The 123018-nt window shown below is 45.2% G+C and overlaps 1 long non-coding RNA gene across 1 annotated transcript; it reads left to right on the top strand.

Moving 5' to 3' along the window:
- Positions 1-24610: 24610 nt before the first annotated feature.
- Positions 24611-90681, top strand: LOC140595849 (uncharacterized). Its single transcript, XR_011997756.1, has 3 exons — positions 24611-24760; positions 87667-87878; positions 90519-90681. It is a non-coding gene; the product is annotated as an uncharacterized lncRNA (long non-coding RNA).
- Positions 90682-123018: the final 32337 nt, after the last annotated feature.

The following is a 123018-nucleotide window of genomic DNA, read 5'->3' as shown; positions in this document are numbered from 1 at the left end:
TCAGAATGTTCAACTAATCCTAGTCCCTATCCTACTGATAATCCACAATGTCCTTTTGATCTGGTGTCTTTACTTCTCTGGGCCTCCTTTTCCCCAGTTTAAAGTGGGGATGATGGTAATAAAGCGCTCATTCTCTCAGAATTTATTGGTGGCCTCCTGAGTGCCAGGCATTGTGCTGCACACTGACCATAAAACTATGATGGAAAAAGAGACATTATCCCTACCCTTATGGAACTTAGAGTCTATTGAGAAAAAAGAATCATTAACTGAGAAATCACATATGAATATAAAATTAAAAGCAAGATAAATAATATGATGACAGCATGTAATCGGTTTACCTAGTCAGAAATGTCAGAAAATATTTCAGTGGGGTTTGACTGAAATGTGAAAGATGCCCGGAAGTTAACTAGGACAGCTATTTTGTTAACTTTAACAAGAGTTGTTTCTGATAAAAGGTGGGGGTGAGAGCCTGATTGGAGTGGGTTTAAAAGAAAATGGAAGGATTTAGATTGGGGATAGCCATTATAGATCATTTGTTCAGGAAGTTTGTAAGAGAAATAGTACAGTGGTTAGAAGGGAAAAATTGAGCCTAGAGAGTGTTTTTGTATTTTTTTAAGAAGGCATAATAATATGTACAAGTGGAAATGAGCTAGTAAAACCGAAAATTTTGAGACAGGAGACAGAGGAGAATCACTGGAATCATAACCTTGAGTGAATGAGCCTGGGTGGAATCTAATACACAGTGACTGGTCTGAGATAGGAATACAAACAATTTGTCCCTATTAACAAAATAAGATTGTATGGTCCCAGACATAGGTAGGAGGACATGGTGATTGGAGCTCATTGAGGGTTTCCTTGGGTTGCTTTTATTTTTTTCATTGAAATAAAAAGGAAGGTGATCATAGGAGCCTGAAAATTGGGTGTAAAGGGAGTCCGAGGTGTGAGAAGAAAGGAAAAGGAAAGAAAGAAAAAGATGAGAGTGAAAAGCCTAGGGAAATAGAATATGACTTTCATGCAGTGTTAATGTTCCACTGCAGGGTAAGGGTCAGTCAAGTGGAGGATCAATCTTCTTGCTTATATATTTTTCTTCCACCACAGCAACTGGGTGGGAACAGGTAGAGAGGTGGATCTAATCAGGTTTGGGAGTTTGCCAAATGAGTGGACAGAAAGGTAAGGAAGTTGAGGGCATGTAGACAAATTGTTGACTATGGAATTTAAACTTTGTAAGAAGAAAAGCAAAAGTATAAGGGGAGTATGAGCGTCAGTGAAAAAGTACAGGACTAATGATTGTGGGTCCTGAAGGAGTTGGAGGAATGTTAGAGTGGGGATAACAGAGGACATGATGGGTGAAAAGTGGTCATCAGCAGTGGGATGCTTAACTCTGAAATTACAGCTGTCAGGATGGTGGTGCTGGGTAATTACAAAGGGTAGGGTAGGATCATGGGAATAAGTAGCAGAGGTAGGCAACAAGGATAAGATCATTAGAAAAGAGGAAGACTGAGTCTTCAGGGAGGATTATGTGGATGATGATTTTAGGAGGCCATCACAGCAATGCAGGCATAAAATAGTGGTGGCTTGGACAAGAATGTTAGTGGTAAAATGGCGAGGAGCAGTGGGATTCTGGATGTATCTGGAAGATGAAGGCAGAGCCAAACAGGATTTCCTGGTGTATTAGATATAAGATATGAGACAGACAGGAGTCTAGGATGGTTTTTGGCCTAAGGAACCAGAAGGATATTGTTACCTACTGAGGTGCAGAAGGCTGTCTTGAAGAGTTTTAGTGAAGGACTTCATTTTGGACCAGTTAAATTTGAGATCCTCATTAGAAATCCAAGCAGAGGGCAGCCCCGGTGGCCCAGTGGTTTAGCGCCACCTTCAGCCTGGGGTGTGATCCTGGAGACCCAGGATCAAGTCCCACGTCAGGCTCCCTGCATGGAGCCTGCTTCTCCCTCTGCCTGTGTCTCTGCCTCTCTCTCTCTCTCTCTCTCTCTCTCTCTGTGTCTCTCATGAATAAATAAATTAAATTAAATTAAAAAAAAAAAATCCAAGCAGAGATGCCAAACAGGCAGTTGGCTGTTTCTGCCTAACGTTCAGGGGGGAGGGCTGGGTGAGAGTGTCAGTCGGTCCCTGGTAGCATAAAACTGTGCCCACAGCCACAAGGCTGAATAAGATCACCAGTGTGTATAAATTCTTTGAACATCCCCATAAGGGCAGGAATCTGTGTTGTTGTGGCTGATCTTGCCTCATTGCCGATTCAGCATTCTTCCCTCCTTCTTACTAAAAGAATTCTGTTTTGAAGTGATCATAACATGACTGACAGGCACAGATGTGGCCCTGTGGTCTAGTTCTGGCCCGTGAGTGTAGGCAAAAGTCATAGGATGGGATTCTAGAAAGGCTAGGTGCCAGTATCATCTTTTTCTTATCCTTTGTCCTTGCCCTCCTTCCTGCTCGGAGTGTGGACAGAATGCTGAAAGTGCTGGAGGTCAGACAGTGACAAATACTCAATAGTGACTGCTGTACAGAAAGATAGAAAGTCCCTGAACCCATCTTGGCATTGTAGAGTCACACAACAGCCCTGAACTGCCTACTCTGGACTTCACATTAGGTGAGAAAAACAAAAGCTTTATTCATTTAAGCTGTTGAGGGGTCAGGGGGAAGTTATTACAACAACACACTACAAAGTAGAAATAATCTAGAAATAATCTAACAAGGTGAAAGATCAGTTTGATGAAAATGTATAAAACTTTACTATTGAATATAAAATAAAAGCAGAAAACATTAAGGCATACCATGTTCCTGGATTGCAAGACACAGTATTATAGAAAGATCAGTCCTCCAAAAATGATTATATATGCCTACTTTGGACAAAACTCTATAATTATTCTGATCAGCTTTGCTTTTGTTAGTCTGTTTATTCAGTCTGTTTATTCAAGCTGAAGTCAGAAGTTAAACTTATTTGGAAGAATTATGTGGAAAAAAGTCAAAACAATACTTTAAAAGAATAATATGAGGGAATTTGTTCTTTCCAGATATTATAGTCCAGAGCTACCATAATTTAAACTGTATAGTACTAGCACAGAAAGAGGCAACAGAAGAATGGAATGAACAGAATTCAAAATCAGTGGGGATTTAATGTACATTAAAAGTGGCTTTTCATATTAGGGCAAAATCATATTGCCATGCTACCACAAAAACAAATTACAGATGGGTTATCCACAAAATTTAAAAGAACTACAAGCAAACATGGAAGAGCTTTATGGAATGATTGAACAGCCAAGGTTGCAGAGTACAAGAAAAAATAGAGCACAGGCCTGAAGGCCTCAGAGTTCCATTCAGAAGACATTTACTAGATACCCAGCATGAGACCCCATGCCAGGTGCTGGGGACAAAAGATGAATATGATAATCTTTCGAGGATGTCTGCAACCATGGGGAATTGGAACTTAAACTATAGCGCAGAATATTTTAAGTTAAATATCATGGGCATTTTGAAGTTAAACCTGGCTGCTGTCTATTCCAGAATATGGTGTCATCCCATCTCATTTGAAGCCACAAGACCCTTTGGAATACTTGGTTTTCCATTAGTGGAGTGCTCATGTTGAGGTATCTATACATCTAACCCTGACCTCGGAGTTAGCACTTGTGTTAATACTGGAGATGGAAAGAAGGGACAGAATGGAAAAAACAAAAATACGTATTTAGTTAGTCTTTTCATTTTGGCTTCCTGCCTGAAATCAGTCATAATGAGTTGGATTTAAATAACAGATCGTGGAGAACTTCAGAATGACTGGGCTCATTGCCAAAGCAGCCTGTTCGACAGGAAGAGAGATATAGATTTCTTCCCACTCACTCATTTTATACGGTGAGGATGATTCTGTGCGTGGAGTCTAGGTTTATTATTTAGAGGGAGAGTAGGATAAGCAGACTCTGGTCCTGTCAGCACTAGAAATTACCTTTTTAGAAATTAAGTCTTTTCCCCAGAAAAGATTTGCTATTCTCTTAGCTCATATCAAGAATTTAAATAAGGATTATAATACCCCTGCCACCAGTATTTTTAAGGAGAAAAGTCCATCCCAGAAGAATAGAAATAAATTATTAATCTAAACACTACAGGGAACCCTCTCAGATACCAGAGAATTTGTTACAGCGGTATAGTCAGCCCCATGTGACAGGTCAATCCTAGCAGAAAAATCTAAAATTGAAGATGCAGTGTTGAAGGGAAAGATGGGGTGATAAAGAGAGAGCAATGGAATAGCCCAGCATTGTTTTTGTCTCAAGTTTTGAGTCTTGTTTTATCTAAGTAATGATTGCAAATGTAAGTCTCCAAGTTTGTTGAAGAATTTTACAAAAGCAATCAAGTAACAGGGATGAATGCCTTCTACTAAAAACTTCTCACGTCTGAGGAACTTTCCACCTCCTTATCACCAGGCCCACAGTAACTGGGGAGGTTTTCTGCAAGGGAGCAACTCGCCTCTGGATGTCTTTCTCTGGTCACAGTGGTGGTTCTTTGATCACTTGACATTTGCCCACCAGCTTCCCAGGTTTGAATCTCTTGGCAATGAAGAAGAAAGTGGAACCAGACCTAAGGTTTGTTCAAGTTCTTTGCTTCATAAGGTTAAAATGATTCCATGAAACTAAAACTCAGTATGCCAGTTGAGCCAAATTCGGTGTAATTTGCTGCATGGGTAACCCAAACCACTAAATTTCTAGTAAATCAATAACCTCACTTTACCTGTAATGGTACCCTCAAGGAACGTCTAAAGGTATTTTGGTCATTTTCTTTTAACTTGATTTTCATTATTTTTCCCAATTGGAAAGGTAATACAAATAGTGTAAAAAATACAAATAATGAAATATAAAAGTTGGAAAACAAAATCCCCTGTAATTTGAGAAGTACCCCCTTTTTAATTTTTTTCCTCAACCCTTTTTCTACACATAGACTTTTTCATGTATAAATGTTTTTAACAAATCAGGATACGAGTATATATATTGTACCTGGGCAGCCCAGGTGGCTCAGTGGTTTAGTGCCGCCTTCGGCCCAGGTCGTGATCCTGAAGACCTGGGATCAAGTCCCATTTCAGGCACCCTGCATGGAGCCTGCTTCTCCCTCTGCCTGTGTCTCTACCTCTGTGTGTGTGTGTGTGTGTGTGTCTCATGAATAAATAAATTAAACTTTTAAAAAATTAAAGAATATATATATATATAGTACCTATTCTCTTTATAATATAGCATGTACATCTTCTAATGTTAGTACCTACGTATCTACCTTGATATGTTTCATCATATGTTATGTAAATCATCTCCAGCAGTTCTGTTTGCAAACACCATAGCGCATTGTTCCAGTGTTAGTGCTCTTTCCAAGCATACGCACATTTCATTGTTAACAGCTATTATGAAAAACCCCATAAAGGTAAATATTATGTCATGAAACTTTTGTTTTGGTGTATGTGTCTTGTGTTGCTGCTAGGTTAAGATGTAAAATTCATTCTTTATTGTGGGTTGAGATATTTTTTTAAAGTATGAAAACTGAGGCTCAAAGGCACCTTTCTCTATGGAGAAGTCCCTTCTGCCTCCCCCAAACTGAGCATGTCTCCTCCCACCACAGAGCCTTTCATTGTGCCCAGAACAGCCTTCCTTTGCCCTCATCCCACCCCTTTGGATGTCACCCCAGATAGTATTTTCTCAGAAAGGACTTACTCAACTCCCAGACTAAATCAAATTCCCTTTTATAGGCTCTCCTTGCACCATGTAACTTTCCTTCACTTCTACACACAGTTTATGACTATCCATTTATGTATATGATAACAGCATCTAACTAATATCTTCTCTACAGATTGGAAACTCCACAAGGACAGCAACCTTGAATTCCCACCGCCATCCATGGTATTGGAACCTCACCCCCCCTTTTATTCATTCCTTACATCCTCAGATTATTATACCCAGACCTTATTACCATTGATTGTCCATTATTTACCTTGATTCCTCCAGATACAGTATTTGGCCTCAGTCTCTGCATTAGCTCAGGTTCTCTAGAAAACAGCCTGAGAAAAAACTTATGTACTCATGCTTTTTTGGGGTTTACATTCCCAAGTCAGGAAGAGCAAGGGAAAGTAAGTCCAGGTAGTGGGAAAGCAAAATAAGGTGTTGCATAGAGCCTCATAATAAAACACTACCAGTGACCAGGTTGTCTTTAAAGAAGTTTTATGGAATTGCAGTGGCTCAGATGGTGGAAGAGTGGAAGGAAGGTAGCAAAGAGAGGGAGTTTATGTGCTCTCTCCTTCCTATCTCCTGTTTCTCACGGGTCACAGGTGATCCTACCAAGCATGGATTCCCCCATGCTTCCAGGTTGCCTACTGTGGGCAGTTGGTAAGGAAGTAGGTCCGGTTGGGTCAGACCTTTGTGTTGGAGCTACTTTGGATCCCATTGCAACAGGTGTGATAGAGGCCACATTGAATTCTGGTCCTTATCTCTGCTTCTCCAGCAAGCAACAGTAACTGCAGTAACAGGCAGCCTTCTTATGGAGTCTCTGGCTGAGGATGAGGGTAGGAGTCACTGAGTGAGGCTGGATGAATCTGGGAGCCTCATAAAGAAGCCCACTATAGGCTCTGAAGCATTAGAATTGAGGTTCTTCCAAACTGTGTTTACTAGCTACCTCATGAATGCCCACCATTCCTCCTTTTCCCCTCAGTTATTCCTTGCTCCTATTCTGTACTTGTGTAACTAAATGCTAACTCTTGTAAAAGATGAAGAAATAGAGGTTTTTCAATACCTAGGTTACCCAGTGCTGCTATAAATTATGAGGCCGGGGCTGGTTTGCTTCAGAGCTGGTTAGACAGCTGGGTTAGAGTTGAGTAGAGTCTCTGCTTAGTATTCTTAGAGATGTAGCGGGGAGGGAACTAATCTAAGCAGAGAGTGCACTACCATTAAAAAAGGAAATTAGAAATTCAGAGCAGTGAGATCTCTGTGCCTCATGGAGAGTTTGGCTCCTGTGTGATTGATACTGGAAGCTGTTGGAGTTGAAAATGGACATGAGTCAGGGGCCAAGAAAACTAAAACTGACAATTAATTGGCCCTTAACCCATCACATCTTTCAAAGAGGAAAACATACCCTCCATGTCCCACCTCATCCCCAAGATAAAAACATCAAAAACCCTAGGAGAGGATATGCAAAACCAGACTATGTATGTCTAATTTGACAAAGGGTTATTTAAAAATAAATTGCTCAAGGCAAAGCACAGATGAAGAGAGTTCCTTTGGGCTTTGGCCAACTCTTCACTAACACAGTCTGCTGGCCCCAGTGAATAGAGCCGGAACCAAAGAAAATAGTCTGAAATCACAAATTCGCCTCCAGAAACTTTATCTTGGTCTTGTTTGGGTTTGGGTTTTGCTAACAGCTTTATTGAGATATTATTCACCATTTAAGGGGACAAGTCAATGGTTTCCACAGAGTTCTAAACCATTATGATAAGTTTTAGAACAAGAAACCTTGTTTTTCTACATCCTCATCCCCGCTTGTTCTTCATCTGTATTTTTTTTTATTATAGCCATCTTAATGGTTGTAAAGTGGTTTCACAGGGTGGTTTTAGTTTGCATTTCCTTCATGGATAATAACACTGAGCATCTTTTCACGTGCTTATTGCATTTGTAGATCTTCTTTGAAGAAATGTCTATTCAAGCTCCCTGGCCACTTTTTATTTAGATTATTTTTCTACATCTTAGGGGTTCTTTATATATTATATGTCACACATATATAATATATTTAAAAGCATATAATATATAAGAAAATATATAAATATTATATATAATATGATATTGCTGTAAGCCCCTTATCAGATACATGATTTATAAAAAATTTCTTCCATTCTGTAGGGTTTTATTTTCACTTTTTTCATAGTATCCTTTGAAAAACAAAATTGTTGATATGATATCAAATTTATCTATTTTTTCTTTTTTTTCTTGTGCTTTTGGTGTCATATTTAAGAAACCATTGCCTAATTCAAAGTCATGAAGGTTTACACATATGTTTTCTTCTAAAAGTAATAATTTTAGCTCTTACATGTAGATCTTTGATCCATTTTGAGTTAATTTGTATATGAAATGAGGTAGAGATCCAATTGATTTTGTTTTAATGTAGTTATCCAATCATCTTAGGATTATTTGTTGAAAAGACAGTTCTTTCCTCATTTAATTATCTTGCTACTCTTGTCAGTAATAAATTGACCATAGACTTACAGGTTCTATGCTATAAACATATAGGTTAATTCTATTCCATTGATCTTTATAGCTATACTTATGCCAGTACCATACAGTCTTAAGTATTGTAGCTTTGTAATAATTTTGAAATTATGTCATGTGAGTCTTCCAACTATTCTTTTTCAAGATTGTTTTGGCTATTCTGGATCTCTTGCATTTGTGCATGTATTTTAGAATCAGCTTGTCAATTTCTGAAAAAATATCAGCTGAGATTGTGATAGGGATTGTGTTGAATCTGTAGATCAATTTGGGGAATATTGCCATCTTAACAATATTAAGTCTAACAATCCATGAACATGGGATGTATTTCCACTTATTTATGTCTTTAATCTCTTTCAACAATGTTTTGCTGTTTTCAAAGTTTAACTTTTACACTTCTTTTATTTAGTTTATTCCTAAGTATTTTATTCTTTTTGATACAGTTGTAAATGGAATTGTTTTCTTGTATTCATTTTTTGAATGTTTGCTGCAATGAATGTATAAAAATAAAATTGATTATTTTGTCTGATTTGTATTCTGCAAACTTACTGAACTCATTTATTACTCTTAATAGTTTTTTAGTGGACTCCTTAGGATTTTCTGTGTGTAAGATCATGCCATCTGTGAATGGAGATAATTTTACCTCTTTCTTTCCTCTCTGAATTTCTTTTCTCAAATTTTCTTGCCTAATTTTTCAGACCAGAATCTCCAGTATATTGTTGAATGGAAGTTGTGAGAGTGGACATTTTTGTCTTGTTCCTGCTTTTAAGGAGTAAGTGTACAATCTTTATTAAGTATGATTTAGGGGGTGCCTGGGTGGCTCAGTCAGTTAAGTGTCTGACTCTGGATTTTGCCTCAGGTCATGATCTAATGTTTGTGGGATCAAGCTGAGCACAGAGTCCTCTTCTCCCTCTCCCTCTGCTCCTCCCCCTGCTCAATCATGCTCTGTCTCTCTCAAATAAATAAATAAAATCTTTTTTTAAAAAATATGATTTAAAAAAAGTATGATTTAGCTTTGCATTTTCTGTATGTGCCCTTTATCATGTTGAGGAAGTTCCCTTCTATTATTAATTTTTTACTGTTTTCATCAAGTAGGGGTATTGAATTTTTTTCAGATTTTCTCTTAATCTATTAAAATGATCATGTGGGTTTTGTCTTTTACTCTATTAATGCGGTATGTTACATTAATTAATTTTTGAATATTAAACCGATCTTGCATTCCTGGGATAAATTCCTTTTGATCGTGGCTTATGTTGTAGGTTGAATGTGTCCTTCAGAAATTCATGTTGAAATCCTAACCCCCTCTACCTCCGAATGTGACCTTATGTGCAAATAGGTCTGTTGAGGATGTAAGTAGTTAAGATTAGATCACTCTCAATTGAGATGCACCTGTAATCTAATTGAGTCATGCCCTTTGTAAAAAGAAATTTGGACATAGACATGCACACAGGGAGAATGTCATGTGAGGATTGGAGTTATACTACCATAAGCCCAAGAACTACCAGAAGGTCGGAGAGACCTCTCAGAAGGAACCAAGCCTGCCAACACATTGATCTCAGACTTCTAGCCTCCAGAACTGTGAGATAATAAATTTTTGTTGTTTAAGCCACCCATATTATACTTTATTATGGCAGCTGTAGCAAACTTACACAATGAATTAACCTTTTTATATATTACTGGATTAGGTTTGCTAGTTTATTGTTGAGGAGTTTTGCATCTGTATTCATAACAGATGTTGATCTGTTTTCTTTACTTGTGATTTTTTTTGTCTGGAATTATTTTCTTGGTGTTCCTCTGGCTTACCAGATAAGATGGTAGGTATCAACCTACCTGCCATTTATAGTAACTTATTCCCAGTGAGACACAGAAACATTAACCCTAATGTTTCTGTGTTATATTTATAATATAATAAAATATTAGAACTCTGTTCCCTCCCCCACTTTTTTGTTCTTATTATTGTCATATTATTGTTATAACTATGTCACAAGCCCAACAAATACATTGGTATAATTATCACTATATAATTTTCTGTCTATTAACCTGATAAAAGAGAGGAAAGCAAGAGACTTCATCTTATAGAGTTCGTTATATTAACCTTTTTATCCACCATTCCTGGTTCTCTTCATTTGCACCTTATTTTCTTTTTAATTTTTTTTTTATTTATTTATGATAGTCACAGAGAGAGAGAGAGAGAGAGAGAGAGAGAGGCAGAGACATAGGCAGAGGGAGAAGCAGGCTCCATGCACCGGGAGCCCGACGTGGGATTCGATCCCGGGTCTCCAGCCCTGGGCCAAAGGCAGGCGCCAAACCGCTGCGCCACCCAGGGATCCCTGCACCTTATTTTCTAAGCAAAGAGGATCCACTGAAGATTTTTAGTGGGGAAAGGGAAGTGAACATTTAAACACGTGCAGCAATTTTAGGACAATTGCTCTGGCAGACATATGCATTATGGGAGGTACAAGGGATAGAAATCCAGGAGGTAAGTTAAGAAGCAACTGCAGCAATTAAGGTACAAGTTAATAGGAGCCTAGGTTTGGCTTAATTTTGGCCCTGTTGCCTGTATTTTGCCTTCTGGAACTGGGAATGTCTAAGTCAGTGTGAAGACACTGACTCAGTCCACATGAGTTAAGTACACTCATTAGGACTTGTTGATGAACTGATATCAATTCAGGGATGAACCCAAGATGGGAAAAATGCCTGGTCTGGTGATTTGAGGGGGCTCAAAAGGAGAGACTTTTCTCATGGCAAGCCTCTGTGGAGAACATGATGCCTAGCAAGTAAAGCCCATTGAAGGACATGGTGATAAAAGTAATTGCCACACAGTTATGTGTGAATGCCAGGGAGGAGGGGGAAGGGAGGAGAAGGAGAGATTCTTCTCCAAGCACGTGTCCCTGCAGCTGTCAGGGATGAGGTTACAAACCATGGAAGGGAATGCAGAATCCCCCTTCCCGTTCCCAGGGCAGATGACCTTTCAGAAATTAAACAAATCAATTATGTGTCCTCAGAGGAAGCGTGTTTGACTGCCCTAATTCAATGGGCTCTATTGTTTCAGGTGAAGCCAGGTGATTCAGTTCATCAGTGATATCCTTGCTAAGTTTCGTCTGTGAATTTTCCTCTGGAATAATTTTGTAAGATCAGTATTAGACACACCCCCGCATGCAGTTTTTTAAAAATACACAAAGAATAAAGAGCATTCTCCCCTTAAGTATAGAGATAGTATTGGTGCTATAAATCAGGCATAGTGGTTGTTCTAGTACAAGCAAGAGGTAACCAAGGTCTGAATGAGGTAGTGGTGATAAAGATTCACTTGCAGAATGCTCATAGAGGTAGTTGAGGTAGCAAAAAATAATAACAAATGTCTGGAAGTTTAAGAATACTAAATGATTACATCAATCAAAGAATTGATCAGAATGAAAATTAGAAAATACTTAGAACTAAAAAAGAAGAAGAAATATACAAACTATCAAAAATATAAAACTACTTAGCAATGCTGATTTCATACTACTGGAGTTGAGAATATTATTTGAAATTACTGTGCCCCTTGGCATCTGCAGGGTTGAATGCATGTCTGCAGAATTCTCTCAGGAAAATTCAAGAAATATGTTATCACAAAAAATTTAAAACAAAACAAAACAAGAAACAAGCCACTGTCAGAAGCAGCAGGGAAAAACAGCTGAATGAGTCAAATCCTTTGCACATTGGAATTATTAGGCAGATTACAAAATAAGTATATTTAATATGTTTCAATAAAAGAAAAGAAACACAATTCACTTGAAGGAAAAAATATGTTTAAGTGATCAGGTAGATCTAATAATAAAAGAAACTAAATGAATTTTGGAAATGAAAAATATAATTGGAAATTTTTGCCATAAAGAAAATCAAAATTTCTGTAAAATCAAATGTATCATTTCTGTTACCTTTATATTTATCTATCTAGAATTTAATTTGATATGAGAGAATCCAATTTCATATTTTCCAGATGGCTACCTTCTTATCCTATTTATTAAATATATCATTTTACCCCACTATTTTGAAATGTCAATTTTACCAGGAACTAATCTCAATATTTATTTGCATCTATTTCTGGGTTATGTATTTTTTACCATAGAGCTTTCTGTTCATGGGCTGATACCCAACTTATTTTTTTTTAAGATTTTATTTATTTTAGAGAGAGAGCATGCATATGCATGAGCTGGAGGAGGAGCAGAGAGAGAGAGACCAGCCGACTTCAGGCTGGGCGTAGAGATAGCAAATTGCTTTAATTACTATAGTATTTATAATACCTTTTAGTATCTGGTAGGGCTATTCCTCCTTTATTACGCTGTTCCTGCTTTATTCCCAAAGTAATGATACTGGTATTTTTCTTGAGAAAGTTCAATTTATATATTTACTTATAAAGGATTGCCATCATATTCTATCATCTCTCTACCTAAGAATATGTCTATTTATTAATATCTTTTTAAATGACTCTTCATAGTGTTTCCACATTTTCTTTGTGTGAATCTTACACATTTCTTCCTAAGTACTTTATCATGTTTCTTGTTTTTGTAAATTGTATATTTTTTTTAATATTTTCTAGGTAATCATCCATATATTGGAGAACTATTAATGTGTTTTATTTTTTTTCTCAGCCACCTTACTAAATTATCTTACTCTTGGTAACAATGATTTTTTAAGTTGATTTTCCTGGCTTTTCTCCTGTAACATCATTTCATTTGCAAATAGTAATGTTTTCTTCCTTTTCCTTCATGATTTCATTTTTTTTCCTTTTCTTCTCTAATGGCATTAACTAGTATTGGCCAAAGTTAAATAATACTAGTTGTCTTTCTGATTTTAATGAGACTCAGTATTTCACTGTAAAGTTTCTAGCCTTTGAAATGCTATATGTATATTTTTCATGCTAAGAAATTATTCATCTATTACCTATAAGGGTAGAGTTTTTTTAGATACCTTTTCAGCATCTACAGGAATGTTCATGTGGTATTTCTTTTTTGACTTATGTTTAAATCGTATTACAATCATCTTAATATTGAGCCATCTTTGCATTTGGGGTATGAGTTTTACTTAATCATAATATATTTGATTAATGTGCTAGATTCAACTGGCTGATATTTTATTTACAATGTTTAGGGATTGGAATATCTTAATGTTATACTGAATTTACGTCTTTTTTTTTAAGATTATTTATTGATTTATTCATGAGAGACACAGAGAGAGAGGCAGAGACATAGGCAGAGGGAGAAGCAGGCTCCCTGCAGGGAACCTGATGTGGGACTCGATCCCAGGATCCCGGAATCAGAACCTGAGCTGAAGGCAGACATTCAACCACTGAGCCACCCAGGCATCCTAAGTATTTGTATGTTTTGGATCATCTGCATGTTGCCTTTATGCTTGAACTATTCTTTGGATGGAAATAAAATTCTGGGATCATAGTATCCCTTAGAATTTTGAAGACAGTGAATTTCTATAATGTTGAATGCTGCTCTAAAGAAGAATGAAGCAGCCTGATTTCTATCTCTTCCCCTTGAGGTGATTTGATTTTCTTTCTGAAAGATCATATCTTTGAAGTCTAGTAACTTTATTAGGTCATGTTCTAGTACTGATTAATCTTTGTTGGTTCTTCCTGGAAGATGGTGTGCCTGTTCAAATCTATGGATTCAAATTTTTTACTTCAGAATTTTCTTGAATTATACTGTGAATATTTTTTGCTGATTGTTCTGTTGTCTTCTGAATGCATATTGAACATTAACCCTTCCTTATCTTTCTTCCATGTAGATGATTTTTTCCTCTAATTCTTTAAAAAAAATTTTTTATTTTTAAAAAATGTGACTTATATTCTTAAAATGTTATTTAATTTTCTTAAGCCTGTCTTCCAGTTTCTTTAGCTTGTTTTCAACAATATCTCTTCTTTCTGCATTTTCCATTTTTGTGTGTCATTACTTTTCTACATCTTCCCTGGGCTCATTCAGGTCAATTTTATTTTATCTGGTGTTATCTTATCACTTCTTTCTTCAGTCCTTTTATCTGTGCTTTGAACCTTAATTCATGGAAGCCACTTTTTCACTAAGTTCTTTGAATCCACAAGAAGTGTATTTAGTCACATTTTCCACCCATTCCACAATCAATTTTCTAATGTGTTGAATTTTTCTTATTTCTTTTGTCTTTTTTCCTGCAATGGTTTTATGTCCTAGTTTATTAAAAAAGTTTTATTGAAATATAATTCGCTTATAATCTACCCACTTAGAGTGTACAAATTGATATTTTTTAGCATATTCATAAGGTTGTGAAACCATTCCTTATTCCTTTCTGTTATTTTCATTTTTTAACACAATCCTTTCTGAACTACCTATATGGAGAAAGAAAATGGGAGGCATCAGAGGCTTTGAACAACTTCTAGGCTAACAAGTCCTAACTCATAATAAAGCCCTACATCCTTGAGGTCTAGTGGAGTGTATTGTGAGTGTCAATTCAGACTTTACATAACATTAATTGAATAGAATTGGTAGCTTCAGTGCCATCCATTAACCTAGTTTCCCTATTTTCAGAAATTTTTCTTGCAAGAATGTCATGTCTGTGTGGTTTCACAAGGGAGTCATAGAGAATTCTAAAACCAGTTTGCAAATGTCAGCCTTCTTTTAAACAAGTTACTATTGCTTTTGCCCCTCAGGGTATACAGCTAACTTGGAAAACTGTGCCTTGTTCCCTCTGCTTGAGATCTGCAGCCATGGGTATTGTCTCTTGGCACCCTTTCTCTGACCTAATTTTCACTGTACTTGGCAGCCCTTCTTTATAAATAACAAGGTTCAGATCATAAGTGTTGCCTGATTCCTCCTAGATAGAGTTTTTATTTCATTTTTACCCTTGTTGTTTCTGATTGGTTTTAGAAAGCAGACAGGGTCTGTCTTAGCTCCAGCTGCTATAACAATATACCATAAACTAGGTGTCTTATAAACATCAGAAGTTTATTCTCACAGTTCTGGAGGCTGGAAGTCTGAGATCATGGTTGGGTTCTGATGAGAGCCCTCTGCAAGGCTGCAGACTGCCTTCTCACTGAGTTCTCACATGATACAGAGCAGAGAGAAAAAGCAAACTCCAACTCTTATAAGGGCACTTGTTGCATTCATGGGGCCTCCACTAATCCTGTTTCCAAAAGATCTTGCCCTCTAATTGCATCACACTGAAGGAACGGGTGTCAACATATGAATTGTGGGGGGCATAAACATTCAGTCCATAAGAGTCAGAGATTTCTTTATTCTTCCATTTTAAAATTTGAGACTGATAATTTTATTATTAATTTAGTTCTTCTCTTGGTTATTTTTTAAGCTTTAATATATGTAAGTCCTCTATTTCTTGTCCAGCTTAGACTGGACAGCTTTAGACTATATATTTTGATTCACTGCTTTGTGTAAAGTAAGAAAATAAAGATATCTATAATTCCTTCACCCTTTTTTCTCTATTTTTTGTTTCTTTTCTCCATTTTCTTTTGCCCTGCCACATATGCTATCATTCCATTATTTTTTTACAGCCTTGAGATTTAAGGCATTTATATCTTGGTAACTGTAGTAGAAGTGTCCGGGTGTTTTGTTTTTGCCTTGTTTTGTTCTAGGTTTGTTGGTCTGTTTGTAAGCTAATTCTAAAACCTAGAAAAAATAGCAATTGATTAAATTTTTATGAACTCTAAATATTGTGAACTGTGGAGTAAAACAGTATCTTTAGGACCTCAGAAAAGGAAACATAATTCTATGCCACTAACTCTTAACATGTATCACTAACATGATACACGTTCCAAGTACCATGTGAAACAATTATCTTTCTTATACTCCAAGAAAAGTATACTATATTTTAGTTGCTTCACATTTTCTGTAGATTGCCCCCTCCAGGCTTTGAATTACCTGTTTTTCCTTTTAAATATATATATTATTTCTGATATATACAATATGACATTCACTGTAATATTAAAAAGTCCATCTTTTTTACTATACTAACTTTTTTTTAATTTTTTTTTAATTTTATTTATTTATGATAGTCATACAGAGAGAAAGAGAGAGGCAGAGACACAGGCAGAGGGAGAAGCAGGCTCCATGCGCCGGGAGCCTGATGTGGGATTCGATCCCGGGTCTCCAGGATCGCGCCCTGGGCCAAAGGCAGGCGCCAAACCGCTGCGCCACCCAGGGATCCCTATACTAACTTTTTTGATAAGAATCTACTTTCTTCTTGAAGGTCCCTTGCTGGTATCCAAATGGGACTAATCGCTTTCAAAGTCTACCGCTTATTTGTCATCTGGGATTTTTTTAAAAAATCACACTCCTAGGTAGGTGTCATTTTCTTAAGCTTAACTCTTTCCCATACCTCTTTTTTTGTTTAACTAAAATACATTCTTAATCTTTTCAATTTAGAAAGTATGCATGTGATACAAATACCTTGGGACTTACATATCTGAAAATAGCCATTAATCTATATTCTTACTTGACTGCTAGTCTAGCTGAGCATAGACTTCTAGGACAAAGTTAATTTTTTCTCTGAGCACTTTTAAAGTATTGCTATATTCTAAAAAATGATTCGACCGAAAAGAAATCTGATGCCACTTTGATTTTTGCTCCATTATAGGCAATATACCTTTATTGAGGACTAATTGGCATTCAATAAATTGCACATATTTATGTGCAGTTTGGTAAGTTTTAACATTTGCGTATATCCATGAAACATCTTTTTCTCCTCTCCTCCATTCTGGATCTCTTCTAATGACCTATCTTTTAGTTAACTAATGCTGTTCTGTCTAGTTTTTAATTCCTTTTGAACTCTTAACTTCAGCAATTACTATGTGTTTCCATTTGAGAATTTACTTTTGATTCTTTCTTTTCAGTATTATTATTCTAGTTCTCTAGTGAAAGTATCCATTTTGCCCTATATCTTCTGGAACGTATTAATCATAGTTAAAGTTATGCCTGATAGCTCCAATATATCTATACCAGCCATGAGTCTGTTCTAAAGTCTGTCATATTCCTTGGTTGGGTCAGTTGGTTCTATCGCTTGATATGTCTGGTAATCTTTTAATTGAATGCCAAGCTTTATATATGAAAATTGGACATATAATTTGAGGCTCTGGCTGTTTTCTCCCAGAGATTTACCTACCACTTGGAAGGCAGAGTAGGGACAGATGACTATAAATGAATCTGGGACGAGCTGATTCGAAGTTGGATTTCAGTCTCTTGAGCATACTGTTCTACTTCCATCTTAACCGTATACATATGGTGTTTCCCTTCCAGAGTCTTAACTAGAAGTCTGAGATGTATACCAAGACCCCTTCCCATTAGTACACACCGATCTCTAATTCTGTCACCCATCCTGAGAGAGTGCCTTCTGACTTGATCGGCTTCCCATGTTCGGGGCTGCTCATTGCTGTCGTGCTTCAGCTCTTGCCCTGAGATATTTTCTATCAGCAAATTCACTGAAAGGAAAAGTTGTATGGAATGTAGCCCCCACTTCTTGGAATCCTTGTCCCCAAGTCCAGTCAGTGATCTCAGCTTCCAGATTAAGAAACTGAAAAAAGGAGCAAATGAAACCCAAAGTAAGCAGAAGAAAGAAAAGAATACACAGGAGCCCAAAGTAATGAAGTGGAAAACAGAAAAAGCAATAAAGTCAATGAAACCAAAAACTGATTTCTTTCAGGGTGGGGGAAATAAAGAAAGAAGGTAAACCAGCCTGATGTAAAAAAGAGGAAGAAAAAGAAAACCCAAGTTCCCGTTATCAGGAATGAGGGGTAATGTAACTTCAGAGCCTATTGATAAGAAAAATAATAAAAGAACAAGTTTATGCCAATCCAACAACTTAGATCAAGTAGATAAATTCCTTGAAAAGTAAAAACCACCAAAGCTCACTCAAGAAGAAATAGGTAACCTAAATTATGCTATTTCTATGAAAGAGATTGAACTTCTAGTTTAAAACCTTCCTACAAAGAAAACCTCAGACCTAGATGTCATCACTGGTGTATTTAACCAAACATTTAATGAGGGAATAACACTAATTCTACACAAATACTTCAGAATACTGAAGAGGGGACTACTTCCAAACTCATTCTATGAGGACAGTATTACCCTTGTCCCGACAACATAAAATGGGGGGAATCAGTATAATGAATATTAGCAATATAAAATACTTATTATCTTGAGGTGTTTATGTTGGGGGGTTGCCTAGTTGGCTCAGTCAGTGGAGCATGCAATTCTCGACTCAGGGTTATGAGTTTGAGCCTCACATGTGGCTTAGTTTACCTTAAAAAGTTTTAGGGTGCCTGGGTGGCTCAGTTGGTTAAGCGTCTAACTCTTGACTTCGGCTCAGGTAATGATCTCAAGGGTTGTGAGATCAAGCCCTGCATCGGGCTCTGGACATGGAGCCTCCTTGAGATTCTCTCTCTCTCTCTTCCCTTTCCCCCACCCCCTCTCAAATAAATAAATAAATAAATAAATAAATAAATAAATAAAGTTTAAAATTGTAATACGTAGAAATAAAAGTCATGACAATAATAGTGCAAAAGGCAAGAAGAGTAAAAAAAAATGTTCTATAGTCCTTGCATTGGTGAAAATACAAATTTATGTTAGAGTCTAGCAAATCAAGATGCATCTTGTATGGTACTTGCTAGGGTAACCATGAAAAGAATAGTAAAATAATGTGTAATTAACAATCTAATTAAAAGGGAAATAAAATTATTAAAAAACATTTGATTGATTTTCTCTTCAAGTGCAAGAAACCAGCCTTGAACAAATGGGACAAACAAAACACAGGGTAAGATGTAGATGTAAACCCTAATACATCGATACTTACTTTAAATATAAGTACTTGGATTAAAAGGCAAAATTTTTCAGTCTGGATGAAACGACAGAAACAAAACCATGGAGCTCAAGCAGGAGAGCATGTAGGGAGAAGCAGAGAGGATGCATTTCAAGCAGCTTTCAGAACAACCTACCAGGAGTGTTCATCAGAGTTAGGGACACATCCTGAAGTGTAAGACCTCATCCTTTGTGCCCAGTAGCAAGAGGAAAATACATAGACTGGTGCCAGACCTTTCGCCGAGACCAGATTTGGTTTGAGAAACAAAAGGATATGGACTAAACAAGGAATCACCACTTGAGTTCAGCAGTATGTGCAGCTGATAAATGTGTAACACCTGCCTCTCTAAGTGTAATTCCATCATGAACGTTGATATTAACAAGTCAGATGAAAGTGAAACAAAAGATTTGTTCAAACTTCACTCATCCACCAATTGTGTGACTTCTTTATGAAATTGGATCATAGTTTTTGAATACTAGAAGAAAAGGGTTGTTTTTTTTTTTAATTTCTATTTACAATACAATGGTACAGATGTGACATATTTTTATGTTTCATCTGCATTATTAACATTTTCTCTATCACTTTCTTAGATCTAGACCAGGATTCGGCCAACTGCCACCCAAAAACCACATTAAACTTAGTTGACATAACTCATAAATTATCCATTCTGATTTAAATAACACAATGTTTTGATAGGCGCCAAAATATATGAATGAGCTCTTTTTAGAAGTCAGATATTGTACATCATTTCTTTTTCCCTTGAACTTCTATTTTCTTTTCACTTCTTTCACATAATTTGATCCCAGTGCAATATCATTATGCTTAAACATTTTTATTGATTATCCTATCATGTTTCTTGCAACAAAAATAATTTACAAATTAAAATTTGTTTTAATTTCTTGTGTCCATAAGTCTTATTGCTTTCTCTAATGAAGTTCTTGCAGTTATCAGCAGGACACAATTAAAAAAAAAACATTATAAATTTTGACAAATTATTAAAAAGTTTACTAGAAAATTATTATTGAATGATATTGGATTCTCAATTAGTTCATGTAATGACAGGTAAATATTTAAGTATGACTTATTTTCAGAAAGAGATGGGCTTAGCATCAGTTCTTTTCTTTCTTTTAGATGTTATAAATGTAAAAGCTGAGAACCTTCTTCACATAAATAACTGACATAGGGAAAAGGAGTTTTAGTTTTAAAATATCACTCAAGGCTTGGAAACCCTTTCAACTTTACTTGCCAAAATTATATAGTAATCCTCAAAAATTGTTATTAATGATATATCATTGGTAATTTGATTAGATCCTCCTTCAACTTTTTCAAAACCCAGGAATTAGAAACCCCCTAACTTGCAAATATTTTTGTTTCTAGTCTTTAAAGCCATTCAATTTTTGATAGTTTTGACAAAAGAGCCTTTTCTTAGAAAGAAAAGTTTCTTAAATAACATTACTGTTATTTATCTTGCTATTTTTAGAAAAATCTTATTTTTGTAGCTCAAATTAAAGTGAGATTTAAAAACCAACACAAATATGAAACTTGTACAGTCTTTGTGAACAAAGAATAATAATCATGCTGAATTTCTGTTTGTAGGACATCCTGAAATATCTTTAAAAAGCAAGACAGAGGGATCCCTGGGTGGCTCGGCTGTTTAGCGCCTGCCTTCAGCCCAGGGTGTGGTCCTGGAGTCCCGGGATCCAGTCCCACATCGGGCTCCCTGCATGGAGCCTGCTTCTCCCTCTGCCTGTGTCTCTGCCTCTCTCTGTGTGTCTCTCATGAATAAATAAGTAAAATATTTAAAAAAAAAAAAAAAAAGCAAGACAAATGGAAAGTTAGATACTGAACAGTTGTTGTAGAGATAAGTTAGCAATCTATTAGTGCTTGAAAAGGAGCATGTTTATAATTACATGTTTGATATTATTAGAAAAGCACATCAAATCTGAGGGAGGAATTATGCCTAATTAAATAAAGGTTTTTAAAGTTCAGGATATTATGTTCCAGTTTATGTTTTGGGAACATTTTATCCTACACCTGTACAGAGACAGATGTTCTATTTTTCTTAATAGACTTTATTTTTTAGAGCAGTTTTAGGTCACAGCACAGTTGAGCAGAAAGTACAGAGATTGCCCATGTACTTCCTGCCATGGCTGATGCACAGCCTCCCCATTATCAACATCCCCCACCAGAGAGGTGCATTTGTTACAATTGATGAACCTACTCTGACACATTATCACCTAAAGTTCATAGTTTACAGTAGTTTGCTGTTGTACCTTCTGTGGGCTTGGACAAATGTGCAATGACATTTCCACTGGTATAGTATACAGAGCAGTTTCACTACCCTAAAAGTCTCATGTGTTCATCCCAATTCATCTCTCCCTCTCCTCTAATCCCTGGAAACCACTGATCTTTTTATTGTCTCCATAGTTTTGCCTTTTCCAGAATGTGATGTAGTTGAAATCATAGAGTGCAATCTTTTCATATTCACTTCTTTTTCTTAGTAATAAGCATTTAAGTTTCCCCCATGTCTTTTCATGGCTTGATTGTTCATTTCACTCTAGAGCTGAATAATATTCCATTGTTTGGATGTTCCAGTTTATCTGTTTGTACTGAAACACACTTTGCTTGCTTCCACGTTTTGGCAATTACAAAAAAATCTTCCACAAACATGTATGTGCAGATTTTTGTGTCTTCAACTCCTTTAGGTAAATACGAAGCAGGCCTTTTCTGTATTGCATAGTAACAGCATCTATAGTTTAGTAAGAAACTGCTAAACTGCCTTCCAAAGTGCTATATACCATTTTACCTTTCTGTTAACAATAAATGAGAGTTCCTATTGCTCCACATCCTGACCAGTGTTTCTGTTGTTGGTGTTCTGGATTTTGTAGTGGTATCTCATTGTTCTATTTGCATTCCCCTGATGGCATATAATGTGGAGCATCATTCTGTGGGTTCATTTGCCATCTATATATATTCTTTGGTGAGGTCTGCTAAGGTCTTTGATCCATTTTTTTTAATCAGGTGGTTTTTCTTATTATTGTTTTAAGTGTTCTCTTTATTTTGGATAATAGTCCTTTATCAGATATATCTTTTGCAATGTTTTCTCTCCATCTGTGACTGGTCTTTTCATTCTCTTGATAAATGTTCTATTTTTAAGAATGAAATTTCAACTACTCTGTGGAAAGTCTTAGCAAAAGGAAAGTTTTAGACCATCCTAAGTGGGAGATGTACAAAAAGTTTATTAATAATTGTTGCTTTATATATTATTTACATTAAAATCTATAACATATCTAATTATAACAAGAATACAAATATTCTAAATGTAAATAAATATAAAAATATATAATAATACAAACTTAATAAAACATAGTAAAAAGAGTAATTGATCAATCAGCAAGGTGTTGGCTAGTAAAAGCAGGGGGGCATATGCCAAATAAAAATAGACATTAGGGAGTTTTTTTGTGTGTGAATAAGGGTATGCACTTTAGCTACCTAAGAGAATACTAGGAAAACTACAGTAAAATAATCTAGTGGTAAGCATTGAATTTATTTAACTGTAGAACTAAAATTAAAACAAATGTGGGTTTTTGGATTACAGAAAAGAATGTTAAATGTAAACCCAGATATTATGGGGCAGCCTGGGTGGCTCAGCAGTTTAATGCCGCCTTCAGCCCAGGGCATGATCCTGGAGTCCCAGGATCGAGTCCCATGTCGGGCTCCCTGCATGGAGCCTGCTTCTCCCTCTGCATGTATCTCTGCCTCTTCTCTCTCTGTGTCTCTCATGAAAAAAAACAAAAAAACAAAAAAAACCCAGATATTATGAAAAAGGAATGAAGTAACAAAGTTGAGAGGACAAGGAAAAAGACATGAATTATTAGTGTAAGTGTAGCAAAACTCTTAAAAGTTGGCCAATCAAAAATCATTTAGTAATAGAGGTATAAATATATTTTTATATTTAAATGATATTTTTAGAACAATTTTTTAAGGAATATAAAATATGGAAATACAAAAAATTTTAAGTGTGCAAACAGTGGAATTTCACAAAGTGAACATATGCATATACTCATACTGAAAGGAACCAGATCAAAAAATAGAACATTTCCAGTCCTCAGAGGCCTCTCCTTCCCTTCTCACAGTCACTCGAGGGCATCCATTGTACTAAATTCTAACAATATATTAGTTTTGTGTGTTGTCTTGTGTCATGTGTATCATGTAATTGGACTCATATACAATAATGTGTCTGATTTCTTTTGCTCAGCATTATGTTTCTGAGATTCAGTCATGTTGTTGTAAGTAATAGTAGCCCATTCCTCATCATACATGCAGAGTACTCAATTACATATCACAAGTACCCACTTTACTGTGAAGGGGCATTTATTTGGTAGTCTTTAGGAGGAACCTATTATCAATAACTTTGCTATGGATATTCTTACACTTGTCTATTTGGTGAACATATGCCTGCTTTTCTGTTGGGAATAATTATTTAGGGGAGAAAATAAAATGTATTAAATATGCAAAAATATTATCCTTGTAGAACATGTGAACTTTGATCTCACCAAAAATTATAACTATAAAAAGAAAATAGGAGAGAGGAAGTGGATAGGTTTAAGAGAGCTATAGCTTTATCTATTAATAAAAGGAATCAATAGATAATGCCTAATATAGATAGTATTATAAAATATTTTATTATAATTTTAATATAATTTTGGTATTTATATATAAACAAAACTTTTCTATTCAAAAAGAAATTATTTTAAAATAATTTATAGAAGGGAAGTTTACATGTCCGCAAGTTTTCCTAGTTAAGAAATTGACATATTTGGATATCATTTAAAAATATGGAGATAAATGTCAAAAGAGATTGCCCCAAATAATTGAAATTCATTATCTCAGATGAGTGAGGAGTACTTCTTTTTGTAATAAGTCTTAAAATCTTATCCAACTTTTCTCTAAGCCCCCCTGTATTATTTGATTTATTACCATGTGCATGTTTTATTTTAGTAAAATTTAGAGTTTGTTGGTTTAGTTTGATTTGGTTTGGTTTTGCACAAGGACAGCCAGCAATAACTTAACATAAAAGTGATTGTGAATCATATAAATGTATCTGACCAAAACCAAACTAAATGTACCCTCAATTCAACTTCCCTTTAGCCAGATCCTGGAAATGCCCCCACCACTTGAAGACCACCTGACACTTAAGTGAATAACTCAGAGACGAAAGTCCAAAGGAGAAGATAATTGGTTTTTTACTACAGTTCAGTATCTTACCTTTTTAAATTTTACACAAATATGTGACCTTATAAACATAATGTTAAGGCCTCTCCCAGGGTCCAGGAAGGAGAGGTGCAAAGAGAAGAAGGTAGACTAAGAGAAGCAGTTTTCTTTCGTTTTTGACAAACATATTGGGCCAGTCAGATTACTAGAAAACTATGTTTCAAAATCAGACCCATCTAGGAAATGATGTTCTAGATGTCTGCAAAAATCACAGTGAAAGGAGCAAGTTCTGACCAGGATCTTTTGATTTTTTTTTTCTTCCTCCTGTTTGTTATCTCTAGGAGTAAGAAGGCAAAGCTGACTTATCCATAGCTGGCCTCTTAGAACAAGATGTTAATTGGCAATGCTATATAAAATTCAGATGTAGGAAAAAGGGTAAAAATCAAAGATTGTACACCTACCATTTGGAATTCCTGCAGCAGTTTTACCAGGTCGGTACCATTTTACTTAACCACTCTATTATAAACCATTTTGTTGTTGTTGTCTGTTTCATGCTTAAGGCTCTATAATTTCATGGTATGAATTGTATCTTTTTCATTAATTCATTGCAACAAATATGTTTTAAGTTCTTAGTATATATACAATTTTGTGACTGTGAGAGGCAATGGAACAAGAAAAATGATTAATATATTTTCCTGGTCTGAAGGGGCTTAAAATTTAGGTACAGAGAATTTCCATGCTATGAATTTATCCTACAATACGTTTACAAAAGTTCACCAAGTTGGGGCACCTGGGTGGCTTAGTCAGCTAGCAGTCTGACTCTTGATTTCAGCTCAGGGTCATAAGATTGAGCCCTGTGTTGGGCTCCGAGCTGAGCATGGATCCTACTTAAGATTGTCCCTATCCCTCTGCCCTCCCTCCCCTCCTTGCTTGTGTGTGTGTGTGTGTGTGTGTGTGTGTGTATGTGCACTCTCTTTATCTTAAAAAAAAAAAAAAACTCAAGTTATGTTACAAGGATATTCACGGGGGGATCCCTGGGTAGCTCAGCGGTTTAGTGCCTGCCTTCAGCCCAGAGCTTAATCCTGGAGTCCCAGGATCGAGTCCCGCATCAGGCTCCCTGCATGGAGCTTGTGTCTCTGCCTCTCTCTCTCTCTCTCTCTCTCTCTGTGTTTGTGTGTGTGTGTGTGTGTCTCATGAATAAATAAAATATTTTAAAAAAACAAAAAAAAAAAAACAAGGATATTCATGGAAGCATCATAATAGGAAAAAAGGGGGAATGAAGGGATAAGCTAAATGTGCAGTAGTACAGGACTAGTTAACTTATAGTTCACCATACAGTGCAACACTCTATAAGTCTCTCTTGGGCAGCCCCGGTGGCTCAGCGGTTTAGTGCCTCCTTCAGTCTAGGGCCTGATCCTGGAGTCCCTGGATCGAGTCCCATCTTGAGCTCCCTGCATGGAGCCTGCTTCTCCCACTGCCTGTGTCTCTGCCTCTCTCTCTCTGTCTCTCATGAATAAATAAAATCTTTAAAAAAAAAAAAAAAAAAAAAAATATATATATATATATATATATATATATATATGTCTCTCTTAACCAGGGTCCTCATCCACACCCCAGAAAACAGAAAGTGATTTGAGTGACTCTATTTTCTCAATTCTCCCAAGGATCATACACGACCACTACCATTCTGGATGCATAGGAGAGAAGTTAATTCATGACATACATTGTGGCCTCAGAGTATTAAGACTTAATTCTTTAATGCGACCAAAGTTAATATGGAAATATCTGCAACATGTAGTATAAAGGGAGGAAAGCAAGATGGACAACAAACTGTCCCTTTTGTATAAATAAAAAAGATACCCTATCTGCTTATCAGTGCAGAGAGTTAGGTGAACAAAGGCCCTGGGCCCAGTGAACCCTGAGACTCGGAAACAGGATTTGGTGACTAGAATCCAGATACAGGCTGGAGAGGTGGGTCCTCTGTCCCTGACACAAGCCCACCCTGGCCTTTCTTCCCTTCCTCAGGCCCTTTTCCATCTCCTAAATGGAGCCTGACTAATTTGTCATTTGGAGGATGGATTTAGTGTATGTTCCACAGGATTGAAATCTGTAGGAAAATAAATCTGAGGGAATTTCCATTTGGTCCTGACTTCTACTCCACATGGCCCCTGCCCCATCAGCCTTGCTCTGGGATTGTGTTTCAGGCCATTCCTGTGCATTTACAAATAAAACCAGGCTGCTCTGGGCATGCTTCTGAGGTGATGCCTGGAGCCTCACACACTGGGCCAGAGATTGATATGGTGTGCGCACGCCAGGGCCAATACAGCTCTTTTGATCTATTTCCGAAGGCAGCTTCTTGCCTCCTGCTTCAAGTGATTGATTAAGTTAGGATCTCTTTTAGGAATTCTCTCCACTCATGCCTCCTCACAGGCCCACAGCAAGCCCTGCCAAATTTTACTCTCCTTTTATGCTACAGATTGTTCTGTTCCAAGTGAGTAAATGGAAACTGCGCTCTTAATATGCAATCAGTTACCTAGTCCTTTATATGCAATCAGTTACCTTGGAATTCCTGTTTTGCATTCAGTATGGTATGGGTACCTTCTTATCACATCATCAGTCATGTTTCTAGCAAGGCTTTGACCTTATGGTTAGAGAGTAGCTTTGCTTCAGAGCTTTCCTTCCCCTGTGTGCCCCCACCCCCATTTTGATGTGAGAATCACTGGGGAGTCATGGTGATACCATTTGTTTTAAAACAAGCTAGTACACATGTTTGTAGACTTTGAAAGATCTTGGAATGTAAGTGGACTCATGCAATGTTCTTTAGGCCCCAGCTGGAGAAGGAGACCTTGGATCAAGGGGTGTTGGTGGGTGGAAGGGAGATCCAATGGATTTCAAACAACACCAGCTTTTCTGGTCATGCAGACCTGGTTTCACTTCCTGCCTCCAAGCACCATGTTTGCTCATAATAATTGGGATCATGCTTCCCATGGTGCATGAGTGGTGAGGAAGAGTGGAGTGAATGGGGGAATTCCCATCACTGCAGCTAAGCCCTCTTCCTACCCCCCAAACCTTACATTGTCTTTTCCTAAGTGGCCCATCTGTAGCATAAGTGAGTCTGGTCCTCAGGGAAATGATTTTACCTGGACATCTTTCTTCTTTCTTTCTGCAGCCCTCACAATTCCTGGTGTCCCCATACCATATACCAAGCCTTTCCTTCAGTTTCACTGGACCTTTGGGGAAGTCTCATTTAAATGTGTATATGATGACAACAATAACATTGCATTAGCTTATATCTCACATATTTATCTTTCACTGATTTATTCACAAAACAAATATTTATTAAATACCTTTAATGTGCTAAGCACAATTCAGGCACTGAGGATATAACAGTAAGCAAGAGAGACAAAACTCCTGCCCTCATGGATCTTAGGGAGATATCAACAACAACAACAACAACAACAACAACAACAACAACAACAAAATATATATATATAGTCTCAGGTGGTTAATATGAAGACCAATGAAACAAGAAAAGATGAAAAGAGTGACAAGGATGAGGGAGCCTCAGACAGGATAGATGCTTTTTTGGGAGGTGACATTTGGGTGGAAGCTAGAGTGACATGGTGCAAGGCAGTCTGCAAAGGTCCAGGAGGAGAACACCATGGAGGTGGTGAGACAAGAACAGGGTGATAGGTTCAAGGAACAGCAAGAAGCCCATGTGGCTGGAGCTCAAAGAGGGCTTGGTGGGAAATGAGGCATCAGGTAGTACGTTGCAACTGTGAGAGGGATTTGGGGTCTTTTAGGCATAAGGGAAAGCCAGGAGAGGGTTTAGAGTGGTGGGAGGACTTGATTTATGATTTTAAAACACACTATGACCACTGTGTGAAGAACATGTAGTAGGGAACAAGATGGAAGCAAGAAGACCAGCTACATGTTTACAGCAACTCAGACGAATGTTGGCAGGTTTGCACACCGTTATGAGATAGTGAGAAGTCATCAAGTTCAGGATATCTTCTGAAGACAGAGCCAACTGATCTTGCTGAGGGATATAAGGGAAAATGAGAACTCAGACCTGACTCCTGGGTTTGGGGCCTGAGCAGTCAGGTGAACCTTCATGCTATTTACTAAGAGGAGGAGAAGTGGGGGCAGAGCTGGTGTGGGACAGGAATCAAGAGGCATGATTGGACATGGAAACTGCAGGATACTTATTAGGCTTCTGAGTATCTAGTTCAGGAAGAGGCAGAGTCTAGAGATGTAAATAGCAGTATCACCAGGATTTTGATAATATTAGGGCCAAGGGTCTGGGTGGAGTTACTCAGGGAATGGGTGTAGGTTGAGAAAAGAAGAGGTCCAAGGACAGGAACCACAAAGCACTTCCACATTTATAAATATGGAAGAAAAAGAAGAGCTACCACTGAGCAGACCCTTCCTGATCTAACAGGTTTGTAGGCGTCTCCACCTAGTTTCCTGAACCTCCCAAACCAGAACCAGTCATATATGGGTGACTAAGGCTCCTATCCCATGGTGCCCTAGGGGATGTCATGAGTCTAGTCCTGGTGCAGGCCCTGGTCGCCTCCTCCTTCTTTCACCAGGAGCTCTAGATCCCAAGCATCTGTTTTGGCCTCCTCCATAAGCAGGGGCCTACCTTGGACCTAGTATCAGCAAACTGATGGTTTCAGCCCCACTTGTCATATCATCTTTCTATTTTGTGTCTGAACCAGAGCTGATTATATTTTGTTAGCAAGAGGATATGAGTATGTTGTGACTTCTTCATTTTCTCTGTCATCTGTGTGTTTTGGGAATATGGGCAAGAGACATTGCTACTCTGACTGGGGTACACACATTTTGATTCCAGAGCTTGTTTTCTGTATGGATCAAGCTCACCCTTTGCATCTCTCGAGCAACCGGTTATCCTGGAGTCTCTAGTTCCCTTAGTTTTACTGACAGGTAACTACGAACATCTGCAAAATACAGAATAATATGTGGTTCTTGCCCTCCAGGAACTTAAACTGAAGACAGGCAGTTGAAACCCACAACCACAACATGAGGAATGGTATCAGAGTATATATTCTTGTATGGATCTGCTCTGGTACAGTGCTTAGCACACAAAAGATTCTCAACAACTGTGAGAGGCACAACCCCACTGGGGCTTATCATGGTCCCATGGCCTAAACTGGTAGCTCCTCCAAAGCAAAGCTAGCGGCCAAGGCAGCTGCCTTGATACCACTATTATGGACAGTCATTAAAGGTTCCATATTATTAATAACAAAATAGCCCCTTACTTGGCAAAATGCTCTAGACTATAGCTTAAAAAGTGCTTCTACTCACATTCCATCTCTTCATTCCCACAACTCTGCTGCAAATCTCTGCATTCCTACTTAATGGAAGGAGACATACATTTTTGGAGTGGCCTTTGGGCCTGCTAATGTGTGCCCCTGGGACACTGAGGTACCCACCTGGGTGATTTTGGAAGGCCAAGCCCCAACACCAGATGCTCCCTGCTCCTATTAGTCTTCCAGGATGGAAGACACAACCGTGAGGGAGAGAAGTATTACAAACACTGGGGCTAGGCCCCACAGTAGAAAGTAGAGGGAGGGAGAACCAATGGGTTTGTAAGGCATGCATGATCAGTATGGACGTGCACTGCTCAATGGACCAGAGCTGGTATTCTTGTCACACAGGGCATTATGGAGTCAAGCTCTGTCCTTAGACCTTAGCCCCTGTGCCCAAAGGGCTGGTGATCCTGCCAAGGGGCAGACAGAGATCCCAACAGTGCCAAGTAGAAGATGACACCAAGGCTATTCTTGGCCATAGGGCTGGGCCAGGACCTGGATGTTGAGAGGCAGTGGCACTTCAGTAGCTAATAAACCCAGCCTGGTGCTACAGGGAGCTTGGCTCCAGATCATTTTATTTCCTACCTCACAAGCACAAAATCCCAATTTAAAACAAATGCTCAGTTTACCAAACAGAAAAGGAAAACAGTAGATGATAAGAAAACAAAACAAAAAGGAGCATGCTCTGAGCCATCTTTGTTTTATTATCATCATATTTTGTCTTCCAAATGAAGCATCTTTACATGCAAATCCATTTTTGTATATTTTGACTGATTGCTGGCAAGATAGAGAGACATAAATATTTCTGGAAATGGACATGGCATAAACATATCATTAGCAGGGCTGCAACTTTGTGTGTATGTGTGGTTTGAAAAGATGTTTATGGCGAGTTCAGTCAACAGACCCTCCTCAACTCTCTCTGATCAAGAGTCTTTAAGGCTTGAGAGCATCAGGCCTGGAGAGGATAGACTGGAAAAGTTCTGGGAGCTTGACGAACATTCCAGATTTTAAGCATTAATTAAGTTAGAAACCCACCATCTGCACACTTGCTCGTAACCCTTCTGATTATCTTTCTTAATTTTTAAATGTATGAAGCATGTTTAGTTGTCTCCCATGACACTGATGCTGCTTTAGAAATTCCAGCTGTTGCATAGCTTTTCCTAACGACATTACTGGGCAACTCAGCAGCCACTGTGAGGCGGGGAGTGGGGGACGGGGGTGGGGGGTGACCTCAAACTCCAGCAGAGCCCAGGCCTGTAAAATACATGTAAAAAGGAGACTGCAACTTTTTCTTTTCCTTTTTAAAAATCAGACCTAGTCACAGCAAGGCCCTGCTCCAACATAGGAGGATTGAGCGTAAAGATGTGAGCAGCCGGGCTAAGATGGCAGCGTTTTCACGTCTGGGATATATTGCTTTGTCTAACAAGGCGCCCCAGCAGGCTTCCAATTGTGGTCTCTCTGCAGACCCTCCCAGCTGCACAGCCTGATTGACAGGCTGTGGGCAGATGCAGTGCCAGACTCTAATAAAGAGAGGGCCTTGGGAAAATATAAGGCAATTATTGATGGGCAGCAATCCACTAATCAGACAATTTCAAAATTAATCCCATATTCCCTTACTGTATTAGCTTTCTTTCTTGTTTGTATTTATATAGCAAATTCATGACTTCGGTGAAAATTCTTCCCTCCAGCCCAATTATATCTCTCCGAGGGCATTAAATTAAAAAACAAGAGATATTGAAAGTGGCTTGCAATTAGTTTCTTTAGTTAAGGTGCTGCATGCACTTAGTGACAGTGGGGTTCATAACAGGATGTTTTATAATAAAAGTAAATACTCCGATTTTCTTCCTTGTCTTGACAGGGTGAGGGCTGGTAAGAATAATGTGCCCGGCATTACTCTAGCCAGTGATAATGGGTTAAATAATTGTGATTTGATTTTGGAGTTGATTAGATTTGCATAAAATCCTACTCAGATGTCTTGACAGGCTCCAAACATCTCAGGCTATGCTGGCCCTCCTTTGCCGTGGTCCATCCTGGTGGCCTCCTCTGACTTTCCTGTGCCTCATTAAGCATGTGGATTTTCTACAATAAAGTCATTCAGAGAAAAGCCGACCAGTTTCTATTACAGGCCGACCAGTTTCTATTACAGGCTTCTCATGCAGGATTACCTTCCAAGTAGTGATATGAGACTTTTAAATATACATAAAGAAGTCAGTCTCTCTGTTACTATTTCCACCCTTATTTCATCTCCCTTCTCCACTTCACTCTCCCCCCGCCACCCTTTTTGACCTGAAACATATGGAATTCTCTTTTTGTTCTCTATAAAAATTGCTTCTGCAGAGTGCTTCCTGTTTGCATACCTTTACCACCTAAACTGAGGAGAATTGAATATTAGGACAATTCAGAGGACTTAACAGGGCCAAAGCCTCCTGCTGGGGGTCCGAAGGCCATAGCTGACCAGGCCTGCCTGTTCTCCACTTTCTCTCTCCCACACCCACACAGGCTCAGCTGTGTCACAGTCTGCTCTGTGCATCCCATCCTTCTGAGGGAGGAATTGAAGCAGCTCGGGTGCAACAGCCTCGAGTACCATTTGACTCAAGTACTCAAAGTACCATTCTGATCCAGGCCTCAGGTCCAGCAGCTGATCTTTGTTGCTAGTTGGGAAATCCTCAGCATTCATGCCATTACTCTTCCCGCTGATGCCTGGAGTAGCATTGGTAATCAAGTCACAACAGTCTTAGAATCTTAGAATCCAGATGAATCAGGGTTGGGGCAGCCAGTCAGCTAGGTCAAAAAGTAAAGGCTGAATGTGAAGCTGACAAGTGTGAGGAGATCTTTCTATTCCAGATCGTTGGGGTTGGGGGTGAGAGAAAGCCAGAAAGGGAAAAGCGTGCAGAGGGAATCCTGAGAAACCCAGCCTGCCTAGAGCAAGAAGGGCAGAGATGAGGCCACACATGCAGAAAGGAACCAGAATCTTGTTCAACACAGTGCTCTTGGAATGTGTTGTCAGTCACAGCTGGCGTGTAGTGTGGCCCAAACCAAGCCCCTCACCCAGTCCCAGATCTGGGACTTAGTTCTCTGTCCTTGTACTGTACTTGTCCTTGTACTGATGGCCTTCACAGAACAATAGTCTCCTTAAGACTAGGGATCTGAGCCTGAAGCTTGGCCATTCACTGTACAGCTTCTCTAGTACTGACTCCCTGCTTGGTTTTTAGGGTGTCACTGTTCTTGGATGTCTGTCTCTGGACCTAGGAGGACATCTCCCTTGAGCCCCTCTCCATTGGACTGACTCCTTGATGGCTGCTATGGTTTGGTTCCATGCCCACTAGATGTCACATTCTGCTATTATACTTGACTTCCTCCCAGACCCTGCAAGAGCCTACTTGATGGGTCTAGTCCCAGGTCTCCATATCTGTCATCCATGCATGCCCATGCTACAGGATGTAACAATTGGGGAATGAGACAGAGATCATGCCTATACGAAAGTTTTTGATGCAGTGCTAAGCCGTGGAAGGGAAGTTCAGAAGTATCTCAGAGGAAATGCAAAATATAAATGTTTCCTTCTCTAAAAAGTGAATTATGATGGAAAAAAAGAGTAAAATGACTAGGATGGTTTAGAGCTTCAAATCAGTGTCATGTAAGAATTATGAAAAAGAGAAGACTCATTGAGTGAGTTAAAGTATTGAAGGTCTATTATGAGTAAGGTGTTTCTGAGTGGCCTGAAGGAGTGGAATGAGGTCAATGGAGGTCGACAAGAAGTCAGATTTTGACTTTATCTAAGGAAATAGTTTATAAAAGCCAGATATTTCTAAAGATAGAGAGGGTTGCCCAATATTAAGTGACAGCCCTGTAATTCTGGCTCTGTTACCCTGTCCAGAGGCTGGACAACAGTTTGATAAGGATGCTACATCAGAACCTCAGTTTCACATGTATCAATGACTTCAGGGTCACTTTCAGCCAAAGAAGCAGTGCTTTGTTGTGACCACAGAAAAAGTGATAAGGCCACTACCTTTACATCTATTGAATCTGACCAGTCTGAAGAGGGTCAGCTTCTACCTTGGTGAGGTCCCAGGGGGGGCCAAATAAAGAAGAAAGCATTGGGATTTCATGACTTTTCCCAAACATCTCATGTTTTCGTTCAAAAGTTTTATATTTCATTAGTTCCTTTCCTCATGAAACAGTCTTCAACTTGGTTGTTAAAACCCTACTTGGCCACCCATAGAAACTATACCTGAGGCCCATGAGCAGGTGTTTTTCCTTTTAATAGCTTTTCCGTATGGACCATGTATACCTTAAAGACTACTATGAAGTCTCACATCAGGTCCCTACTCAAGAAGTTCCAGTGGCTCCTTTTTTTTTTTTTTAGTTTCCAAGATTTATTTATTTTTATTTTATTTTATTTTTTGTCTTTATTTTTTTTATTTTTTTTAATTAATTTTTATTGGTGTTCAATTTACCAACATACAGAAAAACACCCAGTGCTCATCCCATCAAGTGTCCACCTCAGTGCCCGTCACCCATTCCCCTCCAATACCCGCCCTCCTCCCCTTCCACCACCCCTAGTTCGTTTCCCGGAGTTAGGAGTCTTTATGTTCTGTCTCCCTTCCTGATATTTCCCAACATTTCTTTTCCCTTCCTTTATATTCCCTTTCACTATTATTTATATTCCCCAAATGAATGAGAACATACACTGTTTGTCCTTCTCCGATTGACTTATTTCACTCAGCATAATACCCTCCAGTTCCATCCACATTGAAGCAAATGGTGGGTATTTGTCGTTTCTAATTGCTGAGTAATATTCCATTGTATACATAAACCACATCTTCTTTATCCATTCATCTTTCGATGGACACCGAGGCTCCTTCCACAGTTTGGCTATTGTGGCCATTGCTGATAGAAACATCGGGGTGCAGGTGTCCCGACGTTTCATTGCATCTGAATCTTTGGGGTAAATCCCCAACAGTGCAATTGCTGGGTCGTAGGGCAGGTCTATTTTTAACTCTTTGAGGAACCTCCACACAGTTTTCCAGAGTGGCTGCACCAGTTCACATTCCCACCAACAGTGTAAGAGGGTTCCCTTTTCTCCACATCCTCTCCAACATTTGTGGTTTCCTGCCTTGTTAATTTTCCCCATTCTCACTGGTGTGAGGTGGTATCTCATTGTGGTTTTGATTTGTATTTCCCTGATGGCAAGTGATGTGGAGCATTTTCTCATGTGCATGTTGGCCATGTCCATGTCTTCCTCTGTGAGATTTCTCTTCATGTCTTTTGCCCATTTCATGATTGGATTGTTTGTTTCTTTGGTGTTGAGTTTAATAAGTTCTTTATAGATTTTGGAAACTAGCCCTTTATCTGATATGTCATTTGCAAATATCTTCTCCCATTCTGTAGGTTGTCTTTTAGTTTTGTTGACTGTATCCTTTGCTGTGCAAAAGCGTCTTATCTTGATGAAGTCCCAATAGTTCATTTTTGCTTTTGTTTCTTTTGCCTTTGTGGATGTATCTTGCAAGAAGTTACTGTGGCCGAGTTCAAAAAGGGTGTTGCCTGTGTTCTCTTCTATGATTTTGATGGACTCTTGTCTCACATTTAGATCTTTCATCCATTTTGAGTTTATCTTTGTGTATGGTGAAAGAGAGTGGTCCAGTTTCATTCTTCTGCATGTGGATGTCCAATTTTCCCAGCACCATTTATTGAAGAGACTGTCTTTCTTCCAATGGATAGTCTTTCCTCCTTTATCGAATATTAGTTGACAGTGGCTCCCTTCTGCCTGCTGGTGTGGCCTCCCTGCTTTGCCTGGTGCCCATAGCCTTTTAAATCTGGCTCCTGTCTGCTCTCCCAGCCTCATCCCTGCCCTTTTTGCTCTAGGCAGCCTGGGCTCTTCAGGATTCCCTCCACATCCTCTGGATGTTCTCTGTTCTATCCCTTCATTTCTCCTCCCTCCCTTTCTCCCACTCCCTATCCCAACAATCTAGAATAGAAAGCCCTCCTCACTCTTCTCAGCTTCTTCATACCTGTCCTTTCTTCTTGACCCACACTGCATGGATGCTCCCGACCCCTGATTCATCTCTGTATGTAAAAGCCTCAGAACTACGCAAGAAGCCTTCTTACAAACGGAGTAGAAATTATATAGGGTAGGAAGGAGACAGAAGCAACTGAAAACAGGGACCTCCTTACTGCCTTTTGCTGGTTTGAGGTGCTTAATCAATGTCAAAAGCAGTGCAACATCTTGGGGAGCACCCGGCAGCTGGATAAGTGACTCATGCTTTGGGCAAAACCCTTCCCCGGGTGGAATGGGAATCAGGCGAGGCTGTGTCTCTGACCTGCAGGATTGCCCCGTGGGGGGCCCATAACTGACAAGTGTCAGGAAGGCTACCCATGTAGGTGAGGCGGAAGGCTGAAGTCACAGGTAGTCAGGACTCTTGTTCAGAAGTAACTCACTGTTGTGAAGATCTGAAAGCACTGTTGGTCAAATTGTGGATTGTGGGGACGGAGCACAGGGGGTGTTGGAATTGGAAGTCCCGTGTTCCACTTACTAACTTGGCGATCTTTGCCAAGTTGTTTCACGTTTCTGAATGTCAGTTTCCACATCTGTATAATGGTGATGATGATACCCGTCTTCATGGCTGGTGTAAGGGATAAAATTGGAAGGTAATTTGCAAATTAAAGTGTTAGAAAAAGTTTCATAATATAGAGGCTTCACCCTGGAAAGTCATTGGTTGGTTCTGGTCCCAGAAGAAAAGATGATGAAGGAGACTGTCTGCGGGGCATGTGCATATGGCATGTGGAGCAATGAGAATGAGTACTGGGCATGGGGGGCCTAATACAATATTTTGTTTGTTCTTTCATTTGTTTATTGAGATACAGTTGACATAATCTAAAATTCACTACTTTAAAGTGTACAATTCAGTGTTCTTTAGTATGTTCATTATGATGTATAACCATCACCACCAATAAGAAATCCAAACCATTAGCAGTCTCTCTATACCTCATAGGTGTATGTAGGGAAGTGAGTAATCAGAGCTACCCTAATCTGCTTTTATCTCGTAGCATTCCCTATTCTGAATATTTCATATAAATGGAATTATATACTATATGGCTTTTTGTGTTTGGCTTATTTCACTTACCACAATGTTTTTAACCTTCCTCTGTGTTGTAGCATGTATTAAATCTCATTCCTTCTTATGGCTGAATAATATTCCATTTGATGGGTTTGCCTCGTTCAGTTTTTCCATTCATTAGGTGGCTGGTTTCCACTTTTTGGCTATTAGGAATAAGGCTGCTATGAGCACTGATAGACAAGTGTCTATGTGAGTCCCTGCTTTCAGTTTTTTGGGGCAGATACCTAGGAGTGGAATTGCTGGATCATATGCTAGCTCTATGTTCAACTTTTTGAAGAACTGCCAAACTGTTTTCCACAGAGGCTATACCATTGAACATATACTCCAGTGGTCTACAAGCGTTCTGATTTCTCTACATCTTTGCCAACACTTATTTTTCTATTAAAAATTAAAAAGTTATGACTGTCCTAATGGGTATGAAGTGGCATTTCACTGTGGTTTTGATTTTCATTTCCCTATTGAGGGAGCCTAATACATTCTTAACAGAATCTTGTCAATGAAATGAGATAGTTTAGGAGTAGTCCAGGTGACTTTCCTATAGAAGTAGCAGCTCTGAGATTTAGTTGTCACCTCCCCCTTTACTGCCACCATCTCTGTTCCTAGAAACCAATGCTAAAGGGCTTCTATGCGCCAAAGACCATGCTTTAAGCTTTAAGGGTAATAGCCCTATAAATCAGGTATTCCTATTGTCCCATTTTATAGCCATGGAAACTGAGGCTTAGTGATGTTGAACAACTTGGTCAGGGTCATACAGCTAAGTGATATTTAATTCCAGGTCTGTGAGACTCCAAAGCCAAGATCTTAACCATCATGCCATAGAGATTCCTGCTAGAGAAGAAAGCCATCACACACCATCGGACATTTCAAAATTCAGCAAATGCTCCCTGAGTGCCCACTGTGTGCCAAAATCTGTGCTGGGCTCTATGGCCATGAGGGAAACTGCTCTGTGGAACAGCCCATATAGTCTGGAGAGTTCTGAGTTTGCCAGTGATTTCTGTAGAGTGGAGAAATGAGTTTTATAATTTTTATTTGATTTAGCCCTCAAGTTGTTAACACCTCCAGTGCAGGGACTGGGGAAAGGGTTGTCTATAAATATTAGCTCCCAAAGTAAAAATGACTCTTTCATCTCAGCAGACCTAATTAAGCTGTTGATTAGAGAAGGATCAACACCTCCGTCTGTAACAAAAGACACTGTCTGCCAGTGGGAGGCTCTGTCAGGGCAATTTCTCGTGCAATTTAGAACATTTGGGAGGACAGAACCCAGACAGCCTAGGGTGTCAAAACGGACAGGTCTTACTTCACATAGCACGCACACACACACACACACACACACACACACACACACACTGCCCCAGAGACACTGGAACCCTGCAGCCCCACCACCTGGGAGGCATTTAACATCAATCTAAGAGAAATAGAGGCTTCAAGCAATAGACACATTTACTGACGGAATCAAGTACATTTTATAGGGGCACAAATGGAGCCTGGCAGTTCTGGAATAGCTGCATATGTTTGGAGGACTCCAGCTAGCATGGGAGATGAGCTGCAGACCAGGCTCTGATTTTCCTGATGGGATGTCCAGAGAACAGCCAGGGACTGTTCTCCCTCCCCATCCCCCAGGCACACTGGCTGCCTCCATGGGACATGCAGATGTGGCAACCCTTCCATGGGGATAGTTGTTTGGTTTGCCCCAGGGATCTCCAAGGGAGATACTGACTTCCCTTCAGTCTCTATTGCAAAGAATAGGCTTTTTCTCTGGGGACCCTGAGAGTCTACCTATATGTAATAGACAAGAATGAGGGGATCCCTGGATGGCTCGGCGGTTTAGCACCTGCCTTCAGCCCAGGGTGTGATCCTGGAGTCCCAGGATTGAGTCCCACATCGGGATCCCTGCATGGAGCCTGCTTCTCCTTCTGTCTGTGTCTCTGCCTCTCTCCCCCCCCCCCCCCCCCCGTCTCTCATGAATAAATAAATAAAATCTTAAAAAAAAAAAAAAAAAAGAAGAAGAAGAAGAATGAGAAGCATCTTCTTGCAGGAAAGTCTGTTTCCCCAAGAGTAATTTGCCTGGTCAGCTAGCAGCAAGGCTTTACCAGTCTCCAACCTGTCCCCACCCCAAGACCATTCATAGCAACTGCATCAGAGTAAGGAAGTCAGAGCTTCACTGAATGGGCTTCCCTGGGTTCAACAGTGAATCACAGTTGGTCACCCACGACAGCAGCAGTAGCATGTACACATAAGGGAGAGAGGGGGCAACTTGCTCTGTGGCAAATAGAGAAGGTCTAAACTCACAGTAAGAATGGTTGACATTTATAGAGCACTTACTACATGCCAGGCACTGTTCTGAGCACTTTACATATATTAATTCATTTACTTCCCATAGTGATGTTATTTTTTTTTTTTTTTTGGCCATAGTGATGTTATAAGGTAGGTATTACAAATCTCAGCTTACAGATGAACAGACTGAAGTACAGAAAGATTAAGGAAGCAGAGCCTGTGTCCCTAACCACTGTGCTATGCTGTCTGTGACTGAAAGCACTAGTCTGGGCTTTTTCCAGCAGAGTAAGTGGCTCCTGTGAATCAGATTCCCTTTATCTAGTTATCTGTATACTTAGGAGGATTGGAGTATGGGGAACTTCTCATAAAGAAAAGGGAAGAAAGGAAAGGGTGTGTTATTCCATCCATTCAATATTTTTTTATTAAACAGCTATGTGTCAGTTATACTCTCCAAGCTAATGGAGCAAATCAAACCAACCTTTGTTTAAAAGAAAAAGTTTTATTAATCATTGCATATTGTGATCAGCCTCCTAGAGGTAGCAAAGGCAACCACGAGAGAGAAAGACCAGGCTGGAAGGAGAAAATGTTAGAGAGAGCATCATGGCAGGTCTCTCTTGGTGACATGAAAGCAGAGACTAGTTAGTCATGTGAGGAGCAGTGGGAAGGGCATTCCAGGGCAGATGGGAAATTGTAGGCTCTGAGGGAGAAAAAGGCTTGGTGGATCGAATAGCCAGAGTGGCCAGAGGGCTGTGAGCCAGGGAAGGGTTGCATGGGGAGGCCAGAGAGCCAGGGCAGGGACTGGCTCATGTGAGAGGGAAGACTAGGGCTGGGGTTCTGAGAGCAGTAAAATCTACTGATGGGTTGGAATGAGGAGGGTGACACTGAAGGACTGTGGCATCTGTGAAAAGAATGGAATGGAAGGGGCAGAGGCTGCCACAACAGTGGAACTGAGGGGCCCCAGGGTCTAAAGAAGAAGAGAAGGCCTGGGGGCAGCAAGGAGAGGCAGCCATAGGAGCCAAGAGCCACCGAAGATGGGGCAGCCACTGCCAAGGTGGTGTTTCCTCAAAAACAATGACATCTCTGGGGGTGGTTGCCAAGGTGAGCAACTAGCACAAGTCCTGAAGTTACCAGCAACAGCAAGCACCTTTGAGACAGGTACAAAAAAGCAAGGTTTTTTGCAAGGTTTTTTCTCAGAGAGCAAAATGCAGGAAAAGTCTGGAGGCTTATGGCCAGCTCTTCTGGTTTCTCAGGATACCAGAGGGGAAAAGGGTTGTGACCCCTGTGAGAGAAGAGGACATGGAAATCAGCCGGGAGACGGGAAGGGCCAGGAAGCACCAGCCACTCACAGACACCCCAAGCACTGACTGTGCCCCAAGCTCTTGGGAAGTAGGGGAGGCCTTGTAGGTGAGCCTAGAAGGCTTGCAGGAAGCTCTATCGGTGGAGGACGGAGCAAAAGCTTTCCAGACCAGGCCCTGCAGAAGAGAAGGCTGCCTTCTGGAGCCCCGGAGACGGTTCCCTGTGGCTGCAGCCTGGGCAGGGCAGGAGGAGGTGAGGTGGGAACCAAGCTGTCAGGGGCAGGAGCAGTGAGCCACCCCACCCACCACGAATGAGTCATCACTGGGGAGGGTGTCTCTGCCCGGCCTGTTGGTGTGTTGCCCGTGTACCCGCCCCTTGCCCACATGCCCAGGGCAGAGATCTGTGTGGCCCACCCCCCACAGCCTGCCCAGCGGCCACCTCAGACACTGTGCATTCAGGAAGAGAAGCAGTCACGTCGGATCTAAATGTTAATAAAAACGAAATCCCTGAGCAGTCACTGAAATTAGCCCGGGTATGATTGAAATGCCAAGGCAGGTCTTGTTATTTTTATGAAGCCGTGAATAATATAAGTATCCAATTGATAAAATGTTATTAAAGCTGACAGCCCTTAAGTGATCTAAGTGGTAAATATTGAAATGAGGTCTCTGCCACACTGTACCCAGGGGCCCGCGGCAGTAATAAGCATTGAACAATGATTCCACTGGCTCTGGGGAGCCGCAGAGCTTCGGGGGAGCAAAAGCGTTCTTCCTAAATAATTAAACCGGGATTCCTGGGATGGATCGCAGATCCTTGTAGTGGTTTGTTAACGTCCAAAGGAGCTGGCCTCAGGCAAAGCCTCTGTTGGGCCATCCTTCCCCCAGCAAGGGTAGGAGGGAACAGGGAGGGGCTGGTTCAGCTCCCCCCCTCCTCCATGGCCCCTTGAGGAGCCTGCACTGAGCAAGCAGCGTATTTCAGACTTTATTTATAATATAAACAGACTGGTGCAGCCTGAGGGCAGCTGATAGTTGATGAGCAGTGGGGCTGCCACGTGGGTTAGAGATTTTATTAGCACTGCCTAGAAACACACACACACACACACACACACACACACACAAACACACACGCACTATGGAGAGAAATTTAAAATGTGGTGCCTTCCTGATAATCAGATCATTAAAGATGTGGCAGGGAGCATATTTCTTTTCCTGTTCTCCAAAGAAGGATCTCTAAGAGCTGTTACCTATTCCACCATCAGCTTAAAGGCCAGCTGTGCTAGGGAAGCAGGCCTCCCTGCCTCTGGCCAGGTGAGGAGTGAGTCTATTCTCAGCCCCTTGTAGGGCTTTGGGAGTAGGACATTTCTTTGGTGGTCATTGGGGTCCGCAGTGCCATCCATCTGACCCCAACTCCCTGCCAGGTGCTGGTAGGTCTCTGGAGGTGGAAATGGGCAGGGAGGCATGGCTGCAGACCTGTGGAGCTGGCCTGAGCCTCTTCCTCTCTGGAGTTACTATCAAAAGAGTGTGACAGCTGAAGAGATAGATGTCAGGGGGCTTGCCTATTTGCTCCATGCAGGGGCAGAGGTGGGGGAAGGTTCTCTGGAGATCAAGGAAGTTGAGAAGCTCTTACTGAAGGAGGTGTACTTTGATCTGTAGGAGACAGAGTGCAAAAGCAGGAAGATGGGACCCCTATGTGATCCCTCCAGTGACAGAAGGGCTAGCAGAGGTGACTGAGTAGCAGACTTTGGTCCCAACCAGGATGTGCCAAGCACTTGCCAGGGCCTGTCTGGAAATGCAGTAGGAGGGAAGTGGTGGTGAGGGGTCTAGAGAAAAGCATGAGCACCTCTGGCCCCAGGAGCCCTGCCAGTCCTTGCAAGTCTAGGCCTTCATACCGAATCTGGGGCCCTTAGACTGAAAAATGTGCCTACCTGGCCTAGGTTTGTAGTCTCTGGAGCAGCTCCAGGCTGCCCTCTCTTTCACACCCCCCTGAAGCTACAGTGAGGGCACTTGAGCCCATTCCATTCCCTAAAGTCCTCCAGGCTCCGAGGGGAGCAGTCAGCAGAAGCCCTAATGGTACAATAATGGGGTGTGCTGTCCCAGTAGCCTGTGGGCTGACTGCTTTCTGCGAGGCCCTGCAGGCTCCATAGTTGTGGCCTCTCTTGCGCAGCTCATAGCACAGGCTCTGCTCTGCGCTCTGTCTGCCCCCTTTTCTGTTCTCAGTGTGCTGCTACAGCCTCCATTTCCAACTTCCACAAAGACAGAAATTGCTCCTTCCCTGCCTTCTGGCCCTCCAAATCCAGGCAATAAAATAACATAATATGTATTAATCAGAAAGGACACCTCTGTACATTGGTCCAGGTTTTTAATACCCATCCTCACATTTAGCTTTGCTACAAACCCTGCGAATCGTAGGGCAGGTTTCCCCATGCTGCAGTTGGACAAACTGAGGTTACAGCAATAAATGTGAACTTAGCTTAGCATGCCAGAGCCTCTTGGTGCCAAAATATTCTTTCTCCCATGACTCACTGATGGATGATGCTGCTGGGGCAGCATGGAGGTCTTGATGGATAGGCAGCCAATCCCAGAAAACAAGCCCCTCTCTGGGAGAGATGAGCCTTCTCGTGTGGAAAAGCTAATGGGATGGGTCTGGCCTTACCAGCCACTTTGAAAGGGAAGTTTATGGGATGTATTTTAGGAATAGATGCAAGAGCTCTTGGGAGTGGACAGTGGTTTTGAGCCAAGCTTAGGAAGAGGGAACAGTGGGCAAGTGCATTAAAAAATATTTAAGCTTCCAAAAGCTTCAAGCAGCCCACTGGTGTGTCTGGGCGCCTCTTTGGGCCTCTGTAAACAGCAAATCGATTGAGCGTCAGGCTTGTTTTCATAGCGGTCCTACACACTGGGAGTATCAGATGAAGCAAACCTTTTATTTAGTTCCTGACAGGTAATTAAATTTGCCTCTGCATTGGTTTGCGATCCAGCCAAGGAGCCAGGAGTAGCATTCTGAATGGCTATAGCTATTTGCTGGAATATTACAACTTAATTTTGCCTCTCAAGTTGCAAGCAGAGATCTTGATTCAGTGGAAAGTTTGACTCAGCCTTGGGGCTCCAGGTAGGAGATTTCATTTTTTCCAACAGGAGTTTGCTCTCTGTCTCAAACATGTGAAAGCGCCACTTCCATATTTTTTTCCAGAGTGACATACTGTGGGAGCAAACAGTTACACAGTAAAGAAAAACAACAATTGGCAATAGCAAGAGAAGGGATCCACTACCTTCCCAAAGACCTGTTTCTCTGGGAACCAGGGATTATTTCAGTGACAGAAAGAAGTTCAGAACTCCATGATCATTGCAAATGCCCGAAAGAGTTCCCATGGATCTTTGAGAGCTTTGGTAAAGCACTTGTTGAATTGGGACCAGCAGGAGGAAGGTGGCAGACTCAGTTTCCCCAGGCCTGCAGGTATGTGGTTGCTTCCCTGTGTACCAGGCTGGGCTAAAGAGGATGATAGCTGCAGCTCCCCCCTGGTGTTGAGGGCCAATCTTGCTCCTTGTTCTAGAAATGAGTGAAAGAGAAGTTACAGCTCTTCATCCTGAGTTTCCCTGAGTATTCCTTTTCTGAGCTCTACTGGGCAGGCTCCGGGAGCTTTTCATGATTTTCCTCTTCCTGATGATCTGCAGTTTCACTATGATGTGTGTCACGGTGTTTTTCTTTATCCTGGTCTATACTCAGGGCCATCGTTCCATCTGTGAAGCTATCTCTCTTCAATTTTGGAAAATCCCCATCATCATCTCTTGGAATGTTTTTTCCTCTTATAACTCTCATTCTTTTTTTATGGAGCTTCTACTAAATATACGTTTGAGCCTCTCAAGATATCCTCAAGGTCTTGTAAACTTCATATATCTAAATAAAGTTTCTTTTTCTGTCTATGCTGCATTCTGAGCAAATACCTTGGTGCTATCTTACAATTTATCACTTTTCTCTCAAACCGTATCCCATGTAGAACTTATTCTATTAATTATTTAAATTTCATCAGTGATATTTTTATTTCCAAGATTTTAGTTTTATATCTCTTGATCTATTTCTTCCTTTTTTGTAATTTAAAAAACCTAATTGCTATTTCTTCTTTTACCCCTCTTACCTCCTTTACCTGAGCATGTATATCCTATATTTGTTTTCAGACCTCTGTTATTTTCATTTCATTTGGATAAATTTGTTTACTGATGGTTGATTATTTAGGCTATTTTTTGGAGGGTTTGGAACTTTGTTTGCAAGCTCATTTGGAAAGGAGTTTTGTTATATGTCTCTGTCTTTGCATGTACCTGTCTGTTTAACAGGTTGGTTTGTTGGTGTTTTGGGAGGGGGGGGATTGTTTGTTTGGGGGGGAGATTTGGGTTTTTTTCCCCAGCAGTGTCCCAGGAATCTTGTCTAGGCCCAGACCTGTTGTTTGTGGCTTGGGTCTCCTGTCCTGAGCCAGTGGGCAGCTGGGCCCAGACCCTGGCTGCAAGGCTACACTATTTCAGCCTTCCCCTCCAATAAAACAGGGCCTTAAGCAGAACTGAGAATTATTTCCCACCTCATTTCATGGGTAGGAAAGCCCCATCCCAACTCCTGGTTTCAGACCCTGACTCTGGATCTAACTATTTTGCCTCTGTGGGGCACCTTTAGGCCCCTCTCTCCTACAAGAGTTGAATTGTCACCTGTTTACTCTCTTGTTTTTCTGTGTTACCTCAGGTCCTCAGAGGGGCTTACCTGGTTTTGAGAAATCAGAACTATGTCTTTGTATCTTTCTCATCTCACATTTTATCTCATGCTGCTATGATTTGGAGTGCAGGAAGGCCTCCAAACATGAGTTAATGAACACTGCATTGATGGGAAGTTCTGAGGCATGGTCTTGAGCCTTTGCAAGGAGATACAGAGGGAAGGAGGCCTTGTGTCCCTGTCCCTCCAGGAGCTTCTGGGACACAGTATTTGCCAAGAAGATCTGGAACATGTCAGCAAGTACTCAAAGGATGTAAGAGAGGAAGATACATGGCTAAAACGTGGAAGCAGAATCATAGAAACCTCAGCATTAAAAGGGACATTAACAAATCTTCACATCAAGGGGCATCTAGATGGCTCAGTTGGTTAAGCATCCAACTTTTGATTTTAACTCAGGTCATGATCTCGGGGTCGTGGGATCAAGCCCCACATTGGGCTCTGCACTCAGCGGGAAATCTGCTTGAAATTCTCTCTCCCTCTGCCCCATCCCCCATTTGCTCTCTCTATCTCTCTCTCTCTCTCAAATAAATAAATAGAATCTTAAAAAGAAATTGTGAGGTACCTGGGTGGCTCAGGTCGTGATCTCAGAGTCCTGGGATTGAGCCCCATGTTGGGCTCCATGCTCAGCAGGGAGTCTGCATCTCCCTCTGCCTCTCTCTCTCTCTCTCTCAAATAAGTAAATAAATAAAATATTTTAAAAACTCATCTTTACATCTTACCTCTGCTCCCCTACAGCATTATTCTAGCTCTAACATTGCAGCAAGAGAGTATCCACGTTACATTCAAATACCTCTGGTGATGAGGAGCCATTGCCCAGCAAGACAGCTTTTTGTATCTCTGCATAGCTGCGTTCTTCCCTTTCCAACCTAAAATCTGTCACCCGTTAGCTTCTTCCCAATGGGGTTCATCTCTCCCCTGAGAACCATACAGAAAAGTTCAATTGCTCTTCCATCTGGCACATGTAATGCTCAATAGTTGCTCTCTACAATTATTTCTAAACACCATTAACCCAGCAAGCTCCCTGTACATTTCTTGCCCTGTCGTTTCACAGCTCACCCCCAGGCGTGATGTGGTTTGGCAGTCTGGTTCTGCTGCCCAGAGTTTTCTGATGCTATAGTAATACCACTATTACTAGAACAGGAAAAGGGTCTACTGTAGCATGCCCTCCTGCCCACGCAATGGTGTGTGCCTCTTACTCAGAGAGGGAAAGAAAGGCTCCTGAAGCCATGGGAAGAGACAGCTCAACCATTCTTTCCTCAAACCAGCCGGTGGAGGATCCTGGGATTCAGGAAACCTTCCTTGGGAGCAGTTAGAGCCTGTAGTTCTGGGGCCAGCCAGAAACTGAGAGGCAATGGCCTGATGTTGCATATGCAAGTAATAGGGTCCCCAGAACCCCAAGTCCAGCCTCAGGGTGCTACGGTGGGTCACAGGATAGAAAGATAGCCTATCCATTATCTCTGGTCCCTACCAGGATCACTTAATATGTTCCTCTTCAAATAATAATAATGATGGAAAAGTGTTCCCAGACTTTAGACTTCCAGCTGAGTCTTTCTGGCATTTCCCAGTCCAGCACTGAAATCAGAAATGCTGTGTGAGCCTAGTCTTCTGTGGGCCTTGTGGCAAAGTCTTTTGGATCCTGAGAAAATAAACTCACCCCAGAAGTCAGCTCACTTGTGGGTAAGTGTTGAACTCCCATAGGTCTGGTCATCACCTGACCATGATAGAGGGAAAAGACCTTTTTCCTTTAGTGTTTGAAGGGTAGAAGGAAGAGAGGAAGGAGAAAAGAAAAGAAAGGAAGGAGGAAATGGCCATTTTAGAAAGCCTCAGAAATTCTTCAAGTACCGATGCCTTCTCATGGTTATAGCATGACTGGCTGTCAGGGCCAATAAAAATCTCAAAGTCAGGAGGACTGGGGGTCTCAGAGGCTACCCTGGCTTGGACAGCCACTGGGTGTGGGGACAGGGGTCTTCTGTAGCTCCTGCAGTAGTGGCGCTCCATTTGATGGTGCCAATCTGTGATTCTCCACAGGCAGAAGTGACTGATGCCGCCATTTTTTTTTCAGGGCTGAGGCGCTGGGGCTGCTTATTGCATTTACAGATTCGCGAGAGAATGCGTGTGTTTTATAAATGGAGCGAACGCCTTATGTTTCTGATTGATGGGCCATCAGTTGCACAGTTGTTGGGTAGTGATTGATTTTCCAATCCAGCTGCTCCAGCTGTGCCACAGATGCTCCTTGTCTGAAGTCAGAGGGCTGGTGTTGTAAGCCACAGAGAAGATCCTAATTGGAGTGATCCCTGAGAAATCGGCCATTGTAATGGCTAACAGCCATTAATGTGGGGCTTTGCTTGGGGTGCTAAACCACAAGCTCTCCCTTGGTAATTGCCATTCCCAGCTGGATAGGTGCCATTTTGAAACTCACAATGACATAGTGGAGGGCTGAGCTGAAATTTATTCTTGCACAGTTTGTGGAAACGAAACTACTCTTAAAATATCTTGTTTAAAAATTTAAAATTAACGCATGCTTATTTTAGAGGTCTTAAAGTATATAGAAAGATAAAGTCAGCTACATTCTCATAGTCCACGGATGACCATAGTTAATATTTTGGTGTATTTTATTTGGCTTATTTTATTCTTTTTTTTTTTTTTTTTGGCTTATTTTATTCTGTGTGTGACACAGACACACACACACACTTTTTTTTTTGAAGTTGGGAACATACTTTAAACAGAATTCTCTATCACACTTCTCTTTATGTGATAGTTGGGAACACACATATGCCTTTAAATTATAAATAAAATTTCTGGACAAGCAAATGTGTAGGTTTTAGTGTAGCTAGAGAGAGTCCTGTTTAACAGTGACATGGGGTAGGGATGAGACCATGGCAGATACTCAGGATACCTGGTTTGCAGAACATTTTTGCCCCGGTATTGTTTATGTTAGGTGCCTAACCTATAAAAGAGTGACAGTAATACCTGCCTTCCTTATCTCAAGGGGCTGGGAAGTGCCATACTGTGCAAGCACACTGGAATCAAGGCATGTGATAAAGGGGAAAGTATTATCATTATTACTTAAGAAAGGAAAACTTTCCAAGCATATCAGTTGCATGCATGTGTAGAGTCTGGTTCATTAGAAATGACCCTATTTCATTACAGCTTGAAAGGGTTTTATATAGCATTTCTTTTAAAGCCTCTGATGGAGAACTTTTCACTGCTCCCCAAGTTTTTCCCCTCTGGACCACAGAGGAGGGACTTTCTGGCAGCATTCTCGCCCATTCCAAACACTGACTCTACACTGTGGGCAGGGCAATGCAGTTCAAAGCTCCAAGGTTCCCTTGAGGCCTAGAGGAATGGTTGACCACACACACAGGTGATGCCTCTTGTCAAGGATGCTGCCTGGGTGGCTCAGGGTTTAAAAGACTCCTCCAGGTGGAAGTCTGGGTAAGATAGTGGAGGAGCCTCTCTAGCTACTTCCCTCTTGTGCCCAGGAGACACCTTGGGGACACTTCAATAGAGGATTTCTGTGGCCAGTGAACTCATCCAACACCCAGGCCAGGATTGGGCCAACTTCTTTTTAGTCGACCTACCTAGAACTGCTGGTGGCCTAAACTTTAGTGCATGATTTGAAAAGAGACCAAAAATATCACCTTTAGGGCTTTTTGAGTTCTTAAACTTTTTATTCCAGGAGAGGAAATGAAACTCCTAGAAGCTTCCTCTTGAGCTTCTGAGCTCTGGTCCCTGGGCCACTCCATGTAGACTTGATGTTTGCTTAATAAAATCCTCATAGCAACTAGCAGAGGGGTTCACAGCCTGGCCTGCACATTAGAATCACCTAAGGTTCCATCCCAGCCCAGTCAGATCGGAACCTCTTGGGGGTGCAGCCCAGACAGTAGTTTCAGAATTCCTCAACTGTGCTGCCAAGGTGAAGAACCATTGATGAGAACATGGTAGCTTCAGAGAACATGGCCTAGTGCCCACATTTCCAAAATGACAAGATTGAGATGACATAACTTGTTCCTTTGAAGCCACAGTTAAACAACGGTAGGTCCAGGTCTAGGACTCACATTTTTGAAGCATTCTTCTCTAAGTGTGGGCTAGTGAGTGACTGCTATCCACGTGGCAGCAACTGAAAACCAATGAACAACCCTGTTTTAGTAAACGGCTTGGTTGTCCTAAGAAGAGACTGTCTTGGAGTTTTCTCTCAGCCCTGGTGCTGTGACGGAACAGGATGGTACCAGTGACCCTAGGAAGGAGTCACGACTTGGCAGAGAGCCCTAGAGGGGATATGGGGAGGAGGAGACCAGGCCCCACCTAACTGCAGGATGGGAGACTGGACAACAAAGAAGCTGGGAGTGGGAGCACCTGCTCCCAGTTCCTCTCCTGCTGTGGCAGCAAGATGTTCCCAGTCTCTTGGGGCTCCATTTTTCCCAAGTGCAATAATATGGCCTCATTTATATACTCTTAGGTTTACAACTGTGCTTTCAGAAAACTTTCCCTCTAGTCCCCACAGTAGTGCTATGTAGAAGGTTCAGGAGACTCCATGAGAAACTTTATGGCCTTCACCCCAAGGCAAGAACATCTTAGAGCCCACTGCCACCCCCTCCTTTAGTATTTTCTGGAAGTTTCCAAGGGGGACCTTGTGTAAGCCCATAAACCAGTCTGTTGGTATCATACCCCAAGCACAACTCACTGTCCTTCCTGCCCACTTCTAGGCAAGTGGTGCTCACCCCTGAGCCCCACACCCAGGTGATATCAGTGGCTAGGGCACTTTCTGGATAGTCCCAGGATACTGAAGCACCCTCAGACCCCCACATCAGTGCTGCTCCTGGCTGTTCCAGCCTTGAGGAGGTCTGTTTGGCCCCAAGTGCCAACCAAACTCTTTCCCAAGCTTCTTCTGACCCCCTCTAGCCACCCACTGTTAGACTTTTCTGGTTATTGCTCCCACCCACAGCCTTCTCTCTGGCCCACGCCCAACTTGACCTTTAGAGCTTCTCTGACCCAATGGAGTAAAACCTCTTTGCTGCTAAGTATGAGGGTGGGAGTGGGGGGCGGGGGGAGGCTGCCCTGGAGACAGGGTGCTGCAGCCAGGAGGGGTGTCACCATGAACAGCTATCCACCACCAACTCTTGGTACACAGGCGAGGAACCAGAGTCCTGGAGGTAGGGAGCGACAGGGTGAGAAACGCATCCTCAGTGGTCTGAGCCCGGTTGGGTGCAGATGGTGAGAACAGCCAGGCCAGGGGCACGGTGAACGCCCAGGAAGGCAGGAGCGCTGAAGCGCGAGGGAAGCGCAGGCCGGGGCTGGCGGCTCGGGCCTGGGCGCGCAGGTGCAGCGGCACCAGGGTGGCGGGCGCAGGTGCGGGCACGAGGCAGGAGCCAGGAGGGTGCAGGCGTGGCTGCGGGAGTGGGCTCAGGTGTGGATGTCCGTGCGGTCCGGTGCGCGCGCCCAGGATGCCCACTGCATTAACAAAGGCCCCGCAGCCGGGCCGCCTCCGGGAGGCCAGCAGCCTTTGAAGCGCCCAGCCGGGATTATTTAATATAATGGAACAGTGCAACTCGACCCATCAGAGACATAAATTTCCAGGTGTTTTAAATTTGTTTTCCCGTCAGAATGGTAAATGGCGGATAGTAAAAGTCGCCACCAGGTCGAGGCTGTGGGCGCGGGGCTGGCCCAGGCAGGGTGGCGGCCCCTCTCCGGTGGGCCAGCGGCCCCCACAGCCCAGCGCCCACTGCCGAGTTCATGGGCTCCCTGGACAGGAGTCTCTCCAGCCAGGAAAGGGAGTCGTGACATGCCTGGGCAAGGGTCCCCAGCCCTTAGTTTCCAGAGGGGGCTCGGGGCACCTAAATCTCCTGCCCACTGCAACCTCTTACCCCCCACATCTGTGCAGAGAAACCCACAGCCCCCCCACACCCCAGATTAATTAGGGTGTGAGGGCCTGGAACACCTATAACAAGGTTTCTGTTGCCCTTGCCAAGTTCAATTATGGGTGCATCTGCTTTCTGATTTTTCCAAGATGGTTTGATTTTTTTTTAAAACACACACACATATGCACACACACACACACACACACACCCCAAAGCTGAACTACAAAGGAACAGACTGCACAGTAGCTTTTTGCAGAAGGTAAGAGATTCCGACTGCTTTTTCCAGACTCCCACTTTTTGAGATGTGTCAGAATTCATAGGGTGGCTGCTGAGGATAGATATTGCTCTGAGTAATTCTGGAGAAATCTGACCCTTCCTCCCACTCCCCACAAGGCCCTTCACCCTTTTCCCTTCAAAGTAATAAAGAATGTCTACTTTTTATGAGGCGGGCTCCCCTGCCTGCTACCCAGAAACCTACTGTGATCCGTCACTTTGAATGGAGAAATCATTTGACATTTATTTCCCAAACAGGAAGCACTGGCTCTGAGAAGGTGGAAACCCTAGAAATTGGTTCAACATAGGAGATGAAAGTAGGGAAGACAGTTGCTCCTTACCAAAGTGATATTCATTCTGTGTTCACTTATGAGCAGGGCCTCAACAGCGATACCAGAGGGTCTGGGGAGAGGCAAATCCCTAATGGAACGGCTACAGTTGCCCTCAGCAGAGTACCCTCTGTTGGGCCAGCATTGCATGTATGCATGCGTGATTGTACACATGCACATGTGTGTGGTAGTGAAGGGGTGTGGCCGCGGAGGGGATGTAGAGCTGTGAGACACCTAAGGCCAGCTCATCCTCAAAGAATTTACACAGTAGCTACCAGCTGAAATTCATAAAGCTCTGTGTGGAAGGTGCCAATGGAACAGAACAGAGACAATCACTGGGACTGAGAAATCCAAGAGCCAGAGGTGGGACAGATCCATCCTGGCTCACTGATGGTCAGGGGAGACATCTTCTGGAGGAGCTTGACATTTGGGCGGAGGCTAGGAAAAGGCAGCAGGAGCAAATGAGCAGGAAGAAAATGCACAGAGGTGGGAGACAGTGAGAGATGACACTATAAAGATCAAATGGGGAGTGAGGAAGAGGCAGGACCCCAGGTGTCCTCAGAGAGCAGCAGGCAGTCCCCTCTTTGCCATGCTGTTGTGTTTTCAGCCTGGATTCTCTTCCTGATGACATTCCCCCAAGAGCAGGAGAGTGCCGCAGAGGTCAACTTCTGGAAACAGGAAACAGTGATTAGCAAATCAATTAATTTAAGGTCCAGTGAGCCACTGGATTACAAAGAGCGGTTATTTGTTAACTGAAGACAGACCTTGGGCCCTGATGAGAGCTCTGATTCTTCAAACCGGCATACCTAAGAGGAGTGCAGGCCCTACCTATGTGTGAAATTCCAGCCTCCCAGCTCTATTGATGACAGAAATGACCGTAATAAACCTGGGAGGCCACAAGTCAAACAAATAATTGGGTTGACAAATAGGAGTATAAACAAGATCTTGATTAATGAATTTCCTAATAGTTCTCTGTTTATTGACATTAGCTCAGCTTGGTCATTAGGCCTGACATTGCCCATATATGTTGTAGGCTATAATATCTTCCATTCAAAGACTGCTTTGTAGCTTTTTTCTTGGATGTTTTATGTCTCCGAATGGTGTCTCCCTGGCCGGACCAAGGGCCCCTCCTCTGAGAATGTGCTATCTGCGTACGGAATGAAGAGGAAGGTCACAGAGCTTCCTGGAAGCAGTCAAGAGGAAAACAAGAGCATGGAGAAGAGCATCAGTGTTGGGCTGGGATGTGGATTCTAGCTCCCTTTCACTCTGACTTCTGTTGCCTTTGTGATTAGTCAGGTAACCCTGTTGTGTTCTGATTGTTCCACCTATTGAGGAAGGGAGTCAATTCCACAGGATTATCCTTCTCCTGATGTTACAGACGTTATAGAGAGCATCAGGCGAAGTAGAGGATGAGACAGGAAGCCAACATCCCATGCAGATAAGAGCTTCCCTGTGGCTGGTCTGGGGCAGGACTTGGACAGCTTCTAACACAGCCTGACCTTACTGAAATGTTTTCAGGGACCTCAACCGCTGCTTCTGCAGGCTGGAACCCAAGACAGGGTTTTTCTGGGAAGGTGCCAGTGTGCCTACAGCCACTCCCCAGTCCCCAGCCAGTGCGTGCTGGGAGCCACTGTCCTTGTCAACAGCATGGGCCCCGTGGTCCGGAGCCAACATTCCAGCCTGGGCTACAGGCTGCAGCTTTAGCAACTTGGTGAAAAGGGAAGGCAAGGAGGAGTTGAAGCTGTAAATGCCAGCTGTATTTTTATTGGTCGTCTGCAACTTCAAAGCTTTCCCTGCTTTAAAGGAGGCACAAGCAGGTATCCAGTCGGCTCCCGAGCTCCCGGCCTTGGTGCCTTATTGATTTTCAATGTGGCTTGACTCCCAGGTGGGCAGACTTCAAAATGGTCTGTATTTTTCTGCTGTCATGTTTCCATCCCTGTTAGTTTCCATCTCCGGCAAGATTGGGAATGTGTCTGAGAGCAGCTTTGCTTTCTTCAGTTCTCTCTCAATAATTTCCTTCTGGACAGGATTTCAGACAGCCAGGGTCACTGTTGCTGGGCTCGTGTCTCACGTTGTTTGTACCGAGCTGGACCAGCTGCTGGCAAGTGCGAGGGAGAAGATGCAGTCCTTGCCCCTGAGGGCTTCACCCCTCCTGGTCCATCGGAGGGCCTCATAAGTGTGGCCCCTCTGGGAGGTGTGGCCTGTGGTAGAGGGTGAGGCCCTTGACTTCCCAGCTTAAACATATTCTTCACCCTCAAGTGTCTTTTGAGCCATCATGCGCCCAGCCAGGAGAGAACTAGAACATTCATTAAATGCCTACCATAGGCAGAGCACTGAGCTTCACTGATGTTTACTGGTAGCTTTACTTAAATTTCATGTGAATTTGATCTTGCTCTGGGAAGCAGGTTACCCTTAGCCCCTCTTTAAAAGTGAGTAGGCTGATTCTGCAGGGACTTCATGACTTCCCTAAGCTAACTTAGCAGGGTCTCACCTCTGCACTGCTTTTGATACCATACCAGGCTGGCATATGTCTGTGTGTCCATGTGTGTTGTGGGGAGAAGAAGGCAAGAAAACTGGAAGCTTGTCACCTCATCGACAGACAAACCTATTCATGTGGAATAAACAAGCAACATGAGGCTCCTATTGCTCCTATTTGTTACTAGAAAGAATTAGCAAGCATGTCTGCATCACCCACCAAGTGCCAGTGACTGGTCCAGTGTTTCATCAGTATCAACTAATCCCTATGAGGAAACTGAGGCACAGAGGGGGTGGGTAACTCTCCAAGGTAGCCCAGTTAGGACATGTCACAGTTGAGACTCAAAGCCAGAGTATGTCTTAAAGACTCGATTGAGTTTCTCTCTGCCAGAGAGGGATGCCAGCAGTGTGGACGGAGCAGTCCCTGCCACAGGGAGATTTCCTGCCTGTTCTCCCACACTTGACATTTCTAAGCCTCCAAAGAGTGGTGAGGCAGTCAGCCAGGCCTTGGTATCAACTCCCACTCCCCTGATAGACAAGGCACAGAAAAGTCAGGCGGATGCCTAGGATCACCCAGACCACAGCCTAGCCTCCCACCTTGATGCTGAAGGAGTTTCTATAGGAAGGAATGTTGGGACATTGAATAGATGTTTGGTAGAAGTGTCTTGCCTACAGACTGGGGCATACAGGTCCTTGAAAGCAGTCTCCTATACAAGTGGTTCCTCTCCATCTGCTGTGGTCACAGACTGACTTTGTGACTATAAAAGAAAGAGGCAGGGCAGCCTACAGAGAGGCTGGGTCCAGATCCAGGGGAATTCCCTGGTGCCATGGGCACAGGCCTTCTGCTCTGCAGCCTGCTGCTTCAGCCATGCAGGGGGAGAGGCCTTTGAAGTCACAGACCACCAATAAAATTGCAGCTGGCACCAGGAGCTCACAGGGCTCCAGGCGTGAGATTTTACACCACTGAGGGGCTGCGCCAGCACCGGCAGGGTTGGAATGTGCCCTGGACTTCTCCTTCCTCTGCAGGAGCTACCAGAGTGCCTCAGCCCCTGGCTACCCCATCACCCAATGAATAAAAACTGCAGCAAGGGCTGATGACCACAGAGGGGAGAAGGAAGAAGCAACTAGCAGACGAGAGCTGAGGCACAGGCAGCAAATAACCACAGTGGCAGCAGGCTGGGAGTCCAAGCCCATGGTGGGGACACAGGCAATTCTCTGCTGAGGTGGTGGGGGCCAGATGGTGAAGCCAGGGAAGGGAGAGAGCAATTAGGTTCAGAGTGGTCAAAGAGCAACTTCCCAAAGGTTTAGCGTGGACAGACAGAGGCACACAGGCTAGAATAAAGGTGCACTTTCCTTCTTCCTCTTCACATCTTTGTTCTTTCTCTTCCCTTGTCTTCCTCCTTCTCTTCTCAGTCACTTTTAAACTATTTACATCTGGCCCTGTGCTGGCAGTGGCCCCATCTGCCTCCTTAAAGAGCTCATAGTCTGAGACAGACTCGAGAATGGACTTTGGGTCAGGGCCTGGAGGAAGAAGGCAAAGGGCAAGGGAACCTGGTCAAACATCATGGCAGCCCTTGGAGCTATGTGGGGAGCAGAGTTCACCTCTGGCATCATCCTCATCCATACCCAGAGTTTTCTATTGTCCTGCCCCCTGCCTCTTGGGAAGCAGCTGTTCACTCAACCCTTTGGAGGTGTTTGGTGATGGATGGGTTAATCCTTCAAGGGGGGTAAACAGATGATGCCCCATGGATTGGGCTGAGTGGGGACAGCCATTATCTGGAAGTTGTAGCCAGAAAGAGGAGCTGAAGGGGAGACCACACACATAGGGACTGGGCAAAGGGCTAAGAAGGGAAGGAGGCTGGAGGAGAGAGGAGGATGGGTGCTTCACTGCAGCCTGCCCCCAGGCCATAAGCAGCTCTCTGGCTTGGGCACAGGTACTTACAAGAGGAAACTGATTAGTCCAAAGGACCAGAAATCTTAATGGAGACGGTGGAGTGCACAGGGGAGAGAGAGGCCTGAAGAGCAGGGAGCATTTTGGTGTCCCTGTTCCGATCACACCTCACAGGTGGCTTGCTCACTGGCCCTCCTTCTCACCCACCCCATCGCTCAGTGTTTTAGGAGGGACAAGCCTGGACCAGGGACGTGACAGCTATGGGAATTTCAGGTAATAGGGACTGGCTTCTGCTGCCTTACAAAGCTGTTGTCACCACTGGCCTTATTTGTCTTGGAAAAGCAAACTCTTCCCTGCGGCTGGTTTAAATGTGAGAGGCCAGCACCTGTGAGGGGAGTTGGCGTGGAGAAGGGTGAGTGGACCCAGATCCCATGCACACACGCAGCTGGCACCTTGGCCACCGAGGTTGCCAAGCCTGACTGCCTTATCTTGTTTGGAGCCATAGAGGGAAGACACCATCATTCTGCAGGCACTTGGGAAATGGTGAGCTGGGGGATATTTTTCTACTTTATCCTGAATGTGGAGCGTCTGTACCTACCGCCATCAAATCAGCATTAGGCATTTCTCTGGAATCTAACAAGGAATTGAGGGACCTACCTGCCGTGCACAATTGCAGCTTAATACATGATACAGTTAATGCAGCTAAGCAAGTTCGCTTTTTGCTAATTGTTGACAAAGGCATTTGCATGTGGAGAAAAATCTCTCTCTAGGAACATTGGCTGGCATTTTAAAAATTAAGTCTATAAGAATGTACACAGGCAGGTAAGGCTTGTTTCCTTAAAGTAATCACCTAGGAGGCCAGCATTCAATGGGATACGCATGTTTTGCTTCAGACCGTGCCTTGTCGCAAAAAGAAGTTGAGGTACCAGTCAGTGAGGGTTGGGATATTGCTGAGCAACCCTTGTCCTATGTGGCAAAATATTTGCTCAAATTGCACCTTAAGAAAGGAGAATGTATGCTGCCTGAGGCTGTAGGAGAAAGAATGAGAAAGGGTCAGACTATTCTTCCGTGTTGGGTTGCGTCTTGTTGCTTTTATTAAATCTTGTGAGAATGAGGCAAAATCAGGCTAGCATTAGCTGGTCTTCAATAACAGAGGGTAAGGAATGTTGCTTTGCTAAGGTGCTGCTCTGCTGCCTGCAGCCTGAAATCTAAACTGACTTGAGAATTCAGTAATTTGGAGCCTTGCTGGGTTGAAAAAGTGTGATATTGTGATTTATGATGAGAAATCATAGTTCCTGGCACAGAGCTCCTAAAACACTTGGAATTTCCTAAATGCTGAAAAAGGTAATGTGTCTTTTGTAATGTTAATGAGATGACTTTGGGAATGCCCCTAGGTTACCCAAGAGGAACCAACCAAGTGATTAGAGGGTTGGATTTACAGTCTCACCACCAGGGAGGGGAGAGGGGCTGGAGGTGAATGGATTGCCAATGACCAATGATTAGATCAATCATGGCTATGTAATGGAGATCATCAAACCCCAAAAGGACAGAGTCAGGAGAGGTTCCAGGTTGGCGAACACAGGGAGACTCTGGGAGAGTAGTGTACTCAGAGGGGTTTCCGTCCTTCTCCCCGTACTTTGCTCTGTGTGTCTCTTCATCTGGCTCCTAATTCGTATTTACTATCTTTTGTAATAAACTGGTGATCCAAACAGTAAACTGGTTTCCCAACTGTAAGCCACTCTAGCAAATTAATTGAACCCAAGGAGGGATGATGGCTTCTGATTTCCAGTCAGTGGGTCAGAAACACAGGTGACAACCTGGACTTGCAGTTGGCATCTGAACTCAGGGGTGGTCTTTGTGGGACTGAGCCCTCAGCCTGTGGAATCTGGTGCTATCTCCCGGTAGAAGGTGTCAGAATTGGGTTGAATTGTAGGATATCTAAGCTGGTATCAGAGAATTCCTAGTATATGTAGAAAAACCCTGAAACACATTGGAAATGGGGATCAGAATCATTAAAAAGCCAACTGCTTCTGAGGCATCTGGGTGGCTCAATTGGTTGAGTACCTGACTCTTGATCTCAGCTTGGGTTTTGATCTCAGGGTCATGGGTTCAGGCTCCACACTGGGCTCTGTGCTGGGCATGAAACCTACTTAAAAAAAAAAAAAAAAAGCCAACTGCTTCTGTGCCTCAAACTGAAGAGAAGGCATGAATCTGGCAGAAGATGTTCCTCCATAGAGCAGTGGGAGCCTGGTGGTCTAAGAGGGCATAAGGGTGTTGTCTTCCCACTCAAGCGTCTGTTTCAAATGGCCTCAAGATAGTTGCCATTAAATGGAGAGCACTTAGCATCCTGTTGGCCTAAAAATGTTGTAGGCAAGAATTTTAGTAGTAGTTGCTTGCTCATGGAATGACCAGAAGCAAAAGTATTTCAAAAGCATTTGTGGAAATTATTATACCAAAGGAACCATAATCCTGTCTTTGAAAAGCTTGTTCAGTCCTTAAAATTATCCCTGGGCACCCAGTCCTGCACTAGTCTAAAGAACCCAAATAGCCTCCTGAGAGTCCATATTTCCAGTGACCAGGACAGTAGACAAGGGAGTCCCTTCTACGGAGCAGAACAGGGGTTCCATCAGTAGAATCAACTTTGGGATGATGATTTGGGAAGCAACAGCCCTATATATAAGTATATATTAAGAGTAATATGCACTTAATGCACAAAACTTGAAAAACTGAGATAAATATCTCCCCATGTCAACCTTCCTGCAAATAACCTATCATTCAATCACATTATATGATTTTGGTATAAGTCAGGCTTTTTTTAGGGCCATCTATTTATATATTTACTTGTTTATATATTTGTCTGCTAAGAAATTGCATTATGCTATGTTTGCTGTTTTATATTCTGCTTTTTTAAACAGCATTTTGTTATAAATGTCTCTCTTAAAGAATATTCTTTAAGAATATTCTTAAATATTCTTCTCAAACATGATTTTTAATGGCTGAATAATATTCCACCATGCAGAGCTCATAAAACTGGACACTTAGATTATTTTCCCTATCTTTGGATAAATTCCTTTACATGGAGATACCAGGCCACAGGACACAGACATTTTTACAACTTGATACACACTGCCTGGTGCCTTCTAGCTTGGTTTTTACCAGTTTACACTTCCTCTGGCGATCCTTGAATGTGCCCATTTTCCCATTCCCTCTACCACGTGGGCTGACACTCATTTCATCTTGGGGATGATGAGGTCTGAGACCAGCACTGCCCTTGTTCGGTAAAACTGTTACCTGAGTGTTTGTTTTTGGCTCTGGCCACCCTGGAAGATGGTGAACTTTTACGTATTCACACTGAAGATTTTCCTCTGATCATCTCCTTGCTGAGCTCAACAGAAACCTGTGGGTAACCATCATTATGACATCTCCAACTTTGTACTTCATCATTCAGGGTGGTCCTGTGGGTCCTTGTACCATCTGCAGAAGTCCTAGCTGCTCCCTCAAGACAAATCCCAGAAAGAAGGGACACCTTAGGGTCTGAGCAGGAATCATACAGCCACAGATCCTCAGGTGCTTACTTGAAATAGAAGATGCAGCACCTTTCCTCATTAATAGTCATCTCCATGACTGCCAGGTTGTTCTTTCCAGTCTGATGACCTGCTGTTATCACCAATAGATTTCTGATAACAAAAGTAGTCCTTGTTCTTGGTAGAAATTATTTTTAAAAAGGCATAAAGAAGAAAATAAAAGTGAGACCAGACCTCCAGAAGAAAAACCCCACACTGTTGACATTTTGGTGTATACATTTCCAGAATCTTCTTCTCTACATGTTTTTCTCAGAATTGAGATATGTAAGTGTACAACTTGCTTTAAACATTATAAAGGGCTTCAGTTTTCAACATTTGTCATAATCATTTATAATGGCTGCCTAATATTCAAACACAAGTATTCTAGAACTTTTTGGCACATTCCCTTATTACTGCATGTTTAAGTGTTTCCAATCTTTTTTATAATAAAACCTGTAATGCTTCATACATATCTTTGTGCATAAGGCTTATCCTCATTTGGATTGTTTCCCCATAGTCAATTCTCATGTGTGGAACACAATTCTCATATGTGTTTCAAAAGGAAAGATGCATGGCTATAGGTGATATGGGAGGAATATTACCTGGGGGAAGACCATCTGGCTGTGGGCCACATCCCACCATACTGGGATTAAGGATCAGTAAGATAATGTATGGGTCACTGTCAAAGGCCAAATAATGTGCCCCCCAAAGATGTCCGTGATGGATTCCCCTGAACCTATGAATATGTTACTTTATGTGGTAAACAGGATTCTGCAAATGTGAGTTGGTTAAGAATTTTGAGATAGGAATTATCCTGGAAAAAAATAAAAAATTAAAAAAAATTTAAAAAAGGAATTATCCTGGATTATCTGGCTGGGCCAATGTAATCACAGAGGTCCTAGATAGGGGGACACAGGAGCATCAGAGTTACAGAAGGAGATGTGACAACAGAAGCAGAGATCAAAAGAGAGAAAGAGAGATTTAAAGACGCCACGCTGTTGGCTCTGAGGACTGACGAGGGGACATGAGCCAAGGAATGCAGGTGGCCTCTAGAAGCTTAAAAAGGCAAGGAAGCTTCTCCCTTAGAGTTTAGAAGGAGTGAGTCCTGCCAACACCTTGATTTTAACCCAGTGAGGCTGCTGGGTTTGGGGCTTCTGACCTTGAGAACTCTAAGAAAATAAATTTGTACTGTTTTAAACCATCAAGTTTGTGGTAACTTGTGACAGCAGCAATAGGAAATGAATACAGTCACCAGTCTATGATAGGAGCTGAAATGTCACTGAAATAGATGAAAAATGTTGTATAGGTCCCATTCCCATACACGACCTTCGGATATCAGTGTAACACACAGGTTTCTTTCTCACTTCTCCTGGTCCTGGCGACCCTGAGAAGCACATGCCCTCCGTATAGCAGCCCAGGGGGCTATGTGCAAACCATGTGGCCTCCTTCATCAATGAGGCAGAAGAGAGAGGGAAAACCTTGCAGGGACATTTTCCTGCCTGGGGCTGGAAGTTCCTTCCTCTCACAGCCCGGGGCCAGAGGCCAGCATCTGGCTCTGACCTGCCTCTAAAGGGCTTGGAAAGTGTAGACCGCCTGCTGCCAGTAAGGGGATGGGAACTGAGGATTCACAGATGCCAGTAAAGCCTTCCTCGCAGTACCTGCAGCAGGCAGGAGAACACAGTCTCTACTCTTCTGACCCCGTATCTCACACATGGTTTGATGACTCGCATTTGCCAGGTGCATGGTGTAAACACCAGGCCTCCTGACCAGCAGACAGTTGTCTCAAACTGGCAGCCCTAATCTGCTGAGATTCTGAAACTGAAGGACATCTGCTATAGTGCTGTTCTCAGAAAATGAGTGGTTTGTTTTATCATCTGAGCTTTGGATGTCTTAAATATACCTCCCAAGAAGTCACCTGGTTCAGAAAACTGCAGAGGAACCATGGCGGTCTGCAGAAGGCCAGCTCCTACCCACTTCCCTTACTCCCACGTTCGCTGTTTTTATTCGTTGCAGCATCGTGTTCCTGAGCGTCACTCTTTCCAACTTCACACCCAATCAGCTCCTGAATCCTGCTGCTTCTGTCTTTCATTGATCTCCCGTCTCTGCCTCCTCTTCTCCCTGCCTTCCTCACTGCCATTTGCCTACTCTCCTGAGTCATGACAGCTGCCTCCCGGCCCCAAGCTGGCCTCATACCCTACGTGAAGCTCTCGTCGTCGCTCCCCTGCTCCCAGCCCTCCAGCAGCTCCCTGCCACCTTATGAATTTATTTCAGACTCCTGAGTGACATTTCAGGGCCTCTGGCCATGATTCCAGTCTACCTCTGCAGCTTCATCTCCTCCTCTGCGTCTTTCATGGCAGCCAAGCTGGATCCTGGACACACCATGAGCATGTCCCAGGCTTCTCCATCTCTGGGCCTTTAATGTCACTGCATTGATAAAATTCCTCATTTCCCCCACCTTTTGGCCTGTTGAAGTCCTATCTGTTCTAAGGTTTGCCCAAATGTCCTTTCTTCCACAGGCTTTCTCCGCCTGTCACATGGAAGTGGGTCCTTCTATGCATTCCGTAGTCCTTTCAAATGATTTGAAGCGTTATCAAATTTGCCTTGTATTGGGGCTATTTGTGCAAGTCTTACCTTGTGCACTAAACTGCAAGCCCTCACAGGGCCAGGAAGGCGAGCCCCTTGAGGTTTCCATCTCTGCAGGCAATAGGGAGCCTAGTGGAGTTCTTGTACACCGTGCCAGGTCAGAAAGCATTGACTGAATTGATCTGGTCCCCCTCCACATGCAGACAGGCTGAGAGTCAGAGAAATGAAAGGGCTTGCCCCAGGTCAGAAACTATAGCCCCGACTCATGACACAATCTTTTCCCCTTGACATCGAAATGGCCCACAGAGCTGCAAGTCCCATCTGGCCGTTCAGCAAGCATTCACTAGGTGCTAACCATAGTCCAGCCTATGTCCAGCATTAGGTGGAGCAGGCCCTGGCCTCATGGGTCGCTTACGGCAGTGAGAAGACAGGGAGAGGGATCCCTGGGTGGCGCAGCGGTTTAGCGCCTGCCTTTGGCCCAGGGCGCGATCCTGGAGACCCGGGATCGAATCCCACATCAGGCTCCCGGTGCATGGAGCCTGCTTCTCCCTCTGCCTGTGTCTCTGCCTCTCTCTCTCTCTCACTGTGTGCCTATCATAAATAAATAAAAATTTAAAAAAAAATTAAAAAAATAAAAGAAGACAGGGAGAGGAGGAGGCACTGCTGAGTGGGGCAGGCAAACCCGAATGTGTGGTAATCAGTGCTAGAGGGAAAAAACAGAGTGCTAGGGCAGCACCTCTGTCCAGGCCGGAGGTGCTGGGGGGAGTTGGCAAAAGCTTTCCTGGAGTACTGTTGACTAAAACAGCCAGGTGAAGAGGACTAAGAACAGCTTTCATGCAGAGGGAACAGAATATTGAAAGGCTCTGAGGTAAGAAGCAGCAAGGACTACAAGAAGGCCAAGGTGGCTGAAGCATAGGGAGGGAGGGACACATTGGCAGGAAATGAGACTGCTTAGGGAAGGGGGTCTGATGGCCACATACAGGCAGGGTTGTGGTTGGAAGTCGGGTATGGAAAAGTGAGCGGACACTGGCAGGGGGACAAGGGAGATGAGTGGGGAGATTGTTGGAGACATCAGACAAGAATGAGTGGAGGCCTAGAGTAAAGAGGTCCCAGTGGGACAGAGGAAGGCAGATGGACTGCCACCCCCAGCAACTCAGTGATCACGCACAGTGAGCCCACAATCGAAGGCACATGGGAGTAATTAATGCCTTTGCCAACTACTGGTTTGGGCAGACTGGGTTGAGAAGTCAGTTCTGTAGCCTGGGCAGGACCTGGAGTCTCTCTGGTTTTCATTTTCAGAACTATATAGAGAAATGGGTGAAGCCTCTTAGCCCATGCCAGTAAAACCATCTAGATTCCCTGACTGAATAGAACTCTAGACAACCTCTCAAGAATGACATTATTTATGTTCTCTTAGTTATCATTTTACCCTGGAGGAGAGGGCTTATATATGAAAAAAAATGCTTTAAAAAAAATTGGCAGCTCTAAGAACTTGTCATTGCAGACTGGCCTTTGCAAGGTGGATAAACCTTTGCTTTTCAAAAAAAAAAAAAAAATGCAGCCAGCCACTCATTGGATTAAGAGTGTAGAAAAGCAAACGTGTTCAAATCTTAAACACATCATAATTTTAAGCATCCACAAGTGTTTAAAAAGTGTTAGCTGCTATGAGCACATACATCCATTTACTAGTTAAACATCATAACCTGTTTCTTTTCTAAACACGTGGGCAGGAGAACAGAGGACAGTTAACATGTTAAACACACTGACATGTTTATAATGTGTTGCAAGAAGGTGTTTAACTTTTTGTGCTCCAGAGCTAAACACTTTGGAATTAGAGGGTTGGCTAATTCTGCCTCCAGTTAGTATGGCTATCACCTAGCGGTCGCGTTGGCCCTAAACAGATACCCCTTTGGAAACACAGACAATCAAGTGACAGCCTGGATTCCATGACAAGCAGTGCAGGCTGCTTACTGCAGGATCTTGGGTGCAGATGAAATATATGTTTCTGAAAGCAAATGAGAAAAGGACCTAGTTTTGAATCCAGCAATTGCAGAACCCAGCCCATACTCCAGTTAGCATGATCCATTTCTTCTCTCAGGTGTTGGGTCTGTCCTGCTGGCGGGAGCTTTTGAGGCCTCAGACACAGGCTGCCTGGGGCCTTGGTCTCTGCTTCACCCTGGCTCAAGCTTCCATAGAGAATAAATAGAGTTCTAGCCGCTAAATTGGAAAGAGAGAGAGAGAGAAGGAAGAAGAAGGAGAAAGGGAGAAAGGTTGAATATTTGTGTGGGTGCTTAATAGGTTATCATTTAGTGCCTAAAATAACATAAATTTATTATCTTACAGTTCTGGAGGTTAGAAGTCTGTAAATGGGTCTCCTTGGGCTAACATCGAGCGTCAGTACGGCTGTGTTCCTTCTGGAGGCTCTATGGGAGAAACCATTCGTTGTCTCTTCTAGCTTCTAGAGGCCGCTCACATGCCTGGACTCGTGCCCCCCCCCCCCCTCCCCAGAGCTAAACACTTTGGAATTAGAGGGTTGGCTAATTCTGCCTCCAGTTAGTATGGCTATCACCTAGAGGTCGCCTAGGTGACTGACCTATCACCTAGCTGCCTAGGTGGCTGCATTTTTCTTTTTTGAAAAGCAAAGGTGTCTTCAAAGGCAGCAAGGGACAGTTGAGTTTCTCCTTACTCTGTCACTTTGACATTAACCTCTCTCACCTCCCTCGTTCGCTTCTAAGGGCCAGTGTGATTACACTGGGCTCACCTGGGTAATTCGGGATCCCCTCCTTAAAGTCAGCTGATCAAAAACTTGAACTCTCTCTTGCCATGCAACAACATTCATAGGTTCCCCAGATTAGGACACAGACTGGTCCGGGAGGCATTATTCTGCTTGCCTCGAGGTATTATAGAAAGAAATAGCAAGAGGGAGAGGGACTAAGAGAAAAGAAATTATATGAAATTACCCAAAGTTGGAATCCTGTTTAGCTTGGACTGAGAGGTCATCTCGGACAAGCATCAGATGGTGGTCTGGGGACCTGGGCCAAAGGGCAGGGGGAGGCACTTGGTCACAGTGTAAGCCATTTCAGGGGTCCTGGTGCTGTTGTCTTAAAACTCATTTCATCAGTGAGGGTATGGGCTAAGCTGCTATAATAAAAGCACCCCCAAATATAATGGCTTAGACAAGAGAGAAGGTGATTTCTTTTTCACGGTAATAGCGGAGGCAGGCAGTCCAGGACTGTTGCTCTTCTACCCTCAAGCATCTGGCTTGTGTTCCTAGGTCCAAGGACATTGGTCCAGTTTTGCTCAACTTCTAGCCTAGAGGAAAAGGAGGAAAGGACCAGAGGAGGGCATGTACATTCCTTTTAAGGGCATGATATAGAATAGAATTTCTCAACTTTGACACTGTTAACACTTTGGGCTAGATAATTCTTTTTTTGTGGAGGTTTGTTTTGTGCATTGTAGGATGTTTAGCTGCATCCCAGGCCTCTGCCAGTGGACCCCCCCCCCCCCCCCCCCCGGTTGTGACAACCAGAAATGTCTTAGGGTGGAGAGGGTAGGACCATCCCTGGTTAAGAATCCCTTATTCAGGGGCACCTGGGTGGCTCGGTTGGTTAAGCATCCAACTCTCGGTTTCAGCTCAGGTCATGATCTCAGGGTCGTGAGATCCAGGCCCATGTCTGGCTCCACGCTCAGCCCAGAGTCTGCTCGAGATTCTCTCTTCCTCTCCCTCTGCCCCTCCCCCAACTCAAGTGTGCTCTCTCTCATAAACAAACAAACAAACAATAAATAAATAAAATCTTTAAAATGAAAAAAGACTCACTGATCTGGAAAAGGAACGTATTTCTTCTGGTGTTATCCTGTGGCCATAATAAGCTAGGCAGTCATACACCTGTCTAGAACTTAGGAGTTCTATTATAAAGCAAGAGAGAATGGGGGTGCCTGCGTGGCTCAGTAAGTTAAGTGTCTGCCTTTGGCTCGGGTTATGATCTCAGGGTCCTGGGATCAAGCCCCGCATTGGGCTCCCTGCTCAGCAGGAAATCTGCTTCTCCCTCTCCCTGTGCTCTCTCTCTCTCTCAAATAAATAAAATTAAAAAAAAAAAAAAGCAACAGAGAATGAATGTTTGGGAACAACTATTTGCATCTATTTCAGGCATCTGGGATGCCAAATTATTGAATCCTACCTCGTATCCAAGATACTGGCCTAGCATGCACAACAAGAGGGCAGGGACTGAGGGTGGTCACCAGCAGGAGGAATTTCTGAGGTCCTTGGCCAGAGCTCTGGATGGTCATCTGCCCTTCCCTGGGCAGAGCTGCCTGAGGAGGCTGAGCTATCACTGTAGCCTGGCTTCCCAAAGCCGGGGGCAGGGAGCCCAAGGCATTTCTGGGAGCCAGGGCCCTGCCATTCGTATTCACGTATCATGAAACATGGCTTGACTGTCAGGGGGCTCTGGCCTGGGTGCTCTCAATTGTCACCTCTTGTTTTGCCTTTGGGAGAGACAGGGTGACCTTGGGGACTCACTGGGCTAGATCTGTATAAGGTAATGCATTTAAAAGACAGACAGAACAGGGTTCTAGTTCTGTTTGTGCCATTTATTAGCTATGTGACTCCTTAATGCCTTAATTTTCCCCATCCATAAATTAGGACACTGTCATATACTGCATTGAAGGAGGTTGTTGGGAGGATAAAAATTAGGTAATGCATGAAAAAAGACAGTGCCATTCTTAAGACTTTATAAGCACTTGGTAGATGGAACTCATTTATCCCTTTGTTCCTCAGCTATTTGCTGGGTACCTACTATATGTGAGGCTCTACCTACTACATCTGAGGTTTCTGGGAATGTGAACATAGCAGTAAGCACACCTTCTCAATAGTTGTACTGTGGCAGTTAATGCTGTTGTTATGATTGTCATCACAATTGTAGAAACAGGCCTAGAGATTGACTGTCTCCCAGTGGGTGAATGAGGCTGAGCCAATGAACTCTGGGGCTGAGTATGTGGGAATGAGGCTGGGTGCTATTGAGGTGCAGATGCTGAGGTCCAGCCTGTATGATGGATGGGGCCAGTTGGGTAGAGTGGAAAGGGAAGAGTGGGGGTTGAATGATGCAGAACAGCCAAGGACTGGGTCATATAAGCCAGGAGCAGGGCTTCAGAAACTCCTGGGAATCCAGAGGACATGAAGATGAGGCTGCTGTCCTGGGACTTGCAAATGGCGGGGAGAGATGAGCCATAAGAAGGAAGGCAGGAGGACAGGGATAAGCAGCTGAATAGTAGAGCTACTTGGGTCCAATTGGATGGAGAAGCTGAGACCTGGGTGAGGTCAGGATGACTGCTAGCACCACTCCCAGTGAAGTGAGGCTTGCTGATGAGGCAGGGAGCGCTGTGTCTTTAGAGTGACTGGAGTGCCCCCGCAGATAGCCTAAGAGAAAGCCTGGTACACACAGGATGGATCCTCGCCTCCCTGCTCCCCTTCCAACTCCTGTGCTATAACACACCTCTTGGCAAACTGAGTATGAAGGCAAGTTTGGGAGGCAGGTCACCTCCATTAAATCCTCAGGGAACCACTGAGTTAATGATGGCCCCCAGGGCAGTTAGTCTCAGACTTTTTCCATCCACACTCACTCTTAGCAAAGAAAAAAACCTCATACATCCCTACTTACTAAAATGGAAGCCCTTCTTTCTAGAATATAACTTAAATTCCATAGTCAATCATTATAATTGCTCCCTTTCCCCTTTTGTTTCATTGTACAATCTTGGCAAAACCACAACCAAGGTTAAATCCAACTCCCCATTTCCTCCACGCAGGTTTGGGGATAGAATGCAACCATGCTGACAGCTCTCACTTTAAATTCATGCCCACAATTTTCAAGGAGGCCTCAGTTGCTGCCAGGTCACCATCCTCTCCTGTCCACTCTCTCCCCCACTCCCCTAGGTGAGGACTTTACACTGTCTCTTCTCTCTCCAGCCCCTGAACACCTTTCTCTGGTGTGACTTTGCTTCCCTCTTTACCACAAAGTTGAAGTATTCAGAAGAGAACTTCCACAGACTCCACCAACACATCTCCCTTGACCCCAGCATGGGTCTGCCCTCATGTCCTCTGGTTCCTTGGCTGTAACTTGATGATCTTTCTGTGCATCTCTCTAGAGCAACCTCTCCACCTGTACATCAGATCTCACCCTTGTCACCTACGCAAGGGCATTGCTTTCACCATATTGCCCACTTCTCTCCTCCATTTACAATTGTTCATTCTCTCCTGAATCCTTTCCATGCATACAGGTGTTTGATCATCTCTCCCATTTTATAAAGCCCTCTTCTTTTTTTTTTTAAATTTTTATTTATTTATGATAGTCACAGAGAGAGAGAGAGAGAGGCAGAGACACAGGCAGAGGAAGAAGCAGGCTCCATGCACCGGGAGCCCGACGTGGGATTCGATCCAGGGTCTTCCGGATCGCGCCCTGGGCCAAAGGCAGGCGCCAAACCGCTGCGCCACCCAGGGATCCCAAGCCCTCTTCCTGAGCCCACTTCTCCTGCAATTTTTTGTTTGCTTCCCATTTGCAGCAAAACTTCTCCAGGAAGTTGTCTGTACTTACTATCTCCAATTTGTTTCCTCCAAGTCTTGCTTGAATAAACAATTTTATTGAGATATAAAATGTGTTTCTATTTAAGGTATATAACTTGATGGTTTGTTATAGGTATACATTGTGAAAAGATCACCAAAACCAAGGTCAATAACTTATTCATCACCTCTATATAGTCCCTGTGTGTGTGTTGAGAAGGTTTACGATCTATCCTCTTAGCAAACTTCAAGTGTACAACCCAGTACTGTTGATTATTATCACTGTGCTATACGTTAGATCTCCACAATGCATTCATCTATTTATCTTGCATAACTGAAATGTTGCACCCCTTGACCAACATCTCATTTCCTCTTCCTCTACCACTGCTCCTGGCAACCACCATATACTACTCACAGCTTATATGGATTTGACTATTTTAGATTCCACATATAAATGCAATCATGCAGCATTTGTCTTTCTGTGTCTGGCTTACTTCACTTAGCATACTGTCCTCCAGGTTCATCCATGTTGTCACAAATGGGAGGATTTTCTTTTTTAAAAAAGGCTGAATACTATTACATTGTACATGTTTGTGTGTGTGTGTATATATATATATGTATGTATATATGTATATATATGTAGGGAGAGATAGATATAGATATGGATATCTGGATAAATAAATAAATATATATATATATATATATATATAGAGAGAGAGAGAGAGAGAGAGAGACAGAGAGACAGAGAGACAGAGAGATGAATAGAGATAATAGATATATGCTATTTTCTTTATCCATTCATTCTTTGATAGACATTTAGTCTATCATTTAGGACTTCCCATATGTTGACTATTATGAATAATGCTGTAATAAATATGTGAGTGCAAATATCTCTTCAAGATACCAATTTCATTTCCTTTGTACATCTACCCAGAAGTGAGATTGCTGGATAATATGGTAGCTCTGCTTTTAATTTTTTGAGGAACCTTCATACTGAGTTCCATACTGGCTGCACCAATTTACTTTCTCACCAACTGTGCACAAGGGTTCATTTTTCTCTATATGCTCACCAACTCTTGTTATATTTTGTCTCTTGGATAATGGCCATTCTAACAGGTTTGAGGTGATATCTCATTTCTAACTTTGATTTGCATTTCCTTGATGATCAATGATGTTGAGCACCTTTTCATGGACCTAGTGGTCATTTGTTTGTTTGTTTGTTTTAAGAAATGTCTGTTCAGGTCCTTAACCCATTTTTAACATTTTTTTTAAACTGTTGAGTTGTAGAAGTTCCTTATATATTCGGGATATTAACCCTTATCAGATACGTGGTTTGCAGATATTTTCTCCCATCTCCTATTCTGTAAGTTGCCTTCTCATTCTGTTGATTGGTTTCTTTGTTGTACAGAAGCTTATTAGTTTGATGTAGCTCCACTTACCTATTTCTGCTTTTGTTGCCTTGATGTTGGTGTCAGATCCAAAACATTGTTGCCAAGATCAATGCCAAGAAGCTTTTCTTCTACTAGTTTTACAGCTTCAGATCTGACATTTAAGTCTTTATTTTAAAAAGTTTTTTCTTACATTTAAGTCTTTGAGTTAGTTGTTCTCTATGGTGTTAGGTAAAGATCCCGTTTCATTCTTCTGCAGGTGGATATCCAGTTTTCCAAGAACCAACTATTGAAGAGACGATCATTTCCCCTTTGTATGTTCTTGGCACCCTTGTCAAAGATCAGTTGACCATAAAAGTGTGGATTCCTCCCCTTCTCTCTTAAACCCACCCCAATCACTCTTTTGCCCCCAGTGCTCAACAAACTGCTCTTACCAACCTTCATATTGCTAGACCCAGTCTCAGTCTTGACCATTTAACCCATCAAGTGCGTTTGATGCAAGCTGACCACTTTTTCCTCCTTGATACACGTTCTCCACTTGAATTCCAGGACATCATGCTGTCATTGTCTTTCTTCTACCTTGCAAGTTACTCCTTCCTGGTCTCCTTTGTTGGTTCCTCCTCATCTCCTTGACCTTTTAGGGTTTATATACCCCAGGATTCAGGCCCCTTTGTCCCCTTCTCTTCTTCATCTACATTAATTCTTTTGGTGATGTCACTTGATCTCACGGCTTTGCACATCAAATATCACTGATGATGCCCAAATTTCAATTTATACCTTCAGCCTTCAGGATCTCTACTTGGATGTCATAGAGAAGATACCTCGACTCAATTTACTCTTCTGATCTGCCCCCGTGCCTACTGATACCTCATAAACCTGCTCCACTCGCAGCCATCTCCATTTTAATGGCAACTCCATTCTTCCAATTGCTTAGGCTTTCCACATTCATGGCTATCATCTTGATTGGAGCCTCTAAAATTTCTCACCTGGATTATTATAAAAGCCTCCTAATTACTTCCACCTTTGTCCCTCTGCAGTCTATTCTCAAAACAGCAGCTAGAGGGGGTCCTTTAAAATTTAAATCAGATCATGTCATTTCTTAAAACCTTTCAATGGCTCCCATTTCCCTAAGACTTTATAGGGAACTCTGTCTCAACTCTACCTCTCTGAACTTACTTCGTACTGCCTTCCTCTCATGTATGCCGTTCCATCCTACTGACCACATGGCAGTTCCTCAAGGTCCCAAGGGTCCTCCACGGTACAAAACACACTGTTCACTTTCCTAGAATGCTCCTTTTCCAAATAGCCACATGACCTACTCCCCCAACTCCCTCAAACCTGTGCCCAGATGTCACCATTCCAATGAGACCTACTCTGACTTCCATATACCCTACAACCTACCTCTACTTAAATCCCAACCCACCTTACCCTATTCTGCATATTTTCCATAGTAGTTATCACTTTCTGACATGCCATGAAATTCCTTATTTTTTTTAATGTTTATTGGTTGTAAGTCTCTTCCTGATAGAATATAAATTCAATGAAGGCAGACTCTTGTGTTTTTGTTCACTGATGAATCCCAAGGGCCTAGAACAATGGCTAGAATGTATAGTGAACACTAAATATTTGTTGGATAAATGCACAGGAAAAACTGTTCCTGTTATGGAAAGACCTCTATGAAGGATGTCTGCCATTCATCCACCTGTCTGTCGACCTCCTATCCACCTATGCATCCAGGTTAATCATTTAACAAGTGTGTTTTTTGAATGCCTGGTCCTTTTTTTTATCCTATGCTTTGTCCTGTGGGAAAATCGTGTCTACCCTAAAAGAACTTCCAATAAAGTTAGGGGGAAAAGCCCAGACACGGGAATCACTAAAAAGACGTTAGGCATTGTTAATCTAAGCCAGAATTAAAAGCATAGATACTGTTACTCTGGAGGGCTGGTGACAGAGGTGGTAGCACAATATTTATGGCCTGGCACTCCAGTGGATTTGAGGGTCTAAAGATCAAAGAGTCTTCAAGGACCCCACATACTGCATGACCCGGGGATGCTGGAATCTGCTGGGAGGTGGGAAGGGAAGAAGCAGCCTTCTATAGTCCTGGCAACCCTGAGACTGAGAGAGGGACTGTTACCCTGCCTATTTCCTCTGTGTTTTACATAGCCCCCTAAGACTCCTTCCCCAGGAGCTCTGGGAAAGTTTTAGGCCCTGGGAAAAGGGTGATCATGAGCTGCCTCTGTCCAGAGAGCTGGCCCTCCCTAAAAGGCAGCATCCTTGACCCTTGGGGGAGCTGGAATCCCCAGCCCCAACAGTGAGGAATGAGAGCCTAGAAGCCAGGCCCTGGCTGTCCTCAGCCCAGAATCCTCTGTCTCACCCCTGAACCAAATTCTGAAAGAAAAACAGTCCTCATCCTAGAGCCCTAAGCTAAACAGCTCACAGCTCGCCAGCTTACCAAAACAAGTAAGCCAGGTACCCTGTGATCCACAGAACCAGAATGAGAGACACCCATCCTCATCTTGATCCTCTTTGTTCTGTGGCATCATGAAGGCTTTTGGGAAGGGGAGGCAGGGAAACACATGAACACATCTGGAGGTGTTGCTGCTGCTCAGGGGAGGATGCACGAACAGGGATTCAGGAAGGAGGCTGCTGGGAAATTTTACATGTGTACACCCCCACACACACACATACACACATACTGCTGGCAATAGCTGGTACCACCCAGGCCATGCTCTCTTGGGAAAGCTGATTCCTGGTGAAGGGGGCGGTGGAACTGGGAGTAGCTCAGTCAGCTCTTGACTTCTCCCCCCAGAGCTCTGAGGGTGCCTCTTACACCATACAGCTATTTATATGCAGACGCCAAGGACTTAATCCGCAAGAGCGTGCACTAGAGGTGAAATCACTCAGCCGAAACTCATTTTGCTCACAGGGCCTGTTTGCTCTGTTTCATTGCCCCTGCTTTTAGCTTCCTCCTTCCTCAGAAACTCATCATCCAGGCCTCTAAAACGAATCCAAATGCTTCTCTCAAGCTTTACAACTTTTCATACCAGTGATTCATATTTACTGTAGTAAGTTCAGAGAAACTAAAAGGCGAACTAAACGTTCCAGTCACCCATAATCCTCCCTCCCCGCCAGAGAGAACTACCTTTGGGAGCACACTGGCCAGGCCTGTCCCTAGGCACACACATACACAGGCGGGCAAGTCATTCACTGTGCTGTTAATCAGTGCAGGTTCTCCCCGCTGCTTTCTCCTCTATCCTAAACCCATGCATTCTCTACCTGTGGAGCTTCATGGCAGAAGGAAGCAGAAGCTGTCCCTACTTCTGGCTCTCAGGAAAACCCCAGCTCCCTGAAGAGTTGGGTATTAAGGAAGGGGTGCATGGGGGCTTGGGAGGGGGACCAAGACAGAGCCCAGCATGATAGGCCTCAAGGTGCAGGGAACCTGACCTGTCCGGGTAGCACCTGCAGAGGGGACAGGACACTTGAGAAGATGCCTGCCCCCAGGGAACAGTTTGAAGGCACCTGAACTCCCAGGCTTGCTGAAGAGTGCCACCCCCCACACACACACCTCCCCAGCCATGAAGAGCCACGTATCTGCAAGGGGTCTATGGGCTTGACCCTGAGGATGTCACAGCCACCAGAGACAGGAGGCTAGAGGCTGGCCTCCTATTTTCTGGGCACCATGTTAGCATGCTGGGTTCTCATGTGTCACTGGGTAGAAGAAACCCCAGTAATGCCTGAGAGGGAATTTCCTGCCTGCCCGAGAGGGTAAAACTTGGAGTCAGATTTGAGTTGATTTAAATAAAATAATGACATGTGATACTTCTTGCATATCTCAACTTGTGGAGTATGATTCATACACACTACACGTATATGCTTTTAACAAAAATGGGGCCATTCTGTTCTGTTACCTGTTTATTTCACTCAGCACTGTGTCACATATCCTTCTCCATGTATTCATATGCACTCCCTCTTTGTGACGGTCACATTACATTCCGTCATGTGAATGTGTCACAAGTTACTCAACTGGCCCTTCTAAATACTTCCTAACCCAGTCTGCCTCTAAGACCCAAATGTCCAAAGGACTAGAAGAGGGGAGAGTCTTCATTTTGCTGCTGCCTTCCGGAACTCTGTGATGGCTCCTCAGATCTTGACTTCTCAGGGCTTGGTGCCCAGGAATGACTGCCAGCAGCTGGAGGATATGGCACCAGTAGTAACAATAATTAACATTTCTACAGCTTATAGGGCCAGGCCCTGTTCTCAGCACTTTCTACATATTCTTAATCTTGTCAACAATTCTACGAGGTCGTACCATTTTACAATCTTGTCAACAATTCTATGAGGTCGTACCATTTTATAGTTGGGGAAATCAAGTCTGAGAGAAAGAGAAAGTAGTAATGTGTGCAAGATCACCCAGTAAGTGGCTGTGCTGGGGATTTGAACCCAGCAGTGTAGCACCAGCATGGTGCCTTTAACTACCAAACTAGTCTGCTTGGTTGGAGACTTCGGGCTGGCTATCAGGAACAAAAAGACTTTTTGATCTTTCCCCCTAAATTTTGACAAATTATATTGTGAGGCTTGATTTTTTTTTTTTTTAACCAAGAAAATCATTTCTAGTTTCCCTCTATAGAATTCAAGAGTTCAGACCCCGTGGGCCAGTCATTCTAGGGCAAGGCCCTGCTGACTGACTGGTAGGCCACAGGTCAATATTTTGAACTGGTCCTGAGTCGTGTGGCCTGACACTCCTTCCCAGGATCGAAATGACAAGGACTTCCCCCTGATGACAAAGGGTCCCCCTGCCAGCCTTCTTCATCCTGTACCAATATGTTTCTGTGTGGAAGCTGACCCCATTACTGGGTTGAATCTACTGGTTCTAACTGAGGGGTCCAGGGGCTGCTGTGTACTGTTCAGCTGTATATGGGGACTCTGGAGACACACCACAATCACTGAGCTGCTTTTGCAATATACAGAATCCTTGGGTCCAGACCTTGGTTTCCAAAGGAACCTTTGTGGGTAGGGCCTGGACTCGTACATCTTGGAAAGGGCCCCCAGTGAATCCGATGCCCAGCCCTGGCCACGGGGTTCAACCTTAGGTTTCCCTCTGCCTCAAATGCCAATTGTACAGAGTCTCCCATCCCTCTCGGGCATGTTTGGTGTGGAGGTTGAGACTGTGCGAGTGGCAGCTCCTTGGAGCATGCTGTCTGAAACCCAGAGTTGAGACCCTCCCTGCTGGCATCCATGGGCTGAGGGTGATTAGTGTCAATGGTCCTGCAATTGTGAACAATCCTAGAAGTGCTACTAATTGTTACTGGCACCGTAAATAGATGGAGAAACTACTCAAACTGAACCATTCTGTAAACTTACAGTTGAATAATCAAAGGCTTTGGCCATTCTCAAGCTTAAGAGAACACTGTTTTTTTGTGTGTGTGTTTTATTTTGCTTTCCCTTCTCTTTTCCATTTTCCTTAAAGAAGGATCAGAAAACAAATCAAAACAAACAGACAAGAATGCATTTTCTTGACCCAAAAGGGAGCCAAGTTACTCTGATGATGTACTTTCAGCCTAAGGTGGTGTACACATCTTCCTATCTACAGGTGCCTAGGCCTCTGATGATGAGGAGGGGCTTCAGCTCTGAGTTCCAGCCTTTTCTTCCCAGTAGCTAATCCCATCCCGGCTGCTACATTTTTTTTTAATTTTATTTATTTATTCATTAGAGACACAGAGAGAGAGGCAGAGACATAGGCAGAGGGAGAAGATGGCTCCTTGTGGTGAGCCCCATGCAGAACTTGATCCCAGGACCCGGGGATTACAACCTAAGCCAAAGGCAGATGCTCAACCACTGAGCCACCCAGGCCTCCCATGCTTCCGGTTTCTGAACTTGACCTCTGAGGCTAGACCACTGGTGTGAGAACTCAGGGATAAGATTTGAAGCAGTGACCCTCTGGTTTCCCTGGAGTAGCTGAGGCAATGTCTCTTCGTAGCCCTTGTCTGTCAGATTCCAGGACCCTCTGCATGGCAAACAGTAGGCAGCTAGCAGGCTGGAGATCTCGCAGCCTACCCCTTTGGTGTGCAGGCCAGGACACTGAGAAGCAGAGAGGGGCACTAAAGTTCCTAAGGCCTCTTAGCTGGAGAGGGACAGTGCCCGGACAAGGACACAAGTCTTCAGGTCCTCCGGTCCTTGGTCAAACAGAGCAATGTTGTGTGTATGCCTAGGAGTGTGACTCTGGGTACAGTGCCCCTCCGCCACTACCACCACCCCACGCCCATGCTGGGGGGCCAGCCTCCCCCAGGAAGTCACAGACTCTTGTCATGCTGTACCACAGACACAGCGGCTTATCTCATCTTTGGATTTCTGTAGAGGACAGATAATGGCATGCTCTTGCCTGATAGCACCTTCACAGGTCACCCATCCCAGAGTCTGCTGTGTTCAGGCTGCTTAAGACCAGGAAGGCTCTGCTTTCCAAAGGCATGATTCCTTAGTGGTGGCTTTCCAGCACCCATGATACAAATTTGTTGAATTACTAAAAAACATTTATTTGCCACATTGGATCCTAGAACAGGAAAATGACATTAGTGGGGAAACTGGTAACATCCAAATAAAATGTAAACTTTATTTAATAGTAACCCACCCATGTTAATTTCTTAGTTTTGAAAGACATACCCAGGTTGTGTAAGATGCTACCATTAGGGGAAACTGAGTGAAGGATCTAGGAACTCCCTTTACTGTCTTTGTAATTTCTAGAAATCTGAAATTATTCAAAATTAAAAGCTTATTTTAAAAAAAAAACTATTTGGTAGAACATCCTCAGCTCTGGTTGCCTACTCTACCTCCATCTGCCTGAATCTGGCCCTCCTTTTCTTCTCTTACTTTGTTTCCCAAAAGAATAGGTGACAATTCTATTCTGCTGTGCTGACATTTTCTCCTGATGGCTTGCTCCAACAGGAGACTACTGTAGACCTCCTTAGAGACAGAGCAAGAGTCTGCACTCACCACAAAAATGAGATGAGCCCGCAGTGGGTGGAAGCCTGCGGTGGGGCCCCACTTTGGGATGCAGGAGGGAGCCACGCTTCCAAGGGAGACTTAGGAGTCCTCTCTCCACTTTGGGGCAGATGTGATGGAGGCAGGCCGTTCAGAGGGATTACGTCCCCCAAGGTCTGCTGAACCTTTATCTCCAATGGAGAGGAAGACTGAAAGTTCATCTGTGGCCATGGGTCATGCCTTGTCATGGTCAAAGACATTTTAGGAGATAAAAATGAAAAGACTGAACCAGGAAAATGCATTGGAGGAGCAGCATTGGATGAGGAGGAGGAGGAGAAAGAGGAAGAGGAGGAGGAGGGAAGGGAGGAAAAGGGTGAAAGAGCTTGGTAGGTCACTGAAAAGCTGAGAATTACGATCTCTGGGATCCGGTCACCCTGTCTCCCCATCTGCCTTTCACCTCCAGCTCCTTCTCATCTCAAGGACAGTTAATAATGTTGGAGATGTCAGGGATTAGTTGTGGCAGACAGCTGTAGGGAGCCTGTGTGGGGCACGGCAGGGGTGGACGCTGCCCTCCAGCTCTGTCAGAGGACCTTTCAAGTGGTTCAGGGGTTGAGTGGTCTCCGCAGCTGCTTGAGTAGGTCAAGGCCACATGCTTCTCAAAACGAGGGTGGGGTTCACCTGGGCAAGAGGCAGTGTGCTGGCCCATCACAGAATAAGCGAGGTGCACACAGAGCATCAAATAGTAACTAAACACTCTATTCCCAGAACTGTGCTGGGTGCTGGAGATCCACACAATATGACAGAGTTCCTGTCAGCTATATCCTGGAGCAGTGGTTCTCAAATTGTGGTTCCCAGAGCAGCAACATATGCATTATCTGGGAATCTCTGAGGAATGCAGAAACTCTGAGGGTGTGACCTGCTGTTCTGTGTTTAGCAAGCTCTCCAGGAGGTTTGTGGGTGCACCAGGGTTTGAGAGGTCCAGTCTAGATGCCATGCTGGCATGGAATGGGTGCTCGATGTCCAGGAGTGGACAGCAGTGGTACCTATGGCAGTAAGTAGGACTCTGTGGCTCCAGTCTCTCCTTCCCTACTGGCTCCGGGCCCATAGGCCCAAGATGGCACATCAAAGGTACCTGGCAGTGGAAAACCCAGAGCTCTCCCAGGCGCATTAATGGTAATACTAGTTATACTAAGTGCAATGGCTGACGCTGAGTGAGAGCTTAGTATAAGTCAGCCACTGCTCCAGGGGCTTCCCATGCAACTTAACCCTTCACCCCACCCCAATCCTAAAGCAGGCTCTGTTATCTCCATTTTACTGATGAGGAAACAGATCTTAGAGGGTGTGCAATGAATGAACGATGTAGACAGCATTGTGTTGAGTTGAGAGTGAAGAATCATCAGGGTGGGTGGGAAGGGTTGACCTGGGCATCATTTCGGCAGGAGGGCAGTCCTGGCAGGAGTGTCATAGGCAACATTGGAGATAAAGAGCCCAACGCTGTGGAAAAACTTTCTGCTTCCCCTTGATTCCCGGGAAGACCCTTGGACATCAGGCACTTCCCAGAACCTTCCATCGTTAAGCCCCTTCCTCCTGAATATTGGTGTTCATTCATGCTCCACCTGTGTTTATTGGGAGCTTGAGGGGAAGCTCCAGCCATACCATGAGTCCCTACTTAAATGAGGGGCCCTGACTCTTAGCTTGGTCCAGATGGCCCTGAGAGCCTTGGAGCTAGAGTTCTGGGGAGCATGGGCAGGAGGTGAGGACCTCTAAGGTGGGTCTGCTCAGGGCCCAGAGTCCCCTCACCCCGCCAGTCTCTGTGGCCAGCAACTACTCTGTTCCCCACCGGGCCTCCCATGCAAGCTGAGGAGCCTGCTCCCCCTCCGTCTGGCTAGCCTTTAGTTTGGGGGGGCGGGGAGGGGCAGGGCTATGGGCTGAATCCCCTGAAGAGCCCTCAGTTTGTTCCCTGTCCCGCCTTTAGGTTGAGTCCCGGCAGCCCTCCTCACTTGCCTCTCCACCCACCCCTCCCCAAGCCTCCCAGAGTTCTCCCACTGTGGGAGAAGGCCGGGGGGTGGGCCCAGGAGCAGGCGAGGAGCACAAACCTACGAGGTGCCCCCAAGTTAAGCCCTGTGCACTCACAGCTTTGCTGAGGCTCACTCTGCTCTCTGAGGGACTCCACTGGGGCAGTATCAGGGTGATACTTATCCTCAATCGGATGGTGCTTGCAGGTTTGATAATAGAGGACTCTTGGAGGGAAGGGAGGAATAGTCTGAAGGTAAGCAACAGTTAGAGGCCGTAGGTGCCGGTTTGCTCGCTGAGGTCCCTCCACGGAGTGGCTAAGAAGAGCCCAGTGAAATGTTTGCTGGAATGAGCAGCATGAGTCCTGCCAGGAAGCTAGGGAAAGCCCCCCCCCCCCAAAACAAAAGCACCGCAGGATCACCCGGAGGATGAGCACAATAGGAGGCAGCGTATGCAGCATGGGGTGAAGAAGTTAAGGCAGCCTCCGTCCCAGGAGGACGAGTGTCCAGCTGTGCCTGGGAGACTCAGAGGCTGGCAGGGATTTCAGTAGATGAACACTGCAGAGAAATGCTTTCCAAGCAGGGCCATGGGCCAGGAAAAATGAGTGTAGGTAAGAAGGGCCATGGGGAATGAGGGAGTCACCCCGAGGCTCTCCGGCCCCCGGAGCCCTGGGCTGCACGTGTTCCCGGTCTGCAGCAGGCTCCCCCAAGGTCATTAACTGCGGCAGGGGAAACACCTGCCCCTGGTCTGCGCCAGGGGTTTTATGTCGTCTTCATTGCTTCGTGCTTATCTCATTTATGATTATAGAAAAGATTCTTGGCAGCTGTCACCAAATCCTAACAGAGCCTTTAATGTTCCTCGTATATCCTGAATGTGTCATTAATTCCACACTACACGTTTATGCATTTCTTTCACTTGCAATAAAAGTCTAGAAAAATGTAACTTCAATAGAAATGCCTGTGAGGACAATAAAGCATATAAACACTCGTTCTTCTAGCACTTGAGGTAGGTGTGTGAGTACATAAGAGCATCACGCAAAGAGCGTGGACTGAAGCCGCCACGGGCTTGAGGAAGACACCAGGCCGCGGGCAGGTGGAGGTCCTGCGTGCCCTGGAAAGAAAGATGATTTGTGTGACAGCTGGCCCAACCCAGGCTCTCTCAGGGTGAGTCTTGAAGGCATCACAGCTGCTGCGTTTACTCCCTCACCTCTCTTAGGGGAGTTAGCACAGTTCTTTGGCTTCTACTCTTGAAATGATATGCAGAGGCCCCTGCCACCATGTCCCTGTCACCTTCCTGCTGGAACCATGAGCAGGACCCTGTGTCAGGCCTACCCGGATGCGGGGGCTTATCCTGCTGCAATCTGTGGCTCTGGATGAGCAGCTCAGCAACAGGCTTGCTCTTCAGAGGTTCCCCCAGCCCCCTGAACATCAGTGTCCACCCTGCTCCCCTCATGGAAGGCCCAGTTTGTCTGGAGTGGAAGCCTTGCCCTGGGATCAGAATGGTTTCTGGTGCTTCTCTACCCCTGCTTTGCCTGACAGGCCTCTCTGATCCTGGCCCCGTGGCTGCCCAGACCTCAGGGGTTGAGCAGCTTTCCAGGTGGGTCTAGATGCCAGTGTCTGTACCTCCCAACAGCCCTCACCTGTTCAGTGCCCACCCTACTCTGTTGACTGGGTCTCTTCTCCCAGCTACCACAATGTGGTCATCTGGTGGCCCGCCAAGACCTGGTTGGGGTCGCCCCCGTACGAAGGCAAGCCCCTAATAAATCCACTTAGCAAGTGATACATTAACTAGCAGCCTTTTCATCAGCACTTACAGTGTAGTTGACCCTGTGGAAGGTGGCGGGTACAAGATATACTCCCCTGCTCTCAGAGTGAGTGCTAAGTGTCATCAAGTCCAGGCAGGTGATGTTCATAGGGGTGCTGTAACACCACTTAGGTGCAGTTCCCGGGGCCTGTGAGCCTTGCTTTAGCCCTGAAAGGAGTTAAGCACAGAGCCCTTGTGAGAAATTCCGAAGCATCGTGCCACCTGCACGACGAGTGGGGGCCATGTTCAGGTGAAATTAGAGTGTTTCTGCATGTCATTCAAGTTTTCAGGATACGCTAATAATCATCCAACCTCAGCTGCCCCAGAAGCCATCCAGAAGTTCGACTGGAGTCTTGCCAAACTTGGCATGTGGGCAGCACTTTGGATTCGAGGCTGTAAGCTCAGACCTGCCTTTGCCACTACAGCCTGCTCACTATGTACCCAGCACACCCGGGAGTGTTCCCACAAAGCCAGCTGGGGGACTTGAGGCCGGGGCTCTGGAGATGAAAGAGAGCCCCCCCCCCCACTTCGTGCTGCCCAGGGGAGAGCAGGTGTCAGTCACCAGGCAGGGTGGCTGGGACTTGGGAGATGCTCAGCCTTTCTCTCCCTTCCTGCCCCTTGCTCCTGGGAATAAGGCTCAGGCCACAGTGAAAAGCACCAGCTCTCTTTTCTCCTGAGTGCAGGACACTCTTTCATACACCAGGGCTTTCTAAGAGCTGGCAGTGGTGAAGGAGACCGGCCCCTAGGAAGTGCCAGGGGTGGCACCAGCGGATCTCAATGTCACAGCAGCTTTAGGGGCTTGGCCCTTCCGGGGAAGCTGAAATCCCAGCTCCTTCACTGCATGGAAGGGAGGTAAGAATGGGGAGGAGCAGCTGTCACCAGAAAAAGCCTCCGTGGCCACGCCACCATCTTCTGAGTTAGCACCACCCCAAATGCTGACAAAGTCTGGGGCCAGCCGCAGCCTTCAAGTTTTCAAACAGGGCAGTACCCTTGTTGTGAAGTCTTCGAATGGTCTTAGTAAAATTAAACGTGGGTGAGGGATGAGCCCTCAAAACTATATTAGAGGCTCTGTAGAGCGTTTACTTGAGCGTAGAGAACTCTTAGATGGCTACCAAGGTTCATCATCCTCTGGGACGTCGAGTGGACCTGAATATTAAGTTCTGGCTGGGAGACGTTACTGGAGAGAAGTGTCCCAGAGACAAGGAGTGTCTAGCTTGGAGTAAGAACTGTTCCCAGCACCCTTGGGATTGTAGGATTGCTGACCCCAGGCAAGGGACCTAATGCCCCCATAAGGAAGTCCAGAGAATCCTAGACCTGCTCTGGGGGTGGTGGCCAGTTTCACTGACCAATGTTGTGCTGGAGGCCCAGGGAGAACCTATGAGCCAAACCTAAGTTTCTCATCTATCTCAAATATGCTTTTTGTCGATGTCCACGGTTGCTGACACTGGACAAGGCAGCCATAGCTCAGTGGAAATTTAAGACAATCAGGTTAGCATGAATGGCCTTGTGGTAAAGAAGATGCAGAAGCAAGACGCAACTATAAAAGAAACCACCCCCGCCTCCCTGCCCCCCCAAAAAAGAAAAGCTCCTTCCAGCCCACACCCCGTGCCCCGCTGTTGGCCCACACTGAGGTGCTCAGACTATAAGAAGCACTATGGAAAGCCTAAGGGCTGAACCCAGGGACACCCCCTAGGCCACAAGAGGTGGGATCCTCTGGGGCTAAGCCTTGGCCTGTTGGCTTGGTGGAAAGGATAGGAGGGACCAAATCCTTGGTGCGTAGGGGCTCTTTCTAGTGGAGCTCTGTGCGGGTAGAGAGAGCAGCGTTATTCAGACTTCCTTCTGAAGCCTCCTATCCTGCCTGTTGGGAGCTCATTACTCCTCAGAGGAGCGTTTGGCTTCCCTGACCTCACTGGACCTGCTCAAAGTCATCCTTGTTAGTGTAAGAGGTGACATAGATGAGGAATTCTTAATTAGGACCTGCTTTTGCAGAAGTCCCTGTAGCCTCATTTCTGAGGCCCAGATTGGTTTCACTATGCTTGGTTTCTGAGCACCACTTGATTCATTCTTGGGGAGAGCATGCAGCAAGGAGAAACCCATTGATAGGCAGTGCATGGAGCCCTGGTGAGCCGCCCTTTGAATTTTTTTTGTGGCTTATTTTATTTTTCATAGGAAAGAGGTAAATGCCTGGAGTGGGGAAAAGGGGTGAGAAATCCAAGCACCAAGTTTGCAAGAAACCATCTCTTTTGAAGACCTCTGATATGTGTCTATTTTTTTCTTTACCACCAAGCAGTTAATTTTGACATTATCTGAAGATAGAGTCAGAATCCCACAGGTTAAGGGATTGGTCCTACAAGACTCCATGCACCACACCCCTCCATTTCAGATGCTGTTTCCAAGTCCAAATCATCACCTGTGCTTCTGATTGACCAGCTGTATATCAGAAGTTCCCACGAACTCCTTCTTGGGCTCAATTAATTTGCTAGAGCAGCTTACAGAACTCAGAGAAACATTTTACTTACTGGATTACAGGCTTATTCTAAAAGGGCTATAACTCGGGAGCAGCCAGATGGAAGAGCTGCATAGAGCAGTGTATGTAGGAAGGGGCGAGGAGCGTCCATACTCTCTCTCTAGGCTTGCCGCACTCCCAGCACCTCCTGCTCACCACCAACAAGCTCCCCAAAGCTAGTCCTTTTGGATTTTTATAGAGGCATCATTACATTACATTGATCAACTAAATCATTGGCCTTTGGTGACTGAACTCAATCCTCAGTCCTTATCCTTTTTTCTCCCTCCCTGGAGTGGGGTGGACTAAAAGTTTCAACCCTCTAATCACAGGGTTGATTTCCTTGGCAACCAGCCCCCATCCTCAGGTTTCCAAAACTCATATCATTAGCATGACAAAAGACACCTAATAACTCTCATCACTTAGGAAACTCCTAGGGTTTTAGAAGCTCTGTATCAGGACAGAGAAGAAGATCAAGTACATATATTTTATTATAAATGACAATATCATAGACCTTTATTGGGGGAATTCTCCCATCCTCCAATCAACCAATCAGCAAGGCTTCATTGAACAATTCCCACGTTCTAAACTCTACAAGAGATTTAAGAAACGATAGTGAGAAAAAAAGAAAAGAAAAGATAGTGAGAGGTAAAAGAAGCACCTTGGAGACAAAGGTCCGGACCTTGAGAAAGTAGCTCCAGGACAGGGCCATACAAGCCAGGTGCCCTGTAAGCGGTACTTGGCAGGAACTGAGTTGCCATTAAGACAAGTGAGGATGGGAAAAACCTCAGAGTTTTGCAATCCCCAGCTGCTAAACTCTACGAAAGGGAAAGAACAGAGGTAGAGGAGCTAGAAACCCTTGGTGATGCCTGGGTTCTGCCCCTGAATTGCTGCAAGATACCAATTGGTGCACCAGCCTCCCCAGGTCTTCCCTGATCTGAAGGATGGATTTGATGACATTTGCCCTGCCTACCTTTGGGGGTGCTCGTGAGGTTGTAATGAGACTGGGTATGGAGATGAAACATCTCAGGGAGTTATTGAGAAACTATTGTTGCTGAGAAGGTTTGGTCAGCGAGACCTTGGAGAGCACCAGTGTCTCTGTCCTCAAAAACTGATGTTTTCTTGGATCTCACTTCTCCCTGCCTTTCTCTAACTACGATGTCCTTCTTATCCTCTAAGACCTGGATCAGACCCCACTCCCCCAGGGAGCCTACCCGAGCTTCCTTATGCTGGGCCCCATTGTCTTAATGCCTAGTGGCCAAGCTAACCATTTGTGTGAATCTCCTCTGCTGCACCAGGAATGACTAGGAGCGAAGACTTATTTTATGTATCTCTAAATCCCAGAACACACAGAAGGTTCCCATTTGTGGATGTGAGCTGGATGCGATGACCTCACATCCTCCCTGGAGGCTCCGCGCAGAGAAGAGGTTCTAGGCCCTCAAAGCCTAAACAGACCGCTCTTCCTTCCAGGGTGTCTTACTCTCTGCTCAGTAAGGATTCGGAGGCTGTTTCTGATTTGGAAATTGCAGCCAGAGTGCTTTCGGTGCTGTTTTCCAAAGTCAACATTCCCAAGCTGAACTGGGGTGGAGAGGAAACAGTGCCCCTGGACCTCGGAAGAAAGGATCAGTGTGGTTCCATTATTCAATTAGGCTGAAGAACGCTCACAGGCGTATCCTGAATGAAGGGTGGTGGGGGCACCAGGGAAGCCAGACATTACATGTTATTGGACCATCCTCCCGATCTAGAGAGGGAGCCTGGGGTGGGAAGAAGAACATGGGGCGAAAGGTCAGGGTGCTGGCCTCAAAGATGCCACTAATTATGTGCATTTAGTCATTCGGGGCCTCTGTTTTGTCATCTGCCAAATGCGGATATGTTGTTATTTCCCAGAATTATTGTGAGACTCAATTTAGGCAATCTTTATTTAAAAAAAAAAAAAGGTTTTGAAAATCTCCCAAGCCCCACTGTGGTCAAATGGAGGATACATGGGGTCATTTCTGATCTATACAGTCCTGGTTAAGTCTCAGCCTTCTCTGGACCTCAGATTCTTCAACTGAAACAAATCAGGTATTGGATTGGATTGTCCTGATAGCCACACAGAGTTCAAAATGTTCATGTTAGCTCTTTTGATCAGCAGAGGCCAAGAAGAGACACACACATAATTGGTTTATATTCCAAAACACACCGGTTGACTGGCATTTGCATAGTCATGAATTATTGCTATTGCCAACCTAATTAAACATTCATAAAATGCTGAGCACCCCTCTTGGCCTTGTACTTATTGACATTTTATTGTTTGGCTCTTGTATTATCATTGACTTTGTGGATGTGCATGACTGTGGTCCATCTAGACCAGCACTATCCAATAGAAATATGACATAAGCCACATATATAATTTAAAATTTTCTAGTAGCCACATTAAAAGAAGTAAAAAGAAGTAAGATAAATTGATTTTAACAATGTGTTATTTATCCTAGTATATCAAAGTAGTATCATCTCAGCATGCAAAATATAAACCATATTTTTACTTTTTTAATATAATATACTGAGAGTCTGTGTCAGTTTTCATCAGACACATTTCAAATGCACAATGGCCATATGTGGCTAGTGGCTACCATATTGGACAGAGCGGGTCTGGATTGTAAGGCTCCTGAAGGCAAGGATAGGATTCTGTGGTATTTTAGCACTTGCACGCTGCTCTAGAGTTTACAGGCCCTTTTTGACATGTCATCCTCCTTCAGTCCTTACTGTTGTATGGCAAAGTTGATATAGTTACTGATGCCATTTTATACACAAGGAGTCTGAGGCTTTGAGAAGAGCAAGTGCTTGTCCAAGGCCAAATAGTAACGCACATGGGCTCAGAGCCTAGCTGTCCTGAGGTTCCAAAGGTAGAGAGAGTTCTAATAGGGCAGCTGCCTTCATTTACTGGTCCACTTAGCTGTGGCTCCACTGGTTGGCTCATCTGGGTGGACACTGTGCCTCATGCTGACATGGACAAGGCATCTCCTCCTCCATTTTGCAAGGAGATGGAAATGGAGGTTGTTCCCTTGTTAGGTTTCTCTCTCACTTTCTCTCTCTTTCTTTCAAGAGAAGGATAAGGCTGGAGGATGACTCTAGCAGGATTGTCAGTATCTTTATCAGTCTATCTGCAAGCCTACTTCAGCATCTCTGTAGGGACCCAGGGCTGGGTACATTCCTGCATTTCAGACTGTGTTTCCCCTCCTCGTTATCTCCCAATTCTGTGAGTCCCCCTGCCTGGCTCCTCTTTCCTCCTTGGTCTGTATCCTCTAGCAGAGCCTGGAGATGGTTATCACACACACTCTCCATTAGATCTGACTTTAGCCAAACTAAACACAGTTTTCTCTCTCATGTGGTGATCTTGGCTTTTTGTTTTTAAGAACAGACATCCCATTTGCTTTTCTGATGAGGACTCTCATTCTGAAAGCCTAGGCCTTCCTGCTGCCAGGAAAGCTTGGTCTGTGCCACTCCGAGGGGAGCCTGGTGTACTAGCAAAGCCCTTAGCTACAAGCTACTCACCTGTGGTATCAGGTGATAGTTCTAGAAAATCAGTAAGGAGGTCCTGGACTTGAGGGCAGGTGGAGGAGATGCAGGAGGCAGAGCCAGAAGCCATTATCCAGTGTTGATGCTCACTTGGAAATGCCTGGCTAGGAGGCAGCACTGGCGCTGAGGAGGAAGCAAGGCACAGAGTTCAAGGCTCCTGTGCTGAAGTAGACAATACACAGTCAGGGCCCTGGGAGGGAGAGGAGTTCTGAGGAGGGGCCCCTCACAGGCAGGGACCATAGCCCATGTTCTGCTTACAACTGCCCTTGGTGTGTGGGCACTTAAGAAATCACAGAATCCTTGGGATGAAGGAAATCTGAGACATCAGCTGTTCTGATCCCCCTGCCCAAAGCCAACCTGGCCCACACAGTGCGCTCAGTCAGTGCTCAGGGAAGTCCTAATGCTCCTTGGTGGGGTGGGGGTGGCAGGTTCTCTTGTATAGGATTGTCCTGTGCAAGATTTGGGACATAATTATACTAGAAAATGACTCATTATTTATCTGAAGTTCAAATTTAACTGGATGGCATTATTTTTATTTGCTATATTTGGCAACTCTATTTAGGACCTCTGCCAGGAAAGGAATGGGGGCCTCAAGGGGAAGGGATTTCTCCCACCCACTCACCCACCATTTTAATCAGACCAGCTCTGCTTCTATCTATAGGTGATAGCTAAAACAAAACCAGCAGCCAAGCCAATCCCCCCACCCCCACCCCGTGGTCTGTGACCATGGAGACTCCTAGGCATTACAGCAAGAGATCTGGGCATAACACTATTCGTTCTCCCGAAATAGGCGAAAGTCATGTTAAGGGAGGAGTGTAAATCTCTCCCGAAAACCACCCTAGGTGTTTTGTTGTTGTTTTGTTTTTTAAAGGAATCCATCCACAAGGCAATGAGTTATGGGTGAAGAAGAGATAAACGCATGCGGGAGGGATGCCTCCACTGTCCATCCTGCCCTCAAGTTATCCAAAGACCTTCAGACCAGAGGCCACGCTCCCTCACCTCATACAGCAGCTGCCACTGGGCTGGGAAGAGGCACAAGGACTGTCCCCGATGGATGCTGTGGGAGCCTGTGAAATTAGCAAGGTATGGGGAAGGACCTCAGGGGTTAGGAATTGACACTTAGAATGGGGAGTGGGGGGCCCCAAGGGGAAAGCATGGAAATGCTTCGGGTTCCCACCCCTCAGGGGGAAAGGACTAGAGAGAAGCGAAGGCAGGAGAGGAGAATCAGGGAATGAGGAAGCATCCTCATCACCCTCTTTCTGTATTTATATGCTCACCAATACTTGCTGTTTTCTGTTGTTGGGTGGGTTGGTTTTTTTGTTTTATTGGAGTTCAATCTGCCAACATATAGCATAACACCCAGTGCTCATCCCATCAAGTGCCCCCCTCAGTGCCCATCACCCAGTCACCCCCCCCCCCACCCACCTCCCTTTCCACCACCCCTTGTTTGTTTCCCAGAGCTAGGAGTCTCCCATGTTCTGTCCCCCTCTCTGATACCTCGGACTCATTTTCTCTCCTTTCCCCTCTATTCCCCTTCACTATTTCCTATATTCCCCAAATGAATGAGACCATATAACGTTTTTCCTTCTCTGATTGACTTATTTCACTCTGCATAATACCCTCCAGTTCCATCCAGGTCAAAGCAAATGGTGGGTATTTGTCATTTCTAATGGCTGAGTAATATTCCATTGTTTTATAGTAGCCATCCTAATGGATGTGAGGTGGTATCTTATTGTGCTTTTGATTTACATTTCCCCAATGATCAACAAAGTTGACCATGTCTTCAAATGCTTATTAGCCATTAGTATATCTTCTTTGTAGAGATATCTATTCAAATCCTTAGTCCATTTTTAAAAATTGGGTTGCGGGGTTTTTTTATTGTTTTGAGTTATAGGAATTCTTTATATATTCTGGATATTAACTCAGCAGGTATATGATTTGCAAGTATTTTCCCCCATTCTTTGGGTTGCCTTTTCCCCTATTGACTCTGTTCTTTGATGCACGGAAGTTTTTTATTCTGATGTGGCCAGATTGTGCTTCCTCCTCCCTACCCCCCATCATGAATTGGTGAGGAAGTCAGCAGGAGGCCAGTCTTTGAGACAGGAGTTAGATTCCAGGGCGGGAAGCATGAGGCTCAGAATGGAGGTACCCACCAGAGCCTTTTAGGTTCCTGGAAACACCCACATGTGAGGAGAGTTTCAGTATTTGAAGCATGTGGTAGGGAAGCCGCGGCCTGCTGCGCATGGGTGCTTCTCTTTGAGGCTAGAAGTGTGGGGCAAGGGTGTGACCTGGTCATTATAAGCTGCCAGTAGTTGGAGGATCTGACCAAAAATGCCCAGGGACTGAGCACTTTGCCCTGACTGATGAGCACTTTGAAAGGCCCAAGTGACTGCACTTCTGAGAAATCTGCTCCAGGGTAGAACTCTCAGTGGAGCTGTGGAGAGCAGGCCCTTGTCTCTCCCTGAGCAGAAGAGAAGGGGCTGGCCTTGTTTGCCCAGCCAGTCGTTGGGAGAGGGAGGAGGAGAAGCCCCTGTTCCTGTGTCAACAGGGCCATGGTGAGAGACAGTAAGTACACTGGGCAGGCTGATAAAATTGGCACCATTTCTAGTGGATTCTCTTTAAATACATGTTCCCTTTTTCTTTGGAGGAGAGCTGAAGCTGTGTGTGAAGGGCACAGAGAGAGAATTTTCCAGGCCAGTGAGAGTTTCTCCTCTGGTTTCAAGAAATGAGTCCCATTCTCGCTCCAACTTAGGTTCCCCTCTCAGTAAAACAAGAGCCCCAAAATTCACTGTGGCCTTTACGTGCCCTGAAGGACCATCCATGTTGCCTTAGAATGACCCTTGGGGACTCCTGCCTCCCACAGAGCCCTCAGGGGAGTTCAGTAAATGCAGTTTTCTCCATCCTGATGTATTATTGCTCAGTTTAGCTGCCCTTGTAGGTTGGGCCACTAAGTTGCCAGGCCAGCCACCCCAAAAAGCAATACTGCCTCTGGGGAGGAGGAGCCCTGACTGCCTTTTGCATCAGAGATTCCAGCCTCTCACCGGTATGGTGGTGGGCAAGCCTTACTTCTCCCCTCTGTTCTAAGTTATAAGTCCGGGGAAGGAGGTCATAAGAGACCCAGCTGGATGGTGGGGTTCCGTGGTAGTGCTGGTGAGGCTGCTGTAGACAGTAGGGAGAAAGTCCCCTCGCACCATCCTTGAAGTCTGAGGGTTTGGGATCAGTGAAGAGAGGGGAGACAGTCTAAGGCAGAGGAGTTCTTAGTGGACTGGGAATAGGTTTGGAGGGGGACAGTGGTGGGGAGAGAGGCTGGCAAGGCCCAGATCATAGAAGGCCTTGAAAGTCATGCTGCATATGGTCTTGAAGCTGAGATTTTGAACAATTGCTTGCTATTTCTGATGGCCCCTAGATTCCCCTTGCAAAGAAGCAACCTTCCACACTTCCCATCCTGCGCCCTTCCTCACTTAAAGCTTCTCAGCAACTTGGAAAACCAGTCTTCCTTCTTGGTATTGCCCATGACCCCTAGGAATCTAGATGTTTCCCCTGCTGGGAAGGAGCTTACAAACAATAGTTTGTGATGAAATGCAATTTTCTCTTGAAAGCAATTAGTGCCTGCTAATTTCTTTGCACACAGTTGCTTTCAAGAGTAAATTCCAAGCTCCATACAACATCCCATAAACCATATCAAAAGAGGTCTTTCTCCTTATGCATTTTCTTTTTAAACAGGTTCAGACTTTAGCCTCGAAGTAGTGAAGGATCCCAAAGTACAAACTCCTTCCTCATTGTAGATATGAAGGTTTACAGATGAAGTTCCAGATTTGAATGCAACTTATGTTGTTGATGGACTAGTCAGTGATGCTACCAGCAAACTCTATGCTGCCATTTCCAGGTGAGAGACAAGTGAGAAAGTGCTGGTGCCTCTAGATAATCTGTGGAATTCCAAAAAGAGGATGAGAAGAAGTTCAAACAAAATAGGGATAGCTAAAGGAGGAGGAGGAGGAGGAGGAGGAGGAGAGGAATGTAGGGAGGAAGAGAGGAGCAAAAATTCTAGGGCATTGGAGAACCTTGATGGTGTGGGAGATGGGAGGGGAGGTGGGGCTCATTCCAAAGTGGAGAAGCCAGGAACCTGAGAAGGAGCCTCAGAAACACTAAAATATGACAGTGATTATTTTGTAATTCTGCTGAAATTTTGCATCAGGAAGGAGGGCTGCCCTGCCCCTAGAACCCAGAGCTTGTATTTTATCCTTTGCTTCTATTATGGAGTACGTGGGTTAGCCTGAGAAGATACCAGCAGGAATAATAGGATTTCATTGGGGAGATGTGTTCTGTTAACTGATTTCTGGGATGCAGAGGACTTGTAACTGAGGCTCCCGGAGTCTGTATCCAGGTGGGCCTTCCTTGGAACATGATGTTGGCATAGGAAGGTAGTTTGCTCAAGACACAAATTCAAACATCCAAAATTATTCCCCTTAGTACGACTATTGAGCAAGGAGATTCCCAGATACATACCAAGGTTCGTCTTCAAGATGTTTATACACCCATATTCATAGCACCATTATTCACAGTAGCTAAAATATGGAAGCAGCCCAGTGTCCACCGATGGATGGAAGGATAAACAGAATGTGATATATACATACATAGAATCTTATTCAGCCTTAAAAAGAAAGGAAATCCTGACACAGGCTACAACATAAACGATGCTTGAGGACATTACTGCTAAGTGAAATAAGCCAGGTACAAAAAGACATATAATGTATGATTCCACTTACATAAGGCACTTAGAGCAGTCGCGTTCATAGGGGCAGAAAGTGGAATGGTGGTGGCGGGGGGGTGGGGTGCTGGGGGCAGGAGGGAATGTGGAGTTCTGTTTCATGGATGCAGAGTTTCCATTTTATAATGAAAAGAGTTCTGGAGGTGGTCGTACAACATTAGGAATGTATTTCACACCACTGAGCTGTACACTTGAAATGATTAAGGTGGAAAATTTTATGCTATGTAGATTTTATCACGATAAAAAATAATATCCCTGGGCCCTGAGTGGCTCAGTCAGTTAAGCGTCTGCCTTCGGCTCAGGTCATGATCCCAGGGTCCTGGGATCAAGCCCCACATCAGGCTCCCAGCTCAGCAGGAAACCTGCTTCTCCCTTTCCTCCCCACTCATGCTCTTTATTGCTATCTCCATCACTATCTCTGTCTCTGTCTCTCTCAAATAAATAAAATATTTTTAAAATAAATAAATAAATAAATAAATAAATACACACAAAAAAGTTTATTTTCAAACCACTGACACCTGACCAGTGACAAAAGCCTATGAGCCAGAGGAATAGAGAACCTTGCAGTGACTACCTGGGTCTCTTGAATATTCTTCAGGTGGAAGGATGGGACAATTCTTAAATCATTGGGGAAAAATTAGATTGTTTATGAAAATGCCAGGTAGAGAAAAATTTTCAGGTCTGTGCTGTGCCTTTTTTTAAGATCGAAGCCCATGTAAGCATGAGATCCCTCGGACTGGAGGTTTTCCAACTTTCCTCAAGATAGAATGGTGGCGGGATCCCTGGGTGGCTCAGCGGTTGAGCGCCTGCCTTCAGCCCAGGGCGTGATCCTGGAGACCCAGGATCAAATCCCACATCAGGCTCACTGCATGGAGCCTGCTTCTCCCTCTGCCTGTGTCTCTGCCTCTCTCTCTCTGTCTCTCTCTCTCTCTCTTATGAATAAATAAATAAAATCTTTAAAAAAAAAAAAAAAGATAGAATGGTGGCCATGGCAGGGGTCAGGAGGAAGTTAGCATTTCTCAAAGGAGACTCTGCTCTCAGGAGTCCCAATGCACATTCTGGCATGATCCCAGGGGATCCCAGGAAGTTCAGGGCACTGAATGAAAATCCGGGATTAGGGATCCCTGGGTGGCGCAGCGGTTTGGCGCCTGCCTTTGGCCCAGGGCGTGATCCTGGAGACCCGGGATCGAATCCCACGTCAGGCTCCCGGTGCATGGAGCCTGCTTCTCCCTCTGCCTGTGTCTCTGCCTCTCTCTCTCTCTGTGTGACTATCATAAATAAATAAAAATTAAAAAAAAAAAAAAGAAAAAGAAAATCCGGGATTCACATCCCTCTCTACCATTTACCAAGTAGGAATATTGGAAAAATGACCAAACCTTTCAGAGCCTCAGGCTGCACATCCATAACGAGGGATATATCAGGGAGCTTTTACTGAATAATAAACTACTTGAAAACACGATGGCTTCAGACAACGACCACTTACTATTTCCCATGATTCTTCAGGGTAGCTGGGCTTCAGGTGTGCTCTGCTGTGGCTAAGGGGGGGATGGTCTAGGCTAGCCTCCCTCCTGTGCCTGTGGCCTCAGCCAAGGGGCTAGAATGGCTTGGTTCTTTCCCCATTTGGCCTCTCTTCCTCCCGGAGGGTTGCCTGTGCCTGTTCACATAGTGGTAAAATGGTAAAATGGTAAAATGGTAAAATGGTTCAAAGCTGCAAGAGAGGGCAAGCCCTGATGTGCAAGCACTTTTCCAGCCCCTGCTTTGTGTTTGCTAATAATGCCTCATTGGCCAAGGCAGGAAGATGGTCAACACCACAGATGTTGGAGAAACATCTCCACCTTTGGAGAAACAGAGTCCACCTTTCGATGCAATGAGGTACAAAATATTGTGGCTTTTTATCTTTTATTTATTTATTTTTTGCAATCTGCCACAAAAGATAATGACAAAATCTACCCCTGGGGGTTGTTGTGAGGCTCATTTGAGATAATGCATAGACGTAAGGTTCTTGGCCTGGCCCTGGCACGTAGTAGGCCTTCCACAAATGCAAGTTTCCTTTCCTGCTTCATCTCCTTCTTGATTAAGAACACGTCTTTATGAAAGACACAATGGATCTGTTGACTCTAATTCCATTCTCTTTCAGAACACATGGAAATTGAAGCCATGTGGGGCTTAACAAGAGATCAAATAGTGCCTTAAACGTCCCAGGGCAGCAGCCGTGTCCCTAGAGTCTGGGCGGCCCCTGTGATGGGGGCCTGCCCCGCCTGGTGCTCTGGGCCCCTCTCCTCCCAGACTGCTGCAGGTCGGTCTTTTTTTCATTACAAATTGCTCATAAGCACACACATCCCCAGATGCCCGCATAAAAGCTGGTATTAAAGTTGTGTAATGGTGGTGTGAGCCTTGTTATGATTAGGCCAGCAGTAAGCTGTTCCCCAGAGCTTGGGGCTCCAGTGGGAAAGGCCCCGGGAAGCTGTGCACGCTCCCCAGTACAGTCTGACCCTTCCCCCACCCCCTTCTCCACCCCTACCCTTACCCCCAGGAAGGCTGGAGCAGGGAAGATACTGGGCTGTGCAATCTGATGGTGAACCAGTTATCAAGGGAATAAGAATCTGCGGCAACAGACACCCAAACAAGAGAAATCCAAAGGACAGAAAAGCAGCATTTGAGATTTGCAGAGGACTCTGCTGATAAGTGCTTTCTGAGGTAGGTACCACAGTACTTGGCACCTGTCAGAAGACCATGCCCTGCATCTGGATGGCACTTCCCAGGGACCAACTTTCTCATTCTCACAGCCTGATAAGCCTTGCAGGAAGCTTAGCCCCATTTTATGGTTGTGGACACTGAGGCTTTAGAACCGTGTTATTATTCATTTCCCAGGAGTGCTCTTCCCTCTGCATTTGGAGGCCCCTCCTGCTCCTTGATCTTGATCCTGGGTGACAACACTGAGGACGCGTGAATTAATGACCTCTGAAATAAGCTGTCATTAACAAGTATGAGTGTGTGTTGTGTGTGTGATCATACATAGGATAATAAATCATTCTTAGCCTCTTGCCATGATAGCATCTAGAGTCCTTACAATGACTGATGCAAATCTCATGATGAGAAGCTATAAAAACCTGAATCTGGAGGCTAAAAGAAGTTTCAAACTAGGAAACAGGCCACTACTTCTAAGGAAACTGGTCAGAACCAGAATGGAAGAGAAGTCAAGCGATCATGGCCAGTATTTGGAGGGCTATGATAATGATGATTATAATACTCAACATTTATTAGCCCTTTTCTGTATTCCAGAAACTGGGCTAAAGGTTTACATGGATTGATCCCGTTCATTATCTCTAGCACCCTGTTCAGCACTGCCGCCCACAGTATAGTGTTCCCACATAGGTGGCTTTTTCCTCCTGGCACATGGTTGCTCATCCTTCGGCACACCCTTGCTGGAGGCAGGTCCATGTGATGAGTTTTGACCAACGATTGGTGAATGGAAGTGATGTGTGTCATTTCTGGGCCAATGCATTAAAGAGTCTCTGCGAGGCCCTCCAGAGCTCTGTTCTGTACCTGGAAGCATGTGGTGGACAGGGATGACACATGCTTGAAGATGGCTGGACTATTGAGCTTCCACGTGGGGGAAAAATGCCTCAGGAGGTCACTGGACCTGTAGCCAGCTTTGCTCTAATAAGAAATCAGTGTTTGTTGTGTCAATCTACTGAAATGTGGGGGCTATTTGTTACTGCAGCCGAATCTAGCATGTTCTGCCCTGGGCACACAAGTCATAAATGAGAATAGCAGGCTTTGAACCCAGGTATGGCTCCAGAGCACAAGCTCTTAACTGCCGTGATGGGATTCAAAAAGCAAAAGTTATGAGCGGTCAGAAGTGATGAAAGGAATTTCCAAACAGGAGGTGACCTGATGATCACAATTTAGGGGACCCTGACCTGGCTTAGATGTGGAGGGAGACGAAGCACATGGCGGTGGCCAGTCAGGTCACTTGAGGTTCAAGCTTCTCCAACATCTGTCTCATGGAGGGGCAGCCTCGTTGCCCGCCCTGCCTGGCATCACCATCACTTTTTGTGTGTGTCTCTGGAGGATAGCTGCTTCACCTTGGGAGTGCAGAGGGCAGGATGGGAAGGGACAGCTGATGTGCCTATGGGGACGACACTGCCAAGCAGGGGCCAGCAAAATTCTCTGTCTCCCTCCCAGATCCCCCCAGCCTGTAGCCCTGACAGCTTCCTCAGCACTGACTTTCCCCCAGCAGGCCCCTCCTCCGGGGCCCCACCTTAAAATGAATGCCACTTGTCCAGAGATGGGGGTTGCCATTCTAATGGGTTTTTTACTGTCTAGTTCAGACAGATGGCTGTGGCATCAGTTTATAGCCGTTTGCAAAACTTGCCTGGACATAAGATTATCTGGGGCCATAGAACAGACCTCATCTCCCACCACCCCCCTCAGATTCTGATGTCGTGGATTTTCTGTGGGGCCTGGGGCTCCACATGTTTAACAAGCTCTCCAGAGGACTTCTTCTTTCTGGCAAGATTTGGAAACAGTGACTCATGCAGTGCCCGGGTAGTCCGACTGAGCTGTCTGGGGAGTGAGGTTATGGGCCCTGCACAGGTCCTTTGGCGTCCTGCGTAGAGCACGAAGCTCTTGCCCTGAACTCCCCTTCAGCCAGAGAAACCCTTTGGTCTGTTTCATTTCTTTACTTTAAACAGAGTAAGTTTTACTTAAACTTTTAAAAAAGAATTGTCCAGTCCTTCAAGATGAAAACCCCTGGTTTACTACATTCTTTGGGATTCCTTTGGAGAACCCAAGTGAGAAATTGCTCTGGAGTCTCCCTTCTAGAAACACCCATGATTCTTCTGACGAATGGTTTGCTTTTTTACCTTGGTGACCTTGTCAGTCTTGTAACTGACAGTATGATCCCCTTTGCTCTGGCATCCGGGAAGCACAGAGCCAAATTGGCAGTTCCCCTTAGCAAAGATTTTATGTAACAGCTAGGATTCGTCTTATTTTTCTACCCTCATTTTCCAGTCATTTGTATCTCATGTGCATTCCTACATATATTTTCCACAAATTTTATTTGGAATGAGGTGGGACGGATGTAAATAAAGGTAATTCTGGGGTAATAATTTTACAGAATCATTGACTCAGAGTTTCAGCTCGTGGAAACTACAGGAGCTCAGAGAGAGGACAGTGCACCCTCCTCAAGAGACCCTGAGGCACAGAGAAGGGAAGTGATGCTCTAGGGTCAGGAGACAGAGGCAGGTTAGAGGGAAGCCAGGCATCCTGAGGCCGGGCAAATTCTGGTACTGAACACTGCCCGGTGTGCGGGGGTGTGTGGGTGTGGGGCCCCCTCCAGCCTGGCATACTTTCCTGTTGCCCAGAAACAGCTCTCTTAGCACCTGAGACATTTGTCAGTATAAGGAGTTACTTCCTTTGGGTCGTGAGAACTCTTAAGTGTTCAGGGTCTCAATGAAAGCACAGATTTCCCTGGGAAGGGAGCAAGCCTCAGGTGTCTCAGCCAGCTCCAGGGGAGTTTCAGGGTGGGATGGAGCACAAAATTCCTGGGAAAATGGATGGGCCGGGCTGTCCCAATGCCTGAGGGGTCAAGCCAACAGTGGGGTGTATGTGCTTGAGGTAAAGGAAGCAAAAACCATGGCTCTTCCCTAAGGGTTGGGGCCTCCATGCGCCTTCCTGAGGCTCGGACTGTGATATGGGACGGAGAGTAGAAAGCCCATGTGGCAGCTCTGCCAAAGGCCAACTGGGCCAGAGTGCCCAGGGACTTCTGTGTGCCCTTGCAAAGATTGAGCCCCTGTCCCCTGTGGAGGCAGAGAGGGCCAGAGTGCTCCGTGTGAGGCTGTGTGGAGGACCCCGAGAGTGAGAGGGGCAGGGAACATTCCTGGACAGAGCTCAGCAGCCCTGAAACCTCCTCCACGGACGGTTCAGGTTTGGGTCCTTCTCTCACCTCTTGGCACAAAGATCCCATGGTGGCAGGGAGCCTTGTGCCGTTGTGTCCCCCCCAAGGGTCCCAGCCCTGCCCTGGCCTTTCATGAGACACACGTGCGTGTGGATGTGCCTGAGTGTGAGTGTGAGGCCTGGCGGGCACTCAGAGGCCCGCTGAAGTCTATTACATGGGGAAACATCTGTTTTCTGCAGAACATCCAGTGTCAGATGTTTTACTACAAGGAAGCCCTTTTAAAAAATAAAACGAAAATGGGACATGGAAATCAAGGTAACCACATTTTAAATGTTCTTGGAAGATAAAGGTTTGACCACAAGTGTTTCATCAAATGGAAGATACTAGAAAAAACTTTAGGGATGCCCTTTTGCTGTCCTCACCTGTGCGGTGAGACCTCGCAGAGTCTCACCTCATACGGCACGGGGGCCTGTGGGCAGCTGGAAGGTTTAGCATTGTGTTCTGGATGCTGGTGTGCAGCAGCCCCACCATCGGGCCGGGCCGGCCCTGACCACTGGGAGGGAGGGACTTGCTCAGATGAGAAGCCTGGACTCCAGCCTGATGGGCAGATGGCACCAGGGTGTACAGCAGCACAAGGCTTGCAGCCTCCTCTGGGCGGGTGGGCCTCTGACTGGTTCCCAAGCTGTGGGCTGGCTTTGGGGTGGGGAGCAGGAGGGAGGCAGGAGGGCCTGGCCTACTTGTCCCTTTGTTCCAGCACAGAAAGGCCCCTTCGTGTCCTCCCTGTGAAAACAGAAGGAGCCAGGGGCTGAACCTCGTGCTGAAGGTGCTCTAGCCTCTCAGAAGACAACCTTCTTGCCCATTTCAAGGCTTCTTCCTCCCAAGGACTAATGCATCCTAGTATTTTAGCACATTTTCTCAGGGGAAAGCTTTTCCCATGTTACAGATGGGAAAATTGTCGGGGGGCGGGAGGGTGTCCTAAACCTCCTGACACAGTTCTGAGGTGGCCTGGCATGCCAGCAGAGGGAAGGGCTAAATCATCCTGCTGGGGTTCAGAGAGGAAGGTGGGGACTTGTGATGAGCTCCCCCACCCCCAGGGTGGCGCCCCTTCTCTTCTCTCTGCAGTCTTTGGATCTGGAGTAACTTTTCCATTTTAGGGCAATCCCTCATCTCCCCAGCCCATTGCAGGGACTTATCTCTCTGCCCATCAGCCGCCCGTGTCCCCCGAAGCACATAAAGTGTAGGATGGAGTGAGAGATCAAGTTGAATTATGTGACCTGCAGTTTATGGCGGGGGCCCTCCAGACATCCGATCCAGTGTCTGAGCTCAGTTACCTCGGCTCTGGCCGCTGGCTGGTCAGACTTGGTGCAGAGGGGGTGGTTCTTGAGGGTGAGGATGCTGGGGAGGAGGGGAAGGTGCAAGGGCTGTGAGCTCCATGCAGCAGCTGGTCCTGGGCATGCTTTGGGTCTCCGTGGCCTCGTTCCTGATCATCCCTGAGCCATTCCAGGGGGTGACTGGAAGAAGGCAGTGAGATGGAGCCACTGGGGGCTGCTTTGGCACGCCCACAAACTGGGTTTGGGGACAAGAGGTTATCACCACTCCCCGCCCCCTCCAGCCCTGACCCAAGCCATGGTCATCTTGCTGAGTTAGCAGGAATTAAAACGTGAAAGGGTTTTCAGTTGGGGCAGTGAAACCAAAGGTACTTCTAGACTCACAAACCTCTCATGCTATCAAATATGCTGAAGGGTTCTGCTCGGCCCCCGGCTCAGTCTTTTTCAGAGCTACCATGGGCCAGCTGCTCAGCAAAGAGTTGCCCACAGAGCAACGTACTGTTTTCTTCGGGACAAGGACATAGGTACATTTGTAAAACACTGAGATGTGCCACTCTGGCCAGGATCCTTCCCAAAGGTTCTTGTGGCCCAAGACTCTGATTCTGGGGGCCCCAGCATATATTAGGCCAACATGAAAGGCATGAAGATCTCTGAAAGCTTCGGCAACCAGGTGTTAGAACTGACAGCTTAGAGCCAGGCCCAAGCTAGGGTCTCAAGAGATGTTTGTTGGATGAGTAACTTTGAATAGGAATCAAGAGACCCAGATCCTCATTCTGGTTCTGTCATTTGCTAAGTGTCTTTAAATAAGAGGGCCAGCTGTCCTGGACAACTCCAAGGGCTGCTTTGAAGAGCAAATAAGAGAGTGTGGATGTGAAAGTGTGTTATGTCCTGCATCTTCAAGTAGGCACTTATGTAACCTTTTGTTCTCAGAGGCTCACCCTGATAGGCAAATGTGACCCCTGTTCACACAAAGGCATCCAACCCTTCTCAGACTCGTTTCTATTCCAGCCACTGTAGACTCTTTGGCTGAGAGTTGTATGTGTGCATGTGTGCGTTGGGGTGTGATAAAGTGTGTGATGTGTATGAGTATGAGATGTGTGTATACATGTGTGTTTGGGTGTGTGCACGTACCTGTAATGTGGGTGTGTGAGGTAATGTGTGGTGGGTGCCAGGTGTGGTGTGTGTAGGCCCATGTGGTGTGTGGGTGGTGTGGGTGGGGATGAGATGGAGTCTTGTTCAAGGAGAGCCCTTTATCTTCAAGATCTTGCTTTCTCTCAACATTTGTCTCTTTTTTTGTTTTTAAAGATTTTATTTATTTATTTATTTATTTATTTATTTATTTATTTATTTTCGAGAAAGAGTGCAGGAGAGCACCAGCAGGGGGAGCTGCAGGCAGAAGAAGAGGGAGAAGCAGACTCCCTGCTGAGCAGGGAGCCTGATGGGGAACTCAATCCCAGGACCCCACCCCCCACCTCCCACCCCCCCCACCCCCCCACCCCCCCACCCCCGGGATCATGACCTGAGCCAAAGGTACACTCTTTACCAACTGGGCCACCCAGGTGCCCCTCAACATTTGTCTTTCTTACCCAAAGGCCTTAGGTCTTTAGCACAGGCCTAGACAGCCACATCTGTCTCCATACCTCTCTGCATCTAGCCAGCTGGAATTGGTTTCAGTTCTTCAGGAAGGTGGAGCTTCTCTTCTTTGGATCCAGCCTTGTCCTTGTTGCTAATAACAAAAATAATGATAGCTCATATTGTTCTAGAATTTTCCACATAGAAGCCATTTCTCAATAATAAAATTGCTGCCAACATCATAGTCATTTCGCTAAGTCCCTTTACATGCCATAAACAAATGACTAAGAAAAAAAATGTGGCATTGATGAGGAAGGGTTAAAGTTTATAATATGTAAAGAGCTCTTACAGATCAATAAAAAGTGTGTCCCAAAAGGAAAGTGGACAAAGAACAAGAATTAACCATTTGTAAAATCAGTCTCATTACTCCTCCCACGGGCCAATCCCCATTTTTAGGATGAGGAAACTGAGGCCCAGAGAGGTTAAGTAACTGAATTTATACAGCTGGTGATCCCAGGCAAGAATATGAATCCTCAGGGGTTTAAAACCCAGGCAGGGTTATTATCATTCTCATTTCATAGATGAGAAAATTGAAGTTCTGTCTACAGTTGAACCCACACTACTGAAAGGTGCGACACCTGCTTAGTCTGCTTGCTCACAGACTGAAGAAGTGATGGGCACAGGAATCTGAGAACTGGAATTGGGGTTTGAAGGTGGGTGCTGACGGTGCTTGGGCAGACTGAAGTTTAAATTGGTCAAATGTAAGTCCTGCCTCTCCCATGGTCACCCAGCTGGTGAGTGGCTGAGCCAGGCCTCCAACCCAAGGCCTCTGAACATAGAGCACATGCCCTCCTCTGTGCCTGGTAAGGGCCCTTCCCTGACCTCAGCCTCCTGCGCACTGGGGCGCCCTGGCAGGAGCGCTGAGGATCCAGTGAAGGGGAAGCTTGATTTTTGCAGCCTACTGATATGTGGTGGGGACCTGATCTGGGGAGATCTCTGATTCTTTAACTCAGAAATTAGCATGTGAGTGCAGAGATGTAATAGCTAACCAGAGACAAGGTCTCTAACAAACCCAGTAAGGTTTAAGTGTGTCTATTTGTAATCTGAAATGACTTGGCGGGGGGGCTGGGGCTGCAGGGCCCTTCTTTCTTAAATATGTTTGCTACTGGCTGCTGAGGGAGCCTTCCTGTCTGTGTTATTAATATGATATAGGCCTTTGGTTTCCAGTATCATCTCTCTGGAATTTCTGTTTCAGACCCTGTGCAAATGAACATAATCCCCTGGCAGGAAAGGCGTTTCAGAGTCCTGGCATCAGGCTTGGAGGCTCTGGGCTTCACGTGAGGAACGTGAGGAACGCAGGATGCTGTCACTCTGGGGCTTGGCTCAGTCAGCACCTCCCCCGCCTACCCCCCACCGTGAGGATCTGATTGAAATCTGGACCAGCAGGGAGGAAGCTTTGGGTGCTCTTGCTGGAAGGGAGGAGGCTGGCTCATGAGGGCTGTCATCCAATGACTCTCCCAAGACAGAGGATGCAGAACAAGTTTCTAAATATCTCAGGACAACTAGGAAGGGTTGGGGTGGGTCACTTTCAAGTTCTTGAGCAGCAGAACAAATCTTTACTCCTTAAATAAGACTGTACTTTACTTCCCGTATTTTCCCAAATCATTCTACATATAGAACAGAATTATTGTTGGACATAAGGAAAGAGGACAAGGCTACTTACAGCCAGAGGAAGGGTCCGAGGGCTCTGGCTGTCCCAGTGGCTGAGTCCTCCTATAACCCATCAGGGCTGAGGTAGGGAGACATAAAATGCTCTCCCCAAAGACTGTCAGGCTGCCATTTATTTAGTTTACATTTTCTCCCAAATAGTATTTAGCAGCTGCCCTGTGTTAGGTAGGCATCATGTTCGGTGCTGGGGAAATGGGGATGGGCAACAGCAGGTACATATTGTCTCTGACCACATGGAACTGACAGTGAAACTGAGGGAGACAGACATATAAGTGGTTCTGTCACCAACTAGCTAAGTGACCCTGAGCAAGTCACTTGACCTCTCTGAGCTTCACTTCCTTCATCTGTCAAATGAGAATAAAAAGTGTGTACTTTATGGGATTGTTGTGAGGACAGAAGGTCACGTTTATTAAACAGCCTCGCCCAGTGATTGGCTGGCAGGAAGCACTTAATACATGGGGAGGTGTTTGATACGCAGTAAAAAGCTGGTACAAGCTTCTTAGATTGTTGTTCCCCATCTCTTCCTCTGCATCACCTGATGATGTTTTCAGATGGTTTCCCCAAAAGAGACCTTAAACAGTTACATAGAACTGCTTGGGTCGGGGGTCAGGGGAAAGAAATAGTGACAGAAGTGGGGTGGAGGCTCCTGCTGAATGTACTGATTGTCCTTTCCTGTTCTAGAACATTCTAGTGAAAGTAGACAAGGCTGTTGGCAGCTGAAGACTACCGGTCCGAGATCTCCAAACTAGTGTAGGCTTAGAGTGTAGGGAAGTCTATATTTATCCCAAGCTTTCCAGGTGGCTTGGATGCAGAGCTGGTTGGAGGAACACTGTGTGGTTGACAGTTTGGGGGATGGCTTTCCTGTCTCCATCCTACAGCAACGGATCACCAGGGTGCAGAGCCATAAATCTTTTGCCAGCCATGTGGCAGGTACTAACTGATCACAGCTAGTTGGATAATGGGTGGGACTCTGGCTTAAACCTGGACAATTAGAATTCCTTGCCAAAAACCTGGAATGAGGATTAAGAAATGGCGTTGTTGGCTAGACATTTGGATAAAGGAGAAATAATAAATTTAGGACCAGCAGGGAAGCTTTTTTCCACAGTGTGGACTGAGTTAGCAGAGAGACGAGAATGGAGTCATTGGTAGAGGAAGAAAGAGTAAGCCCCGGGTGATCAATGGCTTTCCCTTTCCTGATTCATTCCCTTTCTTAGGCTCGGCCGCTCTTGCCCTCAGGTTCTGTGCGACTCTACTTGTATATTTAAGTGAACGTGAGTTGCTTTCCGTTTCTTGCAACCAGAACACTTCCCATTAATAAAAGAAGGAGAACCGATTTTATTTACCATGAAGGAACAACAGGGTTTGGAGGGTGAAGTGACTGAAACCGGGGCTCGAATTTATGTAGTTAAGTTCAGGGTATTAAATCCATATCATCGCACTTTACAACTACGTTTTAGCAGAATAGTCTCAACCTTGGACTTGACACTTTTATGATCTGCTTCTTATACCTGAGAAATTGAGTGTCCTCTCAACCACTGGCCTGCATCCTGCACCAGTGATGATGACGGTCATTTACATTTGCACAATGCCATATAGTTTACAAAGCCCAGGCCCCATTTACAGGATACTATGAACACAAATGTTTGATTTATTTATTCTGTGCATCTGTGTTGAGCTATGTGCTATTTTTTTTTAAAGATTTTATTTATCTATTTGAGAGAGAGAGAGAGAGATTGCACCAGCAAAGTGATCACGTGAGGACACAGCCTTAACGGAATGTCTCCAAGTGACCAGCTTACATGGCAGCGGCCCAGCTTTGGTTCCTATTCTCACTAATGCAACTTCCTAATCCATAAAATGGAGTTGATAACACTGCTGGTATGTAAGTCAGCATTCTTCAGAGAAACAGAATAAGTCGCGCTTTAGGGAGTTGGCTCATGTGATGGCACAGGTTCAAATCTAACATCTGGAGGGTAGGCCTACAGGCTGGAGACCTCAGGAAGAGATGCAGTTGAAGCCCAAAGAAGGTCTGCCAGCAGAATTCCTTCTTGCTCACAGGAGGTTGCTCTTTGTTCTGTTAAGCCTTTCAACTGATTGGACAAGACCCACTTGCATTATGGAGGGTAATCTGCTTTACTCAAAGTCCACTAATTTAAACGTCAATCTCATCCAAAAGACACCTGCACAGAAACGTCCAGAATAATGTTTGATCCAATATCTGGGCACTAGAGCCCAGTAAAGTTGACACAAAAAATTAACGATCATAAGGATCCCTGGGTGGCTCAGCAGTTTAGCGCCTGCCTTTGGCCCAGGGCGTGATCCCAGAGTCCTGGGATCGAGTCCTGCATCGGGCTCCCTGCATGGAGCCTGCTTCTTCCTCTGTCTGTGTCTCTGCCTCTCTCTCTCAGATGAACAAATAAATAAAATATTTTTAAAAATTAATGATCATAGCTTGTCTCATGGGACAGGCCTGGAGATTTCATTAATCAGGAAATGTAAGAAGGGTCTTGCAAATGGTATACTGCTCTATCTGCTGAGAGAGGGGCGAGCTCTGAGAGTCCCCACCCGCCCCTTCCCACAAGCGAGAATGCCCTCGGCACACAGAGGGTTAAGGAGCCCTGCCCCCACTGGCTCTTCCACCTGCTGTCTGAACTGTCACTACCCCCCCCCCCCCCCCCCCCCCCCCCCCCCCGCCCGACCCTCAGGTGAGGAGGGACAGGAGAGGGGCCTGGAGTTGCCTGACACCGGATACTTCCTTCCTGCCTGGATTAGAGTCATATTGTCAATATCATGTCAGTGTTTACCAAATTAACAAATGGACTTCAAGTTAAACACTGGGCGATTTGTGAGATGGATTTTTTAAAAATGTGACCCGGCTCAGGAGATCACTCACAGGTGATGGGCTGTTTGCCTCTTTTGGACTCCTGGCCTTTAACATCATGTCACTTTAAATTGCTTTTCATGGAAAACTGCCTCCCTGCCATTCCTCAGCCTGCACACAGAGCCTCCGGGCAGGCATTTCTGTGCACAGCTGGAGACTCGCCTTGCTGTGGGGCAAACTTCTTTCTTCTGGGCCCAACAGAGACAAATCTCCGCTGGTCAGTGGCTCCAGAATGGAAAATAAAGTGTGTTGAAACACTTCACTCCCCACCAGGAATTTCTACCCACGGAGTGGGGCCAAGCGGGGCAGAGCAGGGGCTTCTAGGCAGTCTTGACAGACTGCTAATGAGTGACAGAGAAAGCAGAGGTCGCTGAGAGGTGGGGATGACACCAGCATCTGGTCTGGGTGTTCCTTCGGCATCTGGATGCTGGTGGTGTGTCCACAGCAAGACTCCCTGTGAAATGACTGTATCTCCTGGTAGCAGAGAGCCTGCCCCTGTGGGTCAAGCCTGTGCTGCTCCAGGGAGGGATGTGCTGACTTAAGTGCCTCGCAATGATGGGGGACACCTTGACCCCAAGGAGACAGGCTGCTAGGAGCAGTGGGCCTTTGCGGAGACAAAGTGATGAATGTCTTTTGTATGTTTTCTTCCCGAGCCTCGTTTTGTAGCCTATTAATTTTTTAAATGCTATTTATTTTGGAAAGACGTGAAAAGAAAAGAAAGAAGCGGGTTTCAGCACCTTCACCATGTGCCATGCTGCAGTTGTTTCTGTAAGGCAGCAAAGCAGCCGTTTGAAAAGTGAAAGACTTAGGTCAATTATTTTTCTTTCCTTGGCTTACTGGACAGCAAAGCTGGTTTAACTGAATTGACCAGTTGTTTGATGAATCAATCAATCAGCAAATATTTGTTCTGTGAGGCCTGTGAGCAAGGCACTCACTGTTTGATTAAATTGTTTGATGAAACAGAACAAATAGACCTGTCTTCTAGGCCCCTCGTAGACAGTCGAGCTGTGTGCAGCTAATTACTCGACCACCTCTAATTACAGATACACGCTCAAACTGAGCTCTTTTCCTTGAACCAAAAGTTAATCCTGGAAATCTGGTAATGCAATTACTATGCTTGTTTCAACAAGCAAGAGAGAGGCGGAGGGAGAGCAAGAGAGGGAGGGAGAATATGAATATGCCCCATTTATGCAGCCCTACAATGAGGGGGAATTACAAAAAGACTTTTATAGACAAGGGAAAACCAAGGTCTGTAATTGAGGATGATTTGGTGTCCAAGACTTGGCTTTGAAGAGGAGCCGGAACCAACTTTCCTAAGTGGCATTTAATGCACTCCCGTGGGTTTAGCTTTTTCATTAGCTTAGTTTTTAATCGATGTCACAACTCAACGTCAGGAATAGATTTCCAGAAGGAGGAAAGAATGAAAACACTTAGGAAACACACAAAACAACCAAAAAAAACTCTAAACCACAACAGTGAAAAAAACATGTCTTTTCTTCTAAGCATCATCTTAGCATGAGGCAAACTGATCTGTCAGATATGCTTGTCATATCCACATATTTTATAATCCAATATGTTCAGGCAAGAATTTTGGCACCACCTGCCAACAGCAATCCTGAACTTTTCTTGACACTTTGAAGAGCATGTAATATGTTGAGGGGGTTGGATTTGGGGGAGACCTTAACCCTTTCCTTCAGCATCTAAGGGTCCTTCAGAATAAGGACCACCTAAGAACAGCCCCAGAGGAGGGCCTGCCATGGGGCTAGGTGATCACCAGCCTTGAGCTCTGACAGTGGCTACTGCTACAGCCCCAGCGGTGGCCTCTCCCCGCTGTGAGTCAGCAGGAGTTTTAAACCTGACCTTCTCTCAGAGATGACCTCACTTGGAATAGCATTGATTGCAATGCAATTCATGGAATCACAGAGTTGCACAGGACTGTTTTGATGATCGAACCCAGTGGTTCTGTTCTCAGCCTTGGGTGCACATTGAAATCACCTGGAATGCTTAAAAAAAGATAAAAACTAATGTCCAGTCCCACCCAACACTATTCAGGCAGAAGTCCTGGGTTAGGCCCTGGCTATTGAGACTTTTGCTAAGTTCCCAGGTGACTCTAATGTGATGCTAGGGAAATCCACAGACCAACTTCCCATTTTATAGATAAGGAAACTGAGGACCCAAGATGGAGGTGACTGCCAGTGTCAGGACCAGGCCTTGTATCCAAGCACCAGCTAACTTGGTTCGCTAGGTGATTGTTGAACTCCAGCAGAGTGTTTAGTCCTGCCCTTGGACACAGTGGGGTTATAAGAGGAGCCTTGCCCCTGCCCTGAAGGATCATATAGCCTCAGCGGGGTGGTAGAGATAACAGGCAAGGCAGTCAAATGGACACTGTAGGGCAATGTTGAGAGAAGAGTGGAGTGTTGTAATGTCAGATGTTAAGTGCAGACTAACATGTCCTGGAAGAGATACCCACCAGCCTGGGCAGGGTAGAGGGAAGCATCATTGGAATCAGGAACCCACAGGCAAGGCTTAGCATGAGGAGATGTGGCCCATGAAGGGAGGAGAGGGTACTAGCCAGGGGGAAGGGCTTAGGTGACCACTTAGAGGTTGGAATGAGTGATGCATGAGTCATGCACTTTGGTGGCCTTTGCTGGAAAGAGACTAGGACTTGAGAGAAGCACGTGGGGCACAAGGAGGGATTTGGGGAGAAAGGCTGTGGGCCAATGGGGGAGATCCACACACAGAAGTGAAAGAGTGACTGTTGCCCCACACGGAGGGATGTCACTGAAGGATAAAACTAAAGAGTAGAAGGGACACAATATGAAGGTACCTTTGGTGAGAAACCCTGTTCTGACTGGTTGGTTCCCAAGTCATACCAATAGTCAGATATCTCCCTTGCACATCCTTGACCTCATGGTACCAGACCCTGTGGGAGCATAACACTGAGCAGTTTACTTTGGCAAGTCCTGGGCTGCTGCAGAGAAGAAGCAGTGGAAACCCAGTAACTGTCCGTGGGGTTGGGTGTGGTGGGCACTCAGAGACGGGTGGATGAAGGGAGGCTTCAAGTCAATGCTAAGAAAAGCTCCATGTTCTCAGACATTCAGCCCGTGGCCTCTGCTGCCGCCCATAGCAGTCGATGGACCACGAGATTTGTGGGATGTCTCCTCTCTTGCCCACATCTTCTCACTGAGGCTCCTCACCCCTTATCTTGTCTTCCCCTGGATTCTTGCATGGTTGTCTGCTGCTTCCTCCCTTGTTTCAGTGGGTCAGACCTGCCTTTACTGCAGTTTGTGTAAGAGCAGACCCAGAGGGCAGCATCTTGGGGCCAGCATCTTGGGCCAAGAGAAGTGTCTTTTAGCTGGGGAAGAAGGATAGGGTTTTGGTACCAGATTTCCTTCCTTTGGAGCCATTTTGCTCAGAGCTCCTTAGGACCCCACAGGAAGACAGGCATTCTTCTTGGGCCCACTCTCCAGCTATCCTGCCTCCTTTCACATCACATGGTTGTCACTTGATTATTGTCTCCTCCACTTTGCTTTCTCAGTGGGAGCGGCTACTGTGAAGCCACTCCTCTTCTACAGAAGTCGGCTCTACCATAGCACTGTGTATGCTCTGGAAAGCCCCTGGGACCTCTGTCCTCTGAGCCCCAACAGGAATCCCTCCCAAATTCCATTTTGCAAAACTTGGCTTTAATAGTGAAGCCTGCTCCAAATTCTCGCCTACCCAAAAGTGGAGGAGAACAAACTAAGGATGACATGGCCATCTTGGATTTGTCTTCATAAGGAAGTATTTCTTTTTCTTTGCTCGTGTTCCTTTTATGCTTTAGCCCTGGAAGTGCATAGCTGCGAGACACCCTTGAGATCGCTTGATCTAACACTTCCTTCTGTAGTCAGTGTAGATGAATGGCTTAGAAAAAGGGAGGGGGGGAAAATAAAAAATAAAAAATAAAAAAAGGAAGGGGGGCTGTTGTCATAATAACTGAATTTAAATCTTGATCCCACCACATTGAAGTTTCCTGACTTTGGGCACAGGACTTAACCTCCTTGAGCGGCTGTAATAATGGTCCTTGTTTCATTGGGTGGTACCACATTTAAAGAAGATGATCCAGATGAAGTGCCTAGGGTAGAGCCTGCCATATAAGTAGTATTTTATTATTATTGCTATAAATGAAGAATTCGAGTCATGGACATATTTCATAGACTTGCTGGAAACTAGATACCGGGAACCATTTTGTACTTTTTCACATTAGTTAAGTCGTTTTAGAACTTTTCGCCAAAGGGTCCCTAGTGTCAGAAAAGAGGAGAAACATAAATCCAAGGACTCTCGGGGCTTAGCTCTATTCCATAAGAGTTAAATGTCTTGGATTTCTGTGTTGTCTGAAACAATGCATGCAAATTCTGCATTTTATTTCTTAATGTATCTGTGTTTGTTCCAGTATAGAAATTGTAGTTTCCCCTTCAACTCTTTCTCTCTGTAAGATCAACTCTCCTAAAAGTGATACTTATTCCTAGGATGAGGAACATGTCTAAGAGCGTGTAGCTCCAGTTTGGGGGACACGAAGTTAGTCACGGAGCATCTTAAACCGCAGTGACTGCTCCATGAAGGATGGGACTGGAGATCTCGGGTGGGAGCAAGAGGGAGGAAGTCGCACAGAAGCAGCGCCTCCTCCCTGGGAAGGGGCGAGGCCAGCCATGTGAGATGATAACTTCATCCCTGAAAGCTGGCAGCTTTTTGTACTTGGCAGACCCAGAGGCCCCTCTGTGGGACTCTCCGGGCTCCAGACTGGGGGATCTGGTCCCGCCATGCCCCAGGGAGGCCGCAGTCTGAAAGATGTAGCGTGCCTTGGTGCCTCGAGGCAGATTGTGTGCTGAAACGGAGGCGAGACAGACTGTCAGCGTGGAAACCATGTGGTGACAGCTTCCTTCACCCTCCAGACCTGTCAGCTCAGGGGGGAACTGACAGGCCCCAACTAATAAGGTAAACAAAGGCTTTAGAGCATGGGGGAGGAATGCTGGAATTCCTTCTTGAATGTTTCCCTATTCATAACATGTCACAGAGTTAACGCCTGGCCCAGTGGAGGTTGCGCTTCCTGGTTTTTAAGATCTCCCAAGCCTGGTGAGGGAGAGGCCGGAAGCGCAGAGGCTGAACGTGCAGCCGGAGCAGCTCTGTCGTAGCTGGCTTGACATCGGGCTGCTTCTTTAGGAAGCCCGTGGCTCCCACGGTTCTGCGTTTGAGGGTAAACCCAGACACTAGGCTGGTGGTCAAGGCCTGGTCATGGCCGTGGCCCGGCTTTATCTCCCTCTGCTCCAGTGCTCCCAGCACTCACCTTTCTCATCCCCGAAGTACAGCTCTGGTCCTCTTTGTCCATCGGGACAGCTTCCAGGAAAAGCCACCTCAGCTTTACCTTCTCAGCGGTCTAGCCAGTGTGCACACAGCCAGTGTACACGCTCTCTTTTGACTTTTGACCCACTTTTTTGGATCAAATCCCGTCCTACCTTGGATGTTTCTGTGTCCTGGGCCTCTTTCCTATCCACCACCCACACTCCCGCTCGCAAGGCAGACCCCTTTTGCAGCGCTAGAATGGCAGTAATACAGTATTTCTGTGCCATTACTTACAAAGACAAATGGCCTGTTAGCCTTTTAGGATGTAATTTAAAAGCCATTTGTCTAGTGGTAATAACTGGAAATGGACTTCCGCTACAGGCCAGTATGACTTCCTCCAGGAGCGAGAGATCTGCTAATGGTGACCAGTTGGCCACGGCTGTTTTCAGACTTACCCACTCTTTCCACTGGAAGGCCCGGAGAGCAGGGTAATGGCATTTTGAGGGGTCCGTGAGCTCACAGAGGGCTTTGAGGAAAGGCAGGCGCCTTTCTCTGGAACATACAGCTGCTATTGTTTGTCTTATGTACTGAGAGGATCAGGAATAAAAATGGGTTCAGAGGGATGAGGATCATGATGTTTTTAACAACCAAATCTCACCAATCAGAACTCTTGAACTCTGGAAAGGTTGGGCTCCCTCTTTGCCCTCTCTTTAAGAATCTGCAAGCAAATTTGAGTTATCTGGCTTGGGTGTACCTCAGAAGTGACATTTCTCAGACAACTGTGGCTTTTTCCTGTAGACAGCGAAGCTTTTATTTTAACCATTCAGGATAGACAGTTTTCAAGAATATATTACCTGTGCTTCTTCAATAGAATTGTTGCAGAGACATTAAGTGTTCATTGATGATGCAGGGCCATTATTTTGAATGTCAGTTTTAAAGACTTTGTCTTCTCTTTGCTATTCTTTTGTTCATTATATGCTATTTTACAATTCCATCACCTCATCTATCTTGGTATTTAATATACATTTACTTCTTATTCAGTGAGAAAAAAATGATGGAAAAATCCCAAATGGTAAAATAAATGATGGTGTGTTCGCTGAATGGGTTCTCTGTGACCTTTGAAAAGGATGTAGAAGACTACTGATACAGACATTGGAATATTGGAATGAAGTCTGTGCTATTATGTCATTAAGTGTAGTAGTGGGCTGCTAACCAGTATGTGCATTAGGATGGCCCCTATGTCTAGGGAATCCTGGTGAGCTCGGACTTCAGACTGTCCAGATCTATAAATGAAGACGCCAAGCTGCTTAGCCTCAGATGGAAATGCAGTTCAAGGATTCCAGGCAGAGGAAGCAACATTTACCCATTACCTACCATGTGCAAGACACTATTTTAGGAGCTTTCGTATATTGTCTTTATTAATCCTGACAACCACGCTCTAAGGTTATCTTGCTCATACTTGAAGAAGCTAAAATTAAGAAGTTGTGGAGTGGGCTCAGGTTCACATAAATGAAAAGCAGTGGAGGTAGGAGTGGAATATAAATATAACAGACTCCAAAACCCTTGTTCTTTTTACTATACACTACCAGTTATCTGTTGCCTCGGTAACACTGTATGATACATAATGAACAACCAAAAAACCTAAATGGTTTACAACAATAAGTGCATACTGCTCACCCCTCTGGGGCCTACGGGAAGTCGGCCAGGTACTTCTGCTGTTTCCGTACATATTTGGTGGTTGACTGGCCTTTGGTTGATCTAAGCTGGTCTCGTCTGGGGCACCTGGGTGACTCAGTTCTGCTCCATGTGCCTTTCTTCCTTCAGCAGGCTAGCCTGGGCATGTTCTTGTGCCAGTGGCATGGTGGAAGAGAGCAAGAGGAATCCCACGGGCCCCTTGCAGCCAGGCTGGGAACTGGCACACAGTCATTGCTTTTGGCTGAACTAAGGTGCATGACCAAACTCAGAGTCAAGGAAGGGAAAATCTATTCCTCCCCTTTTATGGAAGGAACTGTGAAATTATGTGGCAAAGGGAGAGTGGCAAAACTGGGGCCATTAAAGCAATTAGCCATGTAGAACAAGCTGCCTTTGAACACCAAGCAGGTGTTCTAAGAGCTTCATCTGGGCACTCCACCTAGGCTTTTTGAGATTGTGATAAAGTATGTGTGGAGTAGGGACAGGAAATTTGGGGTGTGGGTGGGGGAAAGAAACATATATGTTTAACCAAAATATTGTCATTTCATAGTATGTTAGTGACCATAATGAGGGAAAAATTGTTCCATCCTTATGTTCTATTATTCTAGGCTATTTTGTAACATGGGGGTACACCCTAGGACTATTAAGGCAGGAGAGCATTTTTATTGTTGTTGTTGTTGTGTGTTATTTCCATCCCTACATTCAGTGGACCCAGATTTATGACCCCGAAAGAAAACAGATAGAGGAACTGTTTCCATAGCACTTCCTTGACTGTCAGCGGGTAATGTGTTACTGCTGTGTTTCTTGCTGCCAGGCTCTGCCTCTCAGATGCCACATGTGGGAGAGGGGCTGGAGGACATCTGTCTTGTGAAGCGTACAATGCATGAGCTTTGTGAAAGCTGCCCCTGAGACACTCTTTCCACTTCCCAGTGGGCATCGCAGTAGTTCTGTGTGCTTCTGAGTCCGCCGAGTCTTTCCTTCAGGTAACCCCTATCGTATAAATCAAATTGCAGGTGGAAGAGCAGCTCAATTAAAAGAGCAATTGTCACCTGCTTTAGGAACGTGTACAATCAACCGTGTGAATTCTCTCTGTTGTCTATTTGGAAAGTGGGACCACGAAATTTCTCCTTGTCAGTCTTTATTAACTTCCTTCAAGACCCTGTTAGTATGTAAAATATCAAAGGAATATTAAAAAAGAAAGAAATATGGAACTCAGACTCTTCACTTGTGGGGGGCTATTGATGTTTCTACCAGGGGTTTCAATGCTGGTGCTGATTCACCCTCCACTGAGTGATGGCCCAGGATCGCGGCCTCAGGCCCTGCCTCCTGCTGCTTCTGGCTCACCTTGCCTGCTCACCCAGGAGCCCTATTTGGCCGGAACTGAAAGAAGGTGACCCGGCTTCAGTTCACTCTGCTTGCCACCTGGGCAGCCGGAGGACTGGACCTCTGGCCTGGTCCTGCCCTGACTCCCCACTTTGGGACCTTCTACAGATTTCTGACGTGGACCCTGCCGTCTGACAAGTCCCAGCCTCCCAGCCTGCTAGGAGTCATGGCAGAGAGTAGGCTGGGGGCCTGTAAGAAACTACCAGACAACAGACTCTTACTTTCCTCCAGAGGCTGATCCAGACTGAGCATAGCTGCTGTGGCAGGACCACAGGTGACCCGTCGTCCCCTCTTGCGGTGGTCTCCGAGCCGCATCCGGGCTCAGCGCTTATTGTTCTGGGATTCACACCCCCTGCATGTGTGACGGTGTGTGAACTCGCGCTCTTTGGAACTTTGTGTTCATTTACATAACACATTTCTCAGGTGCATATACGTTATGCATGAGTCTGTGTTGTTAATCATTTGAAATTTAATTTGAACACAATTGTTGCCTCCTTCTCAGTTTGCCCTCGCCCTCCCACTCGAGCTCATGCAACACTTTGGAAGGATTCCAGTCTCTTCCTGGCACTGTGGGCTTCCTGACTTCCTTCCTACTTTACGGAGCGGAGGACGCTCAGAAGCGCAGGTGGAATGGGCCTCTCGCCTGAGGTGACTCCATGGGCCAGTCCAGGACCCCTGAGGGAGCCCCTGGCTTCCCTGCCCCTCCAGCCCTTCCTCTCTCCTCCTCCTTTCCCTGGGCTTGGAGGCCTGGCTCTGTGAGGAAGGCTAAAGGGTGAGGTGGCCAGGCCATCCCCAGCTCTCTCTGTGCTTGGGCTTCGGAGAGCCTTTCCCAGAACTTCCTTAGGCAAGGGCTCTGTGTCCATTAGTGCGCCACACCGATCTCCCTTTGCCACTTGGAAAGCTGGAGAGCAGAGAGGACTCTTCCTGGCTCACAAGAAGGTGTGAGCTGAAGGACTGCAGAGGACGGGGCTCTGGTTCCCGGGGGTCTCCCCCTGCAGGAATGGGGTGCCCTCCCCGCCTGCTCTCTCCTGCTGCCCACACGCTCTGACCCGAGCAGAAGGCAAGTTCAGTTCCCACAGGTGCACAGATCCCACTCTCTGAAACGAGGGAGAAGAGAAAAGTGATGAGAGCCGATATCCCTGCTCCCCAAAACAGGAAGCAGGCTGGGTAGATTGACTCGATAGGGAGCTATCAGACTGCCGCTCGGCTCACACTGGGACTTTTATCACTGCCAGTCATCAGCACTCTGGCAAGCTCATGAATAATGCATTTCCCAGTGATTTCCTTCCTTATTTGCTAGCTCCAGGCAATATTGATTTTTTTTTTTTTTAAAAAAAGAAAGTCTACATAGCTGAGCTGTGTTGTGGTAACATTTATTTTAAAAGATTGGGAGACAGAACACACATGTGTTTATCTCTACATATGTGCGTTGGTGTCTGTTGTCTGTGGATAACGACATTTGTTTAGGGGACCACGGTCGTTATTAGCAGTGTTTTTTAAATCAAAGGTTGGTTCAGATCGGAGCCCTGAGATAGGCTGAAACAGCTGTGTGGTGGTGAAGGACCAGGAAGCCAGGCTGGGTGCATGGGGAGGAGGAGAGCAGGGTGGGGGGTGGGAGTGGACTGGGGGCAGAGGGGAGGGAAGGTGGGCTGGGAGGAAGAGGTAGGAGGGGGGATGGGAGAGGGGGAGATGGGAGGAGGTGGGGGTGAGGGTATCCAGGGAGGAGTTCCAAGCAAGGAAACTCAGCCATTGAGTTAAAAATGTTTATTCAGTTGAGGCCTCTCCCTCTTGGTCTCGTCTCTCTGTCTCTGTCTCTGTCTCTCTCTCTCTGCCATGGATGCAAAGCCCCCTGGCTGCATCCCTAAATGAGGAGCAGATGTGATGGTGACACATGGGCAGTGCTCCTTCTGAGGGGCCACACCAATAAAACTAAGCAGGTACAGGCGGTGTTGTGGCCACAGGCGGGGCTCAGAGAGGGAACAGGCCAGGCGGGGCTGGGGCATCAGAAGTCCCCGTGGGTGGCTCTGTCCTGCTGAAGCTGCCGGGACTGCCCTGTGCCGACTTGTGGGCACCTTCTCCTGCCGAAGGCTCCTGGCTCTGTTGGCTTCACTTGTGATTCTCGGGAGCAGACAGAGAGGGGCTCACACTTGGAATTATGGTGCTGATGGCAGGCCTGATGCCCCCGCCCCGCTCAGCCACCCTCCGCCGGCCAGACTGCTGCATGGCCTTCCTCTCAGGCGCCTGTGGCAGGAGCTCTTAGGGATCCCAAGAAGAGAGGCCCCTTCTGGGAAATCTAATTCTCCTCCCAAACTAGTCACTGGCTCACCTAGGCCTCCCTCACCATGTTGGTCTTCCCTCTGCAAGCTCAAGAGCAGGTTCAGCAAGTGCTGGGCAGCTGCATGGTGTTGAAGGCCGGCCTCACAGGGAGCAGGGGCAGTGACCGCCCCTTTGGGGGTCCTTCCTCATACCTTCTATCCCAGGCACTCCAGGCTCCAGTCCTCATCTCCTGGGGTGGTTAGTGCTGAGGTGGAGAAACCAGTCACTGAAGTTCTGGAGAAACCCCGAACAGTCGTGGAAGTGCAGAGGGTGGCAGGCACTGGAGAGCTGACCCAGCCAGGCTCCAGTCTCTCCCCTCCACTGGCTCGACACTCCACCAGCTAATAATTAGGACCCTGAACTTTAATCCGTATGGCTCCCTAGTACTTTTATGGTATTTTCACATATAAGCATATCATGTGAGCTGCCCAAAAAAGTCTAGAAAGTTCCCCCAAACCCTTCATTCACTTGTCTTACTAACAATGATTTAAGCTTTCTCATCTTCCCTTCAATCCCAAAGTTTCAAAGAAAAGAAAGCTCCATATGCAGTACTTCCGCTTACTGACTTACAACCCTCCTCCCACATTACTTGGACTGCCTTCCTGAAGGTGACCCCTAATGTTCAGATCTAAACCTAGGGCCTTTTCTGAGTCCTTTCTGGCTCTGCTGCAGTTTTCCTGTTGCCAGCTTCCAAACCCCTCCACCTTTCCTCCTAGTTCACCCCCACCATGTCACAAACAGGTAACATGGTTCATCCAAAGGAAGAAGGTGTCTCCAGTGGTGTCATTCCAGATACCAGACGCAGACAATATATTGGGTCAAATAACAAATCTTTCAATTTGCACAACCATGAACTTGTCCCACATACAGAGGTGGCCCTAGGTCCCTCTTGGTGGGGAGCAGACATTGGGAAGTCACCCAACAGTGAGTCTCAGGCACTTCTATTTCTTTGGCCCCAGACGTTCATGGAGACCTCTGGGCTCCACGTCTTGGACTTTTGGTTCCTCCATCTGCTGAGCAGTTGGCATATCCTCCCCCTCCTGCCACCTTGTGGAGTCGAAAACTTGAAGCTGGGACCCCTGTCAGGCTTGAGTCTTGGCTTCTGCCCACCTAAAAGGAAGAGGCTTGAAGGAAAGGCCCCGTTTCCTCTGCAGGGTGTGGAGAGCTATAGCTTGTACCAGACGACGCTCGTTTATTTGAAATTGTTCCATGGTGCAAAGCCCTCTAATCGATCATTCTTTGCAAACGTCAATGGGAGAAATGTGAGTTCCGTATTTATAAAGCCAGAAAAATGGGGGCTTGTCCCCCGCCTCCCAGGTGTGTATTTAGGCACTGATGAATGACCCCGGAGTGGGTTTGTTATAGAACAAGCCCGCGCCAAAGGCAGGAACCTTGCGTCTGGAGGGAGACACAGCCTGACAATTAGGCCTCTGAGCCCGGAGGCCTGTGCTCTGGTTTCCTGAGTGTGACTATCACATCCTTAAGGCTGGGGCAACCTCAAGAGTTTTGGAATTTGGATCCTCGTTGTCTCCACGGTACCGTCCCCTGGGGTTGCTTTTTGTTCTGTTTTGGGTTTGTGTGTTTTTGGCTCTGAAGGTGAAGCTTTAAAAATCTTGGAAGCCAATACAAATCAGGGCAGGAGAACAAAAGTCTTATTCCAGTCTTGTCCCGAGAGGAGAGTCGTGAGGAATAGGAGTTAATGTTCCAAAGACTCTTTGAAGTCGTTCGATGGGGAGTTCCTCACAGACCTGGGGCATCCGGCGCGATTGGGTGGGCATCCCCCAGGAGCCCCGGCCTTCCCCAGCTCCACCCTGGGGAACGCGCAGGCCTGTGCCAAAGAGCGACCCCTGACCCCGACTCCCTCCCGGGCTTCCCTCCCTCCTCCAAGCCAGCCTCTCCTTTCCTGCGCTCCAAACAATGGTGCACTTTGTTTTAAAAAGGGTGGTGAAATAGGAATCACGCTTTCAAAGTCACATTTAGAAAAAGGGATGGGAGTGAAAAATTAGGACCCTCTAAGCCAATGGTGTGTGCTGCTTGGCTCCTGCGGGTCCTGCATCTTTCGGAAGGGCATCCCCAGGTGAGGTCCGGGCGGAGTTGGCGTCTGACCCGCGCCTTGTGTTTCATGCGCTGTGGGAAAAAACCCAGCTGCTGTGAAAGGGTTAAAAATGAGCTCTCTTGGTCAAGAGCCCCAAGCAACAGGCACGTTCAGTTTCAGTCAGGAAGAAAAACAAGTGTTTGGTTAGTAACGGGATATGGCTGGAGCTGGGCCTTGGCCTGCAGTCCCTCTGCAGGTTGCGAGGTGGGGATGGCCCAGTTCTTGCGGTTATTTGGGGGCGGAATGGAGGCAGGCAGCCCAGAAGGCCGGGTCTGGGAGGTGCCACCCACCCCTCCTTTACACAGAAGGGAACGAAGGCCCAGGGCAGGCTGGGGACTCCACCTGGGTCATCCTAGCGAGTGGCACAGCCATCCCAGTTCCGGAGTCCTTTCTGGAAAGCACTGGGTTGCATGGAAGGTAGATTCAGGCAGACGGGGACTTAGGGTTCTTTCAGCCTCTTCTTGGCTGGGTTACCTCTTGTTCATCTAGATCCCTCCTCTTTGAAATGGGGTTTTAAAATAGCTCTTTGGGGCAGTCTGGGTGGCTCAGCGGTTTAGTGCCGCCTTCAGCCCAGGGCATGACCCTGGAGTCCCGGGATCGAGTCCCACATCAGGCTCCCTGCATGAAGCCTGTTTCTCCCTCTGCCTGTGTCTCTGTCTCTGTCTCTGTCTCTGTCTCTCTCTCTCTCTCTGTGTCTCTCATGAATAAATAAATAAAATCTTTTAAAAAATAAAATAAAATAGCTCTTTGAAGAAAAAATAAATAAAAAAAAATAGCTCTTTGGCTGGGTTTTGCGTATTAAATGAGATGGTGCATATGAGCCCAGAGGCTGACACACTCAGAAAGTGCTTTTTCCGGGCCTGCCAGGAAGTGTCCCGGGTGTGGGACTGGTCTTGCAGAGGAAACAGCCTCCTCCGAATCAGTACATCAAGTACATCAGTGCAGATGCAAATAAAGCCTCGGAACCTCCCCCCCCACCCCCGTGGAAGTCCTGTATACTCCCGCCCCCTTAGTGGGGGAGCCCCACATCAAAGGCAAAGGCAAACGGGATGGGGAAAATAAAAGAGCCTTTTCTGAGCAAAGGGGAACTCGCCCCAGAGAAGCGCTGAGTTAACGGGGCCCAAAGCCGGCCTGTGAAGTTAGAGAGGCCTGGAGATTAGAAGGCCAAGAGGAAATAATGCTTTTCTTGTCTTGGCTGCGGGGGCAGAAGGAGAGCAACAGCTGGCAGGCATATGCAGCCTGTTAGGGGCACACTCCCATCAGACAGAAGGAAATCCTGCCCCGGGCTGGCAGGGCCAGAGCAGCCACTGGGGAGCAGGCTGGGGGTCTCGGGGAATCTGAGCCGTTGCTGCCAAGGCTCCAGGCCGCGTGTCCCCCTCAACCCCCACCCGCCTACCCCATGGCTGCCTGAGCAGGGGCCTCCCTCCCCAGCCACTGGTCCCCAAGGGCCTCCCCTTTCCCAGGAGGTATCAGATCCAGTGATGCTATGGACAGAAACTCCGAGGAAGCCTGGGGTTGATTCTGTGTCCACTTCAAAATCCAGATGAGCCCCCTTCGTCTTGTCGATGCCCGGATAGGTGACTTTGACCCACTCCACAGTCTGGAATCCTTCTCCTCAGCCAGGCTAGACAGAGAGTGGCCTTCTTTATTCCCCCTCCAACTTTTCCTTGGTTTCTTTTACTGGCCAAGCAATCAACCTCCTAAGAAAGGAACCAAGGCCCGCCTGTCATCCCCTCCTGGACCCTCAGCCCCTGAGCCTTCGGACCATGTGACACGATGCCCGGCATTAGCGTCTGCTAATTAATCGGAAAACTGGCTCCCCATTGGCCCATAGCTTTTTACAGACCTGAATTAAACGAAGTGTTTATGTGACAGATATGTGGGAGGGATTTCAGATATAATCACCATCAATCTGGCTGCAGCCAAAATAAATTCTGTGAAAAGTAAAACAAACTATTGCACAGACAAAGTAGGCCTTAGGGGTCTCCAGCAATAATCTGTGTTTTCTAATTTAACCTCGTCTAATATTTCTACTCTTTTGGGCGTAGATAGGATCTCTGCACACAGGGCACTCTTGCTGCAGCTGACGAGGTGGCGGGGGGAGGGGGGAGAGACACATGCTTCTGCCCCCTAAGTGGAGGGAGAGGGGAAGGGATGTTGCATATTTACATTCAAATTCTTAGTTCAAACAAACGGGCTCTGGCTGGGCACGGGGTAGGATGGCCATGGGAGTTGGAGGTGGGTGAGGAGAAGCCTGGCTGTAAGGTGGGGGGTAGGGTGGCATGCTATGGTCTCCCTTCCTCCAACCTGCTAAGGTTAAGGCCATGGTAGAGGAATCAGAAACTGCTGGTTGCTTCAGAGAGGGGCTGGCCTCGGTGTTGCCTGAGGTGTGTGGGTTTGCTGAGCACTTCCTCTCTCTCCATCGGCTCATTTAGCTCCTATAAGGAGACCGTGAGGAGACTAAAGCTCAGACACATAGTAACTACTCGCCTTGCTCTATGGCCATGACATTGGGCTTTGACCCTGACTCTGAAAGCCTGGGCAGTCTCTCTCCACAATACCCAGCCAGATAAAGATGTGGTCTATGTATACAATGGAATATTACTCAGCCATCAGAAAGGACAAATACCCACCATTTGCTTCCACGTGGATGGACCTGGAGGGTATTATGTTGAGGGAAATAGGTCAATTGGAGAAAGACAATCATCATATGGTTTCACTCATATGTGAAGCATAAGAAATAGTGAAAGGGACCATAAGGGAAAGGAGGGGGACTGAGTGGGGGAAAATGAGAGAGGAAGACCAAACATAAGAGACTCCTAACTCTGGGAAACAAGCAAAGGGTGGCAAAAGGGGAGAAGAGTGGGAGATGGGGTGACTGGGTGACGGGCACTAAAGAGGGCACTTGATGGGATGAGCATTGAGTATTATACTATGTTCTGCAAATTAAATTTAAATAAAATATTCAAAAGCAAATACATAAATAAAGAGGACCCAGGCTTCGCCATTCCTGCCTGGGAAGAGGCCTCTAGGCACCGCGGTCAGCCCTGCCCTGCATCCTTCTCTCCCTTACAGCTCGGGCTGCTTCACGCCCCCTTTCCCTGGCTCTCCCCTCGTTGGCCCAGCCTATCCCCAATTCCCAAACCAGGTCTGGAGTAAGGAAGGAGATGTTGAGGGTCTCCAGATGACCCGCCGCCCGTCCTGCCTGGCTGGTAACTGAGCGCAGCACTGGCCTCCTGCCTGAGCTCCAGCTCCTTTTCTCCCTCAGGGCCTTGCCAACCTAGGGTCCCAGTAGCCCCCCAGGAGCAAAGATTCCCACATGCTCTCTCACTGGCCTGTACCCAGGCTTGGCACACTTACTGAGATTCCACAACGTTGGGGAAACCCCCTCCTTCTTCACCCCTGCCCCCTTCTCCCTACTGCTTAGCACTTGCCTGGGCCTGGCTCTAGAGGAAGTCATGCCCATTGAACCCAGTGCCTGCCCGTCAGCTCTGAATTGCTGTCCTGGCTCCTGTGCTGCCACATAGGTGGGTCTGGTACCACATTCTGTCCCTTCCTCAATATATAGAATTGCTATATGTAGCATTCTTGGTGCTATGCCGTACTGTCCTGCGATGTGTCCTTCAGCTCCTCTGAAGATCTAGCATGAAGCATATGTTTGTCCGGCATTTTTTTCCCATCTGCCCCTTTATTCCTCTTTGTAAGAACCCCACCTGGAGTCAAAAGGTCCACACTCAGTGGGAGAAGATACTACATCAGTGTTCAGGTCACAGCACTCCTTTTTCCCTCAACAGAAGTTACTGGGACGGAGTCCTGGCTCCCTGACAACCCTGCAGCACCAAAGGGAATTGATTCTATCACACTTAAGCTCATAGATACTTGAATAGAGCAGAGGGAAAACCTCTGTATGAAATAGAAGTATGTTTGTGACTACCCTTCCTTCCTCCCTTCCTTCCTTCCTTCCTTCCTCCCTCCCTCCCTCCCTCCCTTCCTTCCTTCCTTCCTTCCTTCCTTCCTTCCTCCCTTCTTTTCCTTTCTTCCTCCTTTCCTTTCCTTTCCTTTCCTTTCCTTTCCTTTCCTTTCCTTCTTTCTTTTTCTTTTCTGTACTGATGTTTTTTCTTTTCTTTTTTCTTCCTTCTTTTTTTCTTCCTTCTCTTCTTTCTTTCTTTCTTTCTTTCTTTCTTTCTTTCTTTCTTTCTTTCTTTCTTTCTTTCTTTCTTTCTTTCTTTCTTCTTTCTTCTTTCTTTCCTTCTTTCCTTCTTTTCTTTCTTTCCATAATATCTATTGAGGATCTACTATGTGCCAGATGCTGGGATACATCAGTGAATTGAAAATATCTGCCTCCCTGGAGTTTGCATTCTAAGAGCTGTAGGCAGGTGATAAATAGGAATCATAAACAATAAGAAATGTATACATTGTGACAGAAGGCAAAAAATGCCCATGAATGAAGGAGCAAGGTAAGAGTGATTGGAAGTGCTGGAGGAGGGGTTGAGTTAGGGGTTCACACAGGGGCAGGCCTTATAGAGGAGATAACGTGTGAACATACTTGTGAGGGAAATGAGGATGCTAGCCGGGAACCTAACTCGGGAAGGGTATTCCAGGCAAAGGGAACAGCCAGTGCAAAGGCTCTGAGGCAGGGCTATGTCTGGCACATTTAAGGAACAGCAAGGAGGCCAAAGTGACCAGGGTGAAGTGAGCACTAGGGAAGTAGAAGGAGGTGAAGTCGGAGTTGAGGTCAGAAAGACAACAGGAAGCAGATCGTGGAGGGCCTTGCAGGCACCATAAGGACTTGAACTCTTTTCTATCTCTACTTGAGTAAATTCATAAAGGCCAGTCTCTCTCATTAGTCAAGCTAGAGTTCAAGGTATTCAACAAACATTTCTTGACTTGGTATGCCAAGTCCTGAGACGTACATTGATGAGTAGGGCCGTCTCTGCCTTCTAGAAGTTCAACTTCAAACCCCAGTGGTTGCAGCAGCATGGTGTGACCAGGAGCTGGGAGGCCTGGGTTCCAGTCCTGCCCTTCCATTTAACCTTAGCCATTTGCCAAACCCAGCTTCCCATTACTGGAGAGAATTATCTATGTTGCAGTCATCTCCCGGGTGCTATGGCGATCAAATGGAGGAAGGCACGCAAAGACTCCTTGAAAACTGAACAGCCCTGTATAATTAGAGGAGGGGATTAGGGAGTCAGGTCAACATGGTTCCTGCCCTGTGTCCCTTTCCTTGAGCCAGAAGACTCAG

The sequence above is a fragment of the Vulpes vulpes genome, chromosome 16 (assembly GCF_048418805.1).
Source record: "Vulpes vulpes isolate BD-2025 chromosome 16, VulVul3, whole genome shotgun sequence".
NCBI lineage: Eukaryota > Metazoa > Chordata > Mammalia > Carnivora > Canidae > Vulpes > Vulpes vulpes.
The sequence above is the reverse complement of the archived record's forward strand: the minus strand, read 5'-3'. Positions and strand labels throughout refer to the sequence as shown.